Consider the following 128,202-nt stretch of genomic DNA (forward strand, 5'->3'; position numbering starts at 1 on the left):
TCTTCCTCAAAGTCTTCATCACACAAGAAGAGCTCATCTGGCAAGGCACGTGCGTTTGTTGGCAAGGAAATGGATTCAGAGGAGGAGTCCGCTTCTGAGGAGGCGGAGGTGGAGTCTGAGGAGGAGTCCGATTCTGGCGTTGCAAGTCTGGCTACAGACGTTGCCAAGTCCATCTTCAACACTGAAGACAATGACTTCACCACCAACACCGATGCAAATGACAAGGACTACTCTACTCCTACCTACTGCTTCATGGCACGTGGTGCCAAGGTAAACACACGCACTACTCACTATCAAACATCTAGTGACGATGACTCTGATTGTGGTTCAAGACCCAGTTACAAAACACTTGCTAAAATTGCAACTGAACAACAGAAAGCCATGGAACATATTCAAAAACTATTAGACAAAAGCGATGATCTGTTAGGCGCTGAAATGACTCGATCTGAGTCCTTAATTGAAGACATAAAAAATCTTCACGTTAAGTATGAGGAGCTTGAAAGTCGTCATGAAACGCTCTCAACAACTCATGAAAAGCTTTCCTATGATTATCTTTAAAGGAAGCAAGATCTTGAGAAATTGAGAGCAGCTCATGAAGATCTTCAAAAAGAAAATGAGTCACCTCGCGCCAAATAGATCAGTTCCGCTCAGGAAGGATTTGAACCACCATGTCTTAAATGTATTGAGCGTGATAATGCTACTTCTGTTGCTGAATGTTCTACTGCTGCTACTGTTGCAATATCTTCAACTGTTGATGTGGGAACTAACCCCTCTGCTGAGGATACCACTGCTATTGCTGATGAGAATGCTAGGTTGACGACATTGCTTAAAACAGGGATGTACAAAAGTCTCAAAGGGCATCAGACACTATGTGATGTCCTCAAAAGACAGATCTTGAACCGAAACCCTAGGAAAGAGGGTGTTGGGTTCGTAAGGAAAATGAATGTTGATGGCTCTTACTGGAAACCTGAGCAGTACCCCAAAACCACATGGGTTGCTGCAAAGGAACCTTCAGCAGATCCATCCAATCTATCTGGCTTCACTTGTGCTAACCCCATTGTCATTGATGAATCCTTTGATGCAAACTATAAACTGTTTAAGAATCAGAATGGTGAAGTGTTTGACAGGTACATTGGTACTAACTGCAGGAATGGACCGCCTATGAAGAAGATCTGGGTTCCCAAAAGGTGTTTTGAAAATCTTCCTGTGAATGTCGTCATGACATCACAGATGAAGAAGACTAACCCCAGACCACAGGCTTCATACGGCCCAAAGGCTTCATACAGACAGAGGACTCACCTGAGTCGCACTAACGCAAATGTTTTGCAGGGAAACCGTACTCAGGCCTATGAATATGAGCGCGGTTCATCGAACCGCCATGTTCATAAGACCAAGAACTATTCTGCTTATTCTTATGAATACTATTGTCCGCCTGCAAGGCTTTTTGCTAGGGCTCCAAAGCCAAAGTTCTCAGACGCTGCACTTAGACTTATTGCTTCTAAGCCACCCTTGAAGATGTGGGTGGCTAAGAAAGCTTAACTCTCTTTTGCAGGGAAAGGTCTCCAGCAGAAAACCAAAATCGTCTGACGCTATTGCTGGGGACCTTAAACATCTTGTAGGGCGCAAGATCAAATGCCCGAATGGCCTTACTATGTACTTCGTTCCTGAATCGCTTGCTACTCTCCCTATTAGTCCTAATCTGGATCTAAGCTTTCATAACCCACTGGTTCGTCAAATGTTTTGCTTCACAATTCTCTTCGTGAAGCCTATCCCCCTAACTGCACTGTAGGGTACAACACCAGCGTCTTCAGAATGGATTATTGATAGTGGGTGTACAAATCACATGACTGGCAAAAGAAGTCTTCTTATGGACTCAACCTTACGTCCATCCGACAAGAGTCACATCACATTTGCTGACACTGGTAAAAGTAAGGTACTAGGTCTAGGTAGAGTTGCAATCTCAAAGGATCAACACATGGATAAAGTCATGCTTGTTGAATCCCTTGGCTTCAACTTAATGTCTGTCTCAATGCTTTGGGATTTGAACATGATTGTAATATTTGGAAAATATCGCTGCCTTGTTCTAATGGAATCTGACAAGTCTCTAGTGTTTGAAGGGTATCGGAAAGATGATTTATATGTGGTAGATTTCTCAGCAGGACCACAACTTGCCGTATGTCTTCTAGCAAAAGCTTCAGAATGCTGGCTCTGGCGTCGAAGGCTAGGGCATGCTGGCATGAGGAACCTCCACCTTTGCAAAGAAGAAGCATGTTATAGGCATCGAGGGCGTCAAGTTCAAGAAAGATCACTTATGTGATGCCTGTGAAGCAGGAAAGATGACGAGGGCCAAACATCCCTCAAAGACAATCATGACAACTACTCGACCCTTCGAACTGCTCCACATGGATCTTTTCGGTCGCACTCATTACTCAACTCTTACTACTACTGCTTGTCTCTATGGCTTTGTCATTGTCGATGATTATTCTAGATATGCTTGGGTGCACATAATCCTCTACAAGACTAAAGTGCAGGATGTCTTCAGACGCTTCGCCAATCGAGCAATGAACAACTATGGCGCCAAGATAAAGCACATCAGAAGTGACAATGGCACTGAATTCAAGAACACTGGCCTTGATACATATCTTGACACTTTGGGCATCACACATGAATTCTCAGCTCCGTACACACCACAGCAGAATGGCGTCGTCGAACGCAAGAACAGAACACTCATTGAGATGGCCAGAACGATGCTAGATGAATACAAGACTCCAAGAAAATTCTGGCCTGAAGCCATTGATATTGCATGCCATACAATCAATCGTGTTTATCTTCACAAGCTTCTGAACAAGACATCTTATGAGCTCCTTACTGGCAAGAAGCCAAATGTCAGTTACTTCAGAGTATTTGGCGCCAGGTGCTGGATCAAGGATCCACATCACACTTCAAAATTTGCACCAAAAGCACATGAGGGTTTTATGCTTGGATATGGAAAGGATTCGCACTCCTACAGAGTCTTCAATCTCTTTCATTATAAAGTGGTTGAAACAGTGGATGAGCGATTTGATGAGACTAACGATTCACAAAGAGAACACCTGCCAAATGTGCTAGATGAAGTTCCATTGAGCGAATCAATCAAGCTAATGGGAACTGGAGAAATCATACCCTCTGAAGCTCAACCTGAAGAGGAACTTATCATCTCCGCACCTGATCAACCTGAAGACAATGCTCAGCCTGAAGACAATCCCTCTAACAACGACAATGATCAGCAAGAGCAAAATCTTTGCCCTGTACATCCTCGTGTTGCCAATGAAGTGCAGATTGAGAGAATAATTGATAGCATCAATGCACCCGGTCCGCTCACTCGTTCAAGGGCAACTCAGCTAGCAAATTTCTGTGGGCACTTCGCATTCGTCTCAATAACAGAACCCAAGAAAGTTGAAGAAGCCTTCAAGGAACCTGAATGGATTCAAGCTATGCAAGAAGAGCTTCAACAGTTTGAGCTGAATAATGTATGGGAACTGGTTAAGCGTCCTAATCCTCGGAAGCACAACATAATAGGCACCAAATGGATATACCGCAACAAGCAAGATGAGCATGGTCAAGTTGTCAGAAACAAAGCTCGTCTTGTTGCTCAAGGATATACTCAAGTGGAAGGCATTGACTTCGATGAAACATTTGCTCTTATGGCTAGACTTGAAGCCATACGCATACTGCTGGCCTATGCAAATCATCAGAACATACTTCTATATCAAATGGATGTGAAGAGCGCCTTTCTCAATGGCAAGATTGAAGAAGAAGTGTATGTTGCACAACCGCCTGGCTTTGAAAATCCAAAACATCCTGACATGGTATACAAGCTCAACAAGGCATTGTATGGCCTCAAACAAGCCCCTCGGGCCTCGTATGACACACTCAAATACTTCCTGAAGAGCAAAGGCTTCATACCTGGTTCCCTCGGCCCCACTCTCTTCACGAAGACATATGATGGTGAACTGTTTGTGTGCCAAATATATGTGGATGACATTATCTTCGGCTGCACCAATCAGAAGTACAGTGAAGAGTTTGGATACATGATGCAAGAGCAATATCAGATGTCCATGATGGGAGAGCTGAAGTTCTTCCTCGGTCTTCAAATATGACAGCAACGCAATGGCATCTTCATATCTCAAGAGAAGTATCTCAAAGATTGCCTGAAGAAGTTTGGTATGCAAGACTGCAAAGGCTTCACGACGCCAATGCCAACCAAGCATCATCTGGGTCCTGACGACAATGGTAAAGAGTTCGATCAAAAGTTATACCGCTCCATGATTGGTTCTTTGCTTTATCTATGTGCATCTAGGCCAGATATTATGCTTAGTGTTTGCATGTGTGCTCGATTTCAAGCGGCACCAAAGGAGTCGCATCACTTAGCTGTGAAGCGAATTCTTCGATATTTGGCTCACACCCCAACTCTAGGATTATGGTATCCAAAGGGCTCAGAGTTTGATCTGGTTGGATCCTCGGATGCTGATTATGCTGGTGACAAAGTGGATCGCAAGTCTACATCAGGCACATGTCATTTTCTGGGAATGACCACCCGACAATCCAGGCGTGCGTGGGACGTGGAACAACCCCCGATATGCTGCATGATGGCCACGTGTTCCTCAAATATGAATCGCCAGGGGCACCTGTGTAATAACACTGAGCCGCCCCTGTCCCTATAAATACACGCCTCACCACAGTCATTATCTCTTCTTCCACTCTCGCACGAACCCTAGCGCCACCGCTAGCCCCCGACGACGCCGGCGACAAAGCGCTTCGCTGCCGCAACCTCTCCGACGCCGTCTTCACGCCGACCGCGGACATCGTCCTCTCCACCATCGCCGTAGGTGTCCTCCGTCGCCAAGTTAGGGCACGGAATATCGAACTGCTCGGCCTCCTCTTCCACTCCGTCTAGCAGTTCTTCGTGTGGTAAATAAAACTTCCTTTTTACGACCCCTTTGATCCTATAGCTTTATCACTTTCTACCACAAGCAGTTTCTATCCACACAAGTTGGATCTCTTTCATACTGCATCTCATAACATGCCTAGTATATTCACTTATGCTTCACAAAGTAGTTAGATTCCTCACTTGTACTGATTCGTGGATTCGTACAAATATGGAACCAACTCCTTATCTATGAGTGAATGTCTTCGCACGATGAGGTCAATGTCTTCTAAACTGATATATCTTCAAAATCTTCTGAGAATGCATATGACCTCTTCCCCTTCCCTCGCACCTTAATGCTATCACAGGTACATGTCCGTGGAAGAATCCCTTGGTTCTCATAGTCTGCATTCATTTGCAGAATTCTTACAGTATCACATAAATTCTCCCGAAGCCAGTTCCTGTCTGTCCAGCAAGCGAAAGCCTTTGAAGCCTTTGAACGTATTGAAGCCTTTCAGTTTAAAGTTCATGGCTTCAGAGAAATCAACAAGGAAGGGTGGCAGAAAGCGTCATGGAGAAACATCAACAGATCTGCCCGATGACCTCTCAGAGCTGTACAAGACAGATCCTGAAGAGGATTACAATCAGCGCAAGATACGAATCCAATGGATTCGACGCTATTGGGCAGAACAGTGGTTCAAGTACAGATTTGTGACAAAGGAATATGCTGAAAAGAATGCCATCAAGCGACCATGGGGAGACATCCTCTACAAAAATCTTCAACTCAGGACCAGAGATGAAGCCATTGAACAAGGCTTCTATCCCTGCATGGTCCGTGGACCACAGCCTGTGGATGCTGACCCATCGTCACTGCTATGGTGTCGTGACGACATTCTGTTCAAGCGCAACTTCCAGTTTGCCCAGAACTCAGCAAAGCAGAACAACAAGACATTGGGACTAGACTTCAACCCTGGTCCTTCTGCTCCAAGGGCTGACGGCACACGAGATGCAGAACCCAATATCGTCGGTCCTTTCTACAACCTTGAAGGTCTCATCACCCATATCTTAGTTCAAGGGACAGCCGTGAATGAGCCTGCAGATGACGCTGAATCAGATGAAGCGCCTGCAGCGCCGAAGCCAAAGAAGCAGCCTAAAGCTTCAAAGCCTGCCTCTGCTCCAAAAATCTCACAAGCGAAGCCACTGGCAACTGCACCTCCTGAAGACAGTGTGCAGTCTGAAGATTTGTCACGCATCTCCAAGCCCCAGAAGGTCAAGATGCCTCTGCCACACACCGGCCAAGAACTGACAGCTGCTGCTGTTCTGCGTAATGATGCCATTGATCTGTCCAGTGATGAAGATCTTGCAGATGACGCTCTTGAGCAACTGATCAAGAGCAAAGAAGAAGCAGAAATCTTCAATAATCCGCCTCTCTTTGACGTGGCAATCATCCATAACTTCATTGATGAATGGTTTGACACGCCCAACATCAGCTTCGACGATCTGCAACTTCCCATTGGCCTTAGTGTCGCCTTCCATGGCGCCATTGCTTCAGAGCTAGCTATCGCCCAGCGCATTGTTGAACTGAAGCAGAAGATTGACTTTGAGAAATCTCAGTTCAAGAAGCATATGGCCAAGCTCAGCGTGCAAGAGGTGAAGAACTTCAAGATTATGCTGCACGAGCTCAAGGAAGCCTTTCTCAAGAAACGTGCAGAAGCTCAGGGTTCTCGTGAGCGCATGAAGGTTCTGGCTGACAGGTGTGTGCAAGCCTACAATGAGGCTGAGAAGCGCAAGGCTCTTGGGCGTCTTGGCATCGACCCCAGAATGGCTGCAAAGACGAAGAAGAAGCCCGCTACGGCTGAACCCGACGCACCAAGGCAGGAAGCAGTTCCCATTGTCTTCCCAACTAGCATGACTGGCTCGAAGCCAAAAGCCAGGTCTACTGCTTCAGAACTGAAGAAAACGAGGACTACTGAGGCTGAAGTAAGGAAGAGGAAACATCCTGAAGCCTCTGCTACTACCCCCTCCAAGAAGAAGCGAAAGACCAAGAAGGAACGGGCTGCTCCCACAGAGCCCTTGATTGTTGAACCCATCTCCATGGTTCACCCTGACGCTGAACCTCAAGAGCGCCAACTGACTGTCCATGAGCCTGCTTTCACAGGGGCTCATGAAACGAAGACATTCCAGCAGCTGATCCCATCGCTGCTGAAGACATTGGTCATCATGACCATGTTGAAGATGATGCAGTTCTTCCTCAGCTCGAGCACCAACAGGTATCATCGCCTGTGCTAACGCACAACAAACTCATCAGCATTGGTCGTCCTCTGACGCCAATTGCTCAGGATGCATCATGAGCTGATCGCCCACAAGCACAAGAGGAAGAAGACTTTGAGGCCCAGCCAACTCCAACTCCACAGGCGTCGCCAGCGTTACGCAGGCTTCACAAAGGACCACGGCCTCCAGTCTTTGAATCTGAAGCTAAAGCTGCTGAAGACATTCCGTCTGCATCAGCCGATGAAGAAGTAACACCAAGTGCTATTACACCTCCGTCTCACCAAGAAGCTGTTCTCGAGGAGAACATGACTGTGACCGACCCTCCAGCTCGTCAAGTGGAGGTTGAGAATCTCGAGGCGGCCACCACTAACACCAATGAAGCCAATGACACTGTCATGGCTGAAGCTAATGTGGAGCCTTCACCAACCCAAGCTCCAGAAGTCAGCGAAGCCACTGATCCCACTGCTTCTGTTCCTGCGCCTGCTGCTGGTCCTCAGTTCGACTATCATGTTGAGCACATGCTTCAGGTCCAGAAGCCAATCCCAAGATTGCCCAGGTTTCCAGGTCCTGCATCAGCACCTGGATCCTTCAATATCAATGGCTTCAAAGCAGACAACACTTTCTTCAATAGCTCCAGGAACCCCTACTCAAGGGAAAGAATATCATCTGATCGGTTCTGGAGCTATCCGCAGCGAAGCTATTACTCCTGCATTCTATACAATCAAGGACGCATCTTCCCACACAAGCGTCTTGACATTGAAGCAATAGCTGGTCTGCCCTATCTAGAAGAAGCTCTGGATTGCTTCAAAGAGGTTGGATTGCTGTCGTTCGTCACCGACCAAGAGCATTGGAATGAAGAGTTGCTGCTCCAATTCTATGCCACACTTCACATCCGTGGGTACAACAGAGATCCGAAGACTTGGGTCCTGGAGTGGATGACAGGAAATGTTCATCACGAAGCCAAAGCCTTTGACATCATTGAGCTTACTGGTTTACCCACTCTTGGCGATCTCTACGAACATGGCTGTCAGCTTCATAGTGAAGCTGTTGAGAGCATCTTTCAGAAGCCTGAACCTAACATGAGTCAGATGCTCAGTATGATGAAGCCATTGCCCCAAGATGCTGCATATCCCACGGAGTTCTTTGTTGAAGACCTTGAGTATCTGCCAAGGACTATCTATCACATCATAAGGCGAACTCTCTGGCCCATCAAAGGACATTCTCCACATGCCAAGCTGGAAGGTGCAATGAAGACTTTGGTCTTCTATATTCTTCATGGCAAATGCTTCAATGCACAAGACTTCTTCATCCGCCAACTTGCTGCATCAGGCTCTGATCTTTTTGGCTTGAAGTTCTACGCTCCATGGATAATGCGGCTGATCAAACTCCACTCCGCCATCTCATATCAGCCATCTGCTCGCAATCATCGGATCTTTCTGCCTGATGTGGATATGTCTATTGAAGCCATCTATCCTGAGCCTGCCAAGGAACCTCTAAGTCTTCAGAATGCAGAGCATCAAAGTTTTTCTCAGAACATTGAAGGAGTTGAAGCCGTCACTCGTGTATATCCTTTGGCTGGCACTACACGTGCACCACATCCTGCCCTTACTGAAGCCACTGATAACACAATTGCCCAGCGACCCAAGAAGCGCACTCGTGTTCTCAATGACCGAGAGCTTCTTGTGGCTCTTCATCAGAAACAGGATAGGCATCATGACTGGCTAAAGCGTCAAATGCAAAGCCTCTTGGTGGATGTCAACCGCATTCGCAATCTTGCCACCAAGAATGCTTTTGTTGCCCATGAAACCTCTCGACGCACATGGAAGGGGCTGACGCTGATGTGCTCTAAAGATGATCTTCAAGAGGATAGCTTCTCGGAACGCTTCAATTTTGACTCCACATCTCCTCGAAGGGCAGTGCTGCGATGAACTCCATCTCTTGAAGACTCTGAGTTCTCTTCCTCTGCTGCAACTGTGAATGCCAGAGTGATCGAGGATGAAGACTATGCTACTTCACCGCCACCTCCTTCAGCACGCTTCGACACTGCTCCAAGTTCTTCTGCACCGCCGAACACCACTGGCGACCCTGCTGCTTCACCTACTCTTCATCGGAACGAGTAGATGCTCTATGTCTCCGAACCTTTTTGGTCCTTACTGACAAAAGGGGGAGAAGCATATGAGTTTGATAGTCTTCAAGCGGGTCCATATGGGCGGGTGCTTTATATTTTGCTTCATGTTTACAACTCTCGTTTTGATACATTTGGTTCTTTGAGTTGTAACACTTAAACTCGATGGTCGTCTGCTACTTATTTGCCACCTTGTGATGCGATGATAAATTCCACATGTGCGACGATAAATTCTGCACTTAGATCATTTTGCAAATGTCCATTTTCCATTATGCATGTCATTATCTTCACATACCTTCACATGCATAGTGGATTGTCATCATAAGTTGAAGAGGATCTCCACAAGCACAACCTGCCATGTGCATTTACATTCCAAAAGCAAATTACCTATATGCACATCTTCAGGGGGAGCCCTTGCAACTTATGAAGACAATTCCTTATCCTTTACAATTTCACATATTATATTCCCCGTTGAAAACTTCAACTAGTTTGTCATCAATCACCAAAAAGGGGGAGATTGTAAGTGCATCTAGTGCCACCCCTAGTTGGTTTTGGAGTATTGACGACAAACCTAGTTGAGGGACTAATGTGTTTGTGAGAATTGCAGGATAATACAGGTAGAAGTCCCTCATTGATTCGGTTTTCCTATCAGAGATGACCCCTAAAAATGTATGAAGACATTGATGTCAAAAGGTGGTATATGAGGATATTCACATTGAAGACTATGACAAGAGAAGACATCGCATGAAGCCTATGGAGCTTGAAGACTTAGATCTTTCGTAGTTCTTTTTCTTCTTCGTTGAGTCATAGGAACCACCGTACTGTTAAATGGGGTCCAAGAGAACCAGTCAAAATGACTGAAGTGATGCCTAACCAAAATCTATGTCTTCGAGTGAAGACTATGAGAGCGAATCTTGTCTAGAGTCGGACAAGTCAGCTTTGCTTGTAGCCCAAGTAAAGTTGCCATGTGAGTTTGAAATCTGACCGTTGGAACACGTGTCAGTTCCTTAGTCACCCAGGGTCATTTCGGACAAATCAGGTCGGGTTGCCTAGTGGCTATAAATAGCCCACCCTCTACAACCATAAAGGGTTGGCTGCTCAGATTCAGAGTACGGCTTTTGTCGTTTGAGAGCAACCCACCTCGAAGCCTTTGAGAGAGAATTCCTTGCGAGGATAAAGCCCAAACCACCCAGAGCCAAAGAGAATTAGGCATAACTTAAGTCTTCTTGTCTGTGTGATCTGAAGACTTATTACACTTGAGGACTGTGAATCCTCCAACCGGTTAGGCGTCACGTTTTGAGCATCCAAAAGACATTGTGGATCACCGATGAACGAAGTCTGTGAAGGTTTGGGAGTCTACCTTGAAGACTTACCAGAGTGATTGGGCGAGGTCTGTGTGACCTTAGCTCAAGGGGAATACGGTGAGGACTGGGTGTCCGGGACTGTGTGTCCTCAGGTTTAAATACCTAGCCGCCCTAACCAGACATACAGTTGTCACAGCAACTGGAACTGGTCCAACAAATCATTGTCTTCAACGAGTCACTGGTTTCATCCTTCCCTTCCCTTTACTTACTGTTACTCCTTGTGAAGTCATTGTATGTTTGCACTATCTTTTGTCTTCACTGAGTGACTGGGTATTCTATTTGGCTTCATAATATCTTCCTACCTGATCCTTACTACATTGCTGCTATTAGTCATTGTGCTCTCACTCCATTGAATACTTGACTATGGTTTGCCTAGTGTAGTCTACCTTCCGCTGCATGGTAATAGGTTTATTTCTATCGTTTGTCTTCGAAACTTCCACGTTTTGAAGACTTTCATAAAAATCGCCTATTCACCCCCCTCTAGTCGATATAACGCACTTTCAAGGCAATAAGGATAGAGCATTTAAAACAGACTTAATGTTTGTCTCTGTATCTTCTGCTGACAAGGACGCAGAGAAGACATTCGACGGTTTCTATAGAATGCATATGATTTGGACAGATAGAGTTTGAGATAGAAAGCGTAGAGAGATTAGGGTCCGATCACATTCACTTAGTTCAAAAGATTCAACAAGGAAGACGTAGCTATAAGTGAATGTTGTAGAGGACAGAACACTAATATGTATATATCAAAAGACAATCAAATCAACATAGTGAAGATAATCATGAAGACAAGTTGAAATTGAAGCCAAACGAAATGTGAAGACATAGCAAATGTAACGCCATGAGTAAAACACTTCAAACAGAAGAATTTGGTGGTGGCGTTACCCACCATATAGGAAGTATTAGACCCAGACACGTCGCATAATTATCGTGGCGCTCCGAAGTCAAATTCCACGTTAATGTATTCACACTCAGAATGTAAGTCTTCATTGATTGAAGATATACTTCACTTTGTGTGTTGCACATCTGTGTCATCAACATGCTTAAGTGTTAGGATGTGTGCCTGATCACAGAATATTTGAGGATTCCAAGATATTTAGCTCACACCGTAACTTGCAAAACCTCTTCTCATCCAAGGGCTTGGTGAAGATATCTGTCAATTGCTCTTCAGTGTTGACGTGTATGATATCAATATCTTCCTTCATAACACGATCTCTGAGAAAGTGATGACGAATTTCAATGTGCTTTGTCTTCGAGTGCTGAACTGGGTTGTTGGCAATCTTGATGGCGCTTTCGTTTTCGCAGTAGAGTGGCACTTGCTTCAGATGAATGCCATAGTCTTTGAGTGTTTGCTTCATCCATAGAAGCTGAGCGCAGCAAGATCCATCAGCAATGTATTCAGATTCAGCAGTGGAGAGAGATACACAGTTCTGCTTCTTTGAAGACCAACATACAAGTGATCGTCCCAGAAAATGACATGTTCCTGATGTAGACTTGTGATCCACCTTGTCACCAGCATAATCAGCATCCGAGAATCCAACTAGATCAAACTCTGAGCCCTTTGGATACCATAATCCTAGTGTTGGGGTGTGAGCCAAATATCTGAGAATTCGCTTCACAGCTAATTGATGTGATTCCTTTGGTGCCGCTTGGAACCGGGCACACATGCAAACACTAAGCATGATATCTGGCCTAGATGCACATAAATAAAGCAAGGAACCAATCATGGAGCAGTATACCTTTTGATCGAACTCTTTACCATTGTCGTCGGGACCCAGATGATGTTTGGCTGGCATTGGCATCGTGAAGCCTTTGCAATCTTGCATCCCAAATTTCTTCAGGCAATCTTTGAGGTATTTCTCTTGAGATATGAAGATGTCGTTGCGTTGCTGATGTATTTGAAGACCAAGGAAGAACTTCAGCTCACCCATCATGGACATCTGATATTGCCCTTGCATCATATATCCAAAATCTTCACTGTATTTCTGATTGGTGCAGCCGAAGATAATGTCATCCACATATATTTGGCACACAAACAGTTCACCATCATATGTCTTCGTGAAGAGAGTGGGGTCGAGGGAACCAGGTTTGAAGCCTTTGCTCTCCAGGAAGTCTTTGAGTGTGTCATACCAAGCCCGAGGGGCTTGTTTGAGGCCATACAGTGCCTTGTTGAGCTTGTACACCATGTCAGGATGTTTTGGATCTTCAAAGCCAGGCGGTTGTGCAACATACACTTCTTCTTCAATCTTGCCATTGAGAAAAGCGCTCTTCACATCCATTTGATACAGAAGAATGTTATGATGATTTGCATAGGCCAGCAGTATGCGTATGGCTTCAAGCCCAGCCACATGAGCAAATGTTTCATCGAAGTCAATCCCTTCAACTTTAGTGTATCCTTGAGCAACGAGACGAGCTTTGTTACTGACAACTTGACCATGCTCATCTTGCTTGTTGCGATATATCCATTTAGTGCCTATTATATTGTGCTTACGAGGATCAGGACGCTTAACCAGTTCCCATACATTATTCAGCTCAAACTGTTGAAGCTCTTCTTGCATAGCTTGAATCCATTCAGGTTCCATGAAGGCTTCATCAACTTTCTTGGGTTCAGATATTGTGACGAATGCGAAGTGCCCACAGAAATTTTCTAGCTGTGTTGCCCTTGAACGAGTGAGTGGACCTGGTGCATTGATGCTATCAATTATTCTCTCAATCTGTACTTCATTTGCAACACGAGGATGTACAGGACGAAGATTTTGCTCTTGCTGATCATTGTCGTCTTTAGAAGGATTGTCTTTAGGCTGAGCATTGTCTTCAGGTTGATCAGGTGCGGAGATGATAAGTTCCTCTTCAGGCTGAGCTTCAGATGGTATGATTTCTCCAGTTCCCATAAGTTTGATTGATTCACTGGATGGAACTTCATCTAACACATTTGACAGGTGCTCTCTTTGCGAGCCGTTAGTCTCATCGAACCGCACATCCATAGTTTCAACCACTTTATAGTGAAAGAGGTTGAAGACTCTGTAGGAGTGCGGATCATTTCCATATCCAAGCATAAAACCTTCATGTGCTTTCGGTGCAAATTTTGAAGTGTGATGTGGATCCTTGATCCAGCACCTGGCACCAAATACTCTGAAGTAACTGACATTTGGCTTCTTGCCAGTAAGGAGCTCATAGGATGTCTTGTTGAGAAGCTTGTGAAGATAAACACGGTTGATGATATGGCATGCAGTATCAATGGCTTCAGGTGAGAATTTTCTTGGAGTCTTGTATTCATCAAGCATTGTCCGGGCCATCTCAATAAGTGTTCTGTTCTTGCGTTCCACGACACCATTCTGCTGCGGCGTATACGGAGCTGAGAATTCATGTGTGATGTCCAAAGTATCAAGATACGTATCTAGGCCAGTGTTCTTGAATTCAGTGCCATTGTCACTTCTGATGTGCTTTATCTTGACGCCATAGTTGTTCATGGCTCGATTGGCGAAGCGTCTGAAGACATCCTGCACTTCAGTCTTGTAGAGGATTATATGCACCCAAGTATATCTTGAATAATCATCAACAATGACAAAGCCATAGCGACAAGCAGTAGTAGTAAGAGTTGAGTAATGAGTGGGACCGAAAAGGTCCATGTGGAGCAGTTCAAAGGGTTGAGTCATTGTCATGATTGTCTTCGAGGGATGCTTGGCCCTCGTCATCTTTCCTGCTTCACAGGCACCATATAAGTGATCCTTCTTGAACTTGACGCCCTCGATGCCTATGACATGCTTTTTTCTTGCAAGAGTGTGCAAGTTCCTCATGCCAGCATGCCCTAGCCTCCGATGCCAGAGCCAGCCTTCTGAAGCTTTTGCTAGAAGACATACGGCAAGTTGTGGTCCTGCTGAGAAATCTACCACATACAAATCATCTTTCCGATACCCTTCAAAAACTAGAGACTTGTCAGATTCCATTAGAACAAGGCAACGATATTTTCCAAACATCACAATCATGTTTAAATCGCAAAGCATTGAGACAGACATTAAGTTGAAACCAAGGGATTCAACAAGCATGACTTTATCTATGTGTTGATCCCTTGAGATTGCAACTCTACCTAGACCCAATATCTTGCATTTACGAGTGTCAGCAAACGTGATGTGATTTTTGTCAGATGGATGTAAGGTTGAGTCCATAAGAAGACTTCGCTTGCCAGTCATGTGATTAGTACACCCACTATCAATAATCCATTCTGAAGCAGCTGGTGTCATACCCTACAGTGCAGTTAGGGGGATAGGCTTCACGAAGAGAATTGTGAAGCATAAACATTTGACAGCAAGTGCATTATGAAAGCTTAGATCAAGGTTAGGACTGATAGGGCAAGTAGCAAGTGACTCAGGAACAAAATACATAATAAGACCATTTGGGCATTTGATCTTGCGCCCTACAAGATGTTTAAGGTCACCAGCAATAGCTTCAGACGATTTTGGTTTTTGGCTGGAGACCTTTCCCTGCAAAAGAGAGTTAAGCTTTCTTAGCCACCCACATCTTCAAGGGTGGCTTCGAAGCAATGAGTCTAAGTGCAGCATCTGAGAATTTTGGCTTTGGAGCCCTAGCAAAAAGTCTTGCAGGTGGACAATAGTACTCATAAGAATAAACAGAGTAGTTCTTTGTCTTATGAACATGGCGGTTTGATGAAACGCGCTCATATTCATAGGCCTGAGTAAGGTTTCCCTGCAAAACATATGCGTTAGTGCGACTCAGGTGAGTCCTCTGTCTGTATGAAGCCTTTGGACCGTATGAAGCCTGTGGTCTGGGGTTTGTCTTCTTCATGTATGGTGTCATGACGACATTCATAGGAAGATTCTCCAAACATCTTTTCGGCACCCAGACTTTCTTCATAGGCGGCCCATTCCTGCAGTTAGTACCAATATACCTGGCAAACACTTCACCATTCTGATTCTTAAAGAGTTTATAGTTTGCATCAAAGGATTCATCAATAACAATGGGATTAGCACAAGTGAAGCCAGATAGGGTGGATGGATCCGCTGAAGGTTCCTTTGCAGCAACCCATGTGGTTTTGGGGTACTGCTCAGGTTTCCAGTAAGAGCCATCAGTATTCATTTTCCTTTCGAACCCAACACCCTCTTTCCTAGGGTTTCGGTTCAGGATCTGCCTTTTGAGGACATCACATAGTGTCTGATGCCCTTTGAGACTTTTGAACATCCCTGTTTCAAGCAATGTCTTCAACCTAGCATTCTCATCAGAATAGCAGTGGCATCCTCAGTAGAGGGGTTAGTTACCACATCAGCAGTTGAAGATATTGCAATAGTAACAACAGTAGAACATTCAGCAACAGAAGTAGCGTTATCACGCTCAATGCATTTAAGACATGGTGGTTCAAATCCTTCCTGGGCGGAACTGATCTGTTTGGCGCTAAGTGACTCGTTTTCCTTTTGAAGATCTTCATGAGCCGCTCTCAATTTCTCAAGATCTTGCTTCCTTTGAAGATAATCATAGGAAAGCTTTTCATGAGTTGTTGAGAGCGTTTCATGACGACTTTCAAGTTCCTCATACTTAACATGAAGATTTTTTATGTCTTCAATTAAGGACTGAGATCGAGTCATTTCAGCGTCTAACAGGTCATCGCCTTTGTCTAATAGTTTTTGAATATGTTCCATAGCTTTCTGTTGTTCAGTTGCAATTTTAGCAAGTGTTTTGTAGCTGGGTTTGGAACCACAATCAGAGTCATCTTCACTTGATGTTTGATAGTGAGTGGCGCGTGATTTTACCTTGGCACTGCGTGCCATGAAGCAGTAGGTGGGAGTGGAGTTGTCCTTATCATTAGCATCGGCGTTGGTGACGGAGTTGGTGACGGAGTCATTGTCTTCAGTGTTGAAGATGGACTTGGCAACGTAGGCTGTAGCCAGACTTGCAACGCCAGAATCGGACTCCTCCTTAGACTCCACCTCTGCCTCCTCAGAAGCAGACTCCTCCTCTGAATCCATTTCCTTGCCGACAAACGTGCGGGCCTTGCCAGATGAGCTCTTCTTGTGTGATGAAGACTTTGAGGAAGACTTGGAAGAAGACTTTGAGTATTTCTTCTTCTTCTTGTCGTCAGAATCATACTCCTTGCTCTTCTTCTTCTTCTTGTTCTCATTGTCCCACTGCGGACACTTAGAGATGTAGTGACCAGGTTTCTTGCACTAGTGGCATGTTCTCTTCTTGTAGTCATGAGCAGAAGCTTCATCATTTCTTGAGCTGGATCGTGAAGACTTTCTGAAGTCTTTCTTCTTGGTGAATCTCTGGAATTTCTTCACAAGCATAGCAAGCTCCCTTCCATTGTCTTCAGGATCATCAGAACTACAGTCAGATTCTTCATCAGATGAGGAAACAACTTTTGCCTTCAAGGCGCGAGTTCGCCCATAGTTGGGACCGTAGATGTCTCTTTTCTCAGAAAGCTGAAACTCATGTGTGTTGAGCCTTTCAAGTATGTCAGACGAATCGAGTGTCTTGAAGTCAGGACGTTCTTGAATCATCGGGGCTAGGGTGTCAAACGAGGTGTCAAGTGATCTCAGGAGTGTCTTGACGATTTCATGCTTGGTGATCTCAGTAGCGCCGAGAGCTCGAAGCTCATTTGTGATGTCAGTGAGGCGGTCAAACGTGAGCTGGACATTCTCATTGTCGTTTCTCTTGAAGCGGTTGAAGAGGTTGCGAAGGACACTGATTCTTTGATCTCTCTGGGTTGAGACGCCTTCGTTGACCTTGGAGAGCCAGTCCCAGACTTGCTTGGATGTTTCCAGAGCACTCACACGGCCATACTGTCCTTTGGTCAGATGACCACAGATGATGTTCTTGGCAGTGGAATCCAGTTGAACGAACTTCTTGACATCAGCAGCGGTGACACCTTCACCAGCCTTGGGAACCCCATTCTTGACGACATACCAGAGGTCAACATCAATGGCTTCAAGATGCATGCGCATCTTATTCTTCCAGTAGGGATATTCAGTTCCATCGAAGACGGGGCACACATCGGAGACTTTAATTATCCCTGCAGTCGATATAGCTAAAACTTCAGGTGGTTAAACTGAATCACACATAACAAGGGAGTACCTTGCTCTGATACCAATTGAAAGTGCTAGTGATCGACTAGAGGGGGGTGAATAGGCGATTTTTATGAAAGTCTTCAAAACATGGAGATTTCGAAGACAAACGATAGAAATAAACCTATTACCATGCAGCAGAAGGTAGACTACACTAAGCAAGCCATAGTCAAGTATTCAATGAAGTGAAAGCACAATGACTAATAGCAGCTAGGCAGTATAGATCAGGTAGGAAGATAGTGTGAAGCCAATCAGAACAATCAGTTACTCAGTGAAGACAAAAGATAATGCAATCATACAATGACTTCACCAGGGCCAACAGTAAGTAAAGGAATGGGAAGGACAAAACCAGTGACTCGTTGAAGACAATGATTTGTTGGACCAATTCCAGTTGCTGTGACAACTGTACGTCTGGTTAGGGAGGCTGAGATTCAACTTAGAAGACCGCGTCTTCACCTTATTCCCCTTGAGCTAAGGACACCCAGTCCTCGCCCAATCACTCTGGTAAGTCTTCAAGGTAGACTCCCAAACCTTCACAGACTTTGTTCACCGGCGATTCACAATGACTCTTGGATGCTCAGAACGCGACGCCTAACCGGCTGGAGGATTCACAGTCCTCAAGTGTAATAAGTCTTTAGATCACACAGACAGGAAGACTTCAGTGATGCCTAACACTCTTTGGCTCTGGGTGGTTAGGGCTTTATCCTCGCAAGGAATTCTCTCTCAAAGGCTTCGCGATGGGTTGCTCTCAAACGACAAAAACCATACACTAACTCTAAGCAGCCAACCGTTTATGGTTGTTGGGGGTGGGCTATTTATAGCCACTAGGCAACCCGACATGATTTGTCCGAAATGACCCTGGGTCACTAAGGAACTGACACGTGTTCCAATGGTCAAATTTCAAACACACACGGCAACTTTACTTGGGCTACAAGCAAAGCTGACTCATCCAGCTCTGGATAAGATTTGCTCTCATTGTCTTCGCTCGAAGACATATGATTTTGGTTGAGCATCACTTCAGTCACTCTGACTTTGTTCACTTGGACCCCACTTAACAGTACAGTGGTTCCTATGACTCAACAAAGAAGAAAAGGGGACAACGAAACAACTAAGTCTTCGCGCCCCATAGTCTTCACGCAATGTCTTCTCTTGTCATAGTCTTCAATGTGAATATCTTCACATACCACCATTGTCTTCAATGTCTTCATACATTTTTAGGGGTCATCTCCGGTAGATAAACCAAATCAATGATGGACTACTACCTGTGTTATCCTGTAATTCTCCCAAACACATTAGTCCCTCAACCAGGTTTGTCGTCAATACTCCAAAACCAACTAGGGGTGGCACTAGATGCACTTACAATCTCCCCCTTTTGGTGATTGATGACAAACTGGTTGAAGTTTTCAACGGGGATAAAAGTATGTGAAATGTAAAGGATTTAGGTATTGTCTTCATAAGTGGCAAAGACTCCCCCTGAAGATGTAAAGAACGCGTTTTTGCACGGTGTTCTAGAAGAAGAGGTGTTTATGAGGCAGCCTCCTGGGTATGAAAATTCAGCTTTACCACGACATGTCTGCAAGCTTGACAAAGCAATCTATGGTTTGAAACAAGCACCCAGAGCCTGGTATTATCGCCTGTACTCCAAGTTACAGTCTGTTGGTTTTGCTGCTTCCAAGGGGGATACCTCACTGTTTTTTATCATCGGCATGGAGTGACCATTTTTATGCTTATCTATGTTGATGATATTATTGTCACCAGCTCCTCCGTTAGGGCAGTTGATGCTCTTCTTCATGATCTGCGCATGGATTTTGCTCTCAAGGATTTGGGTAATCTTCTTTTTTTTCTTGGCATCGAGGTGAAGCATGTGGCTCATGGAATCATTCTGTCCCAAGAAAAATATGTACAAGATATCCTTGAGCGAGTAGGCATGAAAGGTTGCAAACCCTCTCCAACCCCGTTGTCCACTTCAGAGAAGTTGTCTCTTTATGATGGAGAGGCACTTGGAGGCGAGGACTCCACCAGGTACAGAAGTGTGGTAGGAGCTTTGCAATATTTGACTTTAACCAGGCCAGATATATGTTTTTCAGTCAACAAAGTCTGCCAGTTTCTCCATGCACCCACTAGCACTCATTGGACAGCAGTAAAAAGAATTTTTCGGTACCTTCAGGCAACCAAGAGTCATGGTCTCAAACTTGCCAAGTCACACTGTACACTTGTTAGTGCATTTTCAGATGCAGACTGGGCATATTGTCTTGATGATCGGCAGTCTACTGGAGGTTTTGCAGTATTCTTTGGTGGCAATCTGGTTTCTTGGAGTGCACGTAAGCAAGCCACTGTGTCCAGGTCAAGCACAGAAGCTGAGTACAGGCCTTAGCAAATGCCACTGCTCAGATTATTTGGGTTCAAAATATGCTGACAGAATTGGGTATTCGTCATTTGCCTGCCGCCTCACTGTGGTGTGACAATCTTGGAGCTACTTATCTCTCTGCCAATCTTGTCTTTCATGCTAGAACAAAGCACATTAAGTTTGATTATCATTTTGTCCGTGAAAGAGTTGCTAACAAGCTTTTGAATATTCAATTTGTACCTACTGGTGATCAAGTAGCATATGGCTTTACTAAACCATTATCGCTGCGGCAGCTGGAGGTCTTTCGACGCAATCTCAACTTAGATAGTTGTGATTGAGGGGGAGTGTTAAACATCATTGTATGCCTTGCCACGGTATGTTATAAACCATGCCGGCTAGATATGTGGCGTGCGTGTTGTAGTTAGGATAGGTTAGGTTGTTGTGATTAGATCTTGGTAGTTAGCTTAGCTTGGAGATCAATCCACACCTAACCTATTCGTAACCTCCTTGTAATCTTAGCCGCATGTCTGGCCTATATAAACATGCAATGCGCCCCTGCCTCGGCATGCGCTTCCAGCCTCTTGTTTCACATCAACCTCAGCAAAATCACCACACCAACCATTAGCATTATATACGCAACACGTACACGCATGTCAATAAGGCTGGCATATAGAATCATCATCAATGTGCTCAAGCTAATGTCATTAGGAACTTGAAGTTTAACTATTTGAAAAAGAAGAAAAGGTTTACATGAGAGAGGGGAACTTGGCATCTCTGTGGGTCGTTCTGGCCACGTTTGGTCATTCGGTGTTTCAAAGACCTTGATGTAATACTTATTACGTTTGAGATACTTTATACTTTCTATGAATTTTTATAGGAAAGCATTTGTATATGGCCAACCGGCCCAATTTTATACCGGCTGCTCGATCCGAACTAATCGTGCGTCTCACAACTACTACCTTATCTCCGCAGCCGATCAGTGTCATCTCTCTCACCCGCATCTTCCTCTTCCCCGCGCTGACGACCACCCACCCGCTCCCCGGCGTATACGGCAGCCAACCTCCTCCTCCCCCGTGTCGATGGCCTCACCTCCTGCTCCCCTGAGTCACACCCATGGAGCCGCCACCACGCGCTGGATTTGTTGCGACCAGCCCCACGCTCGCATCGTGCTCCCCCGGCCTTGTCGCGAACACAACAAACGCCAATGAGCTCGAGGCCACAAGTTACTAGCTACGCCCCCGGCGCGGTGCTGCGTGCTGCAACCCCGGCAGCCGCCATTGCTGGTGATGGCGGTCACAGGAGCTGCAACCGGCAACAGCCGACGCTGGAGCGAGGTGCGTTTCTGGTGGCGTAGAGTCGACATGCTACAACCGGCATGACTTTGAGCTACAATCGGCTTTTCCTTTTGCTGGAACTGACGAGTTTTTTTTTGTTGTGGCCGACGGCGGCGAGACAATTTTGTTGGAATTGGCTTTTTTTTTTGCTCGAACCGACGAAACTTTTTGCCTCAAATCGGCAATGCCGGCGGAATTTTTTGCTTTAGCCCGACGACAGCGGGGCAATTTTTGCTGGAATTGTTTTTTTTTTCTGCAACCGGCTACTATTTTTGTTATTACCTCGACCGGCAGGCGCGACGGAGCAAAATCGTTACTATAGCAAGCTGCGTTAGGTCACCACGGCGAGCTGGAACCATGGCAGCGAGGTGCTGCAACCATGAATTGGCTTTGCTGGAACCGTTACGGCGACGAGCTACAGTGTCACCACGGCGAGGCCTGCGTGAGATGTTGCAACCACTCAGGCCATTACTGGAACTAGTGCAAGTGTAGGCTGCGAGCACCGGTACGACGGGATCCATGGATGTTGCAACCGAGAGTGGTGGCGCCGGCGAGGCGCGGTGCTTTGGACCAGCATGGCGTTGTTCCGCTGTCGAGGGTGACGGGATCTGCGGTACTGGGCGAGATGCGGCATGGGAAAGGGGCATTGGCCATTTTTATAACAGATCTTGGTATTTTGAAAGTACACAAAAGGAAAAAAAAAGACTGACGCCAATCCATACTTCTGGCCCCTCTCATGCACGACTTAACAGCAACTTAAGGTGACAGGCCCACGGCCTGGCCCGGCTAGAAGTATGTGATGACTGCTTTTTGCCTCGACAGACTCTGGACCAGCAAGCTGGTTTATATGCTTTGCGTCATCGGCGAAACGTGCGTCGCTGCCAGACTATTTAGACCGTGAAGTAGGCTCCAACGCCAGCGACGTGGTACTAAAAGCATATGGCGATATACGGCGACATACGGCGAACCGATGTGTGCTAGTTCCCGGCCCAGCAGCAGCTACACGAAGAAAAATATTGCATGCTTCGTCTCGCCGACGACTGAGCACCATGCATATCACTTTCAAAACTACTCACTATTGTAGTATTATACACATGCAAATTAATTATACTACCTGTTGTGACAAGATGCAATCAATCGTCTAAATAAAATGACAAGATGCAATTAACAATCGGAATCCTGACGCATCTGGCTGCCTACAAACTGAGCTAGCCAACTCTGCATCCATTAAGTAATCTCCCATTAAGTAATCTCATTTCCATGGACTGTTGGATCAATGCTCGCCGGTTTACCTCACCTCCGACGACGACTACACGTGCTCCGGCACCAACGACGCCAACGACGACGACACGTGCTCCTCCTCACTTGCTCCGGCGCCAACGACGACGACTACACGATGCTTAGCTAAGCTTCAACCGAAGCAAATCACCACACGAATGATAGTCACTGGAACGCAACACGTACACGCATGTCCAGTCCAGGTGACTACGGCTTTCCATCAACACACGATATCAACAGGAGCTCCAGGAACGGCCAGGGTGGCGGCAGTGGTCGAGAGGTGGGCGTGGCTCGGATCGGCAGTGGCGACCGTCATCTTCCTTTGGTCCATGGTGTAGAACTACGTGCCCCCCAATCTTCCGCCTCTACCTCACCAGCTGGGCCGCCAAGCTCGCGGCCTGCTTCAACCCCTACCTCCAGATCGCCATCTCCGAGTACGACACTGAGCGCTTCCAGCGTAGCGACTTCTTCCCTACCGTCGAAGCCTAACTCAGTGATGCCTGCGCCCGCGCCATGCACAAGCTCAAGGCCGAGCTCGGCAAAGACAGAAGAACCTTCGGATCTTTGTTGATGACCATGTTGACGACTACGAGGAGGTCATTGACGACTTCTCTGGGACCATCATGTGGAGATCATTGACGACTTCTCTGGGACCACCATGTGGAGGTCATTGACGACTTCTCTGGGACTCCTACTTTCCTTTCGTCCTCGGCGAGGGCCGCTCTGTCACCATCAAGAACCGCCAACGCCGCCTCTTCACCAACAATGCCAATGAAAGTTGGAACCCCTACCAGGGGAGTGAATAGCAAAAACTATCTACAAAGAATGCTTGGTTTGCAGGAAACACATGTTTACATTTTTGTGCCAAAATTCAAATTCTGCACCTATTTTTTTTCTAGAAAAAACTGGTTGGTGGCTTAGACCATTTTGAGCGTGACTATGACAGTTGGGACCTGCAAATGGTGATGTAGCATAACTATTCACGCGCAGGCTCCATTATAAGGTGACAGGCCGAAACGTTTTCGTCAAAACCGGATGAATCGTTATAGGGTCAAACCCCTACTCACTCCCCCCCCCTCTTCTAGCTCGAGCCCTCTCCTTTCGTGAACTCTCTTTCTGTTCTTCGCACTGTCGTCGCCCGACCGCCAGCCGATGCCATGCCGCGTCATATTGTCTTTGAATGACTTGAAAAGAAAAAAACCAATGAGGGTTCCATCTAGCATGTTTCCTCCTCCCACGACTACATCCTCAAGGTTAGTTTGCTACGGCTAGGGTTTTCTGATTCCGGGGATTTTCACTAGGAGCTCTATCTCAACTGGTACTTCCTATCTCGTATAGATCGCTACTACCATGCATGATGTGGATTTCACCGGCAGTGACCCATATCTGAGTGTCTTGTGTGACCAAGGCAAGCCCTCGGAGAGATGCATTGCATTTGAAGGGATTCTCACATTTGCTGAGAAGGTGTGCTAATTCAAGCTCATTTAGATTTGTTAAGTGTGCTTAGAAATTTGGTAAGTGTGGTCTTATTTTAATTAGTTGGTATCTGTATTGTACTGTTAATTTGTTGCATGTTTGCAATCATGTGGTTATTAATTAATTGAGATTTATACCTTGCTAATTGTTTACATGCTTAGTGTTTGACTTTCAGTGTTTTGTTGTTTAGATAGTTCATTAGTTTAATAAGGTGTCTGACTGTAAAGTGGTCGTTGTTAATTGTTCGTTGCTCATTGAGATTGTATTGTGTTAATTCTTTAGTGTTGATTATATATTGATCATTGTTTTTTGCTGAATTTCAATGCTCATTGTTTGGCGGTGCCTAATTAACCATGTTTCAATTATTGTATATTGATCATTGTTTTTTTGCTGAATTTCAATGCTCATTGTTTAGCAGTGCTTAATTAACCATGTTTCAAATAATTGCCCTGGTCAATAGTTATAATTAAGTTTACTATAACATATCTAAGTCATTTAGCTTATTGCCATGTTTTTTTTCATAATTTTGCAGGAAGGAATAATTATGGAGTAATTTAGTGGATTGGTTTAGAGTGGCCAGACTCAATGGAGAAGGGACTGGCCCCTTTAAGAGAGCAAGATATATAGGATAAGGGACGATCTGGGGAGTTCATTTCAAGTTCACAGTCTGAATCGGGGAAAGGAATCGATCCTTTGATCCAATCAGAAAGGGTCGTCCGAGCCGCTCCCTCGCCCCTCTCTCTCGCCCCCGCTCCCGCCGCCGGCCACTCCGGCCGCGGCGTCCACCTCTCCCTGCTGCTGACCACCTTGGTTGCGGCGGCCTCCTCCGATGATGATGGCGGCTGGCTCCTCCAGCCCGCCCTCGGTCTCTTCGGCGTTCCCTAGGCCGCAGCCGGTGGTTTCCGGCCTGGGCCTCTCGGGGTCCCCTGGATCCAGTCGCGCGGCGTCCTCTGGCAGGGCGAGCCAGCAGGTGGCTGTCCCTCCGGCGGTGCCGGTGGATGGGTTCCGCCGCCCCAGGCCCACCCGCAAGGCGATGTGGCGCCATCGGCGTGCTCTGCGGCGTCAGCAGGAGGCTGGCCCGTCTGTTCGTAGGGCGCCGCCCTCGCCGTCCTCGTCGTGGGAGCGGAGGGAGTTCCCGATCGAGCTGCAAGGTCTCTGCTTTAAGTGCTTTGGGGACGGCCACAAGAAGCAGGATTGCCCAAACCGCCCCATGTGCTACCGCTGTGGTGTAGAAGGCCATGAATCGTTCCAATGCAAGCGTCCTCGGAACCCGGCCTCGGAGAGGGATCTGATCCGGTCGGTCCTGGCCAAGATGGGCTGTCTGGATCCGTCTATGGTGTTGGTTGGCGCTGGGAGACAGACCTCACCGGCGCCCAGGCAGGAGGTACCTGTGGTGCCTCCCTCGCCGGCGGCGGCTGAGCCTTTGTCCTCTGCTTGGCCACCAGCCCAGGCTGCTTCGGGGGGCATCTGCGTGCTCCAACGCTCCCCGGAGATGGAGGACATGGAACGGAGGCTTTGTCTGGCAGTGGTGGCTTACATTGGAGGTGTGAGGCCGTCGGTCTCCTGTGTGGAGGCGGCGGAGGCCATTTCGGCGCAGCTGAAGATCCCGCGTCACCGCTTCTCTGTTCATCGCTTCCAGCCGGAGGACTTCCTGATTGTCTTTGCCACCCCGGAGCTCCGCAACATCGCCCTCCGTTCCATCCCGGTTGACAATGGATACTTCAAGTTGTTCTTTAAGCCCTGGTTGCGGCAGGCACAAGCTACGACCAAGGCAATGAGGGTGCAGGTAGACCTCATGATTGAAGGAATCCCCTCGCATGCGTGGTCTCGTGATACGGTTGCTGAGCTTCTAGGAAGTGCTTGCAAAATTGACAGCTTGGCGCCGGAGACAGCGGACATATCGGATTTGTCGCTGTTCAAGGTGCGGGCCTGGTGTGTGCAGCCGGATGATATTCCGGTGGACAAGCGGTTGTGGATCCCTGAGCCGGAGTTGGAAGATGCATGACAGCGGCGTGCTTCGTCTCGCCAATTCTTGGAATATTCGACGCTCATTCACATTGGCAGGATGTGGGACTTCAATGCCCCGGAGAACTGGCGTCGGTTGGAGAGCTCCAGCAGTAGCGGTCAGAGTGGGTTACCAGATGAATATGGCGGCTTCTCTGGAGGTGGGGAGCGCCAGGTGCTGCCTTGGACGCGCGGACAGAGGGATGACCGTGGTGGTGCGGCTGGAGCGTCCGGAGTTGGAGCTACAGGCAGATCCTTCAGGCAAGTTCTGATGGGCAGGTTGGGTGAATCCAACTGGCGGCTGCCGGCGATTAGTTCTGGCAGCACGTAGATGGCTGGAGCGCCGGCATGCCGGATCAACAATCCCGGTGAGCCCCGTGCTTCGAGACAGGCGTTGGTGGTGCCAGCTTCCCCGGCTGGCGCTCTGGATTCTGGGGGCCGTCCGGTGGCGGCCGAGGCGCCGGCCACAGCGACGCCCCCACGGCAGTTGGTGACTGTGGATCCTGTGCCGGAGACAGCTGTGCTGGCACGGGTGACGCCTCCAGTAGGCGTGGGACCCGAGACGACTACGGTGGTGGAGCCCGTTGTGCTGGGGATTCCCTCTATCCATTTGTCGTTGGCCAATCAGGAGGTGGTCGTGCCCTCCGTGGCAGCCGACAAAGGTGAGGTGGGTCTGGAAGGAGGCTGTGCCGGTGGCCCTCAGGATCCCGAGGCGAAAGTGGGGGGGTTCATCGGGCACGCAGATTGGGGCAATCATTGCCGAGCCTGAGACGCGGGGGTGGAGTGCGACGACGCGTTGGGGACAAAAATAATGGTTGGCACGCCAGAGGAGATGCGGATTGGTCAGGTGTCGCAGGATGGGGGTGGGGGTGAGGCCAGTACCCGAGATGATGCTGCCCCCTGCCCCCCTGCTGCGGGCTGGGCCCCGGTGGATGAGATCTTGTCGGCCTCTTCCGCTTTGGTGCATGTGGGCGGGCCCCAGGAGATTCCCCCACTGATGGACGTGACCCCGCCATGCAACCTATCGCTGGCGGGCATGCAGGATGTGACGTGCCCATGCAACGTGACTGTGATGGCAACCACGCCTCCCTTGGCTCACAACGTGCTGCCGGGTACGGTTGGTGGAGATCAGTTGGTTCATTGCCTGACGGACAAAGAACGAGTGGCGATGGGAAAGCTTAAATCCTTTTGTGTGGGTTTGCTCAAGAAGCTAGCACCTCCACTTTTGAAGGAGATTGAAGCTGTCAAAGCGGTGCAGTTGGGACAGGAGATGTGCACTCCTAGACGCACCACCCGCTCGGTGAGCATTGCAGCGCCTAGGAAGCAAAAGACCTCTGTAGCTGAAGCGGTGCTTCTCAAGACCCTGGGTGTTGCGGAGGATGATCTTGCGGTCCAGGATGGTGCTTTAGGGTTGCTAAAAGAAATGTTTGATTCGCCTATTCAAGAGCGGCAGCTTAGAGCGATAGCAACAATCTTTGGCAAGACTATTCCCATGGATTTGGAGAGGCTGGATGGAGGGGCAATGGTGCGCACTGCGCGAGTCAGTCCCGCTTGTGCTTATTGGATGCTAGACGTCTAGATGTCTGGCACCAATGTGGAGTTGGGGTGTTGGAACGTGAGAGGGCTTAATAGTCCGGCCAAGAAGAAGGCCCTTAGAGAATTTGTAGATTCTATCACTGCGGCTATCACATGTATCCAGGAGACAAAATTGGCTGTTGTGGACAGGTTACTATTATGCAATGTATTGGTCCGGCTTATGATGGCTTTGCTTATCTCCCGGCCAATGAGACTCGTGGAGGCATACTGTTAGCGTGGAAATCTAACCTTGTCCACATCTCGAACCTTGTCAATGACTCTCACTTCATCACGGGCTATGTTACCCCCCTGGTGGGATCGCCCTGGTGGCTATCGGTAGTGTATGGGCCACAGGAGGACGTGGAGAAAATTGCCTTTCTTGATGAGTTGGTGGAAAGGCGTGCTCTTTGCCCGGGACCTTGGATGGTCATTGGAGATTTCAATCTCATCCTTTGTGCTGCTGACAAGAGCAACGCCAACATTGACCAGAGAATGATGGGACGATTTAGGCGTTTTATTGATAACATGGAGCTTAAAGAATTATTCCTACATGGGCGCAAATTCACTTGGAGCAATGAGCGAGAGCTTGCCACCCTCACCAAGATCGACCGCGCTCTCGTCTCGGTTGATTGGGAACTGGAATATCCAAGCTGCGTGCTCCAAGCTCTGTCAACGGATGTCTCTGACCATTGCCCCCTGCACCTTGCGTTGGAGGAACACACTCTCACCCCCAGGCGCTTCAGGTTTGAAGTATTCTGGACCAAGATAGATGGATTTGAGGAGGCAGTCAAGGAGGCCTGGGTCTGCGAGCCGGGCATCTCGGATCCGTATAAGCGGCTGGATGAGCTCTTTAGGAACACCGCTAAATTCCTCATGGCTTGGGGCAGAAAAAGATTGGCAATGTCAAAATCCAAATGGCAACCGCGAGATTGGTCATCAAGCTGTTTGATAAGGCCATGGAGGATAGAAGCCTGACTGCTGAGGAGAGATGGCTTCGTGGGACATTGAAAAAAACCCTGCTTGGCCTGGCTTCGCTGGAAAGAATGATTGCCAGGCAGCGTTCTAGGATTAAATGGCTTCGGGAGGGCGATGCAAACTCAAAATTCTTCCAGCTGTTTGCGAATGGGAGGAAGGCTCATAATTACATCCCGGCGATCTCGGTCAGAGGGCAGATCATCACCGATCAACATGGCAAGGAGTCTGCTTTCCATCAGGCGTATAAGGAGATTCTGGGCTCTGCGAAGGCGAGGGATTTTACTATCGACCTGCAATATCTGAACATGGAGCCTATCAACTTATCTGATCAGGATGCCATCTTCTCTGAGGAGGAAATATGGGAGGTCATTAAAGGCATGCCTGCTGACAAAGCGCCTGGGCCGGACGGATTCATTGGGCTTTTCTTCCACAAAGCCTGGCCTGTTATCAAGGGGGATGTGATCGCTGTGATTCAGAAGTTCATGCTGGACAATGGTCGAGGTTTTGGCAGATTTAACAAGGCGCTGATTACCCTAATCCCTAAAAAGCCGGATGCCTCAGAGATTGGTGACTTTAGACCGATCAGCTTGCTGCATAGCATCCCTAAAATCTGCGCAAAGCTCTTAGCTACCAAAGTGTGTGGGCGTATGGAGGAAATGATTCACCCTAATCAATCTGCCTTTATCAAGGGCAGAAATATCCATGACAACTTCATGCTGGTACGTCAAGTGGCGAGGAACCTACACAAACGGAAAACCAAGGGAGTTCTGGTTAAGATGGACATCTCGAGAGCTTTTGATTCGTTGTCCTGGCCATTCCTTTTTGAAGTGCTTCGTGCGAAAGGGTTCCCGGAGAAATGGAGATCGCTCATTGCCACGCTTTTATCATCGGCTAGTTCGAGAGTGATTGTGAATGGCAGCGTTGGAGATAAGATCTTGCATGCTTGTGGCTTGAGGCAGGGCGATCCAATCTCTCCTCTCCTTTTTGTCATTGCGATGGATGCCCTGTCGACCCTCATAGTTCAGGCACAAGTTGCTGGAGTTCTAAGCCCGATGCCAGGATGTTCTCTGGTCCAACGGCTATCGATTTATGCGGATGATATGGTTCTCTTCATCAGGCCGACTCTCATGGATCTGGCTTTTGTTAAGGAAGTTATGCACATATTTGGAGAGGCGTCGGGACTGAAGATTAACTATCAATAGTCTTCGGCAATCATGATCAGGCCGGGTGCGGGAGACACCGAAAGAGTTGCTGCAGCGCTACCGTGGAGGATTCAAACTTTCCCGTGTAAATACCTTGGCCTCCAACTCTCGATCAAGCAACTAACTCGCAACCAGTGGCAGCCTATGGTGGATGCGGTGCTCAATTTCCTGCCAGGATGGTCGAGAGGTCTGATAACTAGGCCTGGCAGATTGGTTTTGATCAACAGCATAGTTAGAGCGAGGCCTATCCATCATCTTATCGTGGCCAACGCTCCGAAGTGGGCCTTGGATAGCATTGACAGAGGGTGTAAGGCGTTTTTCTGGGCCGGTTCAGAGGAGATTCACGGTGGATAGTGCCTAGTGGCCCGGAGCAGGGTTTGCCGACCCAAGGAGCTTGGCGGGCTGGGCGTGTTGAACTTGCACACACAAGGGATTGCACTCCGGCTCAGATGGGAATGGCTCAGACGTACTGACAGCTCCAAACCTTGGCAAGGGATGGCTATGTCGGCAGACAAGGAGATGCAAGCCGCCTTCACTAGCTTGGTGCATTGGACTCTGGGCAATGGTAGTCAAATCCTCTTCTGGAAGGATAGATGGCTTCATGGTCTTCGCATTTTGGAAATTGCACCACTGGTGGTAGCGCATGTTCGAACCCAAACGGTGAACCGGCGGTTGGCAAAGGATGGGTTGACCTCAAGCAATTGGATTAATGACATCAAAGGTGAGCTGTCAACGGACGGGCTTGTCCAGTTCATCCAACTGTGGGAGAGATTAGATGCTGTGGAGCTTGACCCCTCACGGGAGGATCAAGCGATTTGGAAGTGGTCGGCTTCGGGACAGTACTCGGCTTCTTCGGCTTACCGGATCATGAACGAAGGGTCTATCAGATTGGGTTGCGCAAAAGGACTGTGGAAATGCTGGGCTCCACTCATCTGCAGACTGTTCATGTGGTTGGCGCTGTAGTGAAGACTTTGGACTTCCGATCGTAGATTCCAGCATGGACTTCAGGATGCTACATCTGTTTGTTTTCTATGTGATCAAGAGGAGGACTCGGTGGAGCATATAATGCTCCAATGTGTTTACTCGAGGCAGGTGTGGTTCCAATGCCTCAGGTGGGCTAAGATGGACATGCGGATGATGCCCTCGCCGACGGATATACTACAAGATTGGTGGCCAACTGTCCGGAAGCGGATCACCAAGGCGTATCGAAAGGGATTTGATTCGCTTGTGCTTTTGATTTGTTGGAACATTTGGAAGCAAAGGAATGGGAGAGTTTTTGGTGGACATGGCATTTGCAAGGAAGCGGATCTCTCCATGAAGATTCATCAAGAGCTGCAACTTTGGCTAGCGGCAGGAGCAAGGAGTGTTCAACACTTGTGTGAGTAGTCGTGTTGGTAGGATAGGAGTGGGAGTCTAGTTGGCCTTGCCGACTTGTGGTGATGGCCAAAACAATCCTCTTGTAATTATTTCTCCCTTCTATAAAGCTTAGGTACGCTCTTGGCGTACTCTAAAAAAAACAACCTGAATCGGGAGAAAAGCAAACTAGAGGAGAACTATCAGAAGTTAGTTGTCGATGTCAACTGCCTCTTGGATGCCCAGGAACAGATGGCCATGGAGTTCAACTACCAGCAGTTTAAGAGGTCCAATGAATAGGAGAAGATGGCTTGCTGGACAATTCAGTGGGCAACTTGAAGGGAGAGCTGGTAGAGAAAGAGGAGGAGACACCAAGCTGCGAGAAAAGGCTGACATATGGAAGCATCATCAACGTGCACAAGCTAATGTGATTAGGAACCAGAAGTTCAACCATTTGAAAGAGAAGGAAAGACTTACATAAGAGAGGGGAAGTTGGCGTTTCAGTGGGTTGCTCTGCCGACGGTTGGTCATTTGATGGTCCAAAGACCTTGATGTAATATTTATTATGTTTAAGATACTTTCTACTTCCAACGAATTTTTATCGGGAAACATTTGTATACGGCCGACCGGCCCAACTTTGCGCCAGCCCCTCGTGTCGCTCAATCCGAACTAATCGTGCATCTCACAACTAGTACCTTATCTCCTCGGCTGATCTGCGTCATCTCTCTCACATGCATCTCTATCTTCCCTGCGCTGACGACCGCCCACCTCCTTCTCCCCCGCGTCGACGGCCGCCCACCTCCAGCTCCCCCGTGTCGATGGCCCTACCTTTGCTCTCCAGCATCGCATCCATGGAGCTGCCACCGCCGCCGGATTTGCTGCAACCAGCCCCGCGCCTGCCGCGTACTCCCCGGTCTTGTCACGAGCACAACAAACACCGATGAGCTCGAGGCCACAACTTACGAGCTACGCCCCCGACGCAGTGCTGCGTGCTGCAACCCCGACAGCCGTCGTTGCTGGAGATGGTGGTCATAGGAGCTGCAAATGGCAGCAGCCCGCGCTAGAGCGAGGTGCGTTTTTGGTGGCGTGGAGTCGACATGCTACAACAGGCACGATTTTGAGCTACAACTGGCGTTTCCTTTAGCTAGAACCGATGAGTTTTTTTTGTTGTGGCCGGCAACGGTGATGCAATTTTGCTGGAGTTGGCTTCTTCTTTTGCTGGACTGACAAATTTTTTCGCTTCAACCCGCCAAAAAATTTGGCCAGCCGGCACCTAGCATCGGTCATTTTTATAATAGATCTTGGTACTTTGAAAAAATAAAAGTGAAGGCTTAGGAAAAAAAGACTGAGGGCCAATCCATACTTTTGGCCCCCCTCATGCACGACTTAACAGCAACTTAAGGGCTGGCCCGGCCAGAAGTATGTGATGACTGCTTTTTGCCTCGACAGACCCTGAACCAACAAGCTGGTGTATATGCTTTGCGTCATCGGCCAAATGTGCGTCGCTGCCAGACTATTTAGACTGCGAAGTACGCTCCAAAGCGAGCGGTGTGGTACTAATTTTTGTTTACGCGCGGTGTGGTACTAAAACGCACACGGGACACGGCGAACTGAGCGGTGTGCTCGTTCCCGCGTAGCAGCAGCTAAACGCTCGCTGGGCCACCTCCTCTTCCGACCACCTCCTCTTCAGCATTATATAAGCAACACGTACACGCATACAGTCCAATCCAGGTCACTACGGCTTTCTGTCAAGACACGATATGAAGAGGAGCTTCAGGTCCGGTAATGACGGCGATGGTGGAGAGGTGGGCGGGGCTTGCATCGGTGGTGGCGACCGACATCTTCCTCGGCTGACTTCTTCCCCTCTGTCAAAGCCTACCTCAGTGATGCCTGCGCCCACCGCGTGCCCAAGCTCAAGGCCGAGCTCGGCAAGGACAACAAGAACCTCAGGGTCTCTGTTGACGACCATGAGAAGGTCATTGACGACTTCTCTGGGACCACCATGAGGATGTCCTTGACGACTTCTCTGGGACTCCTACCTTCCTTTCATCCTCGGCGAGGGTCGCGCTGTCACCGTCAAGAACATCCCATGCCGCCTCTTCACCAACAATGCCAGCGGCAGCTCGAACCCCTACTGGGGCAAAAGCGTCTGGAGCCACGTCCACTTCGAGCACCCCGCCACCGTTGACACACTCGCCATGATCTCTGATGAGAATGAGGCCGTCATCAACGACCTCATGCATGGCATTCCAGGAGAGCAAGGAATACTACGCCAAGATCGGCAAGGCATGGAAGCGTGGGTACCTCCTTTACGGACCGCCCGACACCGGCAAGTCCACCATGATCGCCGCCATGGCCAACTTCCTCGACGACGGCGTCTATGAGCTTGAGCTCACGACGGTCAAGAACAACAGCGAGTTGCGGAAGCTCTTCATCGAGACCACAGGCAAGTCCATCATCGTCATAGAGGACATTGACCGCTTCGTCAACCTCACCGGAAAACGCAGCAAGGACAAGAAGACCGCAAGCGACAAGGACTCCAACAATGATGACAAGCCCAAGGTACCGGTAGAGCCTGAGAAGGATGATGTCACCAAGGTGACGCTCTCAGGCCTGCTTAACTTCATCGACGGGCTGTGGTCTGCTTGCGGAGGTGAGGGGATCATCATCTTCTCCACCAACCACAAGGAGAAGCTGGACTAGGTGTTGATCCGGAGGGGCGGAGTGGACAAGCAAATCGAGATGTCCTACTACCGCTTCGAGGGATTCAAGGTGCTCGCCATAAACTACCTAGATGTCATCGAGCACAAGCTCTTTGGGGAAATTTAGCGGCTGCTCGAGGAGACAGACATGTCGCCTGCCGACGTTGCAGGGAACCTTATGCCCATGTGGAAGAAGCAAAAGAGGGAGCCCGACGAGTGCTTGACAGGCCTCATTGAGGTGCTCAAGCAGGCCATGGAGGATGCGGCGGCAACCAAGGTGAAGGAGGCAGAGGAGGCCAAGGAGGCCGCAACAAAGAAAGCCAAGGAGAAAGAGGAGGCAGAGGTGAAGAAAGCCAAGGAGGAAGACAAAGGGAAGGACAAAGCACCGGAGGAAGCCAATGGAAATATCAACGAGTGAAGTGATCTCAAGCCAGGAAGCCAAGGAAAACGAGTGCGCTTCTTCACTATTGCTCCCTTGCAAAAGAAAAATGCAGTGATCTCACTTGTAATGCTGCTACATATAAAGCGTGCAACAATACAAAATGCTAACAAGACCCACTGAAGGACAACGAAAGCAAGGTGATGCTCTCATGCCTGCTTAACTTCATCGACGGGCTATGGCAGCATCCGTCCGTGAGCGAATCATCATCTTCACGACGAACCAAAAGGAGAAAATGGACCCGGCACTGATCCGACAGGGCAGGATGGACAAGCAAATCGAGATGTCCTATTGCCTCTTCGAGGGCTTCAAGGTGCTTGCCAAGAACTACCTGGATGTCGTGGAGCATGGTCTGTTTGGGGAGATTCAACGGCTGCTCGAGGAGACCGACATGTTGCCCACCGATGTGGCAGACAACCTGATGCCAATGTCGACGAAGAAGAAGAGGGACCCTAATTAGTGTTCATCAGGCCTCATTGAGGCGCTCAAGCAGGCCAAGGAAGACGCGGCAGCAGCAAAGGCGAAGGTGAATGAGGAAGATGAGGCAGAAGTGGAGAAAGCTGAGGAGAAAGAGGAGTAAAGGAGAAGAAAGAAAAGTAGAAAGACAACGGGAAGGGCGTAACACCAGAGGAAGCTAAAGGAGGAATCAAACAAGGTGACGAGTGAAGTGATATATAGGAGTAGAGTGAGCTTGTTAGTGCTCTCTTACAAACACAAACAGATGCAGTGGTTGTCTAAATAAAATATGTATCACTCATCTTCTCGACTATTAATTCAGAAAGGAATTAGCCATTATAATGTTGCTATATACTAGTACATAATGCTATAATACCAAATGCTAACATGATACTGAGTGTCGTTTGCATATATATAAGTTTATTCTCTACAAAAGACAGCAGTCTGGCGTATATAACTCACCTACAAAACTTCTTTGTTCTGATGAACAATACAAATGCTACGGCAGACCCGAAACACAAACACATGCCATAATCAGGAAGGGGAGTGCGAAGCAGTGCTTACCGGCGCAGGCAAACTCACCTTGTGGCGACTCCTTGCCATAGAAGCGCCTTTGGAAACCAGAGCCGACGTAGAGCTATGCGTGGAAACCGGAGGAGATGATAGCATGGCCTACACCCATGACCAGAAGCGTCGCTGCTATGAAAAAGGCCAGCCTACTCCTCATGAACCTCCCCGAGAAGTTCCAGATGCTCCAGAGCGACACCAGGGTGCTGGTCTCCCTGCTCGTTTACTCAAAGAGAGCCCCTGATCTGGCTGATGTTGTTCACCCTGGCTAGCCCCGATCCCATTCCACAGGCCATCGCAAGGAAGAGCAGTCAGAAGTCAGTTTACACATGGCCTGCACCACATTCATGTTTTCTTTGTGCGACGACATGTCCTGACCAGATCCCACAAGCGCAGTGCTAGAGCTGGCTCTTCTCATTGTTTCGATTCCATCTTGTGAGCTGTTATAACAATAACTGTTGGAGACATGATCAACAGCAGGAGTATCGCGAAGCAAACACTCTGTCCAGCTGAACTTATCACGAATACTTGGTCACAGATTATGACAACCATCAGGTACCCGGCAACAGAAACGGCCATAAGAGCGAAGGCATCAAGGAACTTCTTGTTGTACCGCCGATGAGCACTGTGGACATCGACAAAATACATGAGCAGCAATGCGACGACTATGGCCTGTGGGTAATATCGCTAGCATAAGTATTGCTCCACCCAAAGCCCAGAAAACCCTGTTCGGAAAATGCATAGATCATTTAATACCATAATAAAGGAGTAGGGCATATATGTACTTGTGTAACAAGAAAAAACATGATACACTGCCTAATAAATGCGCCTTACGATTGCTAGTTTGGTACGTCGTCGAGAAACAGAGTGCAGGTTAGGATTATTCAGCAAAATGTGTGCAATGTTGGATCGACACACGTTTGCATCGTCCGAGTTAGGAATATAGTTAGCTGAAAACTCAAGACAATAACACTGAAAGTTCGTGCAATTAACGCAAATGATAGCTCCACCCAGTGTCAGGAGTAGATACAGGATTTCAGAAAACAAACATGGTGCTGAAAGGACGAGACCAGCAAAAGAAGGCTGCATTATTGCCTCTCTGATGTCTTTGGGCAGAGCAAATTATAGTGAAACAGTGACTGCGCCTACACAATTGTACTCTTCTTCTAGAACCAGTGATGCTGCCTCCCAAAGGAGCAAGAATTCCTACCATGGTTATACTGTATGTATGAATTATACTATAATAATTCTAATAAATCACATTACTGTACTTTTCCAGAATAGTTCGTATGTATTTTTCTGCTAATTTCAGCATGTACAGGATCTGCATACTGTACTTTTCCTCGATCAAGTCTACATCAGCCACGAGAACTACTTCGACATCAACCAAGTCCGTGACAACAACAACTACTACCTCAACGACGCTAGCGTCTTTGAACATGATCAAGTCTACCTCGAACATGGCTACTATTGTGAAGGATATCACCACCGCTCTGGCAGTTCCATGGGATCCGGGCATAAATTCTTCGGTGTCGGCTTGGGGTCAAGCCGAGTTTCAAGGAGGGAGGAATGTCACGGGAACTACTTCATCAACCACAACCAAAGAGGCTCAATGCCGGCCCACGAGGCCCAAACAGACTGCAAAGCCCAACCCGAGGAGGCTTGACCTGATATATAGAGGAACACATCGCTTCAGAGAAGGGGATGGAAGAACTGGAAGCCGAACTGGCCGCCGTTGGGCGTTTTCCCTCTCCCACCTCCCGGCTCTAGCTTCCCAGATCCCCTTTCTTGCTGATAGAAACTTGTATCTGTGACTGAATTCCTTGTATCCATTATCCATTGAGTAATTTGTATCTAGGTTCGTATCATTTGGTATTCAGAGCCAGTCCACCACCTCCCACCTACAAAATTTCCCCACCATCGTCACCATGAGCAGCCTAGCTGAGCAATTCAATCGGATCCGGGACGCTGTGCGTGAGTTGATGGAGTTGGTCGGCACAGATTCTGAAATCATCAAGTCTCCCGTGCAAGAGCCAATGACTGAGGAGATTGCGGTTGACCACGACAACGTCATTGCCGGTCTTGCACCTGCGGTGAGTATCCCCGACGCCAGCCTCGACGTTGGCGTTGACGAGGCCGTGCCTCATGTCATCTCACCACCAACCATCATCATCGAGGAGGCCGCTGAGGTCGTCCTTTCTGCTACCAGCAGCTCATGCTCCTTGTTGCATGCCATGTGGTCGACAGAATACCCAAGCCAGAAGGGTGCCACATTGGCTTCTGTGTTCACCCCAGCCGCAACACCTACGTCGCTCACGGCCACGGTCGTCGTCGTCCCCTTGCTTGCTGCACCTGCGGCAAGCGGCGGAACCCTCGACAGTAGCCACAGCGGAAGTGGCCTAGGAATGCTGCCCCTGACTCCATGGAGTGTGTCTGCATCCTTCACTGAGTCTCCGGGGCTCTGGCCAGCCCAGCTGTGCTGGTTGTCTGTTCTCCTCGTGCTGGACACCAAGTCGTCCTCAAGGTGTTCGACAACGTGCCTCATCAACCACACCGAGTTGTTCATGTACATGTCTATCGTATATGTGATCTCGAGTATCATGCGACCGAGACAAGGGCTACGACCAAGGCCATGGCCTTCCTTCATCGGTGACCAAGCTGCACATGGTGAGAGCGCTGCCACTAATGAAGCAGAGTACAAATGGAAGCCACTCTTTGGCTCTCGAATAAATTCAAAGACTAATGTCTTTGTGCCACTCAGGCAAACTGGAGGAAACAATGACAGACGGTTTTCGAGTCCTGGGAACACGACGCTCTTCAAGTAGTACTCTCAGGAAGGATTCTTAGAAAAAATCGTTGCTACCTTGTCATCAAAGGTGCTCCGGCAGGTACCATGGCCATTCATTGTGTGCAGCCATGTATGTACCGTGTTGCAGTTGGATGAATTTAGGAGCCTCATGAAGATTTCTTCAGCTGGTATGCCCAGACAACACTCAGTTGAATTTCTTACTGGAGATGAGCTAGTATTGGGTTGTCCTGTAGAGCCACAATCAATTTCCTCCTGGGAGTATTTGCAATATAAGTTGCTGCAGCCGTGGACTCCATCACTTCAAACAAATTTCAAGAATGAGGCCTTACAGGAAGAGAAAATGGTGGGTTTCATGGTGGCATTAATAGGACAGATGCATTGGCTTCTTTGGGACTACTTCTCATTTGATGAAAATTTTAGTGTGCCACATGTTGCCCAAAGAGTTCTGTGTGTCACATCACCATGGGGTCCCGGTGTTCACAAAAATCCAATGACGAATCACATGGGTTGGCTGGAACTTGAGATAGCCGCCTTGATGACTATTGTGAAGGCTGAGTTCATAAGTAGCGGCCTACAGATTCATCCCAGTGAGAATGCTCAAGTAAATTTCCCCTGGTCCAGTTGTTACTTATTTCTTCAGGTTGGAAAGTTGCAGAATGTTATGGTGAAGCTCAACACTTGGCCCTCTGGAGGATGGTTCTTATCGGCTGTGACATTCTCACCAAATCTGCATGCAATTGTGTGCTGCAACAAGGCAGTAAGCATTCAATCTCTCGTTGTTGCCCTTCATATGGCTGAATGCTGTGGTGTGTTAATCTCAGTTATAGTCACTCACACCATATGGTTACACAAACTGGTATTCCCTGATGGTAGCCTGGTATACACGCAAGTCAGAATTGGGAGCATTTTATTCATTTGGACCTCTCAGGGAGCTCATAAAGACAAGGGGTATTTTTCTGTACAGCTGCCTTTGGTGGATCAAGAGCTATGGAGGAGTGCGGAATATTGGCGGTCAGATATTCAAGGTTTGCTGTTGGCCAATACAATTTTAGAAGATTCTTTCTGGCCTGGGCAACATATCATTGAAGCATGCCTTGCGAGCCCTTATCACAGGTTCATGGGCGCAATTGATGTTGAGTGGCTCTACACCCATAATTCTTATGGAGAACTTACAGTAGTTGACAACCAGCTGAAGAGTAAAGAGATTGTCACAACTCGGCCAGTCGGTTCTGATGAGTTTAAATGTCTGAAGGCCTTGTCGAGTATTCTACGTTGCACTGATAACTATTTGCGAGTAATTATGTTCGATGAGATTGAGCCGCAGCTTACTGTGCATTGGATGAAATTTGTAGTTCAGGGCAAGGCTATTGCTGTATCCAACATCACCAAGCCCTTAATGGTATGTACTCCCGTCAATCACCTATGTTTGGAGGAATATCTAGTTTGTCCAAGTCACAACTTCTCTATTGCACCTGAACTTACATTATGCAAGAGCGGAAAGTTGGAGTTTAACAACAGGATTTCCTATATGGCGGAGCAGTACACTGAGGTTAATTCTTATATGACGAAAATTGGACTGCATTCCTTGTTTGTGAGCATCAGCGCAGTAGAGCGAACCTCTCAAAGGAATAACCCCATTCATCAAATGGTCGAGCAGCGATTGTCATTTCCTGCAAGTACCAAGCCAGCACACATACAAGCTGCAGTTTGTGAGAATCAAGGAGTGTACTCCTTATTCTGCAATTGCTCATGTGGCAATCCCAACACTATTGCTATTGGGGTTGAGTGCTCTGACAGGCAAGGAGTGTACCCCCACAGCAAAATTATTTTGGACTATCATAGTAGGCTTGGTTGTCTGAATCTTGGATTTCTGTTAACATGGCCAGATGTCTCAACGGTTCAAATTAACATGTTACCTTGCACTGAACTTAGCTCCTAGAAACATCCAATGCCAAGTGTGGACCAGCTGATGTTGAAGAGCTCCTATGGATGCCTTGTTCTTGCAAACACTTCTCCAAAAATAATGCTCGAGTGCTCTGCTACTGAGTTGGTGAGCTGCAAACTCTCAGAGGCTCATGCCACAGAGTTCTATATCAATTGCTCGATACATTTGAGGTTTGAATTCAGTCCCTTGATGGTTTGGAAGATTGCTTGGGTGCTTGGTTCTGTGTGTACTATTGTTGCATACAACTCCCAGTGTGCAGTCTTTACAAGACTGAATGGTTGGCATGTGATGGGTCAACCAAGTGCTCTCAGGTGTATCTCCCTGAGTGGCAAGCAAAATTTGAAGGACGGAGGAGTCTTATGCTTATGGACATCTTCCTCGATCAAGTCTACATCAGCCACGAGAACTACTTCGACATCAACCAAGTCCGTGCCAACAACGACTACTACCTCAACGACGCTAGCGTCTTTGAACTTGATCAAGTCTACCTCGAACATGGCTACTACCATGAAGGATATCACCACCGCTCTGGCAGTTCCATGGGACCCGGGCATAAATTCTTCGGTGTCGGCTTGGGGTCAAGCCGAGTTTCAAGAAGGGAGGAATGTCACGGGAACTACTTCATCAACCACAACCAAAGAGGCTCAATGCCGGCCCACGAGGCCCAAACAGACTGCAAAGCCCAACCCGAGGAGGCTTGACCTGATATATAGAGGAACACATCGATTCAGGGAAGGATGGAAGAACTGGAACCCGAACTGGCCGCTGTTGGGCGTTTTCCCTCTCCCACCTCCCGGCTCTAGCTTCCCAGATCCCCTTTCTTGCTGATAGAAACTTGTACTCCCTCCATTCCCTTATACAAGGCCACAAACTCAAATTACATGTACCTAGGTAAAATTTAATGACTACTTTGCAAGCCAACTTTTCTTCTTGTTAACTGGGATCATTAATATGCCCGTATGCATGCAAGGAAGAAATGAGAAGGAAGTAGCATAGTGTCATTATGACTACATGCATGCAAGTATTAAACAAGTTGCTAGTATGAGAAAACATCATTAAATTTTGCTTCGGTTACTGGTAGTGGCCTTGTATAGATGCAAAATGTATTTTTCATAGTGGCCTTGTATAAGGGAATGGAGGGAGTATCTGTGACTGAATTCCTTGTATCCATTATCCATTGAGTAATTTGTATCTAGGTTCGTATCAGCTATGCCACCAGAACAGATTCCTCAGTCACAGCACATATAAGAAAGAAAGGAACTGAAAGCAAACAAAACACATGGTTCTTCTGATTTTTGATTCCTCAGTCACAGCAGAGGATGTGGCCGTTTTGATTTCACATGGATTTTTTGATACTTCTGATTTCATCTGTATAATTTGTTTTTCTTTTATTTCAGCATATACATCATCTACACAGGGTTGTATTGTAGCATGAATCGCAATAGGTCTAATTAATCACATCATATAGGTACTGACGCAGAGCAGAGACTGAATACTGCTTAGCAGTACAGTAAGAAAGAAAGCCAGCGAGGGGGGATCAGGACGGCAGTACCTTCAGGATGCCGTTGACGGTGCCGCGGTGGCCGGGGAAGCTCTCGACGGCGGTGACGACATCGGCCGTATATAGGAAGGTCCGCGCCTGCGCGGCGAGCAGCATGTCGAGGGCTCGAGGCAGACCAGCGGGATCGGGGCCGGCGAGCCACATGGGGAGGTACCCGGCGGCACAGAGCGATGCAGGGGATTCAGTGGCCCACGGGCGCCTACGCGGAGAGGAAGCCGGCGTAGGCGCCCACGTCCTTGATCGCCGGCGAGTATACACCGGATCAGTAGCTGCCCCCAGCGAAGCTGTGGATTAGTGCGCTCGCCGCGAGCGCCGACCATCGGCCCACGCGGCCATCGCCGCCTCCCCCCGCCGGAACAGACGAGGAAAAACAAAGCTTTTTTTTTTGTGTGTGGCTCCTGATGTATCTGCTTCAAGGCTAAAAAAAGAAAGGGCTCCTATGATGTGGGGCCTCTTTTATGTTTTTTTGAGCATCAGTACAAACACAAGCGCTCATATACACGCGCATACACTCATCCCTATGAATGCACACACGCACACCCTACTCCTATGAGCACCTCCAGGCGCTTCGTCGTCGACGGAAACGTCTCCTCCCACTGAAAGCGCATCGCCGGAAATCCTGAAATAAATCCAGGAATAATGCGAGCACCAGGATTTGAACCCTGGTGGGTTGGGGATACCACTGTCCACCTAACCAACTCAACCACAGATTGATTCGCGGGGCCTCTTTTATGTTGACACGTAAGCTGCTATGCAACACGCAATAGCCGCCTGCGTCGTTGACGGACGGCATGGGCAACTGAGAGGAAACCACTGCATTTGTTAAAATAGAAAATTTGAGCATTTTTCTTTATAAAACTTTCAATCTTTTTTTGGCTCTGATCTATTCATCATATCATGGCAGTTAAAAATACAAAAATAAAAAACATACATCTATGATCACAGACCATTTGGAGACGACTACAAATACCCGAGCGAGCCGACGGCTTGCCGCAGTTATCGCCTATCTCTCACCAAAGCCATACCAAACTTGTTGTAGTAGGCAATCGAAAAGTCATCTTGCTAATGCCCCACAAGACCAGCACACTAAAACAATAACCGTATTTGTAGAAAATTTGAACATGATGGCAAAAACAAATGATTGATTTATTTTGTGAAAATGAACCTATAGCGTTGTCCAAATTGTTTAGGGATTTTTATTACATGACTAGGTAATTGCCCGTGCGTTGGTACGGGAGCCGAACAATTTTCAGCCCAACAAAAGTAGTCTCATGGGAAAATATGATGTTTTGGGTTCACCGGACAATCTACTGGATCTTACAAACATGGCCCACATTAAAATAAATAAACATAAATTTTACATAGTAGTGTCAAACAAACATTTACAAAGGACAGTAGAAATAATGATAGGCAAGTTCAAATTAATGAATCAAATTCGCATCATGATAATCAGGTTCATCACAACACTCTCTTTCCAATTATGTTCCCTATGATGTGGCTAAAATATTTCCTATGCTTGCTGGAATCATAAATAACTGGGAATTCCCATCTTATGTCAATATGTCAATTAAAAAGTTACTCCATAGTGTGTGCCTACTCTGTGTATAAATTGCACTCGCAAAAGTGTCTGTGCGTTGCAACGGGAGAAACAAATTATCACACTTAGCGCCCCATCCTTGTTACCACTTATTTTCTTTGTCCTCATTGTCGGTCACGATGTCCACTACATGACGAACGTTCCACCTAAGCTTCGAGTCAATAAAGAATCGTCTACATACACAGACCAACGAACGGTCGCGTTTGAGATCCCGGCCACATCCGCACAATCTAACTTGCGCCTTGTGTTTGTGCTATCCATATTTTACATTGTAGTAGTTCAGTACCAGTCCGTAAAGGACACAAAAAATCTCCAAATTTAACTTTAGTTTAAAACGATCAACACCTTTTTTGCGGGGTAAAACGATCAACACCAAAGAACAGGGGAGGTTGTGAGTTTGATTCATGTCACGGTCAACTATTTTTGTCTCATCTCCTAAACGGGCTGGTGGGTTTGATTTGTTGGGCCGGGTCGCACAGATAGATTGGGAGGGCACTATTTTTTTTATTGGTGGAACGTAACACAGACGAACGGGGCAGAGGCCCGGCGGCCCAGCATAGACGATCTGTAGAATAGCCTAGCTAAGTATGGAGGAACTGTTGGGGAATGTAGTAATTTCAAAAAAAAATTCCTACGCACACGCAAGATCATGGTGATGCATAGCAACGAGCGGGGGAGAGTGTGATCTACGTACCCTTGTAGATCGACAACGGAAGCGTTAACTTGGTTGATGTAGTCGTACGTCTTCACGGCCCGACCGATCAAGCACCGAAACTACGGCACCTCCGAGTTCTAGCACACGTTCAGCTCGATGACGATCCCCGGACTCCGATCCAGCAAAGTGTTGGGGAAGAGTTCCGTCAGCACGACGGCGTGGTGACGATCTTGATGTACTACTGTCGCAGGGCTTCGCCTAAGCACCACTACAATATTATCGAGGACTATGGTGGAAGGGGGCACCGCGCACGGCTAAGAATATGATCACGTGGATCAACTTGTGTCTCTAGAGGGTGCCCCTGCCTCCGTATATAAAGGCTCAAGGGAGGGGGGCCGGCCGGCCAGGAGAGGCGCGCCAGGAGGAGTCCTACTCCCTCCGGGAGAAGGACTGCCCCCCCTTTCCTAGTTGAAATAGGATTCGCGGAGGGGGGGAAGAGGAGAGAGAGGAGGAAGGGGGGCCGGCCCCCTCTCCTTGTCCAATTCGGACCAAGGGGGGGAGGGGCGCGCGGCCCATCTCTGGCCACCTCTCCTCTCTTCCACTAAGGCCCACTAAGGCCCACATACCTCCCGGGGGGTTCCGGTAACCTCCCGGTACTCCGGTAAAATCCCGATTTCACCCGGAACACTTCCGATATCCAAACATAGGCTTCCAATATATCAATCTTTATGTCTCGACCATTTCGAGACTCCTCGTCATGTCCGTGATCATATCCGGGACTCCGAACAACCTTCGGTACATCAAAATGCATAAACTCATAATATAACTGTCATCGTAACCTTAAGCATGCGGACCCTACGGGTTCGAGAACAATGTAGACATGACCGAGACACGTCTCCGGTCAATAACCAATAGCGGAACCTGGATGCTCATATTGGCTCCTACATATTCTACGAAGATCTTTTATCGGTCAGACCGCATAACAACATACGCTGTTCCCTTTGTCATCGGTATGTTACTTGCCCGAGATTCGATCGTCGGTATCCTATACCTAGTTCAATCTCGTTACCGGCAAGTCTCTTTACTCGATCTGTAATACATCATCCCGCAACTAACTCATTAGTTGCAATGCTTGCAAGGCTTAAGTGATGTGCATTGCCGAGAGGGCCCAGAGATACCTCTCTGACAATCGGAGTGACAAATCCTAATCTCGAAATACGCCAACCCAACATGTACCTTTGGAGACACCTGTAGAGCTCCTTTATAATCACCCAGTTACGTTGTGACGTTTGGTAGCATACAAAGTGTTCCTCTGGCAAACGGGAGTTGCATAATCTCATAGTCATAGGAACATGTATAAGTCATGAAGAAAGCAATAGCAACATACTAAACGATCGGGTGCTAAGCTAATGGAATGGGTCATGTCAATCAGATCATTCAACTAATGATGTGATCCCGTTAATCAAATAACAACTCTTTGTCCATGGTTAGGAAACATGACCATCTTTGATTAACGAGCTAGTCAAGTAGAGGCATACTAGTGACACTCTGTTTGTCTATGTATTCACACATGTATTATGTTTCCGGTTAATACAATTCTAGCATGAATAATAAACTTTTATCATGATATAAGGAAATAAATAATAACTTTATTTTTGCCTCTAGGGCATATTTCCTTCAGTCTCCCACTTGCACTAGAGTCAATAATCTAGATTACACAGTAATGATTCTAACACCCATGGAGCCTTGGTGCTGATCATGTTTTGCTCCTGGAAGAGGCTTAGTCAACGGGTCTGCAACATTCAGATCCGTATGTATCTTGCAAATCTCTATGTCTCCCACCTGGACTAGATCCCGGATGGAATTGAAGCGTCTCTTGATGTGCTTGGTTCTCTTGTGAAATCTGGATTCCTTCGCCAAGGCAATTGCACCAGTATTGTCACAAAAGATTTTCATTGGACCCGATGCACTAGGTATGACACCTAGATCCGATATGAACTCCTTCATCCAGACTCCTTCATTCGCTGCTTCCGAAGCAGCTATGTATTCCACTTCACACGTAGATCCCGCCACGACGCTCTGTTTAGAATTGCACCAACTGACAGCTCCACCGTTTAATGTAAACACGTATTCGGTTTGCGATTTAGAATCGTCCGGATCAGTGTCAAAGCTTGCATCAACGTAACCATTTACGATGAGCTCTTTGTCACCTCCATATACGAGAAACATATCCTTAGTCCTTTTCAGGTACTTCAGGATGTTCTTGACCGCTGTCCAGTGATCCACTCCTGGATTACTTTGGTACCTCCCTGCTAGACTTATAGCAAGGCACACATCAGGTCTAGTACACAGCATTGCATACATGATAGAGCCTATGGCTGAAGCATAGGGAACATCTTTCATCTTCTCTCTATCTTCTGCAGTGGTCGGGCATTGAGTTTGACTCAACTTCACACCTTGTAACACAGGCAAGAACCCTTTCTTTGCTTGATCCATTTTGAACTTCTTCAAAATCTTGTCAAGGTATGTGCTTTGTGAAAGTCCAATTAAACGTCTTGATCTATCTCTATAGATCTTTATGCCTAATATGTAAGCAGCTTCACTGAGGTCTTTTATTGAAAAACTCTTATTCAAGTATCCCTTTATGCTATCCAGAAATTCTATATCATTTCCAATCAGTAATATGTCATCCACATATAATATCAGAAATGCTACAGAGCTCCCACTCACTTTCTTGTAAATACAGGCTTCTCCAAAAGTCTGTATAAAACCAAATGCTTTGATCACACTATCAAAGCGTTTATTCCAACTCCTAGAGGCTTGCACCTGTCCATAAATGGATCGCTGGAGCTTGCACACTTTGTTAGCTCCCTTTGGATCGACAAAACCTTCCGGTTGCATCATATACAACTCTTCTTCCAGAAATCCATTCAGGAATGCAGTTTTGACATCCATCTGCCAAATTTCATAATCATAAAATGCGGCAATTGCTAACATGATTCGGACAGACTTAAGCATCGCTACGGGTGAGAAGGTCTCATCGTAGTCAACCCCTTGAACTTGTCGAAACCCTTTTGTGACAAGTCAAGCTTTGTAGACAGTAATATTACCGTCGGCGTCAGTCTTCTTCTTGAAGATCCATTTATTCTCAATTATTTGCCGATCATTGGGCAAGTCAACAAAAGTCCATACTTTGTTCTCATACATGGATCCCATCTCAGATTTCATGGCTTCAAGCCATTTTGCGGAATCTGGGCTCACCATCGCTTCTTCATAGTTCGTAGGTTCATCATGATCTAGTAGCATGACTTCTAAAACAGGATTACCGTACCACTCTGGTGCGGATCTTACTCTAGTTGATCTACGAGGTTCAGTAGTATCTTGTTCTGAAGTTTCATGATCTTTATCATTAGCTTCCTCACTAATTGGTGTAGGTGTCTCAGAAACAGGTTTCTGTGATGTACTACTTTCCAAAAAGGGAGCAGGTACAGTTACCTCGTCAAGTTCTACTTTCCTCCCACTCACTTCTTTCGAGATAAACTCATTCTCCAAAAAGTTTCCGAACTTAGCAACAAAAGTCTTGCCTTCAGATCTGTGATAGAAGGTGTATCCAATAGTCTCCTTTGGATATCCTATGAAGACATATTTCTCCGATTTGGGTTCAAGCTTATCAGGTTGAAGCTTTTTCACATAAGCATCGCAGCCCCAAACTTTCAGAAACGATAACTTTGGTTTCTTACCAAACCATAGTTCATAAGGCGTCGTCTCAACGGATTTTGATGGCGCCCTATTTAACGTGAATGCGGCCATCTCCAAAGCATAACCCCATAACAATAGCGGTAAATCAGTAAGAGACATCATAGATCGCACCATATCTAGTAAAGTACGATTACGACGTTCGGACACACCATTACGCTGTGGTGTTCCGGGTGGCGTGAGTTGCGAAACTATTCCGTATTGTTTCAAATGTACACCAAACTCGTAACTCAAATATTCTCCTCCACGATCAGATCGTAGAAACTTTATTTTCTTGTTACGATGATTTTCAACTTCACTCTGAAATTCTTTGAACTTTTTAAACGTTTCAGACTTATGTTTCATTAAGTAGATATACCCATATCTGCTTAAATCATCTGTGAAGGTGAGAAAATAACGATATCCGCCACGAGCCTCAATATTCATCGGACCGCATACATCTATATGTATGATTTCCAACAAATCTGTTGCTCTCTCCATAGTACCGGAGAACGGCGTTTTAGTCATCTTGCCCATGAGGCACGGTTTGCAAGTACCAAGTGATTCATAATCAAGTGGTTCCAAAAGTCCATAAGTATGGAGTTTCTTCATGCGCTTTACACCGATATGACCTAAACGGCAGTGCCACAAATAAGTTGCACTATCATTATCAACTCTGCATCTTTTGGCTTCAACATTATGAATATGTGTGTTACTACTATCGAGATACAATAAGAATAGACCACTCTTCAAGGGTGCATGGCCATAAAAGATATTACTCATATAAATAGAACAACCATTATTCTTAGATTTAAAGGAATAACCATCTCGCATCAAACAAGATCCAGATATAATGTTCATGCTTAACGCTGGCACCAAATAACAATTATTTAGGTCTAATATTAATCCCGAAGGTAGATGTAGAGGTAGCGTGCCGACCGCGATCACATCGACTTTGGAACCATTTCCCACGCGCATCGTCACCTCGTCCTTAGCCAATCTTCACTTAATCCGTAGTCCCTGTTTCGAGTTGCAAATATTAGCAACAGAACCAGTATCAAATACCCAGGTGCTACTGCGAGCATTAGTAAGGTGCACATCAATAACATGTATATCACATATACCTTTGTTCACCTTGCCATCCTTCTTATCCACCAAATACTTGGGGCAGTTCCGCTTCCAGTGACCAGTCTGCTTGCAGTAAAAGCACTCAGTTTCAGGCTTAGGTCCAGACTTGGGTTTTTTCTCTTGAGCAGCAACTTGCTTGCTGTTCTTCTTGAAGTTCCCCTTCTTCTTCCCTTTGCCCTTTTTCTTGAAACTAGTGGTCTTGTTGACCATCAACACTTGATGCTCCTTTTTGATTTCTACCTTCACAGCTTTCAGCATTGCGAAGAGCTCAGGAATAGTCTTATTCATCCCTTGCATATTATAGTTCATCACGAAGCTCTTGTAGCTTGGTGGCAGTGATTGGAGAATTCTATCAATGACGCAATCATCTGGAAGATTAAGTCCCATTTGAATCAAGTGATTATTATACCCAGACATTTTGAGTATATGCTCACTGATAGAACTGTTCTCCTCCACCTTGCGGCTATAGAACTTACTGGAGACTTCATATCTCTCAATCCGGGCATTTTCTTGAAATATTAACTTCAACTCCTGGAACATCTCATATGCTCCATGACGTTCAAAACGTTGTTGAAGTCCCGGTTGTAAGCCGTAAAGCATGGCACACTGAACTATCGAGTAGTCATCAGCTTTGCTCTGCCAGACGTTCACAACATCTGGTGTTGCTCCACTAGCAGGCCTGGCACCCAGCGGTGCTTCCAGGACGTAATTCTTCTGTGCAGCAATGAGGATAATCCTCAAGTTACGGACCCAGTCCGTGTAATTGCTACCATCATCTTTCAACTTTTCTTTCTCAAGGAACGCATTAAAATTCAACGGAACAACAGCACGGGCCATTTATCTACAATCATACATAAAACAAGCAAGATACTATCAGGTACTAAGTTCATGATAAATTTAGGTTCAATTAATCATATTACTTAAAGAACTCCCACTTAGATAGACATCCCTCTAATTCTCTAAGTGATCACGTGATCCAAATCAACTAAACCATGTCCGATCATCACGTGAGATGGAGTAGTTTCATTGGTGAACATCACTATGTTGATCACATCTACTATATGATTCACGCTCGACCTTTCGGTCTCCGTGTTCTGAGGCCATATCTGTATATGCTTGGCTCGTCAAGTATAACCTGAGTATTCCGCGTGTGCAACTGTTTTGCACCCGTTGTATTTGAACGTAGAGCCTATCACACCCGATCATCACATGGTGTCTCAGCACGAAGAACTTTCACAACGGTGCATACTCAGGGAGAACACTTCTTGATAATTTAGTGAGAGATCATCTTATAATGCTACCGTCAATCAAAGCAAGATAAGATGCATAAAAGATAAACATCACATGCAATTAATATAAGTGATATGATATGGCCATCATCATCTTGTGCTTGTGATCTCCATCTCCGAAGCACCATCATGATCACTATCGTCACCGGCGTGACACCTTGATCTCCATCATAGCATCGTTGTCGTCTCGCCAATCTTATGCTTCCACGACTATCGCTATCGCTTAGTGATAAAGTAAAGCATTACAGCGCGATTGCATTGCATACAATAAAACGACAACCATATGGCTCCTGCCAGTTGCCGATAACTCGGTTAAAAAACATGATCATCTCATACAATAAAATTTAGCATCATGTCTTGACCATATCACATCACAACATGCCCTGCAAAAACAAGTTAGACGTCCTCTACTTTGTTGTTGCATGTTTTACGTGGCTGCTACGGGCTTAAGCAAGAACTAATCTTACCTACGCATCAAAACCACAACGATAGTTTGTCAAGTTGGTGCTGTTTTAACCTTCACAAGGACCGGGCGTAACCACACTCGGTTCAACTAAAGTTGGAGGAACTGTCACCCGCAAGCCACCTATGTGCAAAGCACGTCGGGAGAACCGGTCTCGCGTAAGCGTACGCGTAATGTCGGTTCAGGCCGCTTCGTCCAACAATACCGCCGAACCAAAGTATGACATGCTGGTAAGCAGTATGACTTATATCACCCACAACTCACTTGTGTTCTACTCATGCATATAACATCAACATATAAAACCTAGGCTCGGATGCCACTGTTGGGGAACGTAGTAATTTCAAAAAAAATTCCTACGCACACGCAAGATCATGGTGATGTATAGCAACGAGCGGGGGAGAGTGTGATCTACGTACCCTTGTAGATCGACAACGGAAGCGTTAACTTGGTTGATGTAGTCGTACGTCTTCATGGCCCGACCGATCAAGCACCGAAACTACGGCACCTCCGAGTTCTAGCACACGTTCAGCTCAATGACGATCCCCGGACTCCGATCCAGCAAAGTGTCGGGGAAGAGTTCCGTCAGCACGACGGCGTGGTGACGATCTTGATGTACTACTGTCGCAGGGCTTCGCCTAAGCACCGCTACAATATTATCGAGGACTATGGTGGAAGGGGGCACCGCACACGGCTAAGAATATGATCACGTGGATCAACTTGTGTCTCTAGGGGGTGCCCCTGCCTCCGTATATAAAGGCTCAAGGGAGGGGGGCCGGCCGGCCAGGAGAGGCGCGCCAGGAGGAGTCCTACTCCCTCCGGGAGTAGGACTCCCCCCTTTCCTAGTTGGAATAGGATTCACGGAGGGGGGGGGGGAAGAGGAGAGAGAGGAGGAAGGGGGGCCGCCCCCCTCTCCTTGTCCAATTCGGACCAAGGGGGGGAGGGGTGCGCGGCCCATCTCTGGCCACCTCTCCTCTCTTCCACTAAGGCCCACTAAGGCCCATATACCTCCTGGGGAGTTCCGGTAACCTCCCGGTACTCCGGTAAAATCCCGATTTCACCCGGAACACTTCCGATATCCAAACATAGGCTTCCAATATATCAATCTTTATGTCTCGACCATTTCGAGACTCCTCGTCATGTCCGTGATCACATCCGGGACTCCGAACAACCTTCGGTACATCAAAATGCATAAACTCATAATATAACTGTCATCGTAACCTTAAGCATGCGGACCCTACGGGTTCGAGAACAATGTAGACATGACCGAGACACGTCTCCGGTCAATAACCAATAGCGGAACCTGGATGCTCATATTGGCTCCTACATATTCTACAAAGATCTTTTATCGGTCAGACCGCATAACAACATACGTTGTTCCCTTCTTCATCGGTATGTTACTTGCCCGAGATTCGATCGTCGGTATCCTATACCTAGTTCAATCTCGTTACCGGCAAGTCTCTTTACTCGTTCTGTAATACATCATCCCGCAACTAACTCATTAGTTGCAATGTTTGCAAGGCTTAAGTGATGTGCATTACTGAGAGGGCCCAGAGATACCTCTCCGACAATCGGAGTGACAAATCCTAATCTCGAAATATGCCAACCCAACATGTACCTTTGGAGACACCTGTAGAGCTCCTTTATAATTACCCAGTTACGTTGTGACGTTTGGTAGCACACAAAGTGTTCCTCTAGCAAACGGGAGTTGCATAATCTCATAGTCATAGGAACATGTATAAGTCATGAAGAAAGCAATAGCAACATACTAAACAATCGGGTGCTAAGCTAATGGAATGGGTCATGTCAATCAGATCATTCAACTAATAATGTGATCCCGTTAATCAAATAACAACTCTTGGTCCATGGTTAGAAAACATGACCATCTTTGATTAACGAGCTAGTCAAGTAGAGGCATACTAGTGACACTCTGTTTGTTTATGTATTCACACATGTATTATGTTTCCGGTTAATACAATTCTAGCATGAATAATAAACTTTTATGATGATATAAGGAAATAAATAATAACTTTATTATTGCCTCTAGGGCATATTTCCTTTAGGAACGCTATGGACATACCAAATGAGAGGCCAAATAAAATTATACCTCTATTTATATAAAAAATAACATATATGCCCGTGTGTTACAACGGGTAAAAAAGTGATATAAATTTAGTGAGGACTGTATGCACAAACATAACATTCAACGTGTTATAAAGTTGGCGAAAATTTAGTAACGATCATAAGTGGGTCCACTGCAACTGAATAAAAACAATGTGAATTTAGTGAGGATTGTATGTAGGAAAAAATGCCACGCCATTTTTTTATTCATATAAGATATGGATGAGGCTAGTACGCCTGCCAACCAAATATGGCGCCCACAAATCCCATACGTCCTATCCATTTGGTAGGGGTCCTCCCTCAATCCTCCTATAATTACCGTATATTTCCTTCCTCTCTCTTTCCTTTCTCTTTTCTTCTTTTTTTGCGAGGTTAAAAAGAGTTGTATTTCATAATGATCGGGTTACAATCACGAGATAACAAGTCCTCACAGAAAGGTGGGCTTGAATTCAGCCATACTGGAGTACAAGCATTGGTACAGCTATAAAGAGCCAGCTAATGTGCTACCCTATTTTGATCTCTACTAACTTTCAGTGGGACGAACTCTCTATCAATCATAAGAGCTTTAATCTTCGCAGCTAAGTGTCCGTAGGCCGACTTGTTGGGGAACGTAGTAATTTCAAAATTTTCCTACGCACACGCAAGATCATGGTGATGCATAGCAACGAGAGGGGAGAGTGTTGTCCACGTACCCTCGTAGACCGAAAGCCGAAGCGTTAGCACAACGCGGTTGATGTAGTCGTACGTCTTCATGATCCGACCGATCAAATACCGAACGCACGGCACTTCCGAGTTCTGCACACGTTCAACTCGATGACGTCCCTCGAACTCCGATCCAGCCGAGCTTTGAGGGAGAGTTCCGTCAGCATGACGGCGTGGTGACGATGATTATGTTCTACCGACGCAGGGCTTCGCCTAAGCACTGCTACAATATGACCGAGGTGGATTATGGTGGAGAGGGGCACCGCACACGGCTAAGAGATCAAGAGATCAATTGTTGTGTCTTTGGGGTGCCCCTGTCCCCGTATATAAAGGAGTGGAGGAGGGGGAGGGCCGGCCCTCTCTATGGCGCGCCCTACAGGAGTCCTACTCTCACCGGGAGTAGGATTCCTCTTTTCCTAGTAGAACTAGGAGCCCTTCCAAGTAGTAGGAGTAGGAGGGAAGGAAAGGGAAGGGAAAATGAGAAGGAAGGAAGCCCCCCCCCCTCCCTAGTCCAATTCGGACCAGCCCATGGGGAGGGGTGCGACCACCCTTTGAGGCCTTTCTCTCCTTTCCCGTATGGCCCATTAAGGCCCAATACGAATTCCCGTAACTCCCCAGTACTCCCGAAAATACCCGAATCACTCGGAACCTTTCCGATGTCTGAATATAGTCGTCCAATATATCGATCTTTACGTCTCGACCATTTTGAGACTCCTCGTCATGTCCCCGATCTCATCCGGGACTCCGAACTCCTTCGGTACATCAAAACACATAAACTCATAATATAACCTTCATCGAACTTTAAGCGTGCGGACCTTACGGGTTCAAGAACTATGTAGACATGACCGAGACACATCTTCGGTCAATAACCAATAGCGGAACCTGGATGCTTATATTGGCTCCTACATATTCTACGAAGATCTTTATCGGTCAAACCGCATAACAACATACGTTGTTCCCTTTGTCATCGGTATATTACTTGCCCGTGATTCGGGTATCTCAATACCTAGTTCAATCTTGTTATCGGCAAGTCTCTTTACTCGTTCCGTAACACATCATCCCGCAACTAACTCATTAGTTGCAATGCTTGCAAGGCTTATAGTGATGTGCATTACCGAGTGGGCCCAGAGATACCTCTCCGACAATCGGAGTGACAAATCCTAATCTCGAAATACGCCACCCCAACAAGTACCTTCGGAGACACATGTAGAGCACCTTTATAATCACCCAGTTACGTTGTGACGTTTTGTAATACACAAAGTGTTCCTCTGGTAAACGGGAGTTGCATAATCTCATAGTCACAGGAACATGTGTAAGTCATGAAGAAAGCAATAGCAACAAACTAAATGATCAAGTGCTATGCTAACGGAATGGGTCAAGTCAATCACATCATTCTCTAATGATGTGACCCCATTAATCAAATGACACCTCATGTCTATGGCTAGGAAACTAAACCATCTTTGATTCAACGAGTTAGTCAAGTAGAGGCATACTAGTGACATACTGTTTGTCTATGTATTCACACATGTATTATATTTTCGATTAATACAATTCTAGCATGAGTAATAAACATTTATCATGATATAAGGAAATAAATAATAACTTTGTTATTGCCTCTAGGGTATATTTCCTCCAATCTCCCACTTGCACTAGAGTCAATAATCTAGTTCACATCACCATGTGATTTAACATCAATAGTTCACATTACCATGTGATTAACACCCATAGTTCACATCGTCATGTGACCAACACCCAAAGGGTTTACTAGAGTCAATAATCTAGTTCACATTGCTATGTGATTAATACCCAAAGAGTACTAAGGTGTGATCATGTTTTGCTTGTGAAACAACAACATTTAAATTTATGTGAAATTTCACTTTCCTTTTCAACATGTCAAAACAAAACACCAAACAATAATTCACTAACACATTCAAATACATTAGTCATTTTTTACCATTTTAAAAAGAAATCAAACTATAATGCATAAATATTTCACTTAGATTTCACACATATTCCAGACAACTATTTCGCACAATCTCAGCCCTTTCGAATATTAAGTCCATAAATATTATTTCACTCAATTTATTTTTTAAAATATTATTCATAAATATTCACACATATCTTAATGATTTAAGTTATATCTCATTCAATCACGAAAAACATTCCACGTGCATATTTCACATACATCCATAGATATTTCAATCAATTATTTCACACAATTTTAGTGCTTTTGAATATTAACTCCATTTATTTGCTTTGAAATATTATTTCACTGTATTTCATGTTTTAAAATATCATTCACATATATTCACACATATTGTTAATATTTTAGTTATATTTCAATCAACTATAGAAAACATTCCACATGTGTATTTTCACATACATTTCATTCATATTTCAATCAATTATTTCACACAATTTCTCTCCTTTCAAATATTAACTCTATTTATGTGCTTCCGTATATTATTTTAGTCAGTTTAAAGTTTCAAATATTATTCATAAAATTCACGCATATCTTAAATCATTTAAGTTATACAATAGGTCTGGTACACAACATGGCATACTTTATAGAACCTATGGCTGAGGCATAGGGAATGACTTTCATTCTCTCTCTCTATCTTCTGTTGTGGTCGGGTTTTGAGTCTTACTCAGTTTCACACCTTGTAACACAGGCAAGAACTCTTTCTTTGACTGTTCCATTTTGAACTACTTCAAAATCTTGTCAAGGTATGTACTCATTGAAAAACTTATTAAGCGTCTTGATATATCTCTATAGATCTTGATGCTCAATATGTAAGCAGCTTCACTGAGGTCTTTCTTTGAAAAACTCCTTTCAAACACTCCTTTATGCTTTGCAGAATAATTCTACATTATCTCCGATCAACAATATGTCATTCACATATACTTATCAGAAATACTGTAGTGCTCCCACTCACTTTCTTGTAAATACAGGCTTCACCGCAAGTCTGTATAAAACTATATGATTTGATCAACTTATCAAAGCGTATATTCCAACTCCGAGATGCTTGCACCGGTCCATAGATGGATCGTTGGAGCTTGCATATTTTGTTAGCACCTTTAGGATTGACAAAACTGTCTTGTTGCATCATATACAACTCTTCTTTAATAAGTCCATTAAGGAATGTAGTTTTGTTTATCCATTTGTCAGATTTCATAAAATTTGGCAATTGCTAACATGATTCGGACAGACTTAAGCATAGATACAAGTGAGAAACTCTCATCGTAGTCAACACCTTGAACTTGTCGAAAACCTTTTTGCGACAATTCTAGCTTTGTAGATAGTAACACTACTATCAGCGTCCGTCTTCCTCTTGAAAATCCATTTAATCTCAATGGCTCGCCGATCTTTGGGCAAGTCAATCAAAGTCCATACTTTGTTCTTATACATGGATCTCATCTCAGATTTCATGGCCTCAAGCCATTTCGCGGAATCTGGGCTCATCATCGCTTCCTCATAGTTCGTAGGTTCGTCATGGTCAAGTAACATGACCTCCAGAACATGATTACCGTACCACTCTGGTGTGGATCTCACTCTGGTTTACCTACGAGGTTCGGTAGTAACTTGATCTGAAGTTACATGATCATCATCATTAGCTTCCTCACTAATTGGTGTAGGAGTCACAGAAATAGATTTCTGTGATGAACTACTTTCCAATAAGGGAGCAGGTACAGTTACCTCATCAAGTTCTACTTTCCTCCCACTCACTTCTTTCGAGAGAAACTCCTTCTCTAGAAAGGATCCATTCTCAGCAACGAATATCTTGCCTTCGGATCTGTGATAGAAGGTGTACCCAACATTTTCTTTTGGGTATCCTATGAAGATGCATTTCTCTGATTTGGGTTTGAGCTTATCAGGTTGAAACTTTTTCACATAAGCATTGCAACCTTAAACTTTAAGAAACGTCAGCTTAGGTTTCTTGCCAAATCATAGTTCATACGGTGTCGTCTCAACGGATTTAGATGGTGCCCTATTTAATGTGAATGTAGCTGTCTCTAATGCATAACCCCAAAACTATAGTGGTTAATCGGTAAGAAACATCATAGATTGCACTATATCCAATAATAGTACGGTTATGATGTTCGAACACACCATTATGCTGTGGTGTTCCAGGTGGCACGATTTTGTGAAACTATTCCACATTGTCTTAATTGAAGACCAAACTCGTAACTCAAATATTTGTCTCTGCGATCAGATCGTAGAAACTTTATTTTCTTGTCACGATGATTTTCCACTTCACTCTGAAGTTTTTGAACTTTTCAAATGTTTCAGACTTATGTTTCATCAAGTAGATATACCCATATCTGCTCAAATCATTTGTGAAGGTCAGAAAATAACGATACCCGCCGCGAGCCTCAACATTCATCGGACTGCATACATCAGTATGTATTATTTCCAATAAGTCAGTTGCTTGCTCCATTGTTCCGGAGAACGGAGTCTTAGTCATCTTGCCCATGAGGCACGGTTCGCAAGCATCAACTGATTCATAATCAAGTGATTTCAAAATCCCATCAGCATGGATTTCTTCATGCGCTTTACACCAATATGACCTAAAAGGCAGTGCCACAAATAAGTTGCACTATCATTATTAACTTTGCATCTTTTGACTTCAATATTATGAGAATGTGTATCACCACAATCGAGATCCAACAAACCATTTTCATTGGGTGTATGACCATAGAAGGTTTTATTCATGTAAACAGAACAACAATTTATTCTCTTACTTAAATGAATAACCGTATTGCAATAAACATGATCAAATCATATTCATGCTCAACGCAAACATCAAATAACACTTATTTAGGTTCAACACTAATCCCGAAAGTATAGGGAGTGTGCGATGATGATCATATCAATCTTGGAACCACGTCCAACACACATCGTCACTTCACCCTTAACTAGTCTCTGTTCATTCTGCAACTCCCGTTTTGAGTCACTACTCTTAGCAACTGAACCAGTATCAAATACCGAGGGGTTGCTACGAACACTAGTAAAATACACATCAATAATCTGTATATCAAATATACCTTTGTTCACTTTGCCATCCTTCTTATCCGCCAAATACTTGGGGCAGTTCCGCTTCCAGTGACCAGTCCCTTTGCAGTAGAAGCACTTAGTCTCAGGCTTATGACCAGACTTGGGCTTCTTCACTTGAGAAGCAACTTGCTTGCCGTTCTTCTTGAAGTTCCCTTTCTTTCCCTTTGCCCTTTTCTTGAAACTAATGGTCTTGTTAATCATCAACACTTGATGCTCTTTCTTGATTTCTACCTTCATCGATTTCATCATCATGAAAAGCTCGGGAATCATTTTCATCATCCCTTGCATACTATAGTTCATCACGAAGTTCTACTAACTTGGTGATGGTGACTAGAGAATTCTGTCAATCACTATTTTATCTGGAAGATTAACTCCCACTTGATTCAAGCGATTGTAGTACCCAGACAATCTGAACACATGCTCACTGCTTGAGCTATTCTCCTCCATATTTTAGCTATAGAACTTGTTGGAGACTTCATATCTCTCAACTCGGGTATTTGCTTGAAATATTAACTTCAACTCCTGGAACATCCATATGATCCATGACGTTCAAAACGTCTTTGAAGTCCCGATTCTAAGCTGTTAAGCATGGTGCACTAAACTATCAAGTAGTCTTCATATTGAGCTAGCCAAACGTTCATGACGTCTGCATCTGCTCCTGCAATAGGTCTGTCACCTAGCGGTGCATTAAGGACATAATTCTTCTATGCAGCAATGAGGATAAACCTCAGATCACGGATCCAATCCGCATCATTGCTACTAACATCTTTCAACTTAGTTTTCTCTAGGAACGTATCAAAAATAAAACAGGGGAGCTAAACGCGAGCTATTGATCTATAACATAGATATGCTAATACTACCAGGACTAAGTCCATGATAAATTTAAGTTCAATTAATCATATTACTTAAGAACTCCCACTTAGAAAGACATCCCTCTAATCTTCTAAGTGATCACGTGATCCAAATCAACTAAACCATAACCGATCATCACATGAAATGGAGTAGTTTTCAATAGTGAACATCACTATGTTGATCATATCTACTATATGATTCACGCTCGATCTTTCGGTCTCAGTGTTCCGAGGCCATATCTGCATATGCTAGGCTCGTCAAGTTTAACCTGAGTATTCTGCGTGTGCAAAACTGGCTTGCACCCGTTGTAGATGGACGTAGAGCTTATCACACCCGATCATCACGTGGTGTCTGGGCACGACGAACTTTGGCAACGGTGCATACTCAGGGAGAACACTTTTATCTTGAAATTTAGTGAGAGATCATCTTATAATGCTACCGCCAATTAAAGCAAGATAAGATGCATAAAAGATAAACATCACATGCAATCAAAATATGTGACATGATATGGCCATCATCATCTTGTGCCTTTGATCTCCATCTCCAAAACATCGTCATGATTTCCATGGTCACCGGCATGACACCATGATCTCCATCATCTTGATCTATATCAATGTGTAGTCACATGGTCGTCTCGCCAACTATTGCTCTTGCAACTATTGCTATCGCATAGCGATAATTGTAAAGCAATTATTTGGCGCTTGCATCTTATGCAATAAAGAGACAACCATAAGGCTTCTGCCAGTTGCCGATAACCTCAACAAAACATGATCATCTTATACAACAACTTATATCTCATCACGTCTTGACCATATCACATCACAACATGCCCCGCAAAAACAAATTAGACGTCTTCTACTTTGTTGTTGCAAGTTTTACGTGGTTGCTACGGGCTTACCAAGAACCGTTCTTACCTACGCATCAAAACCACAACGATAGTTTGTCAAGTTGGTGCTGTTTTAACCTTCTCAAGGATCGGGCGTAGCCACACTCGGTTCAACTAAAGTTGGAGAAACTGACACCCGCTAGTGACCTGTGTGCATAGCACGGCGGTAAAACCAGTCTCCCGTAAGCGTACGCGTAATGTCGGTCCGGGCCGCTTCATCCAACAATACCGCCGAACCAAAGTGTGACATGCTGGTAAGCAGTATGACTTATATCGCCCACAACTCACTTGTGTTCTACTCGTGCATATTACATCAACGCATAAAACCTGTCTCGGATGCCACTGTTGGGGAACGTAGTAATATCAAAATTTTCCTACGCACATGCAAGATCATGGTGATGCATAGCAACGAGAGGGGAGAGTGTTGTCCACGTATCCTCGTAGACCGAAAGCGGAAGCGTTAGCACAACGCAGTTGATGTAGTCGTACGTCTTCATGATCCGACCGATCAAGTACCGAACGCACGGCACCTCCGAGTTCTGCACACGTTCAACTCGACGACGTCCCTCGAACTCCGATCCAGCCGAGCTTTGAGGGAGAGTTCCGTCAGCATGACGGCGTGGTGACGATGATGATGTTCTACCGACGCAGGGCTCCGCCTAAGCACCGCTACGATATGACCGAGGTGGATTATGATGGAGAGGGGCACCGCACACGGCTAAGAGATCAAGAGATCAATTGTTGTGTCTTTGGGGTGCCCCCTGCCCCCGTATATAAAGGTGTGGAGGAGTGGGAGGGCCGGCCCTCTCTATGGCGTGCCCTAGGGGAGTCCTACTCTCACCGGGAGTAGGATTCCCCTTTTCCTAGTAGAACTAGTAGCCCTTCCAAGTAGTAGGAGTAGGAGGGAAGGAAAGGGAAGGGAAAAGGAGAAGGAAGGAAGGGGGCGCCCCCCTCCCTAGTCCAATTCGGAGCAGCCCATGGGGAGGGGTGCGACCACCCTTTGAGGCCTTTCTCTCCTTTCCCGTATGGCCCATTAAGGCCCAATACGAATTCCCGTAACTCCCCGGTACTCCCGAAAATACCTGAATCACTCGGAACCTTTCCGATGTCCGAATATAGTCGTCCAATATATCGATCTTTACATATCGACCATTTCGAGACTCCTCGTCATGTTCCCGATCTCATCCGGGACTCCGAACTCCTTCGGTACATCAAAACACATAAACTCATAATATAACCGTCATCGAACTTTAAGCGTGCGGACCCTACGGGTTCGAGAACTATGTAGACATGACCGAGACACATCTCCGGTCAATAACCAATAGCGGAACCTGGATGCTCATATTGGCTCCTACATATTCTACGAAGATCTTTATCGGTCAAACCGCATAACAACATACGTTGTTCCCTTTGTCATCAGTATGTTACTTGCCCGAGATTCGGGTATCTCAATACCTAGTTCAATCTTGTTACCGGCAAGTCTCTTTACTCATTCCGTAACACATCATCCCGCAACAAACTCATTAGTTGCAATGCTTGCAAGGCTTATAGTGATGTGCATTACCGAGTGGGCCCAGAGATACCTCTTTGACAATCGGAGTGACAAATCCTAATCTCGAAATACGCCAACCCAACAAGTACCTTTGGAGACACCTGTAGAGCACCTTTATAATCACCCAGTTACGTTGTGACGTTTTGTAATACACAAAGTGTTCCTCTGGTAAACGGGAGTTGCATAATCTCATAGTCATAGGAACATGTATAAGTCATGAAGAAAGCAATAGCAACAAACTAAACGATCAAGTGATATGCTAACGGAATGGGTCAAGTCAATCACATCATTATTTAATGATGTGATCCCGTTAATCAAATGACAACTCATGTCTATGGCTAGGAAACTTAACCATCTTTGATTCAACGAGTTAGTCAAGTAGAGGCATACTAGTGACATACTGTTTGTCTATGTATTCACACATGTATTATATTTCCGGTTAATACAATTCTAGCATGAATAATAAACATTTATCATGATATAAAGAAATAAATAATAACTTTATTATTGCCTCTAGGGCATATTTCCTTCACGACCTACACAACGTATCTCCCTCAATGGTGGCTAAAGCATTTGTAGAATCTGACTCGACAATGATAGACATATCCGAATGCTCAATGGCCAGTGCCATACCCTTCATTAAAGCATGAATCTCATACAATTAGTGTGTATTTCTTTTCTCCTTCTTTCCTTATATCAAGCATGTCATGAATCTCATTTGCCAGCCGGTTAATTACCACATAATTACCCTCTATTTCCTTTCTCTCCCTTCCCTTTGGCCTTCCTTCTTTTATCTCTCATGCAATATTCACGCCTTATTCTTTGCTTCATTTCCGAAGCAGCTCGATGCCTGACAACCTAAGAACGTATATAAATTGCAAAAAATTAATGTAAAATAGCAAGGTGGGACTATTTAATAAGTAAACAAATATGAAGAAGCCTCCAACCCGCACCTTATCCATCTTGTGGGCCGCAACGCCCGTCTCAGCCCAGCATACCGTGCCCATCAAGCGCCCAACTCCCTTGGCCCGAGTACACTTGCTTTCTATTCTTTATATTAAGGAGCCAGACACCGACATTGGCACGTCCACGAGTCTAGCTTGACTGGTGTGCTACGTTGGCATCTTCATAGCAAACCAGGGTTTGAACCCTAGTTTTCCCATCCCAACTTTATTTTCCTATTTTTTTATTCAAATACGCACAGACACAACCACATGGGCCAGATGTAAAAAAACGACGGTGAACCCGACGACGGTTTTCCTATTTTTTATATATATCTTTCCCTAATAATAAAGCACGGATTGACGGCGGACTACTAGTGTCGCGGCGCACTGTCTACCAAGGGGTGGTTGATCCCCTAACATTGGAAATATATGCCCCATACCGAGTTAAAAAGAAGAGTTTTAAAAGAGTAATAGAGAGAACTAGATCATCGATGGCACGCGTTGCCGTGCCCGTCTATTTTTCCAATGGAATGATAAAATTTCTATAAATATATTGTCATAAAACATAGTGGCAGAAAAACATTGAAGTTATATTTGTATGAAGTGCCTATATATTGAACGACTATAAAAGATTCAAGTAGTGCAGTGGTGTGAAAGGACTGAGTTTGTTAAACTTGGGTCTTAACTTGAATTTGGTTCAACTTTATGTCTCTCATGTGAGGGGATTGGATCGGGAGTTTGAACATTGCTGGATATTCCTTTTTGTAATTGATCATTACCAAGGCAGCATCATAGATGATTTCCCCTAATAGTGTAAGAAGTTGCATCATTGAAAGCGCAACACATACACAAGATAACAGCGGGCAATGCATTGCCATAACTTTGGATAATTCAGGCCTATAGAGGGGCTGTGTATATACTATAGTAATAGCAATAGTGTTCTTTATGATTTGGTAGTTATAAAAAAACACAAAGTAGGCGTACGTAGGAGACTGTTAATGTAATACGTGAGTGTAGGCACATGCAATTCAGCTTTTCCTGTAGGAGACGAGGCTAATAGGCAATAGAAAAGGTTGTAATTCAGCTACATTGAATTTCTCTCCTCAGATCACCAGTTCAGCTTTGCATGACCAAGGTGATGTTTCACAATAATTTGTGCCAAACAACATGGAGAGCCAATGCACCCTTAGTCAAGCTACAATTTAATCAGCCTGCAATTGGACAATTGCCTTCCAAGATGGAACAACCAGCACAAAATTATAGCAACTAAACTATGTATATATCATATTCAATGAGAAGAATTTCCTCCGGCTAGCAAAATTTCATTTTTAATATATACGAACATTGCCGCATATTGAGATTTATCTTCCATGTGTACCACTTCAATACATTATCAGTTGTGCACTTTAAAAAACATCGTAATAAAATAGTATTCCTCTCCATTAACTTGTATTGTTCTCCTTTGTTAGCAATCGAGAAGACAATATCATGGGCGAAGTCCAACTACTCAACAGTGCATCTTGTCACTCTCAAACCACTATTTTCTCGATATCTAGCCTGGCAGCCTCAAAATTCGCATAAAGAATCACATGGATGAATACGTATACTAATGAAATGTAGAATGTAAATCATAATAATTGATAGCCTATCAACCCTTAAAAGTACATACTTGTTTCTAGCATGGGTATACACAATGAAAAGCTTAATATCAGGTAACTCTATATAGCACGGCATCACAATATAAGGATGGTTGAATAGAGAGCCGAATAGAAAATGTCAACATTTTGTCCAGAATACACTCTAAACTACAGAGTGAACATAATCGATGAATTGCAGAGTGAAAACAAGTCAAAGGCTTGAAAAGTTGGGTTCTATACTTCTATAGAACAAAGTGGTAGGAAGATATAGTACGGCAACTAATGGATGACAAAAGACAAATTAGGCAAGATAACAATTTCAAAAGACAATATCACATTAAGGTTTGTGACCTCTAAGACCCTCCCCAAACGTACCAATCGATGTCAGTGTGCTCGCCACTTCTACAAATAAAGCAATGTTTGTAGTAAAATTCTGAAGAAAAAAAATGCCCAGATAGGTAAAAAAATTGCTCGAACTCCATCCTTTAAAATGGCAAACTTATTTTGGTGTGTATATGCAATCAAAGAATCTGAGCAAGATGCAATTTATCTCTGAACCTAAATAACCGTATGTATGTACGCGTCCAATCACAAAGAACATTAACTTGTGCAATCTGCATAATATATAAACTAAGACCAAATACCTTGTGGAAAAAAGAAAAGAGAAAACATATAGATGATTTTGCAGATTGTGTGTTTAAGAATGTAGGTAAAACTAAGGAGGCTCACTTCCTTCTGAAATGGTAAATTCGTCTTCTCTCAGGAGCTGACGAGAAAGGAATGTATGGTTATACGAGCTGCAGCGACGATAAAAGTATTTGCTACATACATACCGACATTACTGCAAGTGTCTGGTACCAAGTAAATACTAACCATCAGTATGCTTTTGCATCCCAGTTGTGTCTTATTAATTGTCCACATCATTTTTTCCACCATTAACAACTTTTCCAAATGCCATATGTGGAAGCTGATGGAGCGTCACATCCATATAGAAAAACTATGCAAAAGAGCATGACAGTGCATTAAGAAACCCTTGCGTATATATCATCCTGCTTAGTTCATACTTATTCCAAATTTAGTTTTACAATTTAAAATGTAATCTGCCTTGCCCGCGTTTAAAAAATGTACTTATCTATAAAAATTTCTTCTAGGACATAGTACTATTTTTTTACCACTGAACTACCCAAATAGTGATCTTTTAGGCTTGTAGATAGAAGATGTACTTCCAATGATGTTTAATAGTAAAGAAATAAGGATTACGTACACTTGGTTATGCACAGCCAACAGGGAGATAACATATATATCATGCATGTCGCTGCAGCAATTAGAAATCTAACTGCCATCAACACATCTAAAGAAGCCCACTTGAACACAAAAGTCTGTTCAAATACCAACATAATAGATAAATGCATCTATATGAAAGATTGTAAAGTACGGTCATGACAATAGTTGGCAACAGGACATGCGTAGATTAAAATCAAAACTCTCTTCTTTTAGGGCGGCCTGTTGTTCTGCAATTAGCAAACCACAAGAAGACAATCAATTGCCACCTAATGCTAGAGAACTGTACTGGACCAGGGATGTGTCAGATGAACAAACCTTAGCTCCCAAGATTTGAAATTGCCTGGCTCTTCCCCTGCAGCCCCTCTCCGTTCATCAAGAGGCCTGTTGAATTAGGTCTCTGCTCTTACTGAAATCTAGTGAAAAAACAAAAGGTATCAAATAATATACTTCGTGAGATTGTATTCAGGATGCAGAAGCTACATGATATGACCAGCTAGCAGTTTTAATTTACAGTAAGCAAAGAACCGTTGATTGATTGAAACAAATTTCAAACTTTAATAACAATCCAACATTAAAGTATTCCTTATTTCTTTACTCAAATCTTAATGTGTTGGATCATCAAAATCACATATTGGTGAGATACCATCAAATCATCAGAGGAATCAGGAATGCAGATCACAGAGGACAGGAGATGAGAGGTGAGATTACCTTACTGCTTGGGGAAGCCATCGACAGAGGAGAGGAGGAGCAGTAGCAACAAGCTTGGGCCAGAGGACGGCGTCGTCGGTGAACTCGGGGGCGGGGGCACCGGCTGCTCCTCCTCGTTGCTGGGGGGGGGGGGGGGGGGGGGGGGGGGGGGGCGAGGCGAGCGGGAGGACGGGACGCGCCGAGGTTGGAGGTGAACCCTGGCCGCCATGGCCACGAGTGGCTGCGGCAAGGAGCAACGGTGACGGCAAAGAGGAAACGTCGCCCATCTGCTACGTGGCGGGATCCTGTCGATCGTCGGATCCTCGCGCACATCGCCTTGGATGGAGGCCGGATGCCTCACCTCGGATCGATCCCCTCCGTCGCCGGATCAATGGCAAGCCTCGCCTCGGATTGATCCCCAGCCGCGTCGGAATCCCTCGCGAGGCGCGCCTAGGCCGGAGCCACTGGATGGAGGAAGACCGCCGAGTCGGTCGATCCTTCGATGGATTCCTCGAAGCCCACGCAGTAGAATGGGCTGGCCGACGGCCCAGTGCACCGGAGGCGTCCGTTTCGGCCCGTGGAACAGCAGCCCACAGGACAACTGGGCCAGTTTAAATAGATCGCGGAACAAGTTGCCTTGACATAAAATCTGACGTCCAGGAACTCGCGGATCAATAAAACGGATGACCGAAAATCCAAATCGCTGTGAGGGCAGGGATTAGGTGCGGTTATACCGTCCTTAATAGTTTGGAAAAAGGGACTGAAAAACCTGTCTAGTTGATTGACAACAAATCAATTTGAAAACATCTTGAAAATACACACCGGCTCTGAGAATCTCATACCAAAATCAATAAAGTTACAATGGCTGGGAGAAGCCAAGGAGTCTACAAATTGCATCTACTTTACAGAATGTTCATAGTAGTTTGATTTTAGAATTTCATTTTGTAACCCTCTTCAGGCCAGGGAATACAAGTAGTCGGCCAAGACTGCAGCAGCACCCCACCCACGCACAGCCGCCGCCGCCTCTTCCCCTTCCACCCCACCATCTCGTCCGATTTTACCGGCCTTCCGCTCCCGTCGTCGGCGACCACTTCCCCTCCTCGACACCGCCGGTGGCCGGCAAGGAGATGGCCCCGACGCTGATGGAGCTCCCGGGCAGCCTCCTCACTGAAATCCTCCTCCGGCTGCCCGAGCCGGAGGACCTCGCCCGCGCCTCGGCCGCCTGCCCCGCCTTCCGCCGCCTCGCCACCGACGCCTCCTTCCTGCGCCGCTTCCGCCGCCTCCACGCCCCGCGGTTTCTCGCCTTCATCGACCTCGACGGCTTCCAGCCCGCGCTCCCGCCCCACCCCGCCGCGCCCGCCGCCCGCGCGCTTGCCAGCGCCGCTGACTTCTCCTTCTCCTTCCTCCCCTCCCACTGCCGCTGGATCCCGATGGACATCCGCGACGGCCGCGTCCTCCTCGGCCGGGACCACGGGAAGGACGCGCGGCCCCCGATCTGCAGGGAGCTCGCGGTGTGCGACCCCCTGCACCGCCGCTACGTCCTGCTCCCCCCGGTGCCCGACGCCCTCGTCGCCTCGGCGGAGCGCCCGCCCCCCGTGCTACGCGGGCCCTCGGACGAGCCTCTCCTCCTTCCCCTCAGCGAGAACGATCAGGCGGCGGAAGGGACGGCAACGGCATTCACGGTGATCTCAATGGTGCATTGCGAGACTAAGCTGGCCCCCTTTGTATTCTCTTCGAGCACCGGGCAGTGGCGAGCGGCGGCACCCATGCTTTGGTCGGCCATGCCAGTGTCGCCGATGGATCCTGCTTATCTCAGGCGGCACCACGCATATGGCTGCTTCTACTGGGACTCCACCAATATCAAGAGGAAAGAGTTGCTCGTGCTTAACATCCAGAGGATGGAGTTCTCCATCGCCGAGCTCCCATCCTCTGGTTGGGGCACGCTAGGCGTGGCCATTGTGGAGGCAGGGCAAGGCAGGCTTGGGCTGTTTGGGATCCGTGATGGAACTGCAGGTGGCAGCAAACATGACCTCTGCTATAGCGTTAGGCACAACAAAGGCAAGAATTCCGGTCAGTGGCAGATGGTGAAGACCTTCTCACTAGGTCCTGAGGGCCTGCATTATCTCAAAGCGGCAACAGAGAGGTGTGTGCTCCTGATATGTTCTGAAGCCCCACGGCTCGTTGGCTTGTCTATGGTGATGCCAGACTTGTTGGAGTATATCTCGGTGGACGTCAAGAAGTTGCAGCTTGAGAGGGTCTGTGTCAAGCCTTTCGGGAAGTCCTTGTCCAGGACGCGCATATATGCCCACTTCCCGCCATCGCTGTCTTCGCCGACGATATGAAGTGGTATACTTTCTACTGCATTTCCAGTTATGTTATGCATTTCCCTTCATAGTTTTCACATGGATTGTTCAGTGTTGCAATTGGCCATTCTTGTTTACATGATTTAGTAGTCGTTATGTTTTTGTGCTCAGTCATGGGAAAATGAACATATTTGTGATCTGTTGCCCTGTTTGTTGCAATTGCTGTTTTAAGAGAATCGTACAAAAGAAAATCTCTGCCTAATTACTGTGTTCACAAATAACTGCCTGAGTCATTGCTCTTAATAACAAAGAAAGAGCAGTGTGATTTGGGTCAAGTCTCTTAAATCAGTTATAGGCTTCACATCTATCATTTATTGATTGTGGCTAGAACCCCTGATATATTTTCTTAAGTGACTTAAGCTAGGCAACCACTAAGCTACTACCAGTTTAGAATGACCTAAGATTTTCAGTGCTGGTTTCTTTTGTGTACATTTCTCGGTCTTGTTACGTGCTCCAACCTGCATTGCAAATTACAGTGCTGAAGCTGAAGACACAACAGCGTCTCATATTTCAAATCCGATTTAGATGAACCTTACTGATGGAACGGATGCTGTTCTGCTGCCATATATAGCCCAATATAATGCCTATAATTCGTTCCTTTAAGCTCGTAAACTCTCGAATATGTGTACAAATTGGACCCCAAAAGTCTTCTCTGGTCTGACCTGAACTTCTGTCTTGCTTGTTCAGATTCGATGGAGCCGCAAACAGAGCAGCATTCTCAATTCAAGACGACCGTGATTTCAGCAGCATGGGGTTCGTTGGACGTCATCACCATGCCTATAGGATGACACTATTTACATTGCTTTGCCTAGCGATCGTCATGTATATGTTTTGGTTAATTACTGTAGCATCATTGCGGACCTGTTCTTTTTCTGAATGTGGCAGTGTTCGTGTCTATGTTATGTTCTTCCTTTGATACCATAAGAATGTTACATTTTTATTAATGGTCTCAATCAATCAAGAACTGTAGTAAATCCACCTTTATTATTTATACTGAGTGCAGATATACCGGGTGCATTGCGACGCAGCTGGTGCCGACGCCGGTCAACGGACGCAGCGGCGAGTGGCTGCTGCTTGTCCAAGTCCGCTGCTCCTTGATGGTCAATGCACCATCTAGCTTGTCGCCGTAGTTGTCATATCCATCTAATTAGGAAGCCTCCCGTGGTGACTCCGAGAGGTGGAGTGGGGCTGGCCATGGTGGCCATGGCATCGTACCGCTCATACATAACCGTCGCCTCCTGAGTCATGAACATCTAAAAGCTCCATGGTCTTTAGAAAGCTGCCTCTATTGTTGCCTAAGGCTTAGAAGCAACCTGTAATGGTCCACCCCTACACCAATTGAATTCTGGTGTGTTTGGTATCCTGAGTTTGTGTGTTTGGTATTAAAGTGGCAGCTGCTTGCATTTTATCCCAAACAAAAGTCATCTCTACTCCTAATCTTCTCTACTCCTAATGTCTCAGTAGGTAAGTCGTTCGTTCGTTTCGTTCGTTCCCACCCTTCCATCGATCTCTCCTCCACCAGGCGATCTCCTTCCCACCAATTTTTTTCCTCCCTCCGAAAACCAGGACTGGTTTTAATTCATGCATCACCAGAACCAAACCAACCCTTCCATCCTTCCATCCATCCCACTCTTCCATATAAAACACCAATACTTTCATCCTTCCCTTCCATATACAAAGCCAATCCTAGGAATCTGCGGTTTTGATGGTAGGTCGTGGTACGTCGTCATTCGCTTCCATCGTTTCGCTTCGATCGTAATTCAAGTCTTTTCCGATCGACGGAATAATCGTGTTGTAATCCCCAGTTTCCAGGTAAGGCAATTCTCTTCTGGAAATAATCCACGATCAAATCCTAACTTCCCGGTCCAATCCCACCTACCACTTCAGTTTTTTTAGCATACCAAAATTTTCTAGCCTAACAATTCCACCGGTTCTCTCCACATCCCTCCTCACCTCATGTATCCCACGACCATGTGATGACCGAGGAACAACGCAGATCTCAGGCCATCACCTGCCGACCTCTCATGTGCGGCCCGGAGGTCGACCCGTCCTGCTCCTCTTGTCCGCAGGTGCGCGTCGCCGCACGATCTGCTCCTCCAGCCTACCTCCCGCACCGAGCCAACTCTCATGCATCTCATACAGCGCGAGCTGCTCGTGGAGGCTCAGCTGTTCCTCCATGATGGCGACGTTGAGGGCTGGTGGAGGCCAATCATCATGGACGTGTCTCGCTTTGTGCAAGTCGAGGTGGTCGCCGAGGGCGCCGCGGCACTTCCAGGATCGTGATCTACCACTACGACGAAGCCATGAAGCTTCACCTCCGAGCAAAGGCCAGATGTAATACTTGCCTGTTCCCACGCACTGCTTGTTGGATTTTTTTGGCTACCTTTTGTTGCTAAGACTAGACCTAAGCATATGAGTTATGTCAAATTCAGCGCCGATCAGCAATATATGTGGACGATATGATGAAGGTCGTTGCATGCTGCAGCTAACTCTGACCTAGCAGGACACGTTAGTAATTTAGTATGCATATGTTGTCTTCCTAATGTACAAGCTGACAAGTAGTTGAATGCCATGACATGATGTTTCCTTCGTAGTCATGCAGATTTTGTAGCTTGCAAGATCCTTATCTCTATAATGTTCAAGTGAATGGATGAGAGATCAGTTTCCTACTCAATCGGTGTTCTCTCAACAATCTGAACTAATTTGGTGATTGGTTTATTACCTTCTAGGCGAAATCACCTCACGATATTATAGAGCCAGTAAATCTGGAGCCTACAAGTTTGTTTCCTTCTTTTGCAATGCAAAGTAAAAAAACTCATTGTGTGAGGGTGAAGCTATTTTTTAGGAAAAACTAAATCTTATGAACTCTGGAAGTTAGAGCTTTATGATTTACCAAGTATGGTTATAAATAGTTCTGGAGTTGCAACAACATCCCAACTTTAACAGTACATACACTATAAGCCCTCTTATGCATGATATATTGTTATACTGATAAAATTACTATTAGAGACAAATTTCAGCTCTCATAGGATGCTGATATATTGTAACCTTTTTGGATATTTTTGGTACTTTGTTTGATGATAAAAAATGGATCGTTGTCATCTTTCGGATGAATATTTTGAAGCTGGATAAACTGGTTTTGTAGCATGCCACTAACTGCTTCTGCGCATATACATGCAATTCTATATCTATTTATTGGAAGTCACAAATAGAATATGAAGAAAAGCATGTAAAAAGGCAGTATGTTTTTAACAGGTTCTCTTCTACGCCATACTTGCTTTGGAATGTTCAGGATGAGCTTCTTTAGGTACTTTGTGGATGATGAAGCAAAATCAACGCTCTTCAGTTTTGTCGTTGTTTGATTCGGCTTGCAGTTTCTACAAATGTTGTGCCACTTAGGCTTTGGATTGCGCCTTCTTATATGTTGACCATCTCATCTTTGCGGCAAATACGCAGATATATGTTAACCATCTCATATACTCATCTGTGCATGTTTACGTATTTCTTGTCTAACGGGTTCTTTTGGTGTGTCCTTGTAGAGACAAAAAAAAATAGTAGGAGGCTTTATAAACCAAAGGGGAAAAAACAAATTTATTAGCAAACTAATCAAATTCGGGCTCACATCAAGGTATTTTTTAGGGGTATTAATCCCATGTGCTAAATTCTGTGTTAGTATAGTTGAAGCCCAGGTCACATATTGATGATTCATAGTTCTCTGATTGGTCTTCTCATATTATTTGTCGTCTCCAAGCAAATTCTGAGAAACCATCGGAGTTCTTGATGCTTCTATTAATTCAGAAAAAGCAAGTTATTGTTTCCCTGGAGTTACTGTATATCTGCTATGGGATCGTTAGTTCATGAGTGTTTCGACATGGCACTCTGGAACAGGAGTTCAGAATTTGCCACTGACCACACTCCGGCGTGATCCCACCCATGATGCTACATTATGGGCTTTACAGGCAAGTGCCTGCTCTGTGACACCGTGCCTGCTAAGCTGATGGCCTCCTCGCAAATGTGTGCCATGTGGGTGGCAGCGACAGGAACGAGACGAGCAGGAGGGTGCCCTTCTACCCGGAGTTGCAGCTGCTCTGAGGATTCTTTAGAAGGACATGGCAGGTTCACCCACCACGCTTGTCTTCCTTCCCTGATTTTTGTTTCTCCTAATGCATTTTTATTTTATTTATGTTTCAGTGTTCCTGATGTTTGATATGATAGAGAACAGGTGCATGAAGGAATGCCTCCATGGTAGTAATGCACATCTCAGACGATAACATTCTTCTATTTTTTCAATCTAAGCTTTAACACTGATCATGCATCCTGGAATAGATCTTCTCAGGGCGCCATTCATTGGAACTTGATAATAGGTACAAATTTTGTCATTGGTACGTTGCTGATAATGCAATGTGTCCCCGGCACACTCAAAAAAAAATCCATCGAGCAGCTGAAATTGTACTACTTTTCAGAGAAGTTAGTGTTGTCGGCCACTCACTCTTTGCAAAAACTTCGCCGAAGGTTTTCTTCACCATTTTGTGTCTGATAGGAGCCCTGCCCTTTATCATTACATGAGGTGGAAAGTTGTACAATCGATGGAGTTACCATTACAGAAAGAGAGAATAGAATTAAAAAACTGAACCAATTACTCATGAAATGAGTGACCTGAAGCATGAAGTTCATGATGTTAAGTGCTCATAATTGATTGGGTTGATTTTGTGTAGTTGTGATTCTGGATCAGTTATTTTTTTTTCACGAATACACAAAGCTTGCGTATCTTTTCATTGATAGAAGAAGAGAAAATGAGTACAATAGAGGGTACAACGAACCGAGAGCAGGGAGAGGGATGCTCAGCCCGAACAGGGAAAAGACACAACAAAACCCACCAAGCCTAAAACTTGAGAGGCAGATCGGATGAGCACAACATCGAACATCTTCAGAGCCAACACCGGGGACACCGCGAGCAAGCAAGATGACGCCTTCAAGAAGGGAAACGGCATTGTGAGGCCGTCGCCATCCGATCCGACAAATCGGACCTAGAGTTTCCCCCGAAGCTCGAAGAGGGGCACGGTGAGAGGCCATGACAGCGCCTCCAACAAGGAAAACGACACCCACGAGTGTCGCCGCTGCCAGCATCGGCAAGCCGAGCATGGATTTCGCCAAGCTTGTGTCCGTGCAATCCCATAGCCACCAGATGAGGAACTGTCCGTGCAATCCCATAGCCACCAGATGAGGAACTGAAGATGAGGAAGCCCGCCCGCCGATCGATCGCCACCTCATTAGGGGGGAAGGGGTGGGGCTGCATCTGCCGCCGAAAAAACACGAGCTTTGGAGCCGACATGGCGTGTAGGAGGATGGGGTCGGGAAGGCAGCAAGGTAGAGAGCCGACGCGGATGGGTAGGGGTGACGACCGGCGCCGTCGGCAAGCCAGGAACCGGAAGGGGAGCGCACTTCCGAGCTGCCGAGGACGGAGTAGCCAGAACACCGGCGAGCCAGAGAAGCTGGAAAGGACGCAGCAACCCAAGCACCGGGGCCAAAATCGCGCCGGTAGGACACCGGCATGCCATGGACACCGGAGAACGCAGGTCCGTGACCGTCGGGATCGGAGCGGAGCCGGCAAGGATCCACCACGAAGCTTCTACCGCTGCCAATGAAGACACCCATGACCTCACACCTGCAGATGTCGGCGCCGCGGCTCGGAGGAGACGCCGTCAGTGACGGAGAGTGGCCTGCACGGGGCAGGGCCAAGCCTCGGCCAGCCCGGCCACCTCCACCCAAGGGCCTTGCGCACGCCCCCCATGAACAGCAGCGCGAAGAAGAAGGGCTGCGCCGATGGAGGAGGCAAGGGTGGGCGGGGAGGAGCACGAAGGGCGTGCCGCGCCGCCGCGCCGGACAGGCAGGGGAGAGGGCAGCTGTTGGAGGAGGGAAGGCCGCCGTGCGCCAGATCGGATCTGGGGCGGCGGGGAAGGGGCCTCCGACGCCAGGGAGACCAAAAACCGCCCCGCCGCCGCCATCCCCAGGCACGGCGCGGGTTCCCCGGCCGGCCCTCCGGCAGCGGCGAAGCAGCGGAGGTGGTGGAGGGCGGGGCTTCCGCCGGCGGTCGAGGTTTCCCCCGTGTCGCCAGATGCGGGCGACGCGGGGATCAGTTATGTGTTTTAGTATGATCGTGTGATTGATCTTGATGTTATTCTAACTAGATGATACCCCGCACGTTGTTGCGGGAATATTTTGCAACATATTTCAATGTGACTCGTTGTATGAAACATGAATATTTGAAGTAATAATATAAAAAGCTAACAATAAAAATACATATAATTTATTGTGCTTGATTACTATATAGTTGTAAAATGTTTATTAAATGTATATAGCATAATAGAATGAAAACCCTCATGTATGTTACATGTTGAGATAAGTCTTTTTTTCATGCATGTCATGATGAAGTGGCATGCTTGCATGTTGAGAGACATATGATAGTGGGGGTGGGCCTTTTCTCATGCATGTTGTGCAATGATGTGGCATGCTTGCATGTTGAGAGAAATAGTTAGTGGGGGCTAGCTATTTAGATATAGAAGATAACAGAAGAGACGGGCACTTAGCTAGCCTAATATTTTATTTTCAAAGGAAGGAGTGTTTCTTCCTTTCAGATTTTCGTATGTTTCATATGTCCCAATCCAGTCCATGGCTATTTTTTGTTTGTGCCGGCATATGAGGTCCAGTGCATGGAAACCAATTACCGATTAATTGCTTGATTCAGCAATAGCATTGGTGCAACACGTCCAACCCCAGATGTATTTCTAAAATAACTATCAGAGCCCACGTCTGTTCGGTAGTTATACGTTTTATGTGTATATATACATACACATAAATCGTGTTTCGCCTTCCAGACCGTGAGACCGTGGGAAGAAACACAATGATGCGGTCACGTATGGATCGATGCCATCGTCGGCTCTGCCAGCTCCTAGCTACCTCCACTTGAAAGAGACACCTCCAGGCCTTCAAGCAGTTGGCTATGACATTGTGCACTCCTTGCACCAAGAATCGGCAAGGGACGCCATGGAGGTTAGAGGAGAGGTTGGGTGACGCCGTGAAGGGAAAGGGAGACGGCCGTGGAAGAAAGGTGTGAGCTGAATGTTGTGGTGTCGAGGGGAGGCGACAGTGAGAAGCCGTGGCAGGGAGATATGGCGGCGTAGATGTCATGGAGGGAAGAGCAGGCCGGAGGAATGAGATGTGAGTGTGAGCCTTGTGCCATGCGGTATGCCTAAGAAAGAGTGAATTGCTTTTGTAAGATACGAAGAAAAATGAGCGATACTTTTTATATGGTGAAAATATCACATACTTGTTAGGGAAAAGTGACGGTTTGTTATGAAAAAAATGTCACATACTGTTTTATATAGTAAAAAAATATCAGATACCATAACAAGCCATTTCTAAAGAATAATTATCAAAAAATTGATTTTAGGTGAGCCTACAATTTATTATAATTGGGATGCAACTCACTCTACTAGAAAGCAGGGTCCACGCTTACATCTAGCAGCTAACCAATGAATATATATTATGTATTAGCTTATTTTTCTTAGTATATGCGAAAATCCCTTTTGGAGGCCGAGCTCCAATGAGGCCGGTTTTTAAAAAATTCAAAATGAATCAAAATTCATGTTTTTTTTACATTTCAAATAATTCACAATTGTGTAAATTTTCAGGACATAATACGTTGAAATGAGGGCTGTGCAAAAAAGACAAATTTGAGCATTTTTAACACATGATACTATTCATCCTCCAAGGCCATGAATTTATCTTTTTTGTACAGATCGCATTTCAAGCTATTTCATTCTGAAATTTTACACACATACACAGAACATCCTTGTTCCTTGTACAAAAAAGGTCAGTTTTTTTTAAACTCACAAGTTTGAAATTTGAATTTTTCAAGAAAAACGGCCTCCGCGTAATGCACAAGTGCGTAAATTTTCAGGACAGAATACGTTGAAATCAGGGTTGTGCAAAAAAGACAAATTTGAACCTTTTTAACACATGATACTATTCATCCAAAAAAGCCATGAATTTGTCTTTTTTGTACAGATCGCATTTCAAGCTATTTCATTCTGAAATTTTACACACATACACAAAACATCCTTGTTTACTTGTACAAAAAAAGTTCAGATTTTTTTGAAACTCACAAGTTTGAAATTTGAATTTTTCAAAAAAAAAGGCCTCCGTGGAGGCCGAGAGCCAGAACGCCTCACTCTTTATATGTTCATTTTCGTAGATCAAAGATGAAAACCAATGTCTTCAGCTGCTACTTTGAAAATGTCAATTGACAAAATCACTGTGTAACTATGATGGACCGGACTAAATACTTGTCAAGTTCTACACAATCAGAAGATATGCGTACAGTTAATTGTTTTTCTTTATATATATGTTGCACATGATAATACAAAAGGTGTATTCCTCTGTGTTTATTTTCACAAAGTATGAGAGAGATGAAGATGGTTATGTTGACGTTACAAAATAATCCATCGACAACGGACCTGAGGAAACGTTGTTGGATGTGGCCAAAATTTCACTAAGTTTTTATATACGTGCAATTTAAAAAAAAACTAAAAAGCCCGTGGCAACGCACGGGCATTCTACTAGTACATTTTATTTCCCTGTGATAATTTAGATGATTGATTTCTTTAAGCTGAAGTTCTATTTTTGTTTTTTCATATAGTTCAATGCCTCATGACAAGACCTAGCACAAGACCAATCTTGGATACATTTTAAACTACTTTATATTTCACTATTTCAATCAGCTGAAATATATGTTAAATAATTCAGAAATCAAGTGAAATAATTGAAATATGTGTTAATTATTTATGAAAATATTTAAATGTAACCATAAACATTGAAATTTATGTGAATTTTCACTTACTTTTTTCATCATTAAAAAACAACAACAATAATTCATAAATACTTTCAAATACATTAGTCACTTTTTATCATTTAAAAAAAATCAAACTATAATCCATAAATACTTCACATGCATTTCACACATATTTTGATCAATTATTTCACACGATCTCAGTGCTATTGAATATTAACTCCATTCATGTGCTTTCAAATATTATATCACTCCATTTCAAGTTTTGAAATATTACACATTAATATTCACACAAATGTTAATGATTTTAGTTATATTTTAGTCAATTGTAAAAGCCTTCGACTTGCATATTTCACAGACATTCACACATATTTCAATAAATTATTTCACACAATTTCAGTGCTTTTGAATAGTAACTCCATTCTAGTGCTTTCAAATATTATTTTACTAAATTTCAAGTTTTAAGTATTATTCATAAATATTCACACATATCCTAATCATTTTAGTTATATATCCATCCATTAGAGAAAACATTCCACCTGCACTGAAAAACGGTTTTCAGTTCCGCAGGTTAAGAGGTCTGCTAGAGATGCTCCCTTTCACCCACGTACATTTGCTTTTTTTAAGGGAAACATCTTACTTTATTTAAACAAAGTCTGGGATCTCGTCTGCTAATACACTGAGGATACAATCAGGAGGCGAAAACCTCCAGACCAGAGAAACACCGTCTCCTACAGCTACCTTAGCCAAAGTATGGGCCGTTCGGTTTGCTGTTCGCCTTCGCCAAGTGACTTTACACCCTATCCAGCCCCGCATGAGTTCTTTGATATCCTCCACGATTGGTCCCGCCACTGACAGGTTCCGGGGTGCAGAGTTAATCATGCTGACAGCTTCCCTACAGTCCATATCCACATGCATCCGCTGGATGCCAAGCTCATGTCCGAACTCCAGGGCCTTGCAGCACGCCAGCAACTCGACGATCTCTGGCCTCGACTGGTTTGGGAAGAGCTGGGTCAGGGCACCCCGGAAGGCGCCTGCATGATCCCTGACCACCACCCCACCTCCACCATTCCCCGTGACAGATGAGACCGCGCCGTCCACATTTACCTTGAACCAATCGGCCTCCGGCGGATTCCATTTTTCTGGTGGAGGCGTAGCAACGACGCGAGCTTTCTTTGTCACCGCTTCTGCCCATTCGTCCATGCGTGTTGACACCGTGCCTGCAACATCTGAAGGGTTTTTGATACGTACCCCATCACACGCCTCATTTCTTGCCAGCCAAAGACCATAGAGACCCTGCATAATCATCTCTTTCTCCTCCTCTCGGGCTTCTCCCATCCAGTTCCAAAGCCACCTGCCAATAGCTTGGTTAGAGTCGATTCCCTCTAGAGGGAATGAGACCTGGATGCTTCGCTTAGCTGCCAAATCCACCAAGAACTGACGCGAGTGAGGGCAGCTCCAGAAACGGTGCAGCAGCGACTCCTCCCTTCCGCAAGCACAACAAAAGACGCCCGGTTTAATTCTTCTACGCAGCAGTTCGGACCCAGTGGCCAGACCGTTGCGCATGATTCTCCACGAATGAACCTTAACCTTCTTGGGTACATGAGTGCTCCACATGGCCATCCAGTTCCTATGAGAGTTAACTGAAGAAGACGACCCCGGGCGTCCAGAATTGGCCCTTCTCAAGTTCATCGCCAAGTGATACGCCGACCGGACCGAGTAGACTCCATCCTTGGTATAGTTCCAGGCAAGGTAGCCGTCCACCCCCGGACCACAGACCGGGATTTGCTTAATATCCGCAGCATTGTCCGGAGTAAACATCTCATCAACCTTGGCGTCATTCCATGCGTTTCCTTCCTCCGATAGCAAGTCAGCGACCCGGGTCGATCCAGGAACGAAGGTCTGGCCCAGTGGCCGAAGACTACTTCTATGAGGTATCCAATTGTCGTGATGAATAAGCACCTTTGCACCATCCCCAATGCGCCACACCACTCCTTCCCACAGCAGATCTCGGTCATGAAGGATGCTCCTGAAGGTGAAGGATCCATTGGCTGGGCATGTGGCACTCATAATCGACGATTCTTTGAAATATCTAGCTCGTAAAACCCTAGCACATAGGGATTTTGTGACTTGCAAGATCCTCCAGGCTTGCTTGCCGAGGAGGGCCTGGTTAAAAGCTTCATAATTTCTAAACCCCATGCCTCCCTCTCTCTTTGACAGGCACATGTTATCCCAGGGCACCCAGTGCACCTTGTTCTCACCATGAGCTGAACCCCACCAAAAGTTAGAAGAGATAGAAGTCAGGTTCCGGCATATTTTCTTGGATAGTTGGAAACAGCTCATAGTGAACGTCGGTGTCGCTTGTAACCCGGATTTGGCTAGCACTTCCTTCGCAGCCTTAGAGAGACCCTGTCCTTTCCATCCACGCACCTTGCCTTTTGAGATCTCTGTGACGTATCTAAAGGTGCCATCTTTGGATCTGCCCACCGCCGTCGGTAGACCAAGGTACTTTTCGCTGAGGGCTTCAGAGTTGATGCCAATTACTCCCTTCAACACGTTTTCGTTGTCCTTCGTGCAACCCTTCCCAAAGAAAATAGAGGACTTCTGAAGGTTAACCCGCTTCCCAGACGCATGCTCATACACTTGTAAGATGCTCCTGAGGGTCTCGAGGTTGCCTTGAGATCCCTCCAAGAATACAATACTATCATCGGCGAAGAGGAGGTGAGTCACATGGGGGCTAGTGCCACCGAACGAAGCACCTCTAATTCTCCTCTCCTGTTGGGCTCACTTAAGGAGAGTAGAAAAACCTTCAACACAGAGCAAGAACAAATATGGCGATAGCGGATCCCCATGTCTGAGCCCCCGGGTGGGTAGAAAAAGCTCGGATAAGCCGCCGTTGAGCTTGACTGAGAATCTAGCTGTCCGAACACACCTCATAATCATATCCACCCATCCCTGAGCAAAACCAAGCCGCCGCATGACCTGCTCCAGAAAAGTTCATTCCACACGATCATACGCCTTCATCATATCTAGTTTGACAGCACATAGCGGTTTCTTCCTCCTGCGCCTATGGATCGCATGCACACACTCATAGGCAACCAACAGTGTGACGCCCGGATAATTAAGCTACAGTGAACCTCCGCTAATGATGCCACGTCACCTCAGTTACTGCTGCTAATCCCTCGTTAGTTCAAAAACCGGTTCAAAATTCAAATTCCAAATATGGCATACAATAAAAGTTTTCAAACATCGAAACAAAAATGTTCGGGGTGAACCAATTATTGCATAGATAATTTTGGTGGAGAAACCAAACCTTGATAAAATGTTTAAGGGCTCTAAAATAATTAAAACAGTAGTGAAAACAATTAAACAAATGCCTATTGAATTTTATAAAAATATTAAAACTATTTTATTATGGGTCAAGATTTAATCTAACAGTAGATTGTTTATAAATACAAATTTAGGTACTAGTTATAATTTTTATAAATCTAAAAATAAAAGAAACTAGAAATAAAACAATACAAGAAAATAAATAAAAGAAAAGATAGAAACAGAAAACAAAATAAAAAAAGGAGAACAACCCCCCCTCCCTCGCTGGGCTTCGGCCCAGCCGGCCACCCCACCAGGCCGGCCCACCTCCCCTCCTACTAACCCCACCCCGACCGAAAACCTAACTCCCCTCCCGCACGATCCCCACCCCACTCTCTCGTCCCTCTCGCCCCCGATCTGGATCGGGGCTCAACCCCGACCGCGCCTCGCCGAAGTCGCCGTTGCCGCCCGTGGATTCCGCGGCCCGCTGCCCGCTGCCAAGCTTCGTCGCCGGATCCATGGCCTCCTCGTCTCCTCCTCACGCTACCTCGACCACGCCTCCTCGCCGGACGCCATCGCCGTTGTCATCTCCAACGACGCCGCCGTCCCCGTCCTCCTCCCCGCGCCCACTGCCCGTGCCCTACTCCTCCTCTGTGAGCCCCCCTCCCTCCTATCTCTGTCGTGGTCGCGCCCTCTCCCCTCACGCCCGCGCGTTGCGCCCACCAGCCGGCCCCCGTCCTCCGCGCGCGCCCACCCTCGCCGTTTCCGCCGTCGCCGCATCGGCCATGGCCTCGTCCGCCGTTCACGCACGCACGCGCCCGCGCACGCCTGCACCACTCCGCATCGCCCCGCTCACCGCTGCGTGCCCAGCCACGCACGCCTCGCTGCCGCTGCCGCCAGTGTTGGCCACGCTCGCCTCGCCCCGGCTGCGGTCTCCCTCGCCAACTGTGCCGGGCCGTGCCTGCGCTGCTCCCGCGCCGCTGCTCGCCCCAGCGCGCGCCTCCCCTACTTCTTCATCGGCTTGCCCGCGCCGTCACCTGAACCGCGCCGCCTCTGCTCGTCCCGTGCCCCGCCTCTGGCCCCGCAGGCCACCGCCGCGCCGGCGGCCAACCCCGGCACCCCACCGCTCGCCGGCGACACCCACCGTGCCCTGGTTGCCTCGCCCCCCCGGACGGGCTTGACCCCGCACGGGGCGCCCGTAACCGCATCGCGGGCAACCGCACGCCCGCTATGGCCCTAGGCCACTGACCGAACGGGGCCCACCCTGAGAAAAAAAAAGAAAAAGAATTAAAAATAATAAATAAATAAAATTATTAAATTAATTAATTAATTAAAGGATTAATTAACTTAATTAATCTTGCTTAATTAACCTAATTAATTAACTAAACTAATTAATCCTGATTAGATTAGACTAAGCAGATAACTAAACCCTACTTAAAATAACAAAGTATGACAGGTGGGTCCCACTGGACCCACGCATCAGTTGACCCAGTCAACCCCTGTTGACTGGTGACGTCAGCATGACATCATGCTGATGTCATAAATCCAAATTTTGGATTAAATTAAATAATTAATTAAATTCCAGAAATTAGTAAAATCTTTAGAAAATCATATCTTTTAATCCGTAACTCGGATTAAATTATTTTCAACATGAAAGTTGCTCAGAACGGCGAGACGAATCTGGATACGCAGCCCGTTTATCCACCACACATCCCTAGCATAGCGAACACGCAACTTTCCCCCTCCGGTTCACCGGTCCGAAAACGCGAAACACCGGGGGTACTTTCCCGGATGTCATCCCCTTTCATCGGTATCACCTACTACCGCGTTAGGGCACCTCTAACGCCGTTACTTGTCATGTCATGCATCACTATGCCTATGCTTGCATTATATTTATTGTTTCTTCCCCCTCTTCTCTCGCTAGACACCGAGACCGACGCCGCTGCTACCCAGTACGACTACGGTGTTGACGACCCCTCTCTCTTGCCAGAGCAACCAGGCAAGCCCCCCCCCCCTTTGATCACCAGATATCGCCTACTCTTCTCTATACTGCTTGCATTAGAGTAGTGTAGCATGTTACTGCTTTCCGTTATTCCTATCCTGATGCATAGCCTATCCTTGCTACTACTGTTGTTACCATTACCTGCTATCCTACTGCTTAGTATAGGATGCTAGTGTTCCATCAGTGGCCCTACACTCTTGTCCGTCTGCCATGCTATACTACTGGGCCGTGATCACTTCGGGAGGTGACCACGGGCATATACAATATACTTTACACAGTTACCTTACCTGTGATACTGTTCGGAGATGGGGGCTGAAGGGGCAGGTGGATCCATCCCGGTAGAGGTGGGCCTGGGTTCCCGACGGCCCCCGACTATTACTTTGAGGCGGAGCGACAGGGCAGGTTGAGACCACCTAGGAGAGAGGTGGGCCAGGCCCTGGTCGGCGTTCGCGAATACTTAACACGCTTAACGAGATCTGGGTATTTGATCTGAGTCTGGCCATTTGGTCTATACGCACTAACCATCTACGCGGGAGTAGTTATGGGTATCCCGGCGTCGTGGTATCAGCCAAAGCCTTCGTGACGTCAGCAACGGAGCGGCGCGCGCTGGATTGGACTGGAACGCCACTAGGCTAGGTCTGCTTCCGGCCGCCCACGCAACGTGCAGGTTTGCTAAGGGCGATGGGCCCAGACCCCTGGGCGCTTAGGTTTAGACCGGCGTGCTGACCTCTCCGTTGGTCTAGGTGGGGTTGCGACGTGTTGATCTTCCGAGGCCGGGCATGACCCAGGAAAGTGTGTCCGGCCAAATGGGATCGAGCGTGTTGGGGTATGTGGTGCACCCCTGCAGGGAAGTTAATCTATTCGAATAGCCGTGATCTTCGGTAACAGGACGACTTGGAGTTGTACCTTGACCTTATGACAACTAGAACCGGATACTTAATAAAACACACCCTTCCAAGTGCCAGATACAACCGGTGATCGCTCTCTCACAGGGCGACGAGGGGAGGATCATCGGTTAGGATTATGCTATGCGATGCTACTTGGAGGTATTCAGTCTACTCTCTTCTACATGCTGCAAGACGGAGGCTGCCAGAAGCGTAGTCTTCGAAAGGATTAGCTATCCCCCTTCTTATTCTGGCTTTCTGCAGTTCAGTCCACCGATATGGCCCTTTACACATTTACCCATGCATATGTAGTGTAGCTCCTTGCTTGCGAGTACTTTGGATGAGTACTCACGGTTGCTTTCTCCCTCTTTTCCCCCTATCCCTTCTACCTGGTTGTCGCAACCAGATGTTGGAGCCCAGGAGCCAGACGCCACCTTCGACGACGACTCCTACTACACCGGAGGTGCCTACTACTACGTGATGCCCGCTGACGACAACCAGGAGTAGTTAGGAGGATCCCAGGCTGGAGGCCTGTGCCTCTTTCGATCTGTATCCCAGTTTGTGCTAGCCTTCTTAAGGCAAACTTGTTTAACTTATGTCTGTACTCAGATATTGTTGCTTCCGCTGACTCGTCTATGATCGAGCTCTTGTATTCGAGCCCTCGAGGCCCCTGGCTTGTAATATGATGCTTGTATGACTTATTTTATTTGTAGAGTTGTGTTGTGATATCTTCCCGTGAGTCCCTGATCTTGATCGTACATGTTTGCGTGTATGATTAGTGTACGATTAAATCGGGGGCGTCACAAGTTGGTATCAGAGCTGACTGCCTGTAGGAATCCCCTTTCCAACTCCTTGGCCGAAGTTGAGTCTAGTCGATGAAAACTGTTTTTCTAACATGGCTGTGCGGCCCATGGGCCCACGTCGCCATCTGGGTGGTATTAGGATCTTTTACTCCTCGATCCTTACTCTGGGACTCTGATCTCTCTTCTATTCGGGTTAAATGATTTGACTAAAATCTAACTTTAGGTTCTCGAAAATACTTCCTCCCGGAGAGCCCCATTCAGGCCAAATGATCGACTACTTCAACAGAAGATTCTGACAATACTCTCTGATGTTCTCCCGAAACCTTATGCCGTTGCTTTTGCAATTCCCTACCACCGAAATATCCCTATGGACAAGTATTTAGGCCTGTCGTGCTTACTTTTATTCCCAGTCGATCTTGTTATTATAAGATACCCCGAGAATACTTTGTGCCTACTGCCTTGCAGTTCTTTGCCACATGCATACCACTACGGATAATTACTCGCATTTATCGAGTATCCGCTCATCCCCAGATATTCATGCAGTTCACAAAATTCTTCGAAATACCATTCGGTCTTCCGAAAATCCTGAGCAACCTATTGCTCCTGAAATTCTTGCTTGCTTGCATTATGGTTAATCCCATAAGTATAGTAATCTTATTGGAAACCTTTGTCAATATCATTTCGAGTCCATTGACTCAATATGTTGTGAATGCTCGCAATCCTCACTCAGATCATAGAATTCATCCTTCCAGCTCAGATGTCATTTAAAACGTGAGCTGGTCCTCGGCCAATCAGATTGCCATCGATTGTACCCCTAAGTCTATTCAACTTGTCCGTCCTTGATCAGAGCGTTTGCTCCTGATCCCTTGATTTGAAAATCATAAATCCTTTGTTATTTAAACGTTGAATTATTCAGATGTTCTGTAAAACGATGCATTTGCATTCTTTCTTCCTCTGATTGGGTATCGATACTCACATCAACTCCATTGTGGATCACCATATCCACTGTTGGATTATTATCCGACAATGTCCTTCATAATTAATCACCTTGTGAGTTCTTTCTCCGATACATAATGCCTTTGGTAATTTGTATCCTCTCCTTTTGCCAACCATGCTCTGCTTTCGAGCTGGTAATATTTACTCTCAAAGCTTGCGGTATATGTTTCCACGATACCCTGACGGGTTGAACCTATGCCTTCCTTAATTTGTGTGACCTCGAAAGTTATGCGGGTTATACCCTGCTGATGCTTCATCAGATAACTTTTCAGCACTACAACTTCGAAAAGGGGAGGTAAATGTAAGGTTATGCATTGAAGAAGTGGGAGTCGACCTTGAGCTTTGTGTTCATGCCCATGGACGCGATGTAGATCTTATCATTAAAGCTTCTCTTAAATTAATTACTCCCTTGGTACAAGTTCAGCTTATATCTGGGATCTGGCCTTTGGCAATCGTGGTTCCGACCATGATCTCCTTTAAATACCATTTCTCGTGCAAGTTTAAGCACCTGTCTTCTATAGAGCAATACCCCAGTCCAACCTCTACTTTGATCCGTCGTCGAGTATTACCCCCTGGTATCTCGAGGATACCACGGGATACATAACTTCTTATGAGTTCTTCATCAACTAATATTCTTGCCGATTCCATTTTTCCAACGGGTTCTCAGTTGTTAGAACCCCTCAATGACACCGACAACTGAATTGAGTCCGCACTACGATTCAACAACTCTTGGTAACCATCATTACTTACGAGTCTGAACTCGATCACGTCATTCCGAGCCTACTCGGCTATATCATTATCGTGCCAAATTTTAACTGTGCTACCTGGTCCTTTTTTCTGGAGCACAATTTCGACGATGGGCTAAGCCTACGTTGATCTTTCTTGTCTTATTGTTTCACCTCAAACAACAAACTTGATTTCAAGTTTGTGTCACACCCATGGTTCCAATAACCTTTCGCTTCATCATTCGTTTGACTTGATGTCATCGCCGACCGATTACATCTCCATGAAACCTCTTGACAGAAATTGTCATGATCATCATCAACATTTCGAGCTCCTCAAGGATATCAATTGAATTCCTGATGAGAAATACCATCCTTGCCCTCGATGATTTGTGTTATCATCGACCACTCGATTGCCTTCCGTTCAACACAAACTTGTTCGTGTTTTGTGTTATACCTTGAGATCCTTGCTATCCAGCATTTGTTCTCCTTTACCTTGGAGTATTACCATCTTTCATGTCAAGAATGTTGTGAGAATTTCACCACCTCTTAAGAATTCTTGGTATCGTGATACTTCTCACCATCACCATTCTTTCTTGGTCCTCGTGTTGATTCCAACCGGGATTCCAACAAGTGAACGGTACTGCGTGGATTTTGTACTTCTAACAACCCTATTGCTTTGAAGTTGATGGTCGATAGTTCGTTCTTAGACTATTGGTTGTTGAACCACCATTTTAACGTTGATCATGCTACCTAAGCCCATATCTCGCGTGCACCTTTCAACCAAAGTTTAATTGTGTATGTTTTCCTCAAGCATACATCAATATATCATTTGATCCGACAAATGTTATCTCCTTGTTCTCATAATGGTGGGAATCCGTCTTTTGGAAATCTCGAGGAATTGCCGCTGAGTCCATCAGCCACCCCCTCTTCCTCTTATTGGTTTAAGGATGAACTCACTTCCATAGTTCATGTCCCGAGAATCTTACAATGTCATCTCGTCAATTTGTGTCGCACCTTTTCTCAGGCATTCCGAGTCTGAGGTTTCCTAACACTGATCAGATCTGAATCTCGGTCAGATCTGATGGTTGGAACATATTCCTAGGAGTTATAACACTGGTCTTTTATATGACCCGGTAAGGTGATGTCATGCCTAGCACACTTGGCGGTAGGCCCTATTGATATAACTTCCCTTTTAGCAAGGTTAACCATTCTGCCATGACGAAATTGTAAAACTTATTCTATAAGTTGTTTTCGGTGGATCCTTTGTATCCAAAGTCTGATCTTCACCTGGAGACCATGCCAATGCTATCTCGAAGCATGTCTATGGTACTCCGATTTTCCACAAGAGCATTTGAAGCCCAATGCTAAATTTTTCCTGCTCAATTATCCAAACACCGTTGTATGAGTAATGTCATGAAATTCCTCTCCCATTACCTAAATGGTTTTCTACTTTCTATCCTGTCATGGATATCATGCACTGCTTGTCCTTGGGAAGGTTATACCCCTGAAATATGTGTTTAAACACATTATCCTTTCCATTGTTGTTTAATCCGATGATCACATTTTCCTTTCCATTGGGCTGTTTAACCTTTCTTGTGATCTATATGATCTAAGCAGTAATATTCTCCTACTTACGTAAACCCCTCGGTGTACAGTTCTATCAGCAAGACCCTGTTACTATTGTTGATGACATTCCGGTAGCCACCGATGGACGAGAACTTTGCCTATTGGTCCGCCTCGTTCAACGAGCAGGAAAAAGGTTCCCTTCGTCCCTCGCCCTTGGTACCAACGATGTTGCCAACATAACTGACAGGCTAAGCTCTGACATGCCTTGCTTACACGATCGTGCAAGACGTTACCGCCCTTCCTACTTTTAACCCACATGGTGGGCCCATAACCCACCAGTCCCACAGGATCGAAACCTGACTCTCCTTGTTTTCAAAGTTGTCCCTCGCGCGTGGCTTTGTATGCAATTCATAAGCCATGTTCCTAGCTAGTGATCTATTCTGGTAATACTTATTCATGTTACTCTGAACCCCTTTCACACTCTGTTTCAGGCAATGAACGATTGCCTATCCGCTTGAAACTTCTTATTGCACCGTCTTACTTTGCTCTCGATGTGTTTCATTTGTTCAACTCGAGAGATAATCATATGTTCATTCTTGGGATACCCCTAGATGATTCTCCCTTATAACATCCTATCCTGGTAGGGCTGCCCCTTACCTATTCGTAAGTACGATGGAGTTCCCCGAAGAAAGGACGACAACTTCATCATGATGCATTGGAATAAAGAATTGAAGACATCAACGGAAGGGATTAACTTCTTCGAGAAGATCCGTTAACATATCGTAACCAGAACTTTCCCCTTACTCCCCTCTTAAATCTCGGGACGAGATTTCTTGTAGTGGAGGAGAATTGTGACGCCCGGATAATTAAGCTACAGTGAACCTCCGCTAATGATGCCACGTCACCTCAGTTACTGCTGCTAATCCCTCGTTAGTTCAAAAACCGGTTCAAAATTCAAATTCCAAATATGGCATACAATAAAAGTTTTCAAACATCGAAACAAAAATGTTCGGGGTGAACCAATTATTGCATAGATAATTTTGGTGGAGAAACCAAACCTTGATAAAATGTTTAAGGGCTCTAAAATAATTAAAACAGTAGTGAAAACAATTAAACAAATGCCTATTGAATTTTATAAAAATATTAAAACTATTTTATTATGGGTCAAGATTTAATCTAACAGTAGATTGTTTATAAATACAAATTTAGGTACTAGTTATAATTTTTATAAATCTAAAAATAAAAGAAACTAGAAATAAAACAATACAAGAAAATAAATAAAAGAAAAGATAGAAACAGAAAACAAAATAAAAAAAAGGAGAACAACCCCCCCTCCCTCGCTGGGCTTCGGCCCAGCCGGCCACCCCACCAGGCCGGCCCACCTCCCCTCCTACTAACCCCACCCGACCGAAACCCTAACTCCCCTCCCGCACGATCCCCACCCCACTCTCTCGTCCCTCTCGCCCCCGATCTGGATCGGGGCTCAACCCCGACCGCGCCTCGCCGAAGTCGCCGTTGCCGCCCGTGGATTCCGCGGCCCGCTGCCCGCTGCCAAGCTTCGTCGCCGGATCCGTGGCCTCCTCGTCTCCTCCTCACGCTGCCTCGACCACGCCTCCTCGCCGGACGCCATCGCCGTTGTCATCTCCAACGACGCCGCCGTCCCCGTCCTCCTCCCCGCGCCCACTGCCCGTGCCCTACTCCTCCTCTGTGAGCCCCCCTCCCTCCTATCTCTGCCGTGGTCGCGCCCTCTCCCCTCACGCCCGCGCGTTGCGCCCACCAGCCGGCCCCCGTCCTCCGCGCGCGCCCACCCTCGCCGTTTCCGCCGTCGCCGCATCGGCCATGGCCTCGTCCGCCGCTCACGCACGCACGCGCCCGCGCACGCCTGCACCACTCCGCATCGCCCCGCTCACCGCTGCGTGCCCAGCCACGCACGCCTCGCTGCCGCTGCCGCCAGTGTTGGCCACGCTCGCCTCGCCCCGGCTGCGGTCTCCCTCGCCAACCGTGCCGGGCCGTGCCTGCGCTGCTCCCGCGCCGCTGCTCGCCCCGGCGCGTGCCTCCCCTACTTCTTCATCGGCTTGCCCGCGCCGTCACCTGAACCGCGCCGCCTCTGCTCGTCCCGTGCCCCGCCTCTGGCCCCGCAGGCCACCGCCGCGCCGGCGGCCAACCCCGGCACCCCACCGCTCGCCGGCGACACCCACCGTGCCCTGGTTGCCTCGCCCCCCCGGACGGGCTTGACCCCGCACGGGGCGCCCGTAACCGCATCGCGGGCAACCGCACGCCCGCTATGGCCCTAGGCCACTGACCGAACGGGGCCCACCCTGAGAAAAAAAAAGAAAAAGAATTAAAAACAATAAATAAATAAAATTATTAAATTAATTAATTAATTAAAGGATTAATTAACTTAATTAATCTTGCTTAATTAACCTAATTAATTAACTAAACTAATTAATCCTGATTAGATTAGACTAAACAGATAACTAAACCCTACTTAAAATAACAAAGTATGACAGGTGGGTCCCACTGGACCCACGCATTAGTTGACCCAGTCAACCCCTGTTGACTGGTGACGTCAGCATGACATCATGCTGATGTCATAAATCCAAATTTTGGATTAAATTAAATAATTAATTAAATTCCAGAAATTAGTAAAATCTTTAGAAAATCATATCTTTTAATCCGTAACTCGGATTAAATTATTTTCAACATGAAAGTTGCTCAGAACGGCGAGACGAATCCGGATACGCAGCCCGTTTATCCACCACACATCCCTAGCATAGCGAACACGCAACTTTCCCCCTCCGGTTCACCGGTCCGAAAACGCGAAACACCGGGGGTACTTTCCCGGATGTCATCCCCTTTCATCGGTATCACCTACTACCGCGTTAGGGCACCTCTAACGCCGTTACTTGTCATGTCATGCATCACTATGCCTATGCTTGCATTATATTTATTGTTTCTTCCCCCTCTTCTCTCGCTAGACACCGAGACCGACGCCGCTGCTACCCAGTACGACTACGGTGTTGACGACCCCTCTCTCTTGCCAGAGCAACCAGGCAAGCCCCCCCCTTTGATCACCAGATATCGCCTACTCTTCTCTATACTGCTTGCATTAGAGTAGTGTAGCATGTTACTGCTTTCAGTTATTCCTATCCTGATGCATAGCCTATCCTTGCTACTACTGTTGTTACCATTACCTGCTATCCTACTGCTTAGTATAGGATGCTAGTGTTCCATCAGTGGCCCTACACTCTTGTCCGTCTGCCATGCTATACTACTGGGCCGTGATCACTTCGGGAGGTGACCACGGGCATATACAATATACTTTACACAGTTACCTTACCTGTGATACTGTTCGGAGATGGGGGCTAAAGGGGCAGGTGGCTCCATCCCGATAGAGGTGGGCCTGGGTTCCCGACGGCCCCCGACTGTTACTTTGAGGCGGAGCGACAGGGCAGGTTGAGACCACCTAGGAGAGAGGTGGGCCTGGCCCTGGTCGGCGTTCGCGGATACTTAACACGCTTAACGAGATCTGGGTATTTGATCTGAGTCTGGCCATTTGGTCTATACGCACTAACCATCTACGCGGGAGTAGTTATGGGTATCCCGGCGTCGTGGTATCAGCCGAAGCCTTCGTGACGTCAGCAACGGAGCGGCGCGCGCCGGATTGGACTGGAACGCCACTAGGCTAGGTCTGCTTCCGGCCGCCCACGCAACATGCAGGTGTGCTAAGGGCAATGGGCCCAGACCCCTGGGCGCTTAGGTTTAGACCGGCGTGCTGACCTCTCTATTGGTCTAGGTGGGGCTGCGACGTGTTGATCTTCCGAGGCCGGGCATGACCCAGGAAAGTGTGTCCGGCCAAATGGGATCGAGCGTGTTGGGGTATGTGGTGCACCCCTGCAGGGAAGTTAATCTATTCGAATAGCCGTGATCTTCGGTAACAGGACGACTTGGAGTTGTACCTTGACCTTATGACAACTAGAACCGGATACTTAATAAAACACACCCTTCCAAGTGCCAGATACAACCGGTGATCGCTCTCTCACAGGGCGACGAGGGGAGGATCATCGGTTAGGATTATGCTATGCGATGCTACTTGGAGGTATTCAGTCTACTCTCTTCTACATGCTGCAAGACGGAGGCTGCCAGAAGCGTAGTCTTCGAAAGGATTAGCTATCCCCCTTCTTATTCTGGCTTTCTGCAGTTCAGTCCACCGATATGGCCCTTTACACATTTACCCATGCATATGTAGTGTAGCTCCTTGCTTGCGAGTACTTTGGATGAGTACTCACGGTTGCTTTCTCCCTCTTTTCCCCCTATCCCTTCTACCTGGTTGTCGCAACCAGATGTTGGAGCCCAGGAGCCAGACGCCACCTTCGACGACGACTCCTACTACACCGGAGGTGCCTACTACTACGTGATGCCCGCTGACGACGACCAGGAGTAGCTAGGAGGATCCCAGGCTGGAGGCCTGCGCCTCTTTCGATCTGTATCCCAGTTTGTGCTAGCCTTCTTAAGGCAAACTTGTTTAACTTATGTCTGTACTCAGATATTGTTGCTTCCGCTGACTCGTCTATGATCGAGCTCTTGTATTCGAGCCCTCGAGGCCCCTGGCTTGTAATATGATGCTTGTATGACTTTATTTTACCATTAGAGTTGTGTTGTGATATCTTCCCGTGAGTCCCTGATCTTGATCGTACATGTTTGCGTGTATGATTAGTGTACGATTAAATCGGGGGCGTCACAAACAGGTTATCAGTTATGAGCCTCCCAGGCACAAAGGCACTTTGTTCCTCGGAAACCATTACGGGGAGAATAATCTTAAGTCTGTTTGCAAGCACCTTAGCCGCCACCTTATACAGGACATTGCAAAGACTAATGGGATGAAACTGGGTTAGCAGCTCCGGAGAAGAAACCTTAGTGATCATGACCAGAACGGTGTCATTGAAAGATTCCGGCGTAGCACCACCGGCAAGAAAATCGCGAACAGCCGCGCAAACATCCGTCTTCAGGAGAGACCAGTGTCTCTGGTAAAATAAAGCGGGCAGGCCGTCCGGCCCCGGGGCTTTCGTTGCACCCATCTGGAACAAAGCTCCTTCAATCTCCTCATCCGAAGTAGCCGCAGTGAGATCGTTATTCATGTCACTAGTAACCACCTCGTCCATAAGATCAAGGACCCTTTCCGCCCCGGCTGAGCCTTCCGAGGTGAAGAGGTTGGCATAAAAAGTTGCTGCCATGGCCCTCATATCCTCGTCAGAGGTGCACCGGCTTCCATCATCACGTTTTAGTGTGCACACCGTGTTTTTCCGCCTCCGATGACTGGCTCTGTTATAAAAATATCGTGTATTCTGATCCCCCTCCTTTCACCAGCCAACACGAGATCTCTGTTTGTACATGATCTCTTCCCACTCATACAGCTCGCGAAGCTGGCTCTCCAGGTCCCGGACCTCCAGTGAGATACCGGAAACCAGCGCGCGTTGTCTAGCATGTTCAAGGTCAATCTTGAGCTTTTTAATTTGCCGTCGCACCGAGCCAAAAACGGTTCTGCCCCAATGCTGCATATCAGCGGTCACGGCCTTTAGCTTTTCGCATATGCTCACCGCCCCTAGCCCGTTCGCCGCTACTTGATTCCAAGCCTCAATGATCATTGGATTGTAGCCTTCATGCTTGGTCCACATCTCTTCAAAGATAAATCTTCATGGCCCATTCTGTCCGGCATCGGGAGCCGTCTCCCTAGCCTTAGCAACAATGGCGTTGTGATCAGACTCCTCGGTGATGACGTGGTCAACCGTAGTGTGAGGGTACATGGCAAGAAACCCATCATTGCACACTGCCCTATCCAGGTGGACTTGAATATTCTCAGCACCCTCTCTTCTGTTATCCCATGTAAACGGGTACCCCAAGAATCCCATGTCAGCCAGACCACAATCAGCCAAACACTCCCTAAAAGCATCCATTTGAGCAAAACTTCTCATATTACCACCATGTTGCTCGGTCTAGAGAAGGGCCTCGTTGAAGTCTCCAAGAACGATCCATGGCTGATCATCCTATCTTCTAAGGAACCGGAGTGCCTCCCATGATTTGGACCTGAGCTCAGTTCTAGGTTCGCTGTAAAATCCAGTGATTCTAAAGGCTTTTCCTTCAAAGATAACCGCAGCACCAATGAAATATTGGCACCACGGCCGAATGGACACTTGCACGTTGTCTCTCCACCACAGAGCCGTTCCACCACTTTTCCCCTTACAATCAACAGCCACCCCCTCTTTAAACCCTAAACTCCACTTTAGCTTCTCCATAGCCCTGGCCTTCTTCTTCGTCTCGCTCAGGAACACCACCGCTGGGTTGTGGGACCGTATCAGATATCTGAGTTCGCCAACTGTCGAGTACAACCCCAGTCCTCGACAGTTCCAGGCAAGGAGATTCATCGCTCCCGGCGGGCCCGGCTGTCCGGGTCCGCCGATCCATCATCCTTCTCAACAATGCGATCAAACACTGAAGATGTCTTGCGTCTCGTATCACGAATGAACACATCAGCACCTCCGTGCTTGTCATTGCCGCTCTTCGCAACCCACATTTGCTTAGTCCTTCTTTTTCTACTATCAGCCTCCAGCCTCGAGTACCATGAACTGCCATGCATGGCATCAGACTCCATTCGAGGTTTCCTGACGTAGTATCCCTTGCGTCGCTGCCTCTCCTCATGCATATCGGATCTTCCATGCATAGCGGGTTCACCCAATCTGTCTTCATCATACGCTCAGTAGCCCGGATGCCTGTCCCCATAGTTGTCGTATCCCTTGCCATAAAGATGGCCTTTTCCTCTCCTGTCATAAGCCTCGTCCCGACCAGCTTCTCTATAACGATGGATGTTCTGCTCAATCATCTTCTCCCGCAGATCTCTCTCTTTTTTATGCTCAAGGTCTTGCCTCAAATCACCCTGCTGCGGGTACATCTGTCTTTCCTCCCCCGATCTTCGGCCAACATCTCGATCCCCCTCCTGTCTATAGCGTCCACCAGTGCAGACTGCTGCAGAAGAGGTAAAGTCAGAGGACACGTTCCTCTTGGTAGGGAGATCCCTTATACGTGGGTAGTCAGTCCTAGCACCAGGGCCCCCCGTTCCTTGCGAGCTCACAAAGCTGTTGCTGCTGCTAGCCACTCCACTTGTCGATCCATCCTTCCCATAATTGGTTTTCCCCAGCGATGTGCATAGCCACTCACCCAGTGAACATAAGTATCATCAGGTGGATTACACACCCCTCCCACATGTACAAGTCGTCCACAGCCAAAGCAGAACTGAGGAATCTTCTCATAGTGAAAATCATACCATGTCCCTTCCGTATCTTCCTTGGATTTCTTCAAGTTGAAACAGCGGATTAAGGGGTCGAAAACTGAAATTGTCGGCCTAACACGAAGGTTCTGACCTCGTGCAATACCATCATTGTCAACGTCCACTTTCACCGCAGATCCAAGCCAATTGCCCAAAGCTCTCCCAAAATTTTCAGTCCTTTTGTCAGGTGGTAAATCACCATCTCCGATGGCGGCACACCACCTTCGTAGTCTTTCATTATCAAAACAGAGAAATCAAACTACCAAGGTCCATTGTGAAGCACATGTCTCCAATCTCCCTCTGAACCAAAGTGTACAACAAATATATTGGATCCCATGTCTCTGAATTTCGCCTCCTTGTGTAAACCCCAAGCCCGGGGCATGGTTCTCTCCAGCACCGATTTCTTCAGAGGTTTCAAAGAGCATACCTTGCCAACGGCCGACCATCTTGACGCCTTGGGAAGAGATTAGTCTGTCTCTTCAAAAACCAGCCCGTCGGCTTCCTTGTCTAGGAGAACCATCTCACCCATCCTTGCTGAAAGACTTGCTGCCAGGTATTGGGTCTTGCACTCAGCCTGAGACTTGGATTCTCCCCGGCTTGCAGAATCCCCGATCTTCTCCGTCGGAGTAGCAGCCGCTACCGCCGTCGTCGAAACCGGGGCCGCCTGTTTCCCCATGGCGGCGGTTGCCCTTCCACTCGCCCTCTCCGCCATAGCTCCGCCCCTGGCAGAGGACAGCGTCGCTGACCAACGTCTAGGGCTGCGCTGTCGCAGACCCAGCCGCCGTCAGACTCTCTCCACCCCCAACAGAAAACCCTAACCCTAGCGCCGGAGCACGATCGCCTAGCGGTCGCCCCCAACCGCCTTAGCGCTTTCTCTGTGGTGGACCCACGCAACAGTTTCCTAGCAGTACTGTAATCCCCACGTACATTGTTGGATACGTGCAGGCAGACGGAGGAATAGGATGGCGACAGCAGATGATTCCACCCGCCACCAACCCAATTTAAAGGGTAAACTTCCTTCACAGTTCATCATCCAAAAGAATAGCAAGCCTTTTCCCGATCAAACCAAACCTTCGTCTTGCATTGAGAACCGACGTAATATTAAAATTGATTGATTCATTCCTATATGTATACATGCATCATGGTACTGGTTCGCTGCTGTTGCTACTACCTCGCTACGATTCAATATCACTTTTACAGAGTTGATTCAATCTCACTTGGAGAAGAAGAAAAGTCAGAGAGACTAAAGCTACAGAAGCAGCAAAGGACTTCAGTCTTGAGGCGATGGCGATGGCGACGGCTCGGGAGGCCGGCACCGGCGAGGGAGGCAGGCGGGAGTTGAAGTTTCGGTTCCGGAAGGTGGCGTCCTCCCCGTCCGCACCATCGCTGTCACCGCTGCTGCCGTCGTCGAAGTTGAGCGCGTAGCTCAGCGGGTCGTACCTGAACTCGCCCGCGGCCGCCACCCGTCGCCTCCACCTCGTCCTGCCCCCGCTGTGCGGTCTTTCTCCCTCGTTGCCCGGCGACGACGGCGAGCCGAAGCAGCCGCAGACGGTTGTCCGCAGCTTGTGGCGCAGCGACGGCGGCGAGTAGGGCGAAGTGGACTCCACAGCGTCCATGGAGTCTGCCTCTGCCTTGGTGCGTGTGTGCTTCAACTGGTAGAAGCTAGAGATGGACGTGGGTTGTGTCAGAGACTCAGAGTTCTGGAGTGTGTGACAGTTTGCTCAGCTGTTGGAGAAGGAAGGCGGAGGTGGGCGGGACTAAATAGGAAGAGTGAAAAAAAGACAGATAAGGACAGGCGCCGGCGACGGCGTGAAGGGCAAGAGACGCGGGGAAGCTATCGCCGTGGCGCACGCGTGCGGTTAGACGTGAGGGTGTTCTCGGGATTTTGCGGGATTCGGGGCTCCAGAGCCGTTGGGGCGGGAGGGAGGAGGGAGGAGGGCGATGGCAATGGTCGGTCTTTGTGCAAGCTGTCACAGTGCATGCCCAGAGAGAGACAGCTGACCAGCTGACTGGTAACAGTGGTAGCTTAGCTGCAAGTGCAGCTCAGACCTTCGTTCAGTGCACTTCTGGCTTTGATTGTCTTTTTGTTTACCATGATTGGCCGTTGTTGTCGTTCAAGTGTCAAACAGCTGGTAGTACTCTTTTTTCCCCTCAAAGAAGAAACAGTTGGCACTTTTGTTCTCTTTTGGAATTGGAGATCAACATCTGATGCTCACGGGGACGTACCCTATTCCTCCTCTAGTCACGTACTACGTTCGCATCATCATACAGAAAAGAGCATGATAAAAAAGCATTGACACGGCCGAATCGATGAATGTGAACGTCGACCGAATATAGGATGCCAAACCTCCCGGCCGGGTGAAAGGTTTCGTTCGTACGGCCCGCGCTGACACACGGACGGACGGACAGGATCGATGCGAGAATCAATCCACGTCTGCCTTTCATTCCCGCGATGGCGATGGCGACGGCGAGTCTGCTCGAGTGAGCTTCGCGCTCGGTCAAAAACGTTCACCTTGCAGAGGCAGAAATCACGTATTTGACCCGAGGGCGAGATCAAATCACAAACTGACCTGCTTTTAAGAAAAAATCATTCTGCTGACCCTTTCATGTGGCACCCGACAGCTAGACGTCGCACATTACTATGCAGTGCCCTTCCCTTGGGCGTCACACCTCCTGCCAGCGTGGCAGCCTTGGTCCAGTTGCGGCCCCACAGACAGCACTGCAGCGCCTAAGGCCTAGGCGCCACACTCGTAATGTGCGCCACCCGTCTCTTAGGCGTTGCACAGTCTGTGTTCCACTTAGGCTGGCCCCACCCTCTCTCCCCTCCCACCCCACCCGGCCCACACACCCCCACCCCCCTCCTTTAGTTCCGGTTGGTGCCACCAACCGAGACCAAAGGCCGCCGCTTCCCGCCCTTTGGGCTGCTGAAAAGAGGCCTTTGGTCTCGGTTGATGGCAACAACCGGGACTAAAGGGGGGCATTGGTCACGGTTTGTGCCACGAACCGTGACCAATGCTCCGTCTATATAAGCCACACTTGTGAAAATTTTGGTTCAGTTTCTTCGATCCTGCCCCGACGACGCCGCCAGGCTGCCCGTGCTCGCCGTCGCCGCCCCGAGGTCGCCGTCGCCGTCACCGCCCGCTCCTCGTCGCCGCCGCCGCCCGCTCCTCGAGCCCGTGCCTCCCCCGAGCCCTTACCGCCCTCGAGCCCGCGCCGCCCCGGAGCTCGCTGTCGTCCCCGAGCCCTCCTCCCCGAGCTCATGCCGCCCCTCGAGCTCGCCGTCGTCCCCAAGCTCGCGCCGCCCCCGATCTCGCCGTCGTCCCCAAGCCCTCCTCCCAGAACCCGTGCCACCCTCGCCGCCCTCCTCCCCGAGCCATCTGCCGCCCTCGCTGACGCCGTCGCCGCCGCCCTCGCCGACGCCCTCGCCAGTCAACCTCGCTGCTGTGAGCCGCCGCCACCTGTTTATCATTTTTTTCATTTTTTGTACGTATACATAATGTATATATGTATGTGGCTATATGTATGTATAGATGTTCATATATGTGTATTTTTTTTCAGAGCATTTTTTGTTCATATATGTATTTTTTTGTTTATGTGTATTTTTTTTTGTTCATAGCATTTTTTTGTTCATATTTTTTTCATAGCATTATTTCCATGTATATATGTATGTGGCTATGTATGGATAGCATTTTTTTCCATCTATGCATGTCATTGTCGATATACCCCCTCCCCGTTAATTAACTTTGACAGGAGGGGGGGTCGATATAACCCTCCCCGATAACTTCGACATGAGGGGGGGTCGATATACCCCCTCCCTGATAACTTCGACATGAGGGGGAGGGGGGGGTCGAGAACTAGTTTAGGGGGTCGAGGGTTGAGAACTAGTTTAGGGGGTCGAGGGTTGAGAACTAGTTTAGGGGGTCGAGGGAAGAAGGGGAAGAAGAGGGAGAAGAAGAGGGAGAAGAAGAGGAGAGGAAGAAGAGGAAGTCTTCTCCTCTATTCTTTCGTCTCTTCTTTATTCTTCTTCTTCCTATATGTATTAGTTTTTTTATTTAGGTTGTTAATTAGTATATATTAATTTTGTTCATATATGTATGGATGCATGTGTTGGGGAACGTAGTAATTTCAAAATTTTCCTACGCACACGCAAGATCATGGTGATGCATAGCAACGAGAGGGGAGAGTGTGATCTACATACCCTTGTAGATCGACAACGGAAGCGTTTGGTTGATGTAGTCGTACGTCTCCACGGCCCGACCGATCAAGCACCGAAACTACGGCACCTCCGAGTTCTAGCACACGTTCAGCTCGATGACGATCCCCGGACTCCGATCCAGCAAAGTGTCGGGGAAGAGTTCCGTCAGCACGACGGCGTGGTGATGATCTTGATGCACTACCGTCGCAGGGCTTCGCCTAAGCACCGCTACAATATTATCGAGGACTATGGTGGAAGGGGGCACCGCACACGGCTAAGAATATGATCACGTGGATCAACTTGTGTGTCAAGGGGTGCCCCTTGCCCCCGTATATAAAGGATCAAGGGGAGGAGGCCGGCCGGCCACTATGGCGTGCCAAGGAGGAGTCCTCCTCCTAGTAGGAGTAGGAGGGGGAAGGAAGTGTTGGGGAACGTAGTAATTTCAAAAAATTTCCTACGCACACGCAAGATCATGGTGATGCATAGCAACGAGGGGAGAGTATGATCTACGTACCCTTGTAGATCGCAACGGAAGCGTTGACACAACGTAGAGGAAGTAGTCGTACGTCTTCTTCCCGATCCGACCGATCCAAGCACCGTTACTCCGGCACCTCCGAGTTCTTAGCACACGTACAGCTCGATGATGATCCCCGGGCTCCGATCCAGCAAAGCTTCGGGGAGGAGTTCCGTCAGCACGACGGCGTGGTGACGATCTTGATGTATTACCGACGCAGGGCTTCGCCTAAGCACTACAACGATATGATCGAGGTGGAATATGGTGGCAGGGGGCACCGCACACGGCTAAGGAACGATCTCAATGATCAACTTGTGTCTAGAGGTGCCCCTGCCTCCGTATATAAAGGAGCAAGGGGGGAGAGGTGCGGCCAGCCCTTGGGCGCGCCAGGAGGAGTCCTACTCGTACCGGGAGTAGGACTCCCCCCCAATCCTAGTTGGAATAGGAATCATCAAGGGGGAAAGAGAGAGAGGGGGGCCGGCCACCTCTCCTAGTCCTAATAGGACTAGGGGAGGGGGAAGGCGCGCGGCCACCTTGGGCTGCCCCCTTCTCCTTTCCACTAAGGCCCACTATGGCCCATATGACTCCCGGGGGGTTCCGGTAACCTCCCGGTAATCCGGTAAAATCCCGATTTCACCCGGAACACTTCCAATATCCAAACATAGGCTTCCAATATATCAATCTTTATGTCTCGACGATTTTGAGACTCCTCGTCATGTCCGTGATCACATCCGGGACTCCGAACAACCTTCGGTACATCAAAATGCATAAACTCATAATAACTGTCATCGTAACGTTAAGCGTGCGGACCCTACGGTTCGAGAACAATGTAGACATGACTGAGACACATCTCCGGTCAATAACCAATAGCGGGACCTGGATGCCCATATTGGCTCCTACATATTCTACGAAGATCTTTATCGGTTAGACCGCATAACAACATACGTTGTTCCCTTTGTCATCGGTATGTTACTTGCTCGAGATTCGATCGTCGGTATCCAATACCTAGTTCAATCTCGTTACTTGCAAGTCTCTTTACTCGTTCCGTAATACATCATCCCGCAACTAACTCATTAGCTGCAATGCTTGCAAGGCTTAAGTGATGTGCATTACCGAGAGGGCCCAGAGATACCTCTCCGACAATCGGAGTGACAAATCCTAATCTCGAAATACGCCAACCCAACATCTACCATTGGAGACACCTGTAGAGCTCCTTTATAATCACCCAGTTACGTTGTGACGTTTGGTAGCACACAAAGTGTTCCTCCGGCAAACGGGAGTTGCATAATCTCGTAGTCATAGGAACATGTATAAGTCATGAAGAAAGCAATAGCAACATACTAAACGATCGGGTGCTAAGCTAATAGAATGGGTCATGTCAATCAGATCATTCAACTAATGATGTGACCTCGTTAATCAAATAACAACTCTTTGTTCATGGTTAGGAAACATAACCATCTTTGATTAACGAGCTAGTCAAGTAGAGGCATACTAGTGACACTCTGTTTGTCTATGTATTCACACATGTATTATGTTTCCGGTTAATACAATTCTAGCATGAATAATAAACATTTATCATGATATAAGGAAATAAATAATAACTTTATTATTGCCTCTAGGGCATATTTCCTTCAGTCTCCCACTTGCACTAGAGTCAATAATCTAGATCACATCACCATGTGATTAACATTGATAGTTCACATCATCATGTGATTAACACCCATAGTTCACATCGCCATGTGACCAACACCTAAAGGGTTTACTAGATTCGGTAATCTAGTTCACATCGCTATGTGATTAACACCCAAAGAGTACTAAGGTGTGATCATGTTTTTCTTGTGAGAGAATCTTAGTCAATGGTCTTTCACATTCAGATCCGTTATGTATTTTGCAATTTTCTATGTCTACAATGCTTTGCACGGAGCTACTCTAGCTAATTGCTCCCACTTTCAATATGTATCTAGATCGAGACTTAGAGTCATCCAGATCAGTGTCAAAACTTGCATCGACGTAACCCTTTACGGCGAACCTTTTTGTCACCTCCATAATCGAGAAACCTATCCTTATTCCACTAAGGATAATTTTGACCGCTATCCAGTGATCTACTCCTAGATCACTATTGTACTCCCATGCCAATCAGTGTAGGGTATACACTAGATCTGGTACACAGCATGGCATACTTTATAGAACCTATGTCCAAGGCATAGGGAATGAATTTCATTCTCTTTCTATCTTCTGCCGTGGTCGGGCTTTGAGTCTTACTCAACTTCACACCTTGTAATACAGGCAAGAACTCTTTCTTTGACTGCTCCATTTTGAACTACTTCAAAATCTTGTCAAGGTATGTACTCATTGAAAAAACTTATCAAGCGTCTTGATCTATCTCTATAGATCTTGAAGCTCAATATGTAAGCAGCTTTACCGAAGTCTTTCTTTGAAAAAACTCCTTTCAAACACTCCTTTATGCTTTACAGAATAATTCTACATTACTTCCGATCAACAATATGTCATTCACATATACTTATCAGAAATGCTGTAGTGCTCCCACTCACTTTCTTATAAATACAGGCTTCACCGCAAGTCTGTATAAAACTATATGCTTTGATCAACTCATCAAAGCGTACATTCCAACTCCGAGATGCTTGCACCAGTCCACAGATGGATCGCTGGAGCTTGCACATTTTGTTAGCACCTTTTGGTTTGACAAAACCTTCTGGTTGCATCATATACAACTCTTCTTTAATAAATCCATTAAGGAATGCAGTTTTGTTTATCCATTTGCCAGATTTCATAAAATGCGACAATTACTAACATGATTCGGACAGACTTTAAGCATAGGTACGAGTGAGAAACTCTCATCGTAGTCAACACCTTGAACTTGTCGAAAACCTTTTGCGACAATTCTAGCTTTGTAGATAGTAACACTACTATCAGCGTCCGTCTTCCTCTTGAAGATCCATTTATTCTCAATTGCTTGCCGATCATCGGGCAATTCAACCAAAGTCCATACTTTGTTCTCATACATGGATCATATCTCAGATTTCATGGCCTCAAACCATTTCGCGGAATCTGGGCTCATCATCGCTTCCTCATAGTTCGCAAGTTCGTCATGGTCTAGTAACATGACTTCCAGAACAGGATTACCGTACCACTCTGGTGCGGATCTTACTCTGGTTTACCTACGAGATTCGGTAGTAACTTGATCTGAAGTTACATGATCATCATCATTAGCTTCCTCACTAATTGGTGTAGTAGTCACAAGAACAGATTTCTGTGATGAACTACTTCCCAATAAGGGAGAAGGTACAATTACCTTATCAAGTTTCTACTTTCCTCCCACTCACTTCTTTCGAGAGAAACTCCTTCTCTAGAAAGGATCCATTCCCAGCAACGAATAGCTTGCCTTCGGATCTGTGATAGAAGGTGTACCCAACATTTTTCTTTTTGGGTATCCTATGAAGACGCACTTCTCCGATTTGGGTTTGAGCTTATCAAGTTGAAACTTTTTCATATGAGAATTGCAACCCAAACTTTTAAGAAATGACAACTTTGGTTTCTTGCCAAACCACAGTTCAGATTATGTCGTCTCAACGGACTTTAGATGGTGCCCTTTTTAACGTGAATGCAGCTGTCTTTAATGCATAATCCCAAAATGATATTGGTTAATCGGTAAGAAACATCATAGATTGTACTATATCCAATAAAGTACGGTTATGACGTTCGGACACACCATTATCTTGTGGTGTTCCAGGTGGCGTGAGTAGTGAAACTATTTCACTTTGTTTTTAACTGAAGACCAAACTCGTAACTCAAATATTTGTCTCTGCGATCAGATCGTAGAAACTTTATTTTCTTGTCACGATGATTTTCCACTTCACTCTGAAATTCTTTGAACTTTTCAAATGTTTCAGACTTATGTTTCATCAAGTAGATATACTCATATCTGCTCAAATTATCTGTGAAGAACAGAAAATAATGATACCTGTCGCGAGCTTCAATATTCATCGGACCACATACATCAGTATGTATGATTTCCAACAAATCTGTTTCTCGCTCCATTGTTCCGAAGAACGGAGTCTTAGTCATCTTGCCTATGAGGCATGGTTCGCAAGCATCAACTCATTCATAATCAAGTGATTCCAAAAGCCCATCAGCATGGAGTTTCTTCATGCGCTTTACACCAATATGACCTAAACGGCAGTGCCACAAATAAGTTGCACTATCATTATTAACTTTGCATCTTTTGGTTTCAATATTATGATTATGTGTATCACTACGATCGAGATCCAACGAACTATTTTCATTGGGTGTGTAACCATATAAGGTTTTATTCATGTAAACAGAACAACAATTTATTCTCTTACTTAAATGAACAACCGTATTACAATAAACATGATCAAATCATATTCATGCTCAACGCAAACACCAAATAACACTTATTTAGTTTCAACACTAATCCCGAGATTATAGGGAGTGTGCGATGATGATCATATCAATCTTGGAACCACTTCCAACACACATCGTCACTTCACCCTTAACTAGTCTCTGTTTATTCTGCAACTCCTGCTTCGAGTTACTAATCTTAGCAACTGAACTAGTATCAAATACTGAGGGGTTGCTATAAACATTAGTAAAGAACACATCAATAAGATGTATATCAAATATACTTATGTTCACTTTGACACCTGTAGTACTCCTTTATAATCACCCAGTTACGTTGTGACGTTTGGTAGCACCCAAAGTGTTCCTCCGGCAAACGGGAGTTGCATAATCTCATAGTCATAGGAACATGTATATGTCATGAAGAAAGCAATAGCAACATACTAAACGATCGGGTGCTAAGCTAATGGAATGGGTCATTGTCAATCAGATCATTCACCTAATGATGTGATCCCGTTAATCAAATAACAACTCCTTGTTCATGGTTAGGAAACATAACCATCTTTGATTAACGAGCTAGTCAAGTAGAGGCATACTAGTGACACTTTGTTTGTCTATGTATTCACACATGTATTATGTTTCCGGTTAATACAATTCTAGCATGAATAATAAACATTTATCATGATATAAGGAAATAAGTAGTAACTTTATTATTGCCTCTAGGGCATATTTCCTTCAGTCTCCCACTTGCACTAGAGTCAATAATCTAGATTACACAGTAATGATTCTAACACCCATGGAGCCTTGGTGCTGATCATGTTTTGCTCGTGGAAGAGGCTTAGTCAACGGGTCTGCAACATTCAGATCCGTATGTATCTTGCAAATCTCTATGTCTCCCACCTGGACTAGATCCCGGATGGAATTGAAGCGTCTCTTGATGTGTTTGGTTCTCTTGTGAAATCTGGATTCCTTTGCCAAGGCAATTGCACCAGTGTTGTCACAAAAGATTTTCATTGGACCCGATGCACTAGGTATGACACCTAGATTGGATATGAACTCCTTCATCCAGACTCCTTCATTTGCTGCTTCCGAAGCAGCTATGTACTCCGCTTCACATGTAGATCCCGCTACAACGCTTTGTTTAGAACTGCACCAACTGACAGCTCCACCGTTTAATGTAAACACGTATCCGGTTTGCGATTTAGAATCGTCCGGATCAGTGTCAAAGCTTGCATCAACGTAACCTTTTACGATGAGCTCTTTGTCACCTCCATATATGAGAAACATATCTTTAGTCCTTTTCAGGTATTTCAGGATGTTCTTGACCGCTGTCCAGTGATCCACTCCTGGATCACTTTGGTACCTCCCTGCTAGACTTATGGCAAGGCACACATCAGGTCTGGTACACAGCATTGCATACATGATAGAGCCTATGGCTGAAGCATAGGGAACATCTTTCATTTTCTCTCTATCTTCTGCAGTGGTCGGGCATTGAGTCTTACTCAACTTCACACCTTGTAACACAGGCAAGAACCCTTTCTTTGCTTGATCCATTTTGAACTTCTTCAAAACTTTGTCAAGGTATGTGCTTTGTGAAAGTCCAATTAAGCGTCTTAATCTATCTCTATAGATCTTAATGCCTAATATGTAAGCAGCTTCACCGAGGTCTTTCATTGAAAAACTCTTATTCAAGTATCCCTTTATACTATCCAGAAATTTTATATCATTTCCAATTAGTAATATGTCATCCACATATAATATCAGAAATGCTACAGAGCTCCCACTCACTTTCTTGTAAATACAGGCTTCTCCAAAAGTCTGTATAAAACCAAATGATTTGATCACACTATCAAAGCGTTTATTCCAACTCCGAGAGGCTTGCACCAGTCCATAAATGGATCGCTGGAGCTTGCACACTTTGTTAGCTCCCTTTGGATTGACAAAACCTTCTGGTTGCATCATATACAACTCTTCTTCCAGAAATCCATTCAGGAATGCAGTTTTGACATCCATCTGCCAAATTTCATAATCATAAAATGCGGCAATTGCTAACATGATTCGGACAGACTTAAGCATCGCTATGGGTGAGAAGGTCTCATCGTAGTCAATCCCTTGAACTTGCCGAAAACCTTTTGCGACAAGTCGAGCTTTGTAGACAGTAATATTACCGTTAGCGTCAGTCTTCTTCTTGAAGATCCATTTATTCTCAATTGCTTGCCGATCATCAGGCAAGTCAACCAAAGTCCATACTTTGTTCTGGGCTCACCATCGCTTCTTCATAGTTCGTAGGTTCATCATGATCTAGTAGCATGACTTCCAGAACAGGATTACCGTACCACTCTGGCGCGGATCTCACTCTGGTTGATCTACGAGGTTCAGTAGTATCTTGTTCTGAAGTTTCATGATCATCATCATTAGCTTCCTCACTAACTGGTGTAGGTGTCACTGAAACAATTTTCTGTGATGCACTACTTTCCAATAAGGGAGCAGGTACAGTTACCTCGTCAAGTTCTACTTTCCTCCCACTCACTTCTTTCGAGAGAAACTCCTTCTCTAGAAAGTTTCCGAATTTAGCAACAGAAGTCTTGCCTTCGGATCTGTGATAGAAGGTGTATCCAATAGTTTCCTTTGGATATCCTATGAAGACACATTTCTCCAATTTGGGTTCGAGCTTATCAGGTTGAAGCTTTCTCACATAAGCATCGCAGCCCCAAACTTTCAAAAACGACAACTTTGGTTTCTTGCCAAACCACAGTTCATAAGGCGTCGTCTCAACGGATTTTGATGGTGCCCTATTTAACGTGAATGCGGCCGTCTCTAGAGGTATCCCCAAAACGATAGTGGTAAATCAGTAAGAGACATCATAGATCGCACCATATCTAGTAAAGTACGATTACGACGTTCGGACACACCATTACGTTGTGGTGTTCCGGGTGGCGTGAGTTGCGAAACTATTCCACAATTTTTCAAATGTACACCAAACTCGTAACTCAAATATTCTCCTCCATGATCAGATCGTAGGAATTTTATTTTCTTGTTACGATGATTTTCTACTTCACTCTGATATTCTTTGAACTTTTCAAATGTTTCAGACTTGTGTTTCATTAAGTAGATATACCCATATCTGCTTAAGTCATCTGTGAAGGTGAGAAAATAACGATATCCGCCACGAGCCTCAATATTCATCGGACCACATACATCTGTATGTATGATTTCCAACAAATCTGTTGCTCTCTCCATAGTACCGGAGAACGATGTTTTAGTCATCTTGCCCATGAGGCACGGTTCGCAAGTACCAAGTGATTCATAATCAAGTGGTTCCAAAAGTCCATCAGTATGGAGTTTCTTCATGCGCTTTACACCGATATGACCTAAACGGCAGTGCCACAAATAAGTTGCACTATCATTATCAACTCTGCATCTGTTGGCTTCAACACTATGAATATGTGTGTCACTACTATCGAGATTCAATAAAAATAGACCACTCTTTAAGGGTGCATGACCATAAAAGATATTACTCATATAAATAGAACAACCATTATTCTCTGATTTAAATGAATAACCGTCTCGCATAAAACAAGATCCAGATATAATGTTCATGCTTAACGCTGGCACCAAATAACAATTATTTAGGTCTAATATTAATCCCGAAGGTAGATGTAGAGGTAGCGTGCCGACTGCGATCACATCGACTTTGGAACCGTTTCCCACGCGCATCGTCACCTCGTCCTTAGCCAATCTTCGCTTAATCTATAGTCCCTGTTTCGAGTTGCAAATATTAGCAACAGAACCAGTATCAAATACCAAGGTGCTACTGCGAGCATTAGTAAGGTACACATCAATAACATGTATATCACATATACCTTTGTTCACCTTGCCATCCTTCTTATCCGCCAAATACTTGGGGTAGTTCCGCTTCCAGTGACCAGTCTGCTTGCAGTAGAAGCACTCTGTTTCAGGCTTAGGTCCAGGTTTGGGTTTCTTCTCTTGAGTAGCAACTTGCTTGCTGTTCTTTTTGAAGTTCCCCTTCTTCTTCCCTTTGCCCTTTTTCTTGAAACTAGTGGTCTTGTTGACCATCAACACTTGATGCTCCTTCTTGATTTCTACCTCCGCAGCTTTCAGCATTGCGAAGAGCTCAGGAATAGTCTTATTCATCCCTTGCATATTATAGTTCATCACGAAGCTCTTGTAGCTTGGTGGCAGTGATTGGAGAATTCTGTCAATGACGCAATCATCTGGAAGATTAACTCCCAATTGAATCAAGTGATTATTATATCCAGACATTTTGAGTATATGCTCACTGACAGAACTGTTCTCCTCCATCTTGCAGCTATAGAACTTATTGGAGACTTCATATCTCTCAATCCGGGCATTTGCTTGAAATATTAACTTCAACTCCTGGAACATCTCATATGCTCCATGACGTTCAAAACGTCATTGAAGTCCCGATTCTAAGCCGTAAAGCATGGCACACTAAACTATCGAGTAGTAATCAGCTTTGCTCTGCCAGACGTTCATAACATCTGGTGTTGCTCCAGCAGCAGGCCTGGCACCCAGAGGTGCTTCCAGGACGTAATTCTTCTGTGCAGCAATGAGGATAATCCTCAAGTTACGGACCCAGCCTGTGTAATTGCTACCATCATCTTTCAACTTTGCTCTCTCAAGGAACGCATTAAAATTCAACAGAACAACAGCACGAGCCATCTATCTACAATCAAGCATAAACAAGCAAGATACTATCAGGTACTAAGTTTCATGATAAATTTAGGTTCAATTAATTTACTTAAAGAACTCCCACTTAGATAGACATCCCTCTAATCCTCTAAGTGATTACGTGATCCAAATCAACTAAACCATGTCCGATCATCACGTGAGATGGAGTAGTTTCATTGGTGAACATCACTATGTTGATCATATCTACTATATGATTCACGCTCGACCTTTCGGTCTCCGTGTTCCGAGGCCATATCTGTATATGCTTGGCTCGTCAAGTATAACCTGAGTATTCCGCGTGTGCAACTGTTTTGCACCCGTTGTATTTGAACGTAGAGCCTATCACACCCGATCATCACGTGGTGTCTCAGCATGAAGAACTTTCGCAACGGTGCATACTCAGGGAGAACACTTCTTGATAATTAGTGAGAGATCATCTTATAATGCTACCATCAATCAAAGCAAGATAAGATGCATAAAAGATAAACATCACATGCAATCAATATAAGTGATATGATATGGCCTTCATCATCTTGTGCTTGTGATCTCCATCTTCGAAGCACCGTCGTGATCACCATCGTCACCGACGCGACACCTTGATCTCCATCATAGCATCGTTGTCGTCTCGCCAATCTTATGCTTCCACGACTATCGCTACCGCTTAGTGATAAAGTAAAGCATTAAAGCGCGATTGCATTGCATACAATAAAGCGACAACCATATGGCTCCTGCCAGTTGCCGATAACTCGGTTACAAAACATGATCATCTCATACAATAAAATTGAGCATCATGTCTTGACCATATCACATCACAACATGCCCTGCAAAAACAAGTTAGACGTCCTCTACTTTGTTGTTGCAAGTTTTACGTGGCTGCTACGGGCTTAAGCAAGAACCAATCTTACCTACGCATCAAAACCACAACGATAGTTTGTCAAGTTGGTGTTGTTTTAACCTTCGCAAGGATCGGGCGTAGCCACACTCGGTTCAACTAAAGTTGGAGAAACAGTCACCCGCAAGCCACCTATGTGCAAAGGACGTCGGGAGAACCGGTCTCGCGTAAGCATACGCGTAATGTCGGTCCGGGCCGCTTCGTCCAACAATACCGCCGAACCAAAGTATGACATGCTGGTAAGCAGTATGACTTATATCGCCCACAACTCACTTGTGTTCTACTCGTGCATATAACATCAACATATAAAACCTAGGCTCGGATGCCACTTTTGGGGAACGTAGTAATTTCAAAATTTCCTACGCACACGCAAGATCATGGGGATGCATAGCAACGAGAGGGGAGAGTGTGATCTACGTACCCTTGTAGATCGACAACGGAAGCGTTTGGTTGATGTAGTCGTACGTCTCCACGGCCCGACCGATCAAGCACCGAAACTACGGCACCTCCGAGTTCTAGCACACATTCAGCTCGATGACGATCCCCGGACTCTGATCCAGCAAAGTGTCGGGGAAGAGTTCCGTCAGCATGACAGCATGGTGACGATCTTGATGCACTACCGTCGCAGGGCTTCGCCTAAGCACCGCTACAATATTATCGAGGACTATGGTGGAAGGGGGCACCGCACACGGCTAAGAATATGATCACGTGGATCAACTTGTGTGTCAAGGGGTGCCCCTTGCCCCCGTATATAAAGGATCAAGGGGAGGAGGCCGGCCGGCCACTATGGCGCGCCAAGGAGGAGTCCTCCTCCTAGTAGGAATAGGACTCCTACTAGGAGGGGGAAGGAAGTGGGGAGGGAGAGGGAAAAGGGGGGGCGCCGCCCCCCTCTCCTAGTCCAATTCGGACCAGGGGGGAGGAGGCGCGCGGCCCACCTATGGCTGCCCCTCTCTCTCTCTCCACTAAGGCCCATATGGCCCATTACTTCTCCCGGGGGGGTTTCGGTAACCCTCCGGCTCTCCGGTTTTCTCCGAAATCACCCGGAACACTTCCGGTGTCCGAATATAGCCGTCCAATATATCAATCTTTATGTCTCGACCATTTCGAGACTCCTTGTCATGTCCGTGATCACATCCGGGACTCCGAACTAACTTCGGTACATCAAAACTCATAAACTCATAATATAACTTTCATCGAAACCTTAAGCGTGCGGACCCTACGGGTTCGAGAACAATGTAGACATGACCGAGACACGTCTCCGGTCAATAACCAATAGCGGAACCTGGATGCTCATACTGGCTCCTACATATTCTACGAAGATCTTTATCGGTCAGACCGCATAACAACATACGTTGTTCCCTTTGTCATCGGTATGTTACTTGCCCGAGATTCGATCGTCGGTATCTCAATACCTAGTTCAATCTCGTTACCGGCAAGTCTCTTTACTCGTTCCGTAATACATCATCTTGCAACTAACTCATTAATTGCAATGCTTGCAAGGCTTATGTGATGTGCATTACCGAGAGGGCCCAGAGATACCTCTCCGACAATCGGAGTGACAAATCCTAATCTCGAAATACGCCAACCCAACATGTACCTTTGGAGACACCTGTAGAGCACCTTTATAATCACCCATTTACGTTGTGACGTTTGGTAGCACACAAAGTGTTCCTCCGGCAAACGGGAGTTGCATAATCTCATAGTCATAGGAACATGTATAAGTCATGAAGAAAGCAATAGCAACATACTAAACGGTCGGGTGCTAAGCTAATGGAATGGGTCATGTCAATCAGATCATTCACCTAATGATGTGATCCCGTTAATCAAATAACAACTCCTTGTTCATGGTTAGAAAACATAACCATCTTTGATTAACGAGCTAGTCAAGTAGAGGCATACTTGTGACACTTTGTTTGTCTATGTATTCACACATGTATTATGTTTCCGGTTAATACAATTCTAGCATTAATAATAAGCATTTATCATGATATAAGGAAATAAGTAATAACTTTATTATTGCCTCTAGGGCATATTTCCTTCAGCATGTGATATGTATGTACGTATGCATGTATTGGGTATGTTGTTGTCGATATACCCCTACCCGATAACTTCGACATGAGGGGGTCGAGAGGGGGTCTAGGGTCGTCGAGGGTTCGAGGGGTCGAGGGGTGCAGGGTCGTCGAGGGTTCGAGGGGTCGAGGATCGCCGAGGGGTCGAGAGAGGTTTCCTAGTGTCAAAGTATTGAAGAAATCCATGGCTTCATCATTAGCCGAAAGTAACCAGGGCATGACAAAGTCCTCCAAATTTATTTTGGAGTGGTGTCCCGGATAGGATAATTTGCCTTTTTGTATGAATTTCAGCAAAGGCCTTCCAAATAATGATATTTGGAAGGTTCTTGCTGAACTTTGTACCAAAAGCGAATTATCTTATCTCGGACTCCGTTCCAAAATAACTTTGGAGAGCTTCGTACCATCATGCACCTGTTACTTTCGCCTAATGATGAAGACATGGTTTTGTTGAATTCTTTGACACTAGGCAACCTCCCGACCCCTCGGCGATCCTCTCGAACATGAGAGGAAGAAGAGGATAAAAAAAGAAGAGGAAGAAGAAAAAAAGAGAAGAAAAAAAAGAGGGTCAGGGTCGCCGAACGGTAGAGGAAACCCTAAATAGAAAGTATCGTCGGTGTGAGATACATGTGGCCGTCGGTGTCGGACACTACATCCACGTCCCACAAGTGGCGCGGGCTTCGACGCCCACGTCACTTGTGGGACGTGGATGTAGTGTCCGACACCGACGGCCACATGTATCTCACACCCACGATACTTGCTATTTAGGGTTTCCTCTATCGCTCGGTGACCCTCGACGACCCTCGTTCCCGATAAAAAAGAAGAGGAAGAAGAAAAAAAGAGGAGAAGAAAGAATAGAGGAGAAAAGAGGAAGAAGAAGAAAAAAAGAGGAGAAGAAGGAATAGAGGAGTTCTTACTCCTCTATTCCTTCTTCTCCTCTTTTTTTCTTCTTCCTCTTCTTTTTTTATCCTTGAAGCATTGTCGAGGCCACCCCAAACCCTAGAGAAGCAGCGTCGAGGCCACTAATTAATATTAGTTCTACGTTTTTGCCACTAATATATCCATCTGTCATGTTTGAATAATAATTGCCATGTTGTCAATATTTGTAGAAACTATGGACACCGCCCGAGACGAAGTACAAGAAGAGTTGTTGGGGGACATAATCGCACGAGGAAGTGATGCCATCTGCTCGTTGTTTCTCAACGAGACCGATGGTCTGGAAGCAGCTGATTATGATGGCTCCGGTGACCTAATGCCGGTGCAAGAAGGAGACCATGAGGACGGCTCCGGTGACCCAATGCCGGTGCAAGAAGGAGACCGTGATGACGTCTCCGGTGACCGAACCGAGTCCGGCCAGGTATATATATTAGTTAAGCTTCTGCTGACTAGCTAATTGATGCATTCATTGTTTTGGTATGTACACATATTAATTAAGTCTTTGTTCTTTTTTCTAGCCCTCCGGATCAAGCACAACTTCGGTAAAGAGACGAGGCCCGAAGAAAAAGTTGAGCTCGGATGAAAAGTTTGAGATCATAGCAATCGCGCCCGACGGCCAACCGATTGAACCCCTCTGGACAAAGAGCGCATTTGTTGCTCAGTGCGGGGTTTTGGTTAGGGACAAGATCCCGATTAGCATCCAGCAATGGTTTAAGCCGGCTACAGAAGACCCTGAGGTGTCTTATGTCAATGATATGTAGAAAAATGATCTTTGGACTGAGCTGAAGTCAAATTTCACCCTACCGCCAGAGGATAATCCAGAGAAGCCAGTTAAAGAGCAATTAATCAAGTCTTTTGCTCTTAAGAGGATGGCAGAACTATTCATGAGGTGGAAGAAAGAGCTGAATAAGTTTGTCGAAAATAATGAGACACCAGAATTCAAGGGCAGATATGAGAAGATCAGAGATCACTGGCCCGCATTTGTGGCCCACAAGACATCGGAAAAGAGTAAGAAGATGTCGGCGACAAACAAGCAAAATGCTGCGAAGAAGAAGCATCACCATCGCACGGGGTCAGGTGGCTACCTCGTAGCCCGGCCTAAGTGGGCCAAGACTGAGAATGATCTGGTTGATAAAGGGATCGAACCAGAGACAATTAACTGGCCAGACCGTTGCCGGACTTGGTTCTTCGGGGCTGGTGGAACCTTGGACCCTGTAACAGGGAAGTGCATTTGGACGAACGATCAAATGGACATACCAGTCCGGAAGCTTCAGCACTATATCGAAGCAGCGCAGCAAGGGACGTTCTTTCCAGACAGAGAGAACGATGAGCTCACAATGGCCCTTGGGAATCCTGAGCACCCTGGACGGACACGAGGCACGCCAGGCTCCATTCCGTGGAAGGTTGGGTTTCCGGACGCAGGCGGTTACAAATCCCATGAGAGGAGGAAAAAAGTGCAGCAGACCCAAATGCAGGCGCTGCAAGCAAGGGTACAAGCGATAGAGGAACGAGAAGAAAATCGCAGCAAACGTACTACCGAAGCTACCCCGCCATCTCAGCGGAGAAGCAGCATGGCTTCCACCGAGCTGCTTCAGCCGGAGCATGCCTTGACGGCTCCTGCCAGCTATCCCGTGGATGCTATCACGGAGTCTCAAAATTGCCACCTTATGACGCAATGGATGAATTTGAAGGTCAAGGCGGTTGTTGGCTCTGTTTATCCTACTGAACCCGGCGCAACTTTTCAATGCCGGCCGATTCCAGAAGGATATGCTAGGGTGATGGTGGATGAAATAACGGAGGGATTTGAGGACCTCCAGCTTGACCACCCTATCGGTGAAGGGGAGACTAGGCTGGGATCTGCTCTGAAGACTCCATGCCTATGGCGGAAGGAGCTTATCAACCTTCCGAACTGGATGCCTCCGCCTCCTCCTCCTCCTCCGGCAAGTCAGGGCACTCCACCTTCTCCACTGCCTCCTCCTCCGGCGAGTCAGGGCACTCTGCCTCCTCCACCGCCTCCTCCTCCGGCGAGTGACGATCAGGGCACTCGACCGGCTCCTTCTCCAGCGCGTGGTGGCACTCCGCCTCCTTCTCCGCCTGCACCGACGCGCCCGAGCAGCCAGCCTCCTCCTTCTCCGCCTCGTCAGCAAGGGCGGAAGAGACCTGCCGCCGCTCCGGCTGCTCCGGCGCGTCGTAGTCCTTCTCCTCCGCCTCGTAAGCAAGTAAAGAAGACAACCGCTCCGTCTGCTCGGCCGACGTCTAGCAGTACAGCCAGAGGCGGGAGGACATACAGATTCGGTCCTTCTCTGAAGACTCCAGAGAAGTTACCATACGAGAGGACCCCGGAGGAGAACGCCGAGATCGCACGAACCGAAGTGGATGACTGGTTTCAAGGGTTAAAAGCAAAGAGACATCCACTTCCGGAGGAGAAGGTAGATCCGGTGAAAGCGAAGCGCACTCTGGCTGCCCTGACAAAACCACCCAAGTCTCCGCCGAAAGGAAACTATGAGCGCATTATTGAAAAGGAATTTGCCGAAGCGGAGTGGTCGGGAAGTACTGTCAATGATCAAAGGCTGAAAGAACGACGAGCTGGGAAACAAATTGCCCAGCTCGGCGAACAAGCGAAGCAATTGTGCCCCCCGCTCAAGGTGCCTAGCCACAACGTCGCTAATGATCTGAGGATGGTGCCCGGTTATAGCAATCTTGCAGATTACCTGCCCGACGATGTACATTATGAACCCATGGAGGTGCAGATACAAAGATACGAGTACGGGAAGCCTCTCGTCAAAGATGAAAGATCTCTATCAACGATGATGCGAAGATTGCATGATTGGTACTTGAAAATCTGCGGAGACTCTGGGGGGAGGAGTACTTTGTATGTGCAAGTTAAAAAGGAGCATGACCTCGTTGGAATTGAACTATTGCTTGTTCCATTTGAGGAGTTCTATCAGTTTTTCAATCAATTGGCCCTCGATAAAACAACGGTCGCCTGCTACTGTCTGTAAGTAGTACTACTTCTGTCATTAAGTCTCTCTATATAGCTCAGCTCTTTAATTGCATGTATTTATTATCATCCTTACTATATTATGCAGATTGAAGATCGCCGAATTGAAGAAAAGACAAGTCGGTGATATTGGGTTCATTAACACATATCTCATAGATGCAACTCAGGTTAAATTTCATGCCGCAGCTACCGAGGCCAACTTGCTACGATCGTTGGTAATAAATGAAAAAAAAAGACATAATACTCTTTCCTTACAACTTCAAGTGAGTGTTACTGTCTTGTGCGTATTCGGTTTCCCTTATATATTAGTCAAGGTTATAGTAATGTAATTGATGAGTTATGCATGCGTGTGCAGTTTCCACTATATTCTCCTAGAGATTAAGCTTGAGCAGGGATTAGTAACCATCTTAGACTCAAGAAGAAAAGATTCCCAGGACTATGCAGACATGACTCAAATACTCGAGAAGTAAGTTAAATCGATCATTATCCACCATATCAGCAACTTTGTTCATTTCCTGATATATCAAGTAATTGTTTTCTTTGTCCGGCAGGGTTTGGAGAAAATTCAGCAGAAAAGCTCCGGGACTGCCGAAGGAGCTGCAATTTAGACACCTGAAAATAAGTACTATAGTAGCATGTTCCGCGCATCTACTAGCCATTCAAGCGCTAGTTTCATCAATACCATTTGACATTCTTGCTTATCAGTTTGATTGACCTCTATTTCTTGTAAAGTGGTTGTGTCAGGAACAAGGGAATGATTTCTGTGGATACTACGTTTGCGAGTCCATCCGCCACACGACCTGTGAGCGGGGCTACACTGACGAACAATATGAAGTACGTAAATAACAACATTCACAATTTTATTTTATTACCATCATTTGTGTTGAGTTTCATTCATTCATATATATATATATATATGTATTGACCCCCTTCTTTAAATTAGATGTTTCAGAAGCGGGATGAACTCCTAGCACCAGCTCGCATGCGAGAAATTCAAGAGGAATTGGCGGCATTCTTTCTTGACCACGTGATCCCTGAAGACGGAGAATACTATGTGGACCCTGAGTCCGTATGATTATATTTGTAAGAGATAATTATTGTATATATGTAGCCGGTAGTGTCGGATAGATATACGAGAACTTGTTGTTCGACCAATCTCTCGGAGAAGGAGAGGTGGTCGATATCACTTCTCTCTGTATGCATATATGTTCATGACGATCTTCTGTTTCCTTCGTTTGCTTAGCGTGTCTAGTCCTCTCTATACGTATGTATAGTACGTAGCGTCAACCAAGCACGGACATAAGAGAGGACACTTCTCTCTATTAATTATAGCTAGCTAACACAATATATGAAACACCTAAATTAACCCCCCAAAACCCCCAACCCCCCCCCCCTTTCAAAAAAAAAACAAAAACCCCAACCATAGAAATGCTGACGCGTGGATGCCTATTGGTCCCGGTTGGTGCCACCAACCTGGACCAAAGGGTCTCCTGCCTCGGCTCCGCGCACAGGCCACATGAAGGCCCATCTGTCCCGGTTCTGGATTGAACCGGGACTAAAGGGACAGGGCATTAGTACCGACCCTTTAGTCCCAGTTCCAGAACCGGATCAAAAGACCCTTACGAACCGGGACAACATGCCCTTTTTCTACTAGTGCCCACACACCCCCACCCCACCCAAACCCTTGGACTTCCGCCCTCCTCTCTTCCCCATCTCAAATCCTTCTCAAATCTTGCAAATCCGGAGTATTTGACCGTGGATTTCGAAGCCAACCCCTCCCTTAAGGTATTCTCCTCCGATCCCCTCGTTTTCATCCATAGGAATTGTCACATTTGCTCAAATCTTGCTACTTTGGAGAAACCCTAGTTTTGGCTTGGATTTGCAAATTTGTGTTGAATCATGTTATGTTTCTTTGCTAATTTGGTATGGTTAAGCTTTCATACTATACTAGGGTTAGGGTTATGTGTGTTTGATGTTGGTGTTAGGGTTATGCTATGGTTAGGGTTGTGGTTATTGTTAAGTGGGGGTTAGGGTTAACCAAGAATTCTCGGTTTTGTAGGCATGGCTTCATCCGGTTCCATGACGAGGCCATCATGTGCTAACCAAGAAGACATGCCGAACAAGTGGGAGGACGCATCTTTGGACAAGGTGAAGGAGAAAGATGTCAACATCCCGCCATGTTGGCGTGGAGATGTTTGCAAGGTGAATGTGTCCACCGACCGAAAGAAATCATGGACGGAAGGGCGGAGATATTTTGTATGCCCGAACTATGCTTATGATCGTGCACTTCCAACTAACGCCTATGACCAACCACCGGTAAGCTCGAGAAGTAAAATGTTACTATCAAATGTGTGCCAACACTAACAAAATTTTTGTATGCAGTCACCGCCTCCTCTATGCAAGTACTTCACGTGTGGATAGATCTTTAAGTGCCAGAAGATGTCAAAAAGGACCAATACCAAGATTGTCTTAGGCGGCAACGGCGGTTCGAAGAATCGTTTCGAAGAGGCTTAGAGCAAGAGCGTCGTCAGAAGGAGAGGATGGAGCGGAAGAAACGAGAGGAGGAGAGGGCACGCCAAGTGAAACTTGCTCGTGAGGAGGAGAGGGCAAGAAAGCTTGCAAAGGCTCGCGAGGCGCAAGAGGAGGACTCGGCACATGACAAGAAGGGGAAACGGCCTCGCTCTACTCAGTAGGGACTTTGCTTCGGTGCACTCGTCGTCAACTATCTTCTAACGAATGTGTCGTGAACTTGTGAGGGCATGTGAGATGTTGGTGAACTATCTTCTAGGGCAAGCTTCCATTTGTCATTTGTAATGAATGTGTCATGAACCATGTCGTAGTAATGTTTGAATTGTCTTAAGTTATGAACTCATCGGCATAAAATTTGTGTTTGTTCAAATTGCTGTGATGCTGCAGTCATTGTAAGTATTATGATGTTCCGGTGAAATGAACGTGTTGTAAACTCTGTTTTTCCAGTAAACAACCGTGCAGCGCCAGGAACACAGGCGCTGCACTATACTGTGCAGCGCCCACAGGATAACTGTCACACAGTACAGTGCAGCGCCTGGCTCATGGGCGATGCACTCTGACTTGGTAATTTTCGTGGATTGTCAGTGCTGCAAGCCTTCTGTGGCTCTTTGGATAGCCATGGCCAGTTGAGCAGCACCTATGAGACGGGCGCTGCAGTGTATGGTGCGGCGCCTAAGCGTTGGGCATGTGGGGCGCTGCACTGCTGTTAACTGCCAAACTGCAGAAACAGATGCCATTTTGGCCCATGCAGCACTCACATAATTTGCTTGAACATCACTAAAATTACTGGAAACAAAGTCCTCGACACAACGTACCACATGTAGACACGAGCATGTGTCTGGATCACATCATCAGTGGTATCCGGAGCGCACGTCGCAAAGTTATTTTGAATGCACGTGAAAGCAGGTCTGGCTGCTTTCTTTTCCCTCTTCTTCTTCTCTTCTCCCTCCTCTACATCAGCCTCAACCTCGGTAGGAGCCATACCGATAAGAGCAATCATCTGCTCGCGCCACCCATCAGAATCGGTGCTCATACAGAGAGGCATTCCGTCGATAGCAAGACTGGTGATCAACGAGACATCCTCGAGCGTCACGGTCATCTCCCCAGTCCGAAGATGGAAACTGTGCGTCTCCGGCCTCCACTGATCAGCAAGAGCGGACACCAGTGGAACGTTCAGATTCGGCATGGACCGACTGACAAACTGAATCCCCTGGAGTAGTCCTGCCTGCTTGATGTACGGTGTGTACCGCTCATTGTAAGGCATGGCAAGACCAGAGACCCCGTGATACCGAATCTTCAAAGGTTCAAGCTTCTGAAAAAACAAGTAATGACAAATCTTAGGGCATGTAAATTTCAACTTAAGGCAAATTTGCAAAATATTTAGATTACTCGTTATTACCATCTCCTTCTCGCGCATCATGTAGGCCCGGTGTTTTGTGTCGTAGACATAGTCGAGAAGCCAAACCATCCTTTCAAATTTCAAAATAAACATATATGAGTTCATCTCAAATATCGGTAAACACTCAACATTTCATATGTGTTCATCTAAACATCTCATATGTATTCATTTACAAGAATCTCAACATCTCCTTCTCACACAATGAATAAATGATTGTAAATTCTCATATATATATCTAGTATGTCATATGTGTTCAAGTAAATCAACATCTTATATTTCAAATAAACTCAACATTTAATATATATCTAAAAAGACTCAACATCTCACATATAGCTACAAAACTCAACATCTCATGATTATCTACAAAACTAGGCATCTCATATATATATAAAAAATTACAATCTAGGTTTCACTAACAAGAATCATATTGTGTGTGTGTGTGGGGGGGGGGGGGGGATCAAAGGTTCCACCTAATCTTGGGCAAACAAAGATCCAAACCAAGCAAATCAAAGGTTCCACCTAATCTTGGGCAAATTCCTAAAATTGCAATGCATTTATGGAGGAAAAGAAAGGGAACGAAGGACTTTACCTAGTAGGAGGGATTGGAGATCGAATCCGGGCCTCAAAACTTCAGATCTGAGAGGGGTGTGGGGGAGGGGGGGGGGGTCCGAAGGGGGCGCCGCCACCGCCGCTCTCTGTACAGAGAGCAACTTCCTCGGAGGGGGAAGAACTGCCTAGGAGGGGCTGGCCCGATGCGGCTTAAGTCAATGTGCAGCGCCTAAGAGACGGGCGCTGCACATTACAAGTATAGCGCCTAGGTCTTAGGCGCTGCAGTGCTGTGTCTGTGGGGCCGCAACTGGACCAGGGCTGCCTCGCTGGCAGGAGGTGCGACGCTCAAGAGAAGGGCGCTGCATAGTAATGTGCGGCGCCTAGCTGTCGGGCACCACACGAAAGGATCAGCAGAGTGAAATTTTTTCAAAAGCAGATCAGTTTATGATTTGATTTCGTCCTCAAGTCAAATATGTGATTTCTTCCCCTCGCAGAAGCAGAAAATATCCTGCCTCCGTCTCCGTGCGTCGTTGGTCTGGTTCCCCTGCCCTCCCGTCGACGCAGCCTGCTGCAGCGACCAACACAATACGCACGACACATCCCGTGCGTGTACCATGCCGCCAAATGCACGTCTGTCTCGTACACTAGTACACTACTAGAGTAAGATAAGGCTATCTTCAGGCTTGAATGCTTGAGCACGTGAATGTTTCAGCTTGCGTGGTGGCGCCATCCACTCATTTCGATCACAGCGGACCCATTTAATCAATCACTAAAAGTCGGAGCCTCGGAGAAGCGAAGCTCAGCCTTTCTGAAACACTTATCCGAATATTTTTCTAACCAGACGCATTACATAAGAGTATCTACAGTTGGGCGTTTCAAACCTCACTCAAATGTCCGGACGGGCGGTCCGGTTACTCATGGAAAAAAAAACCTGACCCATCCGGGCTGACAATCACTCCTCATATCCAGTATAAATCTGGAGCAGATATGGGGCGAAGCGAACGCATCCGCAACGTCAAACTGACGACAGATCCCACACATAATTTTCAAAAACCCAACGGTCTGACGGGTGCCTCGTTCGGTGTGGTGTGAACGCCGCGTGGCGCTACTCAGGATTGCCGCCCGAGGGCCAACATCTGCCTATTTAAGTCGGACGGTGTCCCCAAGCACTAGACACGTCCTCTCTCTCTCTCTCTCTCTCTAGCCCGATCCCATCTACTTCTTATCCTCTCTGCCTCCTTCCCTCCACATCCGCCTCCTTCATGGCCCGGCAGAAGAAGAGCACCTATGCTATGCTATGCTAACATCTGCCTCCTTCCCAATGCCGCTTGAGCTTGGCCAACCGAGCCGCCTCTGCCATCGCCTTGCGCAAATATGCAAAGCTTACGTATCATTCATTGATAGGTAGAAAGCAATACAAGATCGGGTATTACACTTAAGGACGTACATGACAATATGGCGTTAAGTGCAACACCTGGACAGCAAGAAAAATGGGGTTGCTCAACCCAAGAGACGGAAAATCAACCTATGCCAACAACGTTGTGTAGCCCGTTGGCTCCGGCACGAGCCCATAGTTGTGCCTACTGCCGGATGGTCTCGGTTAGGCGGCCGCCGGAGGGGCGTAGCCCATCAAAGACACAACCATTTCTACGTTTCCAAAGCTCCTAGGACGTGAGTAATACCAGGGAGTTGAAGCCTTTGCGAGCACTCACGGGGAGATCAACATCAACATCGATGTGGATCTGGCCGATGTCGACACTGAGATCGTCATGAACTCCTTCTAGCTTGGCGAAGAGGCCATCCAATTTAGCAGAACTTTCATCAAACATTTTGCAGACTTACCCGATGGGCATCGTGTGCTGATCCTCAAGCTTGCAATCGATGTCATCGTCGAAGCCATTTCGAAGCAGATCATAGATGTGCCTCCCTATTGTTATCTGTTGGTATTGATCTAAGGCCCAACGGGCTGAAAAGAAAAGAAAAGAAAAATAGAAGATAAGTTAACGTAAGGGAAGGGGTAACGAACCAACGTATGTTCCCCTCGACCCCAACTTACGCGCCCTGATCGGAGGCACCCTAACCAACAAGTGGTTTTGGTCCCCTGTCGCCAGCGCACATAAAAAGATGGGGGAGCAGCCGGCACCTACGTCAGACTAGTTCTCGTACGGTTTACTCCTGCTCCCCATATCCCTAAACCCTAACCGATCTGGGGGAGCGCTGCACGACGGGAAGATCATCTCCAAGCTCTGCCCCTGTCCCAGGGCAGTGCCGGTGGCGCCCCGAGGGACGCCGCTACCTGCAGCGAGCATCTTCACCGAGCCTGCATCAAGCCTGCATCGAGCAGGCACGGGACTTCGCACCGTCGACACCAATGGCTGCTTCCATTGGTGGTAAGAACTCAACCCCTCCCTGATCTGTGCTATTAGGTGATCTAATGCCTGGCTTACGATCTGTTAAGTAGATCCTATGGGATTATAAGTCAATAACAATGGTATCTTGAGCATGGTTAAGCCTAGATTAGATCCCTAAGGTGAACTGTTTAAGTTTGATGATCCTGATTACGTACTGATGATTAAGGTTAAGGATAATGGTTCATGATTAAGGCTAGATTGCCCTCTGTTGAAGTCAATGTTTAATCTCTAGGGTTATGTGGTTTCGGTTTAGATCTAATTTGCTATGGGATTAGTGTTAATGATTCAATAATGATGATTAATCCATTCGGTTAGTCTAACAACACCATGCTTTCGCATCAAGATATGTGAATTAACACTGCTTTTAGTCCCTGTTAGCAATTAGTAGATTGAACTGGCGAAGTTAAAGTCAGCTGAACCCTAACTCTAGAAATTCCCCAATTTTGGAACCCTAGAAAGTCAAAATCATGCCTCAAATTGAAAGAAATTAAACAAAGGAGGGGCTGGATCTTACGTTTGTTGAGCATGACGGCCTTCGGGTCCGACGGCCACCGCCGTTGGGGCACGGAATGGCCGGAACGCCGCCGCCCCTCGGGACGGCGAGCGGAATGAAGCAGCAGCAGCCGCTGCTACGCTCACGCACGCGCGCGTCGCCTCGCCTCCGCGCCTTGCACGCCGCCGTCGCCGTCGAACGCCTGCGCCGGCAGCAGCCGTCGAAATGACCTCCCTTCCGCCGCACAAGTCGCCGTGCGCGCGACGCTGGAGCTACGCTCGCCGGAGGAGCGCGCAGGACTCGGTCCGTCGCACGCTGCTCCGGCGAGGGCAGCCACCGCGCCGCCATGGCCGGCGAGCCTCGAGCTGCCGCGTGGTCGCCGCTCGTCTGGAGTGAGCGAGGAAATCGGGAGGAGATGGGGAAATGAGGGCTATGGTTTGACCCTTGCTCATTTTTGCTCCATGCGGGACGATCGCGGCCATCGGCCCGATCGAATGGCCGAGAGCGACGGGTGGCTCAGGGCAGGCCTTCGGGCATACGTTCTCGCGGCTGGGCTTCGGCCCAAGTTGTCTTAGCCCGCAGAAAAGGTGTTTTTTTGTTTATTGGGCTAGGATTTAAAGAGCTGCCGTGGGTTTTGGGCTAATATTGAAGTTTCTATGTGTTTTCTATTTATTCAGTGTATTTCCGTATTATGATTATTCCCAAAATGTTCTTGCACTGTTATAAATAGAAAATTGCCAGAAAATGATTCTGAAAATTATGGTTTAGTTCTCTGAATGAAATGGAACCAACGAGAAATTTTATTTAGAAAACTTTTATGGATTAATGTTTGTATCATTTTATGGCACATTTATGTTCATCTCATGGTAACATCAATGAATGATGAATTATTAATGTTGGAAAATTGATATTACACATGAGATTAATGTGATCATTTTTGTAATACAGACCAATGTTGTTTTGCATTTTTGAATCACTCTGTTAATTCCTTATTATTTTCTGCCCAACGATGATATAATTTGGAGTTAATTTTTGCATAAAAATTGATCAAACCAACGTAGGTTAATTTTTTGTGCAATTTAATTCAATTATGATGTTCTTTTCCTTTACTTATGATATTTTGAAATCGTGACAGCTTCCGGTTCTCGTGGCCTCGAGATCGAGCCACTTACTGGGAATAACTTCCAATCATGGAAGGACTAGTTGCTTTTGCACCTCGGATGGCATGAGGTTGACCTCACACTGAGGGAAAGTAAACCAGTGGAACCTGCAAAGGGTGCCACTGGGTATGCTGAGCTTAAGAAAGACTATGATGCTAAAGTTGAGAAGTGGGAGAGGTCAAACAGAATGGCGCTCTTAATTATGAACTTCTCCATCTCGACTGAGATTAAAGGGGCTATTCCTGCCAATGAAAGTGCCGTCGAATATTTGAAATCGGTGGAAGAACAATTTAAGGGCTCGGAGAAAGTGTATGCAGCTGAGCTTTTGCACAAGCTGCTTGCAAAATATGACGGGCATGGAAATGTGAGGGAGCACATCTTAAGTATGAGCAATGCCGCGGCAAAGCTTAAAACCATGAAGTGTGACTTGAACGAAGAGCTTCTTGTGCTCCTAGTTTTTAGGTCACTACCCTCACAATTCAATCCATTCAAGATAAACTATAACTCTCTTGAAACCAAATGGAAACTATCTAAACTCATTGCACATTGCGTTCAAGAGGAAGAGAGAATGAAGAGTGAGCAGAAAGATCAAGCTCTCCATGTTAACTCTGCAAAGAGGAAGCATGAGAACCATGCTCATAACAATAATGTGCCCAACAAAAAGCAGTATTCCAAAAAGAATCCTCCAAAGCCTAAGCAATGCAACGAGGCAAGTTGTTCACGTCCCGCACCTTCAGCGGCTACTTCAGTTAATCTTACAAATGCTGTTGGAGAAAGACTTTGCAATTTTTGCAAGCAGCCAAATCATTTCAAGGCGGACTGTCCAGGTTTTCTTAAGTGGCTGAACAAAAAGGGTAAGGATGAGATCACTCTTGTAGATGAATCTCTATATGTTGATTTTTCTGAATCTACATGGTGGATTGACTCAAGTGCGACGGTTCATGTCGCGAATTCTTTGCAGGGATTCCATATAAGCCACACCCCAAGGGGTACAAGAAGACTTAATGTTGCGAATGGGAAGGAGGCTGAAGTTGAAGCCGTGGGATCCCTCACCTTGAAGTTGCACACTGGCTTCCTACTTCAGCTCAAGGACGTTCTTTATGTGCCTACTTTGAGTAGGAATTTGATGTCAGTTTCATGTTTAGATGATTTTGGATTTCATTGTACCTTCGGGGAGAAACATTGTTTTTTAAAGTATTGTAATAAGGATGTTGGTCTCGCCGTCCGACGAGGCAAACTTTATATGTTAAATCTTCCCGGTTATCCTATGTGTGTGAATCTCTGCGAGATGAATATGAATGAATGCAATCATAAAAAGAATGGGAGAAGTATCAATCCTTCTTCGAAATTGTGGCATCGTCGCTTGGGCCACATTTCGAGGGGGAGAATGGAACGATTAATTAAAGAAGAAATACTTCATCCGCTAGATTTCTCTGATGCGGGCAATTGTATTGACTGTATTAAGGGAAAATATGTGAAAACAATTAAGAAAGGAGCAGTAAGAGCCACATCGGTCCTTGAACTTATTCATACTGACATATGCGGACCTTTTAACGTAAAGTCTATGGATGGTTTTGATTCCTTCATTACCTTCACAGACGATTTCTCTCGCTATGGCTACATTTACCCCATACGTGATCGATCCGAAGCTTTGGACAAATTTAAGATTTATAAAGCCGAGGTTGAAAATCAACTCAACCTAAAGATCAAAGTAGTACGGTCTGATCGCGGGGGAGAATATTATGGAAGGCATGCTCCTTATGGGAAAATTCCAGGACCGTTCGCAAAATATCTTGCTGAAAATGGAATAATTGCCCAATATTCAATGCCTGGTGAACCTCAGCAAAATGGCGTAGCTGAGCGTCGCAATCGCACTCTTATGGATATGGTACGTAGCATGCTTAGTCATGCGAACTTACGAGTAAGCCTTTGGATGGAGGCATTGAAAACAGCTGCACACATCCTAAATCTTGCTCCAACTAAGTCAGCACCGAGCACACCTTACGAGATGTGGGCGGGAAAGAAACCGAGCTTGAATTACTTGCGAGTGTGGGGCTGCCCGGCTGAAGCTAAAGTATTCAATCCACATATTAAGAAATTGGACCCAAAGACAGTCAGCTATTTTTTCATTGGGTACCCTCATAGAGGAAAAGGATATCACTTTTATTGCCCAGGTCATACCACCAAGTTTGTGGAAACCAGGCAAGCGGTGTTTTTTGAGGATAATGAAGTCACTGAGGTTAGGGCGATTGATCTTGAGGAGAAGCGGGTGTACGTTCCATCCCCGACTATCCAACAGAACTTTATCCCTATGCCTAATATGCATGAGACACCTACTGGTGATCCCGAACCTGAAGTGGATCCTCAATCTGATGAGGAGCCTCAGCATAATGAAGATCCTCAGCATGATGAGGATCCTCAGCCAAATGATGATCCTCAACCCAATGTTAATCCTCAACCTTCTCGGGCAAGAGAAAATGCACATACTAATGAGCCTACGAGAAGATCACAACGGGAAAAGAAAAAGGCCATCTCTAGCGATTATGTCACTTTCATGTGTGAGGATGAGAATGACATAGGGAAGGCACAAGATCCGACCTCATATAAAGAAGCCACTAAAAGTGAAGACTCGTCCAAATGGTTGGTAGCCATGGAAGACGAATTGAAATCTATGAGCTCGAATGATGTTTGGGACTTAGTAGAAGTTCCTGATGGAGCCAAAAGGGTAGGCTGCAAGTGGGTCTACAAAACCAAATATGATTCCAAAGGGAACGTCGAAAGGTTCAAAGTGAGACTTGTAGCAAAAGGTTTTACACAGAGAGAAGGAATCGATTATAAGGAGACCTTCTCGCCTGTGTCATCCAAAGATTCTTTCAGAATTGTCATGGCACTTGTAGCTCATTATGATTTGGAGCTGCATCAAATGGATGTCAAGACATCATTTTTGAATGGTGACTTAAAAGAATAAGTTTACATGACTTAACCTGAAGGTTTTGTCGTGGAAGGAAAAGAACACATGGCATGTCGTTTAAAGAAATCCATATATGGCTTGAGACAAGCTTCAAGGCAGTGGTACCTAAAGTTCGATGAGATTATTAGAACTTTTGGTTTTAAAGAGAATGAAGTGGATAACTGCATATATGTTAAATTTAAAGGCAGTAGGTTCACATTTTTAGTCCTATATGTGGATGATATTCTATTGGCTTGCAGTGATAAAGATATGCTGCATGAGACCAAGAGATTTCTATCCTCAAAATTTAACATGAAGGATCTCGGTGAAGCCTCGTATGTCCTTGGCATCGACATTCATCGAGATAGGTCCAAAGGAACATTAGGACTATCGCAAAAGGCATACTTTGAGAGAGTACTAAAGAAATGAAGGAAATATGCCCTAGAGGCAATAATAAAGTTATTATTTATTTCCTTATATCATGATAAATGTTTATTATTCATGCTAGAATTGTATTAACCGGAAACATAATACATGTGTGAATACATAGACAAACTTAGTGTCACTAGTATGCCTCTACTTGACTAGCTCGTTAATCAAAGATGGTTATGTTTCCTAACCATGAACAAAGTGTTGTTATTTGATTAACGAGGTCACATCATTAGTTGAATGATCTGATTGACATGACCCATTCCATTAGCTTAGCACCCGATCGTTTAGTATGTTGCTATTGCTTTCTTCATGACATATACATGTTCCTATGACTATGAGATTATGCAACTCCCGTTTGCCGAAGGAACACTTTGGGTGCTACCAAACGTCACAACGTAACTGGGTGATTATAAAGGAG

The 128,202-nt window shown here is 46.3% G+C and overlaps 3 protein-coding genes, 1 long non-coding RNA gene and 2 pseudogenes across 5 annotated transcripts; 3 read left to right on the forward strand and 3 right to left on the reverse strand.

The window, feature by feature from the left end:
- The first annotated feature begins 32,223 nt into the window (after positions 1-32,223).
- On the forward strand, positions 32,224-35,004 carry LOC123153796 (AAA-ATPase At3g28580-like; annotated as a pseudogene).
- Positions 35,005-35,063: 59 nt separating this feature from the next.
- Positions 35,064-42,555, reverse strand: LOC123153797 (uncharacterized; annotated as a pseudogene).
- A 24,741-nt stretch (positions 42,556-67,296) lies between these two features.
- On the forward strand, positions 67,297-69,651 carry LOC123146836 (uncharacterized). The gene is made up of 2 exons (XM_044566112.1): positions 67,297-68,693; positions 69,398-69,651. Exon 1 carries the CDS (start codon positions 67,475-67,477, stop codon positions 68,687-68,689), a length of 1,215 nt encoding a protein of 404 aa, XP_044422047.1. The 5' UTR covers positions 67,297-67,474; the 3' UTR covers positions 68,690-68,693; positions 69,398-69,651.
- Positions 69,652-70,412: 761 nt separating this feature from the next.
- On the forward strand, positions 70,413-73,275 carry LOC123146837 (uncharacterized). 2 transcript variants are annotated; one of them, XR_006472926.1, is made up of 3 exons: positions 70,413-72,826; positions 72,902-72,955; positions 73,037-73,275. It is a non-coding gene; the product is annotated as an uncharacterized lncRNA (long non-coding RNA). The 2 variants fall into 2 exon arrangements; XR_006472927.1 differs by having other exon boundaries at positions 72,926-72,955.
- Positions 73,276-96,339: 23,064 nt separating this feature from the next.
- Positions 96,340-96,878, reverse strand: LOC123153798 (uncharacterized). Its single transcript, XM_044572736.1, has one exon. The coding sequence runs from the start codon at positions 96,778-96,780 to the stop codon at positions 96,340-96,342; it is 441 nt and encodes a 146-aa protein (XP_044428671.1). The 5' UTR covers positions 96,781-96,878.
- A 22,266-nt stretch (positions 96,879-119,144) lies between these two features.
- LOC123153800 (protein MAIN-LIKE 1) lies at positions 119,145-120,135 on the reverse strand. Its single transcript, XM_044572737.1, has 2 exons — positions 119,790-120,135; positions 119,145-119,702 (listed from the first exon to the last, which is right to left on the reverse strand). Exons 1-2 carry the CDS (start codon positions 119,892-119,894, stop codon positions 119,145-119,147), a joined length of 663 nt encoding a protein of 220 aa, XP_044428672.1. The 5' UTR covers positions 119,895-120,135.
- Between the last annotated feature and the right edge of the window lie 8,067 nt (positions 120,136-128,202).

The sequence above is a fragment of the Triticum aestivum genome, chromosome 7A (genome assembly GCF_018294505.1).
Source record: "Triticum aestivum cultivar Chinese Spring chromosome 7A, IWGSC CS RefSeq v2.1, whole genome shotgun sequence".
NCBI lineage: Eukaryota > Viridiplantae > Streptophyta > Magnoliopsida > Poales > Poaceae > Triticum > Triticum aestivum.

What these genes read in the sequence shown, in the direction of transcription:
- LOC123146836 (XM_044566112.1), top strand. Translation starts at nt 67,475, where the DNA reads ATGGCCCCGACGCTGATGGAGCTCCCGGGCAGCCTCCTCACTGAAATC.
- LOC123153798 (XM_044572736.1), bottom strand. Translation starts at nt 96,780, where the DNA reads ATGGACGCTGTGGAGTCCACTTCGCCCTACTCGCCGCCGTCGCTGCGC.
- LOC123153800 (XM_044572737.1), bottom strand. Translation starts at nt 119,894, where the DNA reads ATGAACTCATATATGTTTATTTTGAAATTTGAAAGGATGGTTTGGCTT. An exon ending in TGATGCGCGAGAAGGAGATG is followed by an intron (nt 119,703 to 119,789) that starts GTAATAACGAGT and finishes TTGTTTTTTCAG; the next exon opens with AAGCTTGAACCTTTGAAGAT.